This window comes from Medicago sativa, chromosome 2, assembly GCF_051527215.1.
Source record: "Medicago sativa cultivar Bolivia chromosome 2, Bolivia_mono, whole genome shotgun sequence".
Lineage (NCBI taxonomy): Eukaryota > Viridiplantae > Streptophyta > Magnoliopsida > Fabales > Fabaceae > Medicago > Medicago sativa.
The window spans coordinates 31542231-31686409 of record NC_140750.1 but is presented as its reverse complement, the minus strand read 5'-3'; the positions used below and the strand labels follow the sequence as shown (position 1 = coordinate 31686409).

The 144179-nt window shown below is 34.1% G+C and overlaps 9 protein-coding genes and 2 long non-coding RNA genes across 16 annotated transcripts; 5 read left to right on the top strand and 6 right to left on the bottom strand.

The window, feature by feature from the left end:
• Positions 1-32328: 32328 nt before the first annotated feature.
• Positions 32329-40664, bottom strand: LOC146946258 (uncharacterized). 4 transcript variants are annotated; one of them, XM_085744400.1, is made up of 5 exons: positions 39065-40664; positions 38804-38983; positions 37570-37773; positions 34893-35096; positions 32329-32677 (listed from the first exon to the last, which is right to left on the bottom strand). In XM_085744400.1, exons 1-5 carry the CDS (start codon positions 39156-39158, stop codon positions 32532-32534), a joined length of 828 nt encoding a protein of 275 aa, XP_085600526.1. In that variant the 5' UTR covers positions 39159-40664; the 3' UTR covers positions 32329-32531. The 4 variants fall into 4 exon arrangements, with proteins under 4 accessions (XP_085600526.1, XP_085600528.1, XP_085600529.1 ...); XM_085744402.1 differs by having other exon boundaries at positions 38804-38971; positions 39074-40664; XM_085744403.1 differs by having other exon boundaries at positions 38804-38968; positions 39074-40664.
• Positions 40665-42510: 1846 nt separating this feature from the next.
• On the bottom strand, positions 42511-47508 carry LOC146946256 (uncharacterized). The gene is made up of 3 exons (XR_015026677.1): positions 47237-47508; positions 43097-43192; positions 42511-42735 (listed from the first exon to the last, which is right to left on the bottom strand). It is a non-coding gene; the product is annotated as an uncharacterized LOC146946256 (long non-coding RNA).
• Positions 43583-46707, top strand: LOC146946257 (uncharacterized). The gene is made up of 3 exons (XR_015026676.1): positions 43583-44316; positions 45432-45518; positions 46407-46707. It is a non-coding gene; the product is annotated as an uncharacterized LOC146946257 (long non-coding RNA).
• An 8891-nt stretch (positions 47509-56399) lies between the features above and the next one.
• Positions 56400-59192, top strand: LOC146946255 (putative pectinesterase/pectinesterase inhibitor 45). The gene is made up of 3 exons (XM_085744398.1): positions 56400-57577; positions 57890-58050; positions 58426-59192. The coding sequence occupies exons 1-3, from the start codon at positions 56508-56510 to the stop codon at positions 59106-59108; spliced, it is 1914 nt and encodes a 637-aa protein (XP_085600524.1). The 5' UTR covers positions 56400-56507; the 3' UTR covers positions 59109-59192.
• A 6113-nt stretch (positions 59193-65305) lies between these two features.
• Positions 65306-68608, bottom strand: LOC146946254 (uncharacterized). The gene is made up of 6 exons (XM_085744408.1): positions 68428-68608; positions 68251-68278; positions 67682-67743; positions 67481-67541; positions 66245-66658; positions 65306-65868 (listed from the first exon to the last, which is right to left on the bottom strand). The coding sequence occupies exons 1-6, from the start codon at positions 68459-68461 to the stop codon at positions 65487-65489; spliced, it is 981 nt and encodes a 326-aa protein (XP_085600534.1). The 5' UTR covers positions 68462-68608; the 3' UTR covers positions 65306-65486.
• Positions 68609-70633: 2025 nt separating this feature from the next.
• LOC146946253 (uncharacterized) lies at positions 70634-72016 on the bottom strand. The gene is made up of 4 exons (XM_085744407.1): positions 71808-72016; positions 71592-71619; positions 71366-71467; positions 70634-71257 (listed from the first exon to the last, which is right to left on the bottom strand). Exons 1-4 carry the CDS (start codon positions 71944-71946, stop codon positions 70819-70821), a joined length of 708 nt encoding a protein of 235 aa, XP_085600533.1. The 5' UTR covers positions 71947-72016; the 3' UTR covers positions 70634-70818.
• A 10049-nt stretch (positions 72017-82065) lies between these two features.
• Positions 82066-84768, bottom strand: LOC146946252 (subtilisin-like protease SBT4.3). The gene is made up of 2 exons (XM_085744406.1): positions 84241-84768; positions 82066-83891 (listed from the first exon to the last, which is right to left on the bottom strand). Exons 1-2 carry the CDS (start codon positions 84416-84418, stop codon positions 82156-82158), a joined length of 1914 nt encoding a protein of 637 aa, XP_085600532.1. The 5' UTR covers positions 84419-84768; the 3' UTR covers positions 82066-82155.
• A 4337-nt stretch (positions 84769-89105) lies between these two features.
• Positions 89106-89810, top strand: LOC146946251 (uncharacterized). The gene has a single exon (XM_085748179.1). It carries the CDS (start codon positions 89106-89108, stop codon positions 89808-89810), a length of 705 nt encoding a protein of 234 aa, XP_085604305.1.
• Positions 89811-104820: 15010 nt separating this feature from the next.
• LOC146946250 (uncharacterized) lies at positions 104821-110906 on the top strand. Of its 2 annotated transcripts, none has more exons than XM_085744397.1 (8): positions 104821-105148; positions 105233-105373; positions 106256-106478; positions 108237-108444; positions 108990-109126; positions 109411-109491; positions 109856-109922; positions 110038-110906. In XM_085744397.1, the coding sequence occupies exons 2-8, from the start codon at positions 105295-105297 to the stop codon at positions 110335-110337; spliced, it is 1095 nt and encodes a 364-aa protein (XP_085600523.1). In that variant the 5' UTR covers positions 104821-105148; positions 105233-105294; the 3' UTR covers positions 110338-110906. The 2 variants fall into 2 exon arrangements, with proteins under 2 accessions (XP_085600523.1, XP_085600522.1); XM_085744396.1 differs by having other exon boundaries at positions 106251-106478.
• An 8004-nt stretch (positions 110907-118910) lies between these two features.
• LOC146946249 (dnaJ protein ERDJ2A-like) lies at positions 118911-124940 on the bottom strand. 2 transcript variants are annotated; one of them, XM_085744394.1, is made up of 11 exons: positions 124728-124940; positions 123994-124206; positions 123774-123869; positions 123492-123612; positions 123281-123387; positions 122799-123016; positions 122519-122696; positions 122278-122397; positions 121279-121365; positions 120383-120493; positions 118911-119979 (listed from the first exon to the last, which is right to left on the bottom strand). In XM_085744394.1, exons 2-11 carry the CDS (start codon positions 124177-124179, stop codon positions 119149-119151), a joined length of 2055 nt encoding a protein of 684 aa, XP_085600520.1. In that variant the 5' UTR covers positions 124180-124206; positions 124728-124940; the 3' UTR covers positions 118911-119148. The 2 variants fall into 2 exon arrangements, with proteins under 2 accessions (XP_085600520.1, XP_085600521.1); XM_085744395.1 differs by having other exon boundaries at positions 124876-124940.
• A 7126-nt stretch (positions 124941-132066) lies between these two features.
• Positions 132067-133643, top strand: LOC146946248 (E3 ubiquitin-protein ligase ATL4-like). The gene has a single exon (XM_085744393.1). It carries the CDS (start codon positions 132562-132564, stop codon positions 133462-133464), a length of 903 nt encoding a protein of 300 aa, XP_085600519.1. The 5' UTR covers positions 132067-132561; the 3' UTR covers positions 133465-133643.
• The last annotated feature ends 10536 nt before the right edge of the window (positions 133644-144179 follow it).

The following is a 144179-nucleotide window of genomic DNA, read 5'->3' as shown; positions in this document are numbered from 1 at the left end:
CACATTAGATATCATGTCAGACTTACAGTGTACTGAGATATGCAAAGCTAAGTTGTGGTGTTTCCCTGCTTCGGGGAGATCATCGTCACCAAACCCCAAGTTGTTGCAAGCAGTAATGTTACGCAGTATTCCATCGAACTGATCCACGAAGACTTCATGATCAACATAGGCTTGTTCCAGTACTTTCATCAACACTTTCCTGTGAGCTTCTGAGCTCAAGAGCAGAGACAAGATGGATATTTTTGACGGAGTTTGCAGCAGCTGGTCTACGATCTTATAATCGCTCCTTTTGATAAGCCTCAGAATTTCGTCCAGATTAGACTCCTCAATAGATTGGCCTGTTTGGCCAGCGTTCTTGTCAACAGGAGGAGCAACTGGCGGAGTTATTGCAGCAACAGGTGTAACCACCTTCTTTTGGAACAAGGGTGGACGGACCTTTCCGCTTCTCAGAACTGTAACTTCTCCAGCAATGTTATCAACCGTAGCTGGGGATACTAGAGGCACTTCCACTCCATTCTCAATCATAGTTGCATCATACTTGTAAGGGATTGCCTTTGTAGAGGCATAAGATACCGGACCAGGTAATCTGATCACTAAGGGTTCAACATTCCTTGTCTGAGATGCACTTCCAGCAGGAGAATCATGAAACACTGGCACAATCTCACAAACATCACTGGCAATCAAGTGTTTATCATCCATTAGGCTCTGTATATCATCTTGCACCACACAACAACCCATGGGATTCTGAAGACATTCTGAACAAGAAGCATGATCGTGATTAAACAAAGAAGCCTGACAAAGTTTGACATGTAGTGGCACCAAAGGAGTAGCAACATTACGGACATCTAAAGTGGGAGCCTCTCTAGGAACACGAACTCCTTCGAAAGCCTCGATCATGTTAACGGCAGCATGGTTTGGAAGTGGATTGTCAAGAACATGAGGAACACTATTTTCAAAAGTCAACCGTCCTCTGTCTATCAAATCTTTTACAACATACTTCAGAGCATAGCAACCTTCAACATCGTGGCCTTGAGCACCCTGATGGAATTCACATGTGAGATCCTGTCGGAACCTGGGAGGCAATGGTGTAGGCGGAGGCTTGTTTTATCTTGGTTTTTCGGGTGTCAAACATTGATTAAGTTTGAACCTTTTAAACCGGTGATATCTTATTTTTTCTTGGGAAGGGGAAAAGTAAGCAAAACCCTTGAGAATCGTGGTCCGGGAGTTGTTTTCGCTACGGGAAGGTGTTAGGCACCCATAACGACTATAGTATCCTATAGGAACCGTCTTTAATTTCTATGCGCGCGCTCTATTTTTAAATGCTATTTTGAAAGTGTTTATTTAAACCTAAGAGTTTTCTAAGTGAAGAATTGGAGGGAGAAGAATGTGTTTGAATTTTTATTTTATTTGAATTGAAGGAATTTTGTTCCTTGCCTACGTACCCGTTTAAGGGATCAAATCCACCGTAGTTCTCTTCCAAAAATGTTTTTGTTTTTGTTGGTTGATTTTAAGTTTGAAAAATGGGATTTTGAAGAATGAGGGAAAGAGGCCTCAAAGGCATGAGATTAAAAAAAAAAAGTGAGGTTGGATTTAGTTATTTACAAAATATGGTCTAAGTATGATTATTTTCATTGGAATTTGTTTAAGAAAATGAAAAAAGAAAATTCAATGGGATTTTGATCCCAAGGTTTGTTTTTGAAAATGATTTGAGTGAAGTTTGTTCAAGTTTTTTGGAAAATGATTTTTCTAAGTATAAAGCCTAAACATTCATCTAAACATACAATCCTAAACATACATCTAAACATGCATATTCTAGCTATATACCTAAAGTGGTGTGTGTGCATGTGTCGGTGCTTGTGTCGGTGTACATTATTAGAGTCCATTGTCCTTTACATCATTGGCCTAGATACATTCTATGGTCTTGCAAGAATTTAAAGGCATGAAGGTAAAGTACAAAAAGTCCTAATTATTACATTCTAATCTTTGGTGAAACTTAAAGTGCAAGAAATAAGATGGGTATGGGATGAAATGGGAATGCTTATGAAGAACATGAGACATGAGATGAAATGGTTAGTAACACATGATAATATCAAAAGAAATGAAGCAAGAGAAATACTATAATACAAAGCATAGAAAATAACCCAAAATAAAGGCAAGAATGAGTGCAAAACATGACTAAGATTTGCTCATAAAGTGCAAGACTCATATGACTTATAATTCTCGCATTCCAACACACTTTTAAAGGTTTAGAATCAGATTTTAGAATGGGAATTAAGGCAACATGACTAACTTGACATTTTAGAAGCAAACTTAAGCATATTTACATTATTTATTTACACAAGTAACTTGTAAACTAAGTAACCTATCAAGATTCACAATTATGCAGCAATATCAAACACAAACAGTGGCTAAAACTCCATAAAAGCAAGTGGCATAGGTCACAAATGTCCATCAAAAAATTGGAATTGGAATCAAGCAAATTTCCATCAATTTTTAGCACCAAATACCACAAAATAGCAAGGAAATTGACCACATTATTTTTACCAATTTTAACATGCAAAAAAATGTCACAAAATACTACAAAAATATCAAGAAGCCTACATGAATTTTTTGGGAATTTTTGAAGGATTTTAGACACAAGAAAAATGTAAAATTTCACAAACTTTATCAAAAAAACAAACAACCAACAAGAAAAATTCCACACACATTTTTAATCCAGAAAAACAGATCAAGAATTACAAAAAAAACAAGAAAATAACTAGAAAAATTTTAGGAAGCTTATTAAAGTTTTCAAGTGAGACAGGGGTGTAAAAAGTTAAAGTGTAGTAGTAAAATAGCAAGAAAATCTAAGGAACTAAGGAAAACTACCAGACCTAAGGTCCAGGCCCAAGCACCAACTGGATTTGGGTCTCAGGAAGCCACGTGAGCCACACGATGGACCCAGAGACCCAAGCCCTCAGATCTAACGGCGCTCATGCATCCACTAAAATGAAGGTTGACAGTGGTCGTTAGATCAAAGATCTAACGGCTCACAAGAAGGGCGCACGGTGAGCTTCCTAGACGCGCCCACACTGGATTGGGGAGGGGTATATAAACATATTAACACATGGCAGCTCATTTCTAACCCTAATCTTCTAACCTCTCCGCCGTTCTTCTCCCTCGTTCTCTCATCCTCCATCCATTTTCTTCCTACCACACTCATGGATTCAAACCACATATCACAAATAAACCACACATCAACACAGTTTGGGCAAAACGTTTTGGATCTTGGTACTTTTTCGAAAAGAATCCGTTCGAAATGCTTCGATGTTGTTGCTTTTTGAAAGAAACCGTTTGAAATGATTCGATCTAAGCATTTCTCCATGGAATCAGTTCGAAACGTTTCGATCTTGCTACTTTTTGACGAAAGTCGTTTGAAATGATTCGATCTGGATACTTTTTGTTTGAAACGCTTCGATTTGGATATTTTTCTGAAGAAAATCATTCGAAATGTTTCAAACTTGATGTTTTCTGAAGAATACCGTTTAAAACGTTTCAATCCAGATTTTTTCGAAGAAAGTCGTTTGAATCACTTTAAACTTGATATTTTTTGAGGAAAATCGAATCGAAACGTTTCAAACCACACCGATCCGAACGGATTCTATCCTAATCCTTCACAAGTTCGAAACGTTTTGGATTTTGAGGCTTTCTTGGAATTAAAACCCTAATCTGATTCGTTTCTTATGCTAATGATGAATTTACACTCTGAATTAAAAAGTAAACGGTGAATCTTCATGATTTTTGTGTTCTAGGGTTTCAGTTTTTCAATTCGTTCGAATTTTTCAAGCTTTTCACTCGGATTCACCGTTTATTTTTAATACGAAGCTTCGATGATGACTATGAGAAGATTTTTCGTATTTTTACCTGAATGTGCTTGGAGATTCGAAAAAGTGGATCCTTGCGAGCTTTGGACTCTTCTGGTAAGCTTCAAAACCGAAAATAAATCAGTATTCAATCTTCTTCTTCTTCGAACTGGTTTGAACTTGCTTCAATTTCTCTTCTTCTCTCCCTCAAATCTTCTTGTGATCGTCTTTAGACTTGAATTGCAAGAATACGAAGGAAAATAGTTCGATGATGATGATTTTCGTGGAAAATCTCTGAGAACAATCCTAATTCAAAAGGATTTTATTGAATTGAATGCTTCGGTTTTGATTCTCTCGAAATTCATGTTGATTTTGAATGTTTGATGATGAATTTTGCGAAAACTGGTACGAATTTGAGTTTGTGTGGTGGTTTCTGAGTTTGTTGCGGTGGTGACCGAGTTTGTTACGATGGTTTCTGAGTTTGTTACGGTGGTGACTTGGGAGAGAGAGAAATTCTGTTAGACTCTTTTTGGTGATGTGTCACTGAGTGATTGATTATTCTTCTGAAAATTTCTGAGTTGGCAATGCTTTATAGGCCAGCTTGTGACTTCTGATCCAATGAGCATTTGACACCTGTCCTGGACTGAAAATGGCTCGGCCTTGGGCAATTTCTGAATTTTGGGACCTTTTTGCAATATTTGGAACTTTGGGGACTGACCTGCAAAATAAAAAAAGGACTAAAAAAGACCTGGACAAAAGAAGGACTACTTTGCAATACTTGAGACTTTTGGGACCAAAATGTAATTGACCAAAAAAAAGAACTTGAAACGAAAATTGACCTAAAATTAACAAAGACTTAAAATAAAATGACACAAGGACCAAAATGCAAATTTTAGAATTTTAGGGTTAAAATGAAATTTAAAATAAAATTGAATTAAAATTGGTAAAATGAAAATAACGTAAAGTGAAACGATTAAAATTTGACAAAACGGAGTAAAATGAACCAATGGCCTAAATGAGGTACTTTAAAGTAACCTCTCTCTGCCGAAATTTCGTGTGAAATGACCAAAATGCCCCTGGGGCTAAAACGACTGAAAATGACTCAGATGCAATTTTAAAATGGATTTTTGGCAAGAAATGAAAGCAAGAATTTGTACACACAAAATTAACAGACTCAGAGACAATTTTAAGGGTTTAAACAGAGCTTTGACACTTGAGAAGACTAAAATGCCCCTAGGGGCAAAATTGACTTAAAATGACTTTAAATGCAGTTTTTGAAATGGATTTAGACATAGAATTGAAATGAAGACTTATTCTAACCAAATGAACAGACTTAAACAAATTTTTAAAAGACTGAAAGAAATTTTGACATAGGAAATGACTAAAATACCCTTGTATGTGAATTTTGCAAATAACATTGAAATAAAATGCAGAGACGGATGTAATTGATCAGAGACAGTTCAAATGATTTATAATGCAAGATAAGAAGAATTGAGTTAGTATTTTTAGGTCCAAAATTAGGGTATAACAAGGCTTGTCTGGTCTGGTGACGCAGTGGCCCTTAGCAAGTAGAGTTGGGAGCAGATCAGCATACCGCATTGGTATTGGTGGGAAATAAGTCTTGGGCCGAGGACCCTGTTGTTGCTGCTGTTGCTGTTGAGCAGGAGGCTGCTGTTGTACTTGCTGATCAATGACATTAACGGGCACTGGTGGTTGACCCGGTGGCAGAGGATATTGCTGGTAGAATGGTGGGAAGAAAGGATTTTGAGAGTACTGCATGTATTGGTAGGGCAGGGGTAACTGAGCAGCAACTGTAGACTGGTTACCAGATACCATCCCTACTTCGGATTCTTTCTTCTTATGGTGGCCATTACCATACTTCTTAGGTGCGCTAGCTGAAGACTCACCCTTTTCAAGAACAATGATACCTTCTCTGACAGCCTTCTCTAGACGAGTTCCCATAGTAACCATATCGGAGAAATTATTCGGAGCAGAGACTATCATCCTTTCAACATATTCTTTCTTCAGAGTTTTCAGGAATGTCTGTGTCAGTTCTTCCTCATCTAGCCGAGGAGAAACACGGGCAGCTGCCCCTCTCCATCTCTGAGCATATTCACGAAAGGTTTCATCTGACTTTTGAGACAAAGATTTATGAGAATCCCTATTTGGCTTCAAGCGGGTGTTAAACTCATAATGATTTTCAAAAGCAGCAGCGAGTTCCTCAAAAGTATGGATATTGTCTTTGCTCAAACCAGTGTACCAGTCTGCCGCATCTTCCATCAAGCTATCCTGGAAGCAGTGGATCATCAGCGCATCATTATCTGCGTAGTTGGCCATCTTTCGGACGTACCGAATGACGTGGCTATGTGGACAAGAAGTTCCATTGTATTTGTCAAAATCTGGCACCTTGAACTTCTTAGGAATCTCAAATCGGGATACTAGGCATAGATCACGAGCCTTAGCAGAAACACCGTTCCCACGGCTAGCTTTGACCTCACGGAGCTCTCCAGTTAGCTCCCTTAACTGTTGTCTCATAGCCTCCATTATAGGGTCTTCTCCACGCGGAGTGTCAACATCAATTACCTGTTGCACAGTGTGTACAACAGGGTCGGTAACAACAGTAGTCACTTGAGGCATAGAAGTAGGTGTAGAAGCAAAAGTTGTCACAGGAATCTGTCCTTGATTGCCAATACCAGAAATACTAGCCGCAGTATTAGGAGCATAGAAAGCTGAGAGTCCATAAGGGCGTCCATTGGGCATAACAAACCGAGCATCAGACATCACAGTAGATAGTGGGATAGATGGAATCACTTCAGTAGAAGCTGGAACAGATGTGGCTGGTTGTTCTTGTGCAGCCATCATAGTAGACATAGCGTCATGAGCCTTAGCCAAGTCTTCTTTCATAGCAGCCAATTCGGCACGGAGCTGAGCATTTTCTTCTTCAAAGTTAGCCATGTTTCTTCTCTTGTAAAATCTTGTTTGATGAACTCTGTCTGGTTGGTAAACTTTACGAGCACGAGCCACTTTTTAGACTGCGGCAGAAGAACCAGGAGGCAATGAGCACAAGAGAAGTCTTTTGTGACCAATGAATGCATATGATGCATGAGATGTGTAAATGCATATGCAAAAAGATTCTTTTTTTGTTATCGATGGGTTTTAGACAAATTAGAAATTTGTAAACATTACTAAACAATTGAAACATCAAAACCAGACAAAACAATCAAACATCACAGAGTCTTACAAGATAATTCCTTTTGAAATACTAAGCCAAGGGATAGACTTTGAAATGTAAAACAGCAATAACAACTGGAAATAACAACAGGAAACAGAAATCCTCAAGTATAGGAAGTGGAAGTATCATCCTCAGACCCAGACTCATAGCTGCAGTATCGTGCATAGAAGTTACGGGCCCCCCTAGCCCTCTTGGAGTCCCTCATAAGCAACTTATCCTTTACTTCAATTTCCTTCCTAGCTTTAGCCAACTCTTTCTTTAGTGTCAAGACCTCATGAGTCTTCTGCTCATCCTTTCCATCCAAAGTCATGATCAAGTTCTCAGCCTCATAGTATCTAGTCCTCCACTGATGCTTCTCTCGACTCTCCATAGCTAGATGCTCCTGATACATCTCCTAAGTAGGTGGGAGTAGAGGCAAAGGCATGGTTGGAATAGATGCAGACACATATCTCATGGTGGGGTAAGGCATACCAATCTTCTCAGCTTGGTTTATCACCCACTGTGTATAGGCCTCATGAGCAACACCGGACCTTACACCCATATGCTTCACCTCTTTCTTCCGAAGTTTGGACCAAGCCTCTATGAAATCCTCTCTTATTCCTGTGGGTGCATTGGAGTAGTGGAAGAATTAAGGAGATGTAGCAAGATTGATGGGCTTTTCTTTCATCGGGAACCCAAATTGTCGCAAGGCGAGCTCCGGGTTATAGTTGATTCCACCCCGGGTACCAAGAAGAGGTACATTAAGAAACTTCCCACCACCGAAGATGATTTCCTTGACTTTAGCAGCGGGAGTGAGCCAAACCACTTCATTAGGGGTGAGAGCCATGATCCTCTGTGAAATAGTCCAATTCTCTGGATTATCATGGAAAGACTTCGGGAGGTGCGAAATAAACCACCTATAGAGAAGAGGTACACAACAAAGAATGTATCCACGACCCTTGCCGGATCGATCATGAATAGCATGGTATGTGTCAGCTAGCAAAGTAGGAACCGGATTCTTGGAGTGGAAGATCATAATAGCATTCATGTCCATGAAGTCATCAAGATTCGGAAAGAGAATAAGCCCATAGATGAGGAGTGCAAGAATAGCTTCAAGAGTGTCCTGACAAGTGGTCTTGAGGTTGGCTTTCTCAAGTAGATACTTCGAAGTGAACCCTCGGATATGAGCTTTAGTGACAAGATTCTTGGAGACATCGGTGGTCTTGAGATAGAGATCTTTAGCAATAACCAATGGAGTAGGAGGATTCTCAAGTCCCGGGAAGGGTACCCCCTTAGCAATAGATAGATCCATCAAGCAAGAATAAGCCTCGAGTGTGGGCACTAACTGAAAGTCGGGAAAAGTGAAGCACCGATAGTCCCGATCATAGAATTTCACTAGCGTGTGCACAAGCTTCTCATCCACATTAGTCTGGAGAAGAGTAAGTAAAGCCCCGTAACGATGTCGGAAACCAGTCGGATCCTCGATCTTGAGTGCCAAATCTCTCAAACTAGCCAAATCCACTTCCTTGAACTTGTAGGACTTAGTCTTCCCCATTCCTACAATGTTTACAAATTCAATTGGTCTAAGCCCTTCGATAAATGCATGGAAAAAGAGTTTATGCATGTATGCATGTATGCATGATCATGTTCAAGTACGGAGAAAACATGGTGGGTTGAGGTTCAAAGTCAAGGAGTCATGGGTGGATACGGTGTCCGGTGAAACTTGCGTATATCATGGTGCCACGAGACGAACACTCACTCCATGATTATCCGTAAGAAGGTCTAACTTGAGTGTAGTATCGCGTGACGACTAAAATTCGAGACAACACTCGGTTTAGCCTCCGCACTACATCCTAGAAAATGGCCATGGATGGGTTCGGTTATCTACGGTTCATAGCGTCATAGAACAATTAGGAGTAAAGTGCCTAAACGCGACAACACGCGCCGACAACATCACCCCCAAAATGCCTCAGCTATGTGGGATTGATCGCATAATCCAAAACACGAGGCAACCCCCGGAATGAATTGTCGATTATATCCCTCCTAAATCCTAAGTTCACTCAACCCGGGTGTAGGACTTTTGATATTCTCACCCCACACGTTTGCAAGAATTTAAACATTTATCCACATAGGAAAACAAGTAAAAGAAACAAGTAAAAACAAAGCGCAAGCGTGGAAATAAAGACTAGGCGTAACTCTCGAATCTCCCCAGTGAAGTCGTCAGCTGTTTTATCTTGGTTTTCGAATGTCAAACATTGATTAAGTTTGAACCTTTTTAACCGGTGATATCTCATTTTTTCTTGGGAAGGGAAAAAATAAGCAAAACCCTTGAGAATCGAGGTCCGGGAGTTGTTTTCGCTACGGGAAGGTGTTAGGCACCCATAACGACTATAGTATCCTATAGGAACCGTCTTTACTTTCTACGCGCGCGCTTTATTTTTAAATGCTATTTTGAAAAATGATATTTACACCTAAAGTTTGCTAAGTGAAGAATTGGAGGGAGAATAAAGTGTTTGAATTTTTATTTTATTTGAATTGAAGGAACAATGTTTCCTTGCCTACGTACCCTTTTAAGGGATCAAATTGACCGTAGTTCGTTTCCAAAAATGTTTTTGTTTTTGTTGGTTGATTTTAAGTTTGAAAATTGGAATTTTGAAGAATGAGAGAGAGGCCTCAAGGGCATGAGATTTAAGAAAAAGTGGGGTTTGATTAGTGATTTTGGAAAAAAGTCAAGTATGATTAATTTTCATTGAAATTTGATTAAGAAAATAAAGAGAAAATGCAAAGGAGTTTTGACTCCTATATTTTTTGGAAAAAGGTTTTCAAGTGATGTTGTTCAAGTTTTTTGGAAAAAAGGATTTTTTGGCTAAGTTTTAAAGTTCCTAAACATGCATCTAAACATACATTCCCTAAGCATACATCTAAACATGCATATCCTAGCCATACATCTAAAGTCTCCATGTGAGGTGTGTGCATGTGTGAGTATCTAGTGTCCATAGTCCATAGTCCATATTACATCCTTTGCCTAAATACAAACTACTTCCCTTGTGAGAACTTAATCTCACATAAAATGAATAAATTGCAGCAAAGGAAAAAAACAAGAGAAAGGAAAAAGAGAGAGAAATGAAGGTGATGAAGTATGCTTATGAAACAATGAACAAATGGTTAGTGATAAAAGGCATAGTATAGTAGAAAAATTGGCAAAGAAATAAGGCATAATAACATGGTAAAATGGCAAGAAAAAGTGGCAAAAATGCACTTAATAGAATACCAAAATCCCAAAGCAAGCAAGAGACCCATAACTCTCACATTTTGACATTTTTCAAAGGGTTTTATGTTCAGCCCCAATGTGAGAGTTATGAGAAACACAAGTCAAGGACTATGGCATTTTATTAAGCCTATTTTGCACTAATTCACATGTTAAAGAATCAAGTAACTTGCCAGATAAGGAATCAATTATCACATATCACAAACCAGCACCAAAACACCAAATCAATCACCAAACAATACTCCAAAATTATTCAACAAACCACAATTATTATGAACCAAACAATTGGAATTAAAACATGCAAAAAAAACTTCACAAGATTGGCAAAACAACACAAAATTCAAACAATTTCTCCATGTATTTTCTCTAACAATTTTCAGCATACAAAATTAACAAGAAACAATCCTAAATCATTCAACAAAAATGCAATACAATTCACAAGATTTTTACAAGTTTTCTTAGCAAGATTCTTCACAAAAAACACAATGAATTATCAAGAATATAACATATTTTTTCACATATTTTCACATCTTTTTAACATGCAAGGAAACCACAAACCCATTTCACACTTGGTTTTCTCTCTCAAAGCTCTCTCCTAGTGAGAGAGCCTCTGCAACTGGCATGGCCGGAGAAGATGACCGGCATTTCTTCCGGTGTGGTGGCCGTCGTTTGCGCCGCCGCACTGGAATTGAAACTTCGTCACTTTTTAAAAAAATTTACATGCCTAGGTCGTCCTCCCCGTCCTGAGTTCAAAAATACCACTCGTTTTCCTCAAAACCTAATAGATCGGTGTAGATCTACATCTAAACTTTTATGGTTACGACGTTTTCTTGAATCTTTTCGAATCTAAACCGTTTGCTCTTCGATCTACACCGTTCTGTTGTTCTAACGTGATATGCAACTGAAAACTGAAAACGAAGGAGGAATACGAGTTTACCTGAGTTTAATTGGAGATTTGAGGGAGATTCTTCGGAAAACTTCGTAATCTTCCTTGTTTCTTTTGGTAAGTGTTGCGATGCTGTTGGAAAATGAACCGGTGAAGTTCTTCTTCTTCTTCTCTGGCCTAATCCTTTTCCTTCGATTCCTCTTCTTCTCTTTCTCACTATGATCGTACGATTTGTGCTTGAATTGCAGTGGCTGGGATTCAATGATGATGATTCAGTTGAATCTCTGAGAATCCACACTCAAATTTGTCGCAATTGATTGTTGCTTCTTGATTCTGGAAATTAGGGTTTGAATGTTCTTTCGTGTTCTTGATTTGATTCTAAGTTTTTTTGTTATTTTGAAATGGATCAATGTGAAAATTGTTGTGAATTGATGTGTTTTGGTGCTGGATTGATGAGGATTTGGTGTGAATTGAGTTCGGTTAGGGTTGGAATTGGGGATGAACATTCATGGTGTTCATACCAATTTCTGGAAATTTTTGGCGTTTGATCTCTGAGGAGATGAGAGAGAAATGGACTTGTGTTTGTTGAGTTGGCAAAATCTGAATGGTACTAGCACTATTCAGCTATTTATAAGCTGACACATGTGATGCCTTGGCCTGTAAGGTGCTGCCACGTGAACATGAGCTTGCAACTAACTCTTTGGACCATTCTGCAATTTTCATAACTTAAAGGACTGACCTGCAAAAAATTATTAAGGACTAATCTGCAATTTTTAAGACTTTGGGACTGAAATGCAATTGACCTAAAAAAGGACTAAAACAAAGGTTTGACCTAAAGGACTAAAATTCAAATTAAAAAAGACCTAAAAAAGAAATAAAATGAAACAGAAGGACTAAAATGCAATTTTTAGAAATTTTAGGACTAAAAATGAAAATTAAACTAAAATTGAATTTAAAATTGGCAAATGGAAAATAACGTAAAGTGGAACCAATAAAAAACACAAAATGGACTAAAACGAACCAATTACTTAAATGAGGTACTTCAAAGTAACCTCTCTCTGCCAAAATTTCGTGTGAAATGACAAAAATGCCCCTGGGGACTAAAATGACTCGAAACGACTCAAATGCAATTTTAAAATGGTTTTTTAACAGAGAATTAAGACAAGAGCTTACTCAAACAAATTGAAAAGACTCAGAGACAATTTTTAAGGATTTTGAAAGAGTTTTTGATACTGGAAATGACTAAGATGCCCCTAGGGGCTAAACTGACTCAAAATGACTTTAAATGTAATTTTTGAAATGGATTTTAACATGAGATTGAAACAAGGACTTATACAAACCAATTGAAAGGACTCAAACAATTTTCAAGGACTAAAATGAGTTTGAATGCAGGAAATGACTAAAATACCCTTTTTCATGAATTTTGCAAATAATATTGAAATAAAATGCAGAGAAATATGCAATCGATCAGAGACAAATTCAAATGACTTGAAATGCAAGAAAAGAAGAATTGAGCTAGTATTTTTAGGTCCAAAATTAGGGTATAACATTAGCCACTAAGCAGTACATAATGATATGTTTCTTTAGCAAATTGAATTTTTGAAAATGTTGATTTTTCTTTGTTAAAGTGTATAATTAAATTGTCTGATATTATTTGATATGTTTCTTTAGCAAATTCCATATTTGCTTGGCAAGCATTAAAAACAAAAATATTGAAGATTGTCTCACACTACAATTATGAAAATTTCTTTCAAAAAAAAAACAACTATTATGAAAATAAAAAACAAAACAAATTTGCATCTCATTAATGCCAAACTCATGAGGTTCTTTGGTTTGCCTCGAGATGCCACATGTCAAATGAGAAAAAACCTGCCATATATATCTTTGAGAAAGGTCGTAAATTTATATAATATAGATTGTAGTAAGTCGAGTAGTTAAGTTGGATAAAGTTCAATAAAGAAGGGTATAATAGTGGAAAAAATAACAAATGTTGCATTGGTATTTTGAAGTGACAATTATTTTAAGACAAACAATGTTAAAGAGGCAATTATTTTGAGATGGATGGAGTAATTTCTTTTTAGGGGTAAAACATTTATTATTAGAAGTGATATAATGATTAGTGATATGAAATTACCATTGACTCCTCAAATACAGTGATTTTAGGAGATTTAGTGAAGGCAATTGAGGTATTATGTTATACCCTAATTTTGGACCTAAAAATACTAATCAATTCTTCTTTTCTTGCATTTCAAGTCATTTGATATGTCTCTGATCAGTTACATCTTTCTCTGCATTTTATTTCAATGTTATTTGCAAAATTCACATGAAAGGGTATTTTAGTCATTTCCTGCATTCAATTCATTTTAATCCTTGAAAATTGTTTGAGTCTTTTAAATTGATTTGTATAAGTCCTTGTTTCAATCTCATGTCAAAATTCACTTCAAAAATATCAGTTAAGTCATTTTTTAGTCAGTTTAGCCCCTAGGGGCATTTTAGTCATTTCCTATGTCAAAATTTCTTCCAGTCTTTTAAAAATTTGTTTGAGTCCTTTCAAGTAGTTTGAATAAGTCTTTGTTTCATTCTATATCAGAATCCATTTTAAAAATTGCGTTTGGAGTCATTTTGAGTCAGTTTTGCCCCTAGGGGCATTTTAGTCTTTTCATGTGTTAAAACCCTGTTTAAATTCTAAAAATTGTCTCTGAGTCTTTTAATTTGCTTGTATAAACTCTTGCTTTAATCCCTTGTTAAAAATCATTTTAAAATTGCATTTGGGTCGTTTCGAGTCATTTTAGTCCCTAGGGGCATTTTGGTCATTTCACATAATATTTCTGATTCGTTTTAATCTGCTTTGTTGTTTTTAATCGTCTCGTGTTACGTTAATTTTCAATTTACTTTTTCAATTCAATTTTAGTTTTAATTTTCATTTTTGTCCTTGTACTTTTGTTATTTGCATTTTAATCCCTTTTTAAGTTTGTTAGAGTCCAAGTGCCATGTGTCCAAATGCTATTGGTCCTTAAGAGTTTGTTACAAGTCCAAGTCCATGTGGCATTTCCTCATTGGTCCAAGCATCCCTTTCATCATCTATAAATGGGTCAAAGTCAAGTCAAAGTCCACATTCATTTTCATTTTACACCAATCATTTTTTTAGCAAATTCTACAAAAAAGTCACAAAAATTTCTTTCTTTTCCCTCTTCTTCTTCTCTCACGTAACAACCTCACCACCACCACAACAAACTACAACCTCCACCTTCAACCACCACTCTAACCACCCTAACAACTCATAAACCACCTCTCACCTCCACAAAACCTCCATCAAAACCACCACAAAACCTCCATCAAAACTCCATAACCTCCCAAAATCCACCACAATTCAAATCAATTCTGATCTCAATTTCGTCTCCCATACAACTACAGCAACAGAATCACTCTTCGAGACACATTAAGTAGCGCTTCAACGGAATTGCCGCAGATACTCCAGCCGTGAAGTTGTGCGACGATTCGAACCGTCTTCGGCTCTCCGTTCTCGGATCAGGAAGCAAGAAACGCAGCAAGCTCAAGCAGAGAAGGTACAAGGATGTTCGAGGAAGCGCAAGAACGATCAAAGTGCAGCTTTCCGTCACAATCCTTCGATTCTCCAATTCGACTCAGGTACTCGCTTCTCTTTCAATTGATTGCGTGAAATCGGTGTTTGGCCTTTATCCTCTAAACCGTTGTTGTTGTATGGATCTATGTGTGTTTGTTCCCCTTCAATTTACTGCACATATGCGCATGCTCCAAATTGTTGTGTTGGTCGCTATTTGTTCCTTTTCTTTGCGGAAACCGTTTTGAGTTGTTTCGGTGAGTTTGCGTTTGCGATTGATGTTAGAGAAAGTGAGGGAAGAACAGATTCGGAAGAAGTTTGAGCAAACTCTGTCGCGGCGGTGCCTGCGGCCACCACCGTGCCGGAGCTGTGAAGCTTCGCCGGAGTCTGGCTTTCCTCACGGAGAAGTTGAAACAGTTTTTGAAGGTGAAGAAGAAGGAGTTCTTGTGTGTATGATGTTACACAAAATCAGCTTTGATAGATGAAGGTTAGGACTATTTGTTTCTGTTAATCAATGGTAGATTGTTAGAACAAAAGGAAAGGCAAAGCACTGTGTTGTTTAGAGAAGAGAGAAGAAATCGTTTTGCTGAGAAAGAAGGATGAAGCACGTTTTGCTTTTCCTCCTGAATTGGTATTTTGCTGCATATTTTCTTTAACCCATTCTTTCTAACAAATCATGACCCGCTCCAGGCCTATTTGTCTTCTTATTTTTTTTAAAAAAATTACTACAGTTTTGCTGTTGGCACCATGTTACATGCTAGATACACCTCCGCCATGTCCTTTTTATGTAGAAAAACTCCACAATTTTTCTTGTGACTTTCTTGATGATTTTGTGAGAATTTTTGACGTATTTCGTATGTTGATTTTGATCCAAGGTAGGTGAAGTAATTTTGATTGCGTCGATTTCGTTTTCTTTTAATTCTTGGTGTCGAATTGTGTTAAAAATTTCTAAGACTTGTGTGATTCTTGTTTGGCTCATAATCGTTGGTACTTGATGTTCGCTTGTGAAATGTGATTTCATGCTGAAATTCACTTCAAGATTATGTGCAACTTTCTTGTGCTTTTGGCTCACTTTTTCTTATAAAACCTTGTGCAATTTTGAAGTGACTTTGGTTCTTGAATTTAGCACATAATAGTGACTTTGAATATGAATTCTTTTGAGTGAATTGGCCTCTTGATTTTGTATGTACTTGCTGTTCGGTTTGGTCTCTTATCATGGATTTTGTACTCTGTGAATAATGTGTATTTCTTGCGTCAAATAAAGTGCAAATGGACTTGGAAATACTATGATTGTATTGCATGCTAACGTCCCTTAATTTCTCACATCATGATGAATTTAAAACTCTTGGAATATTACCATTGACGTGAGGATTATAGGCCTTAGTTTTGTCTTAGAATTTTAGTAATCTTTTGAGTACTATTTCATCATGTTTTTTGATTAAGTTCTTGGTCATCTCTTTGTTAATTTCTAGTTACTTTAATTCTCTTTACTTGTTTCTATTTCTTTTCTATATTTTTGTGCTACTAACCGCTTTCCTTTCATGTTTCATGAGCATATTTCATGCTTCCATTTTAGCTTCATTTCTTGCATATTAATTTTTTACCAAAGCTTAGAATGTAAAAACTTAGGAGCTCTTGTAATATTTTACTTTCATGTCATTTTAATTCTTGCAAGACCATAGAATGTATCTAGGCCAATGATGTAATAAGGACAATGGACTCTAATGATGTACACCGACACAAGCACCGACACATGCACACACTTCACTATAGTATATAGCTAGAATATGCATGTTTAGATGTATGTTTAGGATTGTATGATTAGATGAATGTTTAGGCTTCATACTTAGAAAAAAATCAATTTTCCAAAAACAATATGAACAAACTTCACTCAAACATTTTTCATAATAAAACTTGGGATCAAAATCCCATTGAATTTTCCTTTTTCAATTTCTTAATCAAATTTTAATGAAAAATAATCATACTTTGACCACATTTTGCAAATGACTAATTCAACCTCACAATTTCCCAATCTCATGCCCTTGAGGCCTCTTTCTATTCTTCAAAATCCATTTTCAAACTTAAAATCAACCAACAAAAACAAAAACATTTTTGAGAGAGAACTACGGTGGATTTGATCCCTTAAACGGGTACGTAGGCAAGGAACAAAATTCCTTCAATTCAACTAAAATAAAAATTCAAACACAATCTTCTCCCTCCAATTCTTCACATAGAATATTATTAGGTGTAAATAACATTTCAAAATAGCATTTAAAAATAAAGCGCACGCGTAGAAATTAAAGACGGTTCCTATAGGTTACTATAGTCGTTATGGGTGCCTAACACCTTCCCGTAGCGAAAACAACTCCCGGACCTCGATTCTCAAGGGTTTTGCTTACTTTTTCCCTTCCCAAGAAAAAATAAGATATCACCGGTTTAAAAGGTTCAAACGTAATCAATGTTTGACACCCGAAAACCAAGATAAAACAGCTGGCGACTTCACTGGGGAGATTAGAGAGTTACGCCTAGTCTTTATTTCCACGCTTGCGCTCTTTTTACTTGTTTCCTTTTCTTGCTTTCCTATGTGAATAAATGTTTAATTTCTTGCAAACGTGTGGGGTGAGAATATCAAAAGTCCTGCACCCGGGCGGAGTGAACTTAGGATTTAGGAGGGATATAATCGACAATTCATTCCGGGGGTTGCCTCGTGTTTTGGATTATGCGATCAATCCCACATAGCTGAGGCATTTTGGGGGTGATGTTGTCGGCGCGTGTTGTTGCATTTAGGCACTTTACTTCTAATTGTTCTATGACGCTATGAACCGTAGATAACCAAACCCATCCATGGCCATTTTCTAGGATGTAGTGCGGAGGCTAAACCGAGTGTTGTCTCGAGTTTTAGTTGTCACGCGATACTACACTCAAGTTAGACCTTCCACGTATAATCATGGAGCGAGTGTTGTCTCGTGACACCATGATATACGTCGGAGAGGTTGCAACTTGGGAACCTTTTTAGAACCCGGTTACTATTATCCTAAAGCCCTAGTTTCACCGGACACCGTGTCCACCCGTGACTCCTTGACTTTGAACTTCAACCCACCATGTTTTCTCCGAACTTGAACATAATCATGCATACATGCATACATGCATAAACTTTTTCCATGCATTGTTATCGAAGGGCTTAGACAAGTTGAATTTGTAAACATTGTAGGGATGAAGATGACTAAGTCCTACAAGTTCAAGGAAGTGGATTTGGCTAGTTTGAGAGATTTGGCACTCAAGATTGAGGATCCGACTGGTTTCCGACGTCGTTACGGGGCCTTACTTCCTATTCTCCATACTAATGTGGATGAGAAGCTTGTGCACACTCTAGTGCAATTCTATGATCGGGGGTATCGGTGCTTCACTTTCCCAGACTTTCAGTTGGTGCCTACTCTAGAGGCATATTCTTCCTTGATGGGTTTATCTATTGCTAAGGGGATACCTTTCTCAGGACCTGAAAATCCTCCTACTCCATTGGTTATTGCTAAAGATCTCTATCTCAAGACCACCGATGTCTCCAAGAATCTCATCACTAAGGCACGCATCCGAGGGTTCACTTCAGAGTATCTTCTTGGGAAAGCCAACCTCAATAAAACTTGTCAGGACACTCTCGAGGCTATTCTTGCACTTCTCATCTATGGGCTTATTCTCTTTCCGAATCTTGATGGCTTCGTGGACATGAATGCTATTATGATCTTCCACTTCAAGAATCCGGTTCCTACTTTGCTAGCTGACACATACCATGCTATTCACGATCGTTCCGACAAAGGTCGTGGATACATTCTTTGTTGTGTGCCTCTCCTCTATAGGTGGTTTATTTCGCACCTTCCGCAGTCTTTCCACGACAATCCGAGGAATTGGTCTATTTCACAGAGGATTATGGCTCTCACTCCTAATGAAGTGGTTTGGCTTACTCCAGCTTCTAGAGTTAAGGAAATTATCTTTGGTGGTGGGAAGTTTCTTAATGTACCTCTTCTTGGTACCCGGGGTGGAATCAACTATAACCCGGAGCTTGCTTTGCGACAATTTGGTTTCCCGATGAAAGATAAACCCATCAATCTTGCTACAGCTCCTTACTTCTTTCACTACTCCAATGCTCCCACGGGAATAAAAGAGGATTTCATGGAAGCTTGGACTAAGCTTCGGAAGAAAGAGGTGAAGCATATGGGTGTAAGGTCCGGTATTGCTCACGAGGCCTATACACAGTGGGTGATAAACCAAGCTGAGGAGATTGGTATGCCTTACCCCTCTATGAGATATGTGTCTGCATCTGTTCCTACCATGCCTTTGCCTCTACTCCCACCTACCCAGGAGATGTATCAGGAGCATCTAGCTATGGAGAGTCGGGAGAAGCATCAGTGGAGAGCTAGATACTATGAGGCTGAGAACTTGATCATGACTTTGGATGGAAAGGATGAGCAGCAGACTCACGAGGTCTTGACACTGAAGAAAGAGTTAGCTAAGGCTAAGAGAGAGATTGAAGAGAAAGATAGGTTGCTCATGAGGGACTCCAAGAGGGCTAGGGGTGCCCGTGACTTCTATGCACGATACTGCAGCTATGAGTCTGAGTCTGAGGATGATGCTTCCACTTCCTATGCTTGAGGATTTCCATTTCCTGTTGTTATTTCCATTGGTTTATGTTGAAATTGTCTTGTAAAACTATATTTTGGTTGTTTGTTTCCCGTTTATGTTAATTGTTGTTTAGTAATGTTTACAAGTTTTTAATTTGTCTAAAACCCTTCGATAACATAAAAAGAGTCTTTTTTTGCATATGCATTAACACATTTCATGCATCATATGCATTCATCGGTCACAAAAAACTTCTCTCGTGCTCATTGCCTCCTGGTTTTGTCCGCCGCAGTCTGAAAAGTGGCTCGTGTTCGCAAGGTCTACCAACCAGATAGAATTCATCAGACAAGATTTCACAAGAGAAGGATGATGGCTAATTTTGAAGAAGAAAATGCTCAGCTCCGTGCCGAATTGGCTGCTATGAAAGAAGACTTGGCCAAGGCTCATGACGCTATGTCCGCTATGATGGCTGCACAGGAACAACCAGCCACTTCTATTCCGGTTACTGCTGAGGTGATTCCCTCTATCCCACTGTCTACTGTGGCTACTGATGCTCGGTTTGTTATGCCCAACGGCCGTCCTTATGGACTCCCACCTTTCTATTCTCCTAATACTGCCGCTGGTGTCTCTGGTTTTGCTGGTCAAGGACAGATTCCTGTGTCTACTGCTATGCCTCAGGTGACTACTGTTGTTACCGACCCTATTGTACACACTGTGCAACAGGTGATTGATGTTGACACTCCGCGTGGACAAGATCCCGCAATGGAAGCTATGAAGAGACAGTTAAGGGAGTTGGCTGGAGAACTCCGTGAGGTCAAGGCTAGCCGAGGAAACAATGGTGCTCCTGCTAAAGCTCGTGATCTATGCTTGGTATCCCGATTTGAGGTTCCTAAGAAATTCAAAGAGCCAGAATTTGACAAGTACAATGGGACTTCTTGCCCACATAACCATGTTATCCGGTATGTCCGAAAGATGGCTAATTACGCCGATAATGATGCGCTGATGATCCATTGCTTCCAAAGTAGCTTGACAGATGATGCAGCAGATTGGTACACTAGTTTGAGCAAAGACAACATCCATACTTTTGAGGATCTGGCTGCTGCTTTTGAGAGTCAATATGAATTCAATACCCGTCTGAGGCCAAATAGAGACTCTCTTAAGGCCTTGTCTCAGAAATCAGATGAAACCTTCCGTGAATATGCTCAGAGGTGGAGAGGGGCAGCTGCCCGTGTTTCTCCTCGACTTGATGAGGAAGAGTTAACACAGACATTCCTGAAGACTCTGAAGAAGGAATATAAAGAGAGAATGATAGTCTCTGCCCCAAACAACTTCTCTGACATGGTTACCATGGGAACTCGCCTAGAGGAGGCCGTCCGAGATGGTATTATTGTCCTTGAGAAAGGTGAATCTTCAACCATTGCACCAAAGAAGTATGGTAATGGTCATCATAAGAAGAAAGAATCTGATGTAGGGATGGTGTCTGGTAACCCATCTGCAGCTGCTACACAATTACCTATGCCCTATCACTACATGCAGTACTCTCAGCATCCTTTCTTCCCACCATTCTACCAGCAATATCCTCTGCCACCGGGTCAACCACCAGTGCCCGTTAACGCCATTGCCCAACAAGTACAACAACAGCCTCCTGCTCAACAGCAGCAGCAACAACAGGGGCCCCGACCCAAACCTTCTTTTCCACCAATACCAATGCGGTATGCTGATCTGCTCCCAACTCTACTTGCTAAGGGACATTGTGCCACCAGACCAGGCAGGCCTCCGCCTAACCCTTTGCCTCCCAGGTTCCGGCATGATCTTACATGTGAATTCCATCAGGGTGCTCAAGGCCATGATACTGAAGGTTGCTATGCTTTGAAATATATTGTGAAAGATCTGATAGAAAAGGGAAGGTTGACTTTCGAGAATAGTGCTCCTCATGTTCTTGACAATCCGCTCCCAAACCATGTTGCAGTTAACATGATCGAGGCTTTTGAAAGGATTCCTGTTCCTCAAGAGGATCCCATGCTGGATGTCCGCAATGTCGTTACTCCCTTGGTACCACTACATACCAAGCTTTGTCAAGCTTCTTTGTTTAATCACGATCATGCTTCCTGTTTAGAATGTCTCCAAAATCCTATGGGCTGTCATGTGGTGCAAGGTGATATCCAGAGCTTGATGGATGACAAGCATTTGATTGCCAGTGATGTATGTGTGATTGGCTTGACTGTTGAGGGTGCAGAACCCCGGAGGGCTGGTGCTAGCATGGCTTCATCGAAGGATGCCCAGAAGGCTGTTCAAGAAGGGCAAGCTGCTGGCTGGGGCAAAGTGATTCAAATTCTGGAAAACAAGCGTAAAGAGGGCCTTGGATTCTCCCCGACATCTGCTGTTTCAAAGGGAACTTTCTACAGTGCTGGGTTCATCAATGCTATTACTGAAGATGCTGCTGAAGGTGGTTACGTGCCTGCATTTGTTATACCAGGAGGCACTGTGAGGAATTGGGAGGCCATTGATGTTCCCTTAGTCATGCATGCTTCCATGTAATGTGTTTTGTTGCTCATGTCTTTTGTTTTCAAAATAACAATCCTTTCGCTCTGCCCAAGGCGAAAGTGATATCATTGTAAGGGCGTGTTTGTTTCGGCATTGCCGTTTTCAATAAAAATTGTCGTTTTTCTCACGACTCTTTGCTTTTTTACTTTTTAGTGCCTTTTCCTTGGAAATAATGGTAATGCCAGAAAGAACCAAAACATCTGTATTTTCTTATTAATTTCAAAAATCTGCATGAAAAAAAACATTTTTCTAAAAATCATCCCAATCATATTATGCAGATTGAACCACAATAAACCCGTTGAACACAGTGACCCTATGGTTCCTCCAAATTTTGAATTCCCTGTATATGAAGCTGAAGATGAGGAGGATGATGAAGAGATACCGTATGAGATCACTCGACTGCTTGAGCAAGAAAGAAGAGCCATTCAGCCTCACCAGGAAGAGATTGAGCTTATCAACCTGGGTACTGAAGAGAACAAGCGAGAGATCAAGATTGGTGCTGCACTTGAGCCAGAAGTGAAAAAGAAGATCACTCAGCTTCTCCATGATTATCCAGATGTCTTTGCATGGTCCTATGAAGATATGCCGGGTCTAGATCCCAAGATTGTGGAACATCGGATACCGACAAGGCCCGAATGTCCTCCTGTCAAACAGAAATTGAGAAGGTCTCGTCCAGACATGGCTCTTAAGATCAAGGCTGAAGTACAAAAGCAGATTGATGCGGGTTTTCTCATGACGGCCGAATATCCTGAGTGGATTGCCAACATTGTACCAGTACCAAAGAAAGATGGGAAAGTTCGAATGTGTGTTGATTACAGAGATCTGAACAAAGCCAGTCCAAAAGATAACTTCCCATTGCCTCATATTGATGTGCTTGTTGACAGTACTGCTCAATCTAAAGTGTTCTCCTTCATGGATGGTTTCTCTGGCTACAACCAGATACGAATGTCTCCTGAAGATAGAGAAAAGACGTCCTTCATCACTCCGTGGGGAACGTTATGTTATAAAGTGATGCCGTTTGGCTTGATAAATGCCGGTGCTACCTATCAAAGGGGTATGACCACTCTGTTCCATGATATGATTCACAAAGAGATTGAAGTATATGTTGATGACATGATTGTGAAATTAAGTGATGAAGAGCAGCATGTTGTGTATTTGAAGAAGATGTTTGAAAGATTAAGAAAGTACAAGCTGCGGTTGAATCCTAATAAATGCACATTCGGTGTACGATCTGGAAAGTTGCTAGGCTTCATTGTCAGCCAGAGAGGCATTGAATTTGATCCTGACAAAGTCCGAGCCATCAGAGAGATGCCGGCCCCTCAAACTGAGAAGCAAGTCAGAGGTTTCCTCGGGCGTCTGAACTATATTTCAAGATTTATATCTCACATGACTACTACCTGTGGACCAATTTTCAAATTGCTCAGAAAGAATCAGCCTGTTGTATGGAATGATGAATGTCAAGAAGCTTTTGATAGCATTAAAGAATACCTGTTAGAGCCACCTATCCTTGTCCCACCAGTGGAAGGAAGGCCTTTGATTATGTATCTGTCAGTGTTGGATGATTCAGTGGGCTGTGTTCTCGGGCAGCAAGATGAGACTGGTAAGAAAGAGCATGCTATCTACTATCTGAGCAAGAAGTTCACTGACTGCGAGACTCGGTATACAATGCTTGAAAAGACCTGTTGTGCTTTAGCCTGGGCTGCCAAACGCCTGCGTCATTATATGATGAATCATACAACTTGGTTGATATCCCGAATGGATCCAATCAAGTACATCTTTGAAAAGCCCGCTGTTACTGGAAAGATTGCGCGTTGGCAAATGTTGTTGTCTGAATATGATATTGTGTACAAAGCTCAGAAAGCAATCAAAGGAAGTGTCCTTGCTGAGCATCTTGCTTGTCAACCTCTTGATGATTACCAGCCAATTAAATTTGATTTCCCTGATGAAGAAGTTATGTATTTGAAGGCAAAAGACTGTGAAGAACCACTGATCAATGAAGGGCCGGACCCGAATAGCAAATGGGGATTGGTGTTTGATGGTGCTGTTAATGTTTATGGTAAAGGAATTGGGGCCATCATTGTAACTCCTCAGGGGCACCACATTCCTTTCACTGCACGAATAACTTTTGAATGCACGAACAACATAGCTGAATATGAAGCATGCATCTTGGGCATTGAAGAAGCCCTCGATCTGAGAATTAAGCACCTTGACATCTATGGAGATTCTGCACTTGTCATTAATCAGATAAAGGGTGAATGGGAGACTCATCATGAGAAGCTGATCCCTTACCGTGACTATGCAAGACGTCTGTTGACATACTTTACCAAGGTTGAGCTGCATCATATCCCTCGGGATGAAAATCAAATGGCTGACGCTCTTGCTACTCTGTCTTCCATGTTTCGTGTCAATCACTGGAATGATGTGCCCGTGATCAAAGTGCAACGTCTTGATAGACCCGCTCATGTGTTTACTATTGAAAATATGCCAGATCAAGCTGACAAAGATGGGAATGACAAAAAGCCTTGGTATTACAACATCAAACAATTCTTGCAGAATCGTGAATATCCACCTGGTGCTTCCAACAGAGATAAAAAGACCTTGAGACGATGGGCTAGCAGGTTCCTTCTGGACGGAGAAATCCTATACAAGAGGAACTATGACATGGTCTTGTTGAGATGTGTTGACAAACAAGAAGCTGAGAAGTTAATGCATGATGTACATGATGGTACTTTCGGGACCCATGCTTCGGGTCACACCATGTCAAGGAAGCTGTTAAGAGCCGGCTATTATTGGATAACTATGGAACGTGATTGCCACAAACATGCCAAGAGATGCCACAAGTGTCAAATTTATGCTGATAAGATTCATGTGCCTCCACACGCTCTCAATGTTATATCTTCCCCATGGCCCTTCTCTATGTGGGGCATTGACATGATCGGAAGAATTGAACCGAAGGCTTCCAATGGACATCGTTTCATTCTAGTGGCAATTGACTATTTCACCAAGTGGGTTGAAGCTGCTTCCTATGCAAATGTGACCAAGCAAGTGGTTGTCAAGTTTATCAAGAATAACATCATCTGTCGATATGGTGTTCCCAACAAAATCATCACTGACAATGGCTCCAATCTGAACAATAGCATGATGCAAGCTTTATGTGAAGAATTCAAGATTGAACATCATAACTCTTCTCCTTATAGACCTCAGATGAATGGTGCAGTTGAGGCCGCTAACAAGAACATCAAGAAGATTGTTCAGAAGATGGTCACTACTTACAAAGACTGGCATGAAATGCTACCGTTTGCCTTGCATGGTTACCGTACTACGGTGCGCAGTTCAACCGGGGCAACTCCTTTCTCTCTGGTATATGGTATGGAAGAAGTTCTCCCTCTGGAAGTGGAGATTCCCTCTCTTCGAGTGATCATGGAAGCAAAATTAACTGAGGCTGAATGGTGTCAAAGTCGGTATGATCAATTGAATCTGATTGAAGAGAAACGTATGGATGCTATGGCTCATGGACAGTTGTACCAAGTGCGAATGAAGAATGCTTTTGACAAGAAAGTCCGACCTCGAGAATTCAAGGAAGGCGAACTTGTATTGAAAAGAAGAATAAATCAGCAACCCGACCCAAGGGGCAAGTGGACACCTAACTATGAAGGTCCTTATGTTGTCAAGAAGGCCTTCTCTGGTGGTGCTTTGATTCTTACACACATGGATGGTGTTGAACTTCCAAATCCTGTTAATGCCGATATAGTCAAGAAATACTTTGTCTAGAAAGAAAAGAACAGCGTGGTAGGTCGAAAACCCGAAAGGGCGGCCTAGGCAAAAATGCGCTTCCCGGTGGATCGAAAACCCGAAAGGGCGATCCAGGCAAAAGTTAGGGACAAAAAAAACGAACATGAAAAAGCTCGCTGAGATTGTACGCAACTCAGGCAAGAATGAGCGCCTCGATGAGCCGAAAACCCGAAAGGGCGGTTCATGCAAAAAAGAGGTTGACAATGAAAGACAAGTAACTATATCTGGCAAATCACCATCACCCCTTGGGGCATCTGCAACTGTCAATGATCGTCTTCATCAGAGGCTTCTGTACTTGTGAATTCAAAATTTCTATGAAATGTAGCGGTCATCGTGTTCAATGTATCACCAACCAATAAAATTACCATTTTCCAAGCTTTGTAAATCCGTGAAGTCATGCCCTTGGCTGATTTTCACTCTCCTACATCAATTTGAGCCTTTCTATTGTTTGAAACTCTATTTTTCTTTCCACTTTCAATGCTATATACAAAACATTTTCTTTCTATTTTGATAATGTTAATGTCTGAAACAAACATTTTTTGAAAATTAAAAAAACCTTTTCCTGTCTATTTTGAAAAGTAAACCTGAGCAACAGGGTACATTTCAATGAAACATGCATGAATGAATGAGTGTCAATGTCTACTTCAATACATGTTACAAGCAGGTTACTCCCTAGGATGATCTGTGGTCAATGGCAAGAATGAAAAAACAGAATGAAAATGGAAAATAAAAAAAATGATGAAAATAAAAAGCTCGCTAAGTTGAAAACCCGAAAGGGCGGCTTAGGCAAAAATGGGCACCCCGCTGATTGACAACCTATGAAGGCAATTCAGGCAAAAATGGGGCAATAAAAAGAATCTTTACTCCCCGGTGAATCGAAAACCCGAAAGGGCGGTTCAGGCAAAAATGGGGTTTGAGAATGAAAAATGAAGAATGAAATATTGAAAAAGCATTGACCACAGATACGAACATCCAATGTTTACCCAGCACTGACACGCCTAGCAACGGCGACCTGTATCCAAGAACCTTCCAAGGGTCCTCCTTTACAAGTTTTATTGCCCTCAGCCATGGTTTCGATACGTCTCAACGACGGTCTCTCCAAAGAGGTTTTTTCCCCTGTGAATATGTCGCAGCACGAGCCACTACGTGCCCAATCTTCCAATGTCTTGACTACCTTTGTGAAATTTCTCTGCCAAAGTGCAAACCAATCATGCATTTCAAACATTCATACATGCATAATCATGCATTTTATGTGCTCATACATCCAATAATCTTGCTATACCATACATACATTTTGCATATCCAACTGTCAACTGTTAAGTTCAATGTCAATTTCAATTTCAATTCCAAATGTCAAACTCAATTTCAATTTCAATTGCAACTGTCAATCTCAATTTCAACTGCCAAGTTCAATTCAATTTCAACTGTCAAATTCGAAGCAATCTCAATGTCAATTTCAATGTCAATGTCAATGTTAATGTCAATTTCAATGTCAATGTCAATGTTAATGTCAAATGCCAATGCCAATGTCAATGTCAATGTCAATGTCAATGTTAATGCCAATGCCAATGTCAATGTCAATGTCAATGTTAATGTCAAATGCCAATGTCAATGTCAATGTCAATGTTAATGTCAATCTCAATGTCAATGTCAATGTTAATGTCAAATGCCAAATGTCAATGTCAATGTCAATGTTAATGCCAATGCCAATGTCAATGTCAATGTCAATGTTAATGTCAAATGCCAATGTCAATGTCAATGTCAATGTCAATGTCCAATGCCAATGTCAATGCCAATGTCAATGTCAATGTCAATGTCAATGCCAATGTCAATGTCAATGTCAATGCTGATGTCAATTTCAACTGTCAATTCAGTTCAAATCAATGTCAATTTACTTTTGGGCCAACAAAAATGGTCATGTCTATTTTCAAATCAAGTCAATGACAATTTACCCTCAATTGGTATCTTGTTAAACCAGACTTTCAATTTGTATCTTGTTACTGGTCAAGTGCAAGGTTCAATCCAAAAAGAACCACTTGTACCTGCTTATATGTCTATGTTTCCGGTCAAACGGCAAGTTCGATCCAAAGAACAGTTTGTACCCTTTGCTTATGTTTTGTTTCCGGTCAAACGGCAAGTTCGATCCAAAGAACAGTTTGCACCTACTTACATGTTGTGGTATTGATCAAGTGGCAGGTTCGATCAGAACAGCTTGTATCTACCCTTTGTTTGTATCTCCGATCAAGTGGCAAGTTCGATCCAAAGAACAGCTTGTATTCATTTCCTGTTTGTATTCCCTTGGTCAAGTGGCAAGTTCGATCCAAAGAACAGCTTGTACCTATCTTTTGTTTGTATTCTCTCGGTCAAGTGGCAAGTTCGATCCAAAGAACAGCTTGTACCCATCTCTTGTTTGTATCTCTCGGTCAAGTGGCAAGTTCGATCCAAAGAACAGCTTGTACCTGTCTATTTGTTGCCCGTTCTTTCTACCTTGATGTCTATAAATCCCTTGGTGGTGTGACACAGCCCGTAGATTCCGTTTCGATTGTCTTGCATTCATAAATGAAATGTTGCATGGCATTCATGTTTTTTTGAAAATCTGAAAACGTATTTTTATGTCCAAAAGCAGTGCAAATGTTAATATTTAAGTATCTTCGTCCCGTCAACTCAAAGACTTCGTCTCTTGACCCTCCGGACAAAGAAACTTAAATAGGGGCAGCTGTTATACCCTAATTTTGGACCTAAAAATACTAATCAATTCTTCTTTTCTTGCATTTCAAGTCATTTGATATGTCTCTGATCAGTTACATCTTTCTCTGCATTTTATTTCAATGTTATTTGCAAAATTCACATGAAAGGGTATTTTAGTCATTTCCTGCATTCAATTCATTTTAATCCTTGAAAATTGTTTGAGTCTTTTAAATTGATTTGTATAAGTCCTTGTTTCAATCTCATGTCAAAATTCACTTCAAAAATATCAGTTAAGTCATTTTTTAGTCAGTTTAGCCCCTAGGGGCATTTTAGTCATTTCCTATGTCAAAATTTCTTCCAGTCTTTTAAAAATTTGTTTGAGTCCTTTCAAGTAGTTTGAATAAGTCTTTGTTTCATTCTATATCAGAATCCATTTTAAAAATTGCGTTTGGAGTCATTTTGAGTCAGTTTTGCCCCTAGGGGCATTTTAGTCTTTTCATGTGTTAAAACCCTGTTTAAATTCTAAAAATTGTCTCTGAGTCTTTTAATTCGCTTGTATAAACTCTTGCTTTAATCCCTTGTTAAAAATCATTTTAAAATTGCATTTGGGTCGTTTCGAGTCATTTTAGTCCCTAGGGGCATTTTGGTCATTTCACATAATATTTCTGATTCGTTTTAATCTGCTTTGTTGTTTTTAATCGTCTCGTGTTACGTTAATTTTCAATTTACTTTTTCAATTCAATTTTAGTTTTAATTTTTATTTTTGTCCTTGTACTTTTGTTATTTGCATTTTAATCCCTTTTTAAGTTTGTTAGAGTCCAAGTGCCATGTGTCCAAATGCTATTGGTCCTTAAGAGTTTGTTACAAGTCCAAGTCCATGTGGCATTTCCTCATTGGTCCAAGCATCCCTTTCATCATCTATAAATGGGTCAAAGTCAAGTCAAAGTCCACATTCATTTTCATTTTACACCAATCATTTTTTTAGCAAATTCTACAATAAAGTCACAAAAATTTCTTTCTTTTCCCTCTTCTTCTTCTCTCACGTAACAACCTCACCACCACCACAACAAACTACAACCTCCACCTTCAACCACCACTCTAACCACCCTAACAACTCATAAACCACCTCTCACCTCCACAAAACCTCCATCAAAACCACCACAAAACCTCCATCAAAACTCCATAACCTCCCAAAATCCACCACAATTCAAATCAATTCTGATCTCAATTTCGTCTCCCATACAACTACAGCAACAGAATCACTCTTCGAGACACATTAAGTAGCGCTTCAACGGAATTGCCGCAGATACTCCAGCCGTGAAGTTGTGCGACGATTCGAACCGTCTTCGGCTCTCCGTTCTCGGATCAGGAAGCAAGAAACGCAGCAAGCTCAAGCAGAGAAGGTACAAGGACGTTCGAGGAAGCGCAAGAACGATCAAAGTGCAGCTTTCCGTCACAATCCTTCGATTCTCCAATTCGACTCAGGTACTCGCTTCTCTTTCAATTGATTGCGTGAAATCGGTGTTTGGCCTTTATCCTCTAAACCGTTGTTGTTGTATGGATCTATGTGTGTTTGTTCCTCTTCAATTTACTGCACATATGCGCATGCTCCAAATTGTTGTGTTGGTCGCTATTTGTTCCTTTTCTTTGCGGAAACCGTTTTGAGTTGTTTCGGTGAGTTTGCGTTTGCGATTGATGTTAGAGAAAGTGAGGGAAGAACAGATTCGGAAGAAGTTTGAGCAAACTCTGTCGCGGCGGTGCCTGCGGCCACCACCGTGCCGGAGCTGTGAAGCTTCGCCGGAGTCTGGCTTTCCTCACGGAGAAGTTGAAACAGTTTTTGAAGGTGAAGAAGAAGGAGTTCTTGTGTGTATGATGTTACACAAAATCAGCTTTGATAGATGAAGGTTAGGACTATTTGTTTCTGTTAATCAATGGTAGATTGTTAGAACAAAAGGAAAGGCAAAGCACTGTGTTGTTTAGAGAAGAGAGAAGAAATCGTTTTGCTGAGAAAGAAGGATGAAGCACGTTTTGCTTTTCCTCCTGAATTGGTATTTTGCTGCATATTTTCTTTAACCCATTCTTTCTAACAAATCATGACCCGCTCCAGGCCTATTTGTCTTCTTATTTTTTTTAAAAAAATTACTACAGTTTTGCTGTTGGCACCATGTTACATGCTAGATACACCTCCGCCATGTCCTTTTTATGTAGAAAAACTCCACAATTTTTCTTGTGACTTTCTTGATGATTTTGTGAGAATTTTTGACGTATTTCGTATGTTGATTTTGATCCAAGGTAGGTGAAGTAATTTTGATTGCGTCGATTTCGTTTTCTTTTAATTCTTGGTGTCGAATTGTGTTAAAAATTTCTAAGACTTGTGTGATTCTTGTTTGGCTCATAATCGTTGGTACTTGATGTTCGCTTGTGAAATGTGATTTCATGCTGAAATTCACTTCAAGATTATGTGCAACTTTCTTGTGCTTTTGGCTCACTTTTTCTTATAAAACCTTGTGCAATTTTGAAGTGACTTTGGTTCTTGAATTTAGCACATAATAGTGACTTTGAATATGCATTCTTTTGAGTGAATTGGCCTCTTGATTTTGTATGTACTTGCTGTTCGGTTTGGTCTCTTATCATGGATTTTGTACTCTGTGAATAATGTGTATTTCTTGCGTCAAATAAAGTGCAAATGGACTTGGAAATACTATGATTGTATTGCATGCTAACGTCCCTTAATTTCTCACATCATGATGAATTTAAAACTCTTGGAATATTACCATTGACGTGAGGATTATAGGCCTTAGTTTTGTCTTAGAATTTTAGTAATCTTTTGAGTACTATTTCATCATGTTTTTTGATTAAGTTCTTGGTCATCTCTTTGTTAATTTCTAGTTACTTTAATTCTCTTTACTTGTTTCTATTTCTTTTCTATATTTTTGTGCTACTAACCGCTTTCCTTTCATGTTTCATGAGCATATTTCATGCTTCCATTTTAGCTTCATTTCTTGCATATTAATTTTTTACCAAAGCTTAGAATGTAAAAACTTAGGAGCTCTTGTAATATTTTACTTTCATGTCATTTTAATTCTTGCAAGACCATAGAATGTATCTAGGCCAATGATGTAATAAGGACAATGGACTCTAATGATGTACACCGACACAAGCACCGACACATGCACACACTTCACTATAGTATATAGCTAGAATATGCATGTTTAGATGTATGTTTAGGATTGTATGATTAGATGAATGTTTAGGCTTCATACTTAGAAAAAAATCAATTTTCCAAAAAAAATATGAACAAACTTCACTCAAACATTTTTCATAATAAACCTTGGGATCAAAATCCCATTGAATTTTCCTTTTTCAATTTCTTAATCAAATTTTAATGAAAAATAATCATACTTTGACCACATTTTGCAAATGACTAATTCAACCTCACAATTTCCCAATCTCATGCCCTTGAGGCCTCTTTCTATTCTTCAAAATCCATTTTCAAACTTAAAATCAACCAACAAAAACAAAAACATTTTTGAGAGAGAACTACGGTGGATTTGATCCCTTAAACGGGTACGTAGGCAAGGAACAAAATTCCTTCAATTCAACTAAAATAAAAATTCAAACACAATCTTCTCCCTCCAATTCTTCACATAGAATATTATTAGGTGTAAATAACATTTCAAAATAGCATTTAAAAATAAAGCGCACGCGTAGAAATTAAAGACGGTTCCTATAGGTTACTATAGTCGTTATGGGTGCCTAACACCTTCCCGTAGCGAAAACAACTCCCGGACCTCGATTCTCAAGGGTTTTGCTTACTTTTTCCCTTCCCAAGAAAAAATAAGATATCACCGGTTTAAAAGGTTCAAACGTAATCAATGTTTGACACCCGAAAACCAAGATAAAACATATTATAATCAATTTTCTTATTACGGATTGCGAAAGTAGATATTTTACTACAATTGATTGGGCTAAAGCCGGCTTAGTTTTCATCGAGGTCTCCCACGACCTCCAGTTTTGCTATTAATGCCACCTCTACAATTCCTAAATCTCTCAAATATTGTCAACCTTCTTTACCTTCATTTTCTTCACCTCCACCTTGTGTAAATCCTTCACCACCATTTCCTCCAGAGCCCAAACCACTCGAGCCATTTCCACCTTTCTTTTGTCCATAAGGAATGAATGGCAATCGTCCATAGTTCCAAGGTATCCATGCATCTATCCCAGCTTGTGTTTTGAATACTTCTTTTTGCATCGGCTGCAAATCAAAAAAGGCAGCAAAAATAATTTGGCTGATTGCGAGGATAATAGGTTATCAACACCTATTGAGCCATTGAAGGATTAAAATGATAGTTTTATCCGACAACGTAACAAGGTTTTGCAGACAATGAAAACTAACAAGTGATTACAATGTTTGATAATTTCATAAATTTTAAAAATATTCTTAGCTATTTGTGTAAAAATAATAGTTGTTATCAATAACAAAGTTTGTTAACCACTCGAATTAACATTTAAAGTCTTAGAAGTTTACATATTTACGTTACAAAATGAGTTAACCGACTTTTGGTCTCTCTTTTTAAGCAAACTCATAAATAAAATTTTGCAGAAAGATTTATAATATTATAAGAATCTTTCCAAAAATAAAAATAAATTTTTTAACAAGACATGAATTAAATATAAATTTTTATATTTTTGACGGTTAAAAATTCATATTTAATTCATGTTTGTTAAACAATTCTAATTTTTTGGGAAGAGATTTTTACAATATTCTACACAGTTATGGACGATTTCATTAAAAAATACAAAGTCTACACATGAGTTAACTTAAAAATAGCGACCAAAAGTGGTGATTGAATAATTTAAAAGAACAAAATTCAAAGGAAAATTTTAGAGGGTCTAAAACGAAAAACTTGATATATTTATAGGGACCAAAAACATATTTAACCCAAATTAATTTATTGTTTTTATACAAAAGACTTCACCTTGTCTTTCTAGCCTTTTAAAGTAAACGTATTTCAAAAGTTACTTATCCAATTATAATATTTTTTTACTAAATTTTTTGATTAACCAGAATTTTAGTCTTCAAATTCTATAACAATTTATCTATTTGAAAGGTTGAATAATTGTTGTTTCAAAATCTATATATATCATTTTAATATTAGGTAAACTACTGATTTTGTATATATTTACCCTGACATCAGCTTATCCATTCACAACATTTATTTGCCTTCTACACCGATGAATTAATATGATGTGTTATATTTGTCAATTCAATCCCATCTTGACAAATTCTAGGCAAAGATCATATGAAATAAATTTTATTCTTCATGCTAGAACTTTAGGGCTGTTTGTTGTACAAGATAGAATAAAGACATGATAGGATAAAATGTTGAATGGTGTGCAAGATGTAATAGAGACATAATATGATAAAAAGTTGGATAAGAATATGATATGATAATGATAAGATAGACATCTCTCTTGTCATGCGTTTGGTGCATGCATGATAATAAATATGATAGCATTATTTTATCATATCTTGTGTTTGGTGCACACTTACCATTCACATGATAAAAAATATATCATATCTCTAAAATTTATCTCCAACAATTGTTTTGCTTTATTAATTATCAACTCTTAAAATAAAATTGTGCATAAGTAATCATCTTTATGTAGAAAATTTATTTAATTAAGTGGATTATCACACGCGAGTGTATTTCCATTTCTATATTTGCACAGAAATATCAGAGTTATTTCGATTACAAGAATAAGGAACTGAAAAATGACTTTTTTCGATCAAATCAACATGTCATATTCGTGTAATATGCCAAGAACAAAAGAAAAAAGAACAGATAAAAGAAATATTAGAACCTGTTAAACGGATTCAATTTTTTTATTGGAGCACGTAAGGTATTGATTACTTCGTCCGGCTCAAAATAATAGTCGTTCATTTATGCACGATATTAATGCAAATGATTAATTGTGTTTATTTTCAATGATAAAATTTGTATCATTTACTAAAATATTATTATTAATTGTAGTAAGTCGAGTAGTTAAGTTGGATAAAGTTCAATAAACAAAGATATAATAGTGGAAAAAATAACAAATGTTACATTGGTATTTTGAAGTGACAATTATTTTAAGGCAAACAATGTTAAAGAGACAATTATGTTGAGATGGATGGTTAGTAATTTCTTTTTAGGGTTAACACATTTATTATTAGAAGTGATATATGATTAGTGATATGAAATTACCATTGACTCCTCAAATACAGTGATTTTAGGAGATTTAGTGAAGGCAATTGAGGTATTATAATCAATTTTCTTTTTACGGATTGTGAAAGTAGATATTTTACTACAATTGATTGGGCTAAACCCGACTTAGTTTTCATCGAGGTCTCCCACGACCTCCTATTTAGCTATTAATGCCACCTCAACAATCTCCTAAATCTCTCAAATATTATCAACCTTCTTTACCTTCATTTTCTTCACCTCCACCTTGTGTAACTCCTTCACCACCATTTCCTCCTGAGCCCAAACCACCCGAGCCATTTCCACCTTTCTTTTGTCCATAAGGAATGAATCGTGATCGTCCATAGTTCCAAGGTTTCCATCGTCCATAGTTCCAAGGTTTCCATTCATCTATCTCAGCTTGTGTTTTGAATTCTTCTTTTGCATCGGCTGCAAGTCAAAAAACAAATTTTATTAAGTTAAATATAATAAAAGAAGAAAGAAAATGCAAGTTCAATTATAATGTAATGCATTGTTTACCATCTTTGGATGGCTCAATTTCCATAACAGAGATTATAATTAGTGGACAAAGAAAGACCATAGAGATAAAAGGCTCGATTTTCATCCTTGACTAAGTAAGAGTTTATTCTAGTGAAATAAGAATACAATCGGTAGCTATTCATAGTGATCAACAAACAAGATGTATAAAAGATGAATAAAACGAGCTTATTATGTAATTAATTATATCTATTATATAAAATAAAAAAGGCAGCAAAAATAATTTGGCTGATTGTGAGGATAATAGGTTATCAATACCTATTGAGCCATTGAAGGATTAAAATGATAATTTTATCAGACTACGTAACAAGGTTTTGCAGACAATGAAAACTAACAAGCGATTACAATGTTTGATAATTTCATTAATCTTAAAAATATTCTTAGCTATTTGTGTAAAAATAGTAGTTGTTATCAATAAAAAAGGTTGCTAACCACTCGAATTAACATTTAAAATTTTAGAATTTTACATATTTAGGTTACCAAATGAGTTAACCAACTTTTGGTCTCTCTTTTTAAGCAAACTCATAAATAAAATTTTGCAGAAAGATTTATAATATTATAAGAATCTTTCCAAAAAAAAATTAATTTTTTTAACAAGACATATTTAATTCATGTTTGTTAAACAATTCTAATTTTTTGGGAAGAGATTTTTACAATATTCTACACAGTTATGGACGATTTCATTAAAAAATACAAAGTCTACACATGAGTTGACTTAAAAATAGCGACCAAAAGTGGTGATTGAATAATTTAAAAGAACAAAATTCAAAGGAAAATTTTAGAGGGTCTAAAACGAAAAACTTGATATATTTATAGGGACCAAAAACATATTTAACCCAAATTAATTTGTTGTTTTTATACAAAAGACTTCACCTTGTCTTTCTAGCCTTTTAAAGTAAACGTATTTCAAAAGTTACTTATCCAATTATAATATTTTTTTACTAAATTTTTTGATTAACCAGAATTTTAGTCTTCAAATTCTATAACAATTTATCTATTTGAAAGGTTGAATAATTGTTGTTTCAAATTCTATATATATCATTTTAATATTAGGTAAACTACTGATTTTGTATATATTTACCCTGACATCAGCTTATCCATTCACAACATTTATTTGCCTTCTACACCGATGAATTAATATGATGTGTTATATTTGTCAATTCAATCCCATCTTGACAAATTCTAGGCAAAGATCATATGAAATAAATTCTATTCTTCATGCTAGAACTTTAGGGCTGTTTGTTGTACAAGATAGAATAAAGACATGATAGGATAAAATGTTGAATGGTGTGCAAGATGTAATAGAGACATAATATGATAAAAAGTTGGATAAGAATATGATATGATAATGATAAGATAGACATCTATCTTGTCATGCGTTTGGTGCATGCATGATAATAAATATTATAGCATTATTTTATCATATCTTGTGTTTGGTGCACACTTACTATTCACATGATAAAAAATATATCATATCTCTAAAATTTATCTCCAACAATTGTTTTGCTTTATTAATTATCAACTCTTAAAATAAAATTGTGCATAAGTAATCATCTTTCTGTACAAAATTTATTTAATTAAGTGGATTATCACACGCGAGTGTATTTCCATTTCTATATTTGCACAGAAATATCAGAGTTATTTTGATTACAAGAATAAGGAACTGAAAAATGACTTTTTTCGATCAAATCAACATGTCATATTCGTGTAATATGCCAAGAACAAAAGAAAAAAGAACAGATAAAAGAAATATTAGAACCTATTAAACGGATTCAATTTTTTTATTGGAGCACGTAAGGTATTGATTACTTCGTCCGGCTCAAAATAATAGTCGTTCATTTATGCACGATATTAATGCAAATGATTAATTGTGTTTATTTTCAGTGATAAAATTTGTATCATTTACTAAAATATTATTATTAATTGTAGTAAGTCGAGTAGTTAAGTTGGATAAAGTTCAATAAACAAAGATATAATAGTGGAAAAAATAACAAATGTTACATTGGTATTTTGAAGTGGCAATTATTTTAAGACAAACAATGTTAAAGAGACAATTATGTTGAGATGGATGGTTAGTAATTTCTTTTTAGGGTTAACACATTTATTATTAGAAGTGATATAATGATTAGTGATATGAAATTACCATTGACTCCTCAAATACAGTGATTTTAGGAGATTTAGTGAAGGCAATTGAGGTATTATAATCAATTTTCTTTTTACGGATTGTGAAAGTAGATATTTTACTACAATTGATTGGGCTAAAGCCGACTTAGTTTTCATCGAGGTCTCCCACGACCTCCTATTTAGCTATTAATGCCACCTCAACAATCTCCTAAATCTCTCAAATATTATCAACCTTCTTTACCTTCATTTTCTTCACCTCCACCTTGTGTAACTCCTTCACCACCATTTCCTCCTGAGCCCAAACCACCCGAGCCATTTCCACCTTTCTTTTGTCCATAAGGAATGAATCGTGATCGTCCATGGTTCCAAGGTTTCCATCGTCCATAGTTCCAAGGTTTCCATTCATCTATCTCAGCTTGTGTTTTGAATTCTTCTTTTGCATCGGCTGCAAGTCAAAAAACAAATTTTATTAAGTTAAATATAATAAAAGAAGAAAGAAAATGCAAGTTCAATTATAATGTAATGCATTGTTTACCATCTTTGGATGACTCAATTTCCATAACAGAGATTATAATTAGTGGACAAAGAAAGACCATAGAGATAAAAGGCTCGATTTTCATCCTTGACTAAGTAAGAGTTTATTCTAGTGAAATAAGAATACAATCGGTAGCTATTCATAGTGATCAACAAACAAGATGTATAAAAGATGAATAAAACGAGCTTATTATGTAATTAATTATATCTATTATATAAAATAAAAAAGGCAGCAAAAATAATTTGGCTGATTGTGAGGATAATAGGTTATCAATACCTATTGAGCCATTGAAGGATTAAAATGATAATTTTATCAGACTACGTAACAAGGTTTTGCAGACAATGAAAACTAACAAGTGATTACAATGTTTGATAATTTCATTAATCTTAAAAATATTCTTAGCTATTTGTGTAAAATAGTAGTTGTTATCAATAAAAAAGGTTGCTAACCACTCGAATTAACATTTAAAATCTTAGAATTTTACATATTTAGGTTACCAAATGAGTTAACCGACTTTTGGTCTCTCTTTTTAAGCAAACTCATAAATAAAATTTTGCAGAAAGATTTATAATATTATAAGAATCTTTCCAAAAAAAAATTAATTTTTTTAACAAGACATATTTAATTCATGTTTGTTAAACAATTCTAATTTTTTGGGAAGAGATTTTTACAATATTCTACACAGTTATGCATGATTTCATTAAAAAATATAAAGTCTACACATGAGTTGACTTAAAAATAGCGACCAAAAGTGGTGATTGAATAATTTAAAAGGACAAAATTTGAAGGAAAATTTTAGAGAGACTAAAACCAAAAACTTGATATAGATTGGGCTAAAGCCGACTTAGTTTTCATCGAGGTCCCCCACGGCCTCCAGTTTTGCTATTAATGCCACCTCAACAATCTCCTAAATCTCTCAAATATTGTCAACCTTCTTTACCTTCATTTTCTTCACCTCCACCTTGTGTTACTCCTTCACCACCATTTCCTCCTGAGCCCAAACCACTCGAGCTATTTCCACCTTTCTTTTGTCCATAAGGAATGAATCGCGATCGTCCATAGTTCCAAGGTTTCCATTCATCTATCCCAGTTTGTGTTTTGAATTCTTCTTTTGCATCGTCTGCAAATCAAAAAACAAATTTTATGAAGTTAAATATAATAAAAAAAGAAAGAAAATGCATGTTCAATTATAATTGAATACATTGTTTACCATCTTTAGATGGCTCAATTTCCATAACAGAGATTATAATTAGTGCACAAAGAAAGACCATAGAGATAAAAGGCTCGATTTTCATCCTTGACTAACTAAGAGTTTATTCTAGTGAAATAAGAATACAATTGGTAGCTATTTATAGTGATCAACAAACAAGATGTATAAAATATGAATAAAACGAGCTTTTTTTTGTTTTTAAAGATGAATAAAACGAGCTTATTATGTAATCAATTATATCTATTATATAAAATAAAACAGGCAGCAAAAATAATTTGGCTAATTGTGAGGATAATAGGTTATCAACACCTATTGAGCCATTGAAGGATTAAAATGATAGTTTTTTCAGACTACGTAACAAGGTTTTGTAGACAATGAAAACTAACAAGTGATTACAATGTTTGATAATTTCATTAATCTTAAAAATATTCTTAGCTATTTGTGTAAAAATAATAGTTGTTATCAATAACAAAGGTTGTTAACCACTCGAATTAACATTTAAAATCTTAGAATTTTACATATTTATGTTACCAAATGAGTTAACCGACTTTTGGTCTCTCTTTTTAAGCAAACTCATAAATAAAATTTTGCAGAAAGATTTATAATATTATAAAAATCTTTCCAAAAAAAATAAAAATTTAACAAGATTTATTACTTATCAACTCTTAAAATAAAATAGTGCATAAGTAATCATCTTTCTGTACAAGATTTAAGATTTATTTACTTAATATTATTTTGTGTTGCAACATGTTAGATAAGTGTAGTATGATTCGTGAGGGAAAATCCTCAATGGAATGCTTCTCCAATCTCTATAAATTACAGTATTTGTGTTTCCTATTTGAAATTAATTATATATCATATCATAAAGATAATTTAAATTTTGCATGTGGATTATCACACGCGAGTGTATTTCCATTTCTATATTTGCACAGAAATATCAGAACCATTTTCGTGTCATATGCCTATAACAGAAATATCAGAGTTATTTTGATTACAAGAATAAGGAACTAAAAAATGGCTTTTTTCGATCAAATCAACATGTCATATTCGTGTAATATGCCTAGAACAAAGAAAAAAGAACAGATAAAAGCAATATTAGAACCTGTTAAATGGATTCAATTTTTTTATTGGAGCACGTAAGGTATTGATTACTTCGTCTAGCTCAAAATAATAGTTGTTGATTTATGCACGATATTAATGCAAATGATTAATTGTGTTGATTTTCAATGATAAAATTAGTATAATTCACTAAAATATTATTATTAATTATAGTTAGTCGAGTAGTTAAGTTGGATAAAGTTCAATAAACAAGGGTATAATAATGGAAAAAAATAACAAATGTTGCATTGGTATTTTGAAGTGACAATTATTTTAAGACAAACAATGTTATAGAGACAATTATTTTGAGATGAATGGAGTAATTTCTTTTTAGGATAAAAACATTTATTATTAGAAGTGATATAATGATTAGTGATATGAAATTTCCATTGACTTCTCAAATACAATGATTTTAGGAGATTTAGTGAAGGCAATTGAGGTAATATAATCAATTTGCATCCTTGACTAAGTAAGAGTTTATTCTAGTGAAATGAGAATACAATTGGTAGCTATTTATGGTGATCAACAAACAAGATGTATAAAAGATGAATAAAACGAGCTTATTATGTAATAAATTATATCTATTATATAAAATTAAAAAGGCAGCAAAAATAATTTGGCTCATTGTGAGGATATTAGGTTATCAACACCTATTGAGCCATTGAAGGATTGAAATGATAGTTTTATCAGACTACGTAACAAGGTTTTGCAGACAATGAAAACTAACAAGTGATTACAATGTTTGATAATTTCATTAATCATAAAAATATTCTTAGCTATTTGTGTAAAAATAATAGTTGTTATCAATAACAAAGGTTGTTAACTACTCAAATTAACATTTAAAATCTTAGAAGTTTACATATTTAGGTTACCAAATGAGTTAACCGACTTTTGGTCTCTCTTTTTAAGCAAACTCATAAATAAAATTTTATAGAAAGATTTATAGTATTATAAGAATCTTTCCAAAAAAAAATTAAATTTTTTAACAAGACATGAATTAAATATAAATTTTTATATTTTTGGCGGCTAAAAATTCATATTTAATTCATGTTTGTTAAACAATTCCAATTTATTGGGAAGAGATTTTTACAATATTCTACACAGTTATGCACGATTTCATTAAGAAATACAAAGTCTACACATGAGTTAACTTAAAAATAGGGACGAAAAGTGGTGATTGAATAATTTAAAAGGACAGAATTCGAAGGAAAATTTTAGAGGGACTAAAACAAAAAACTTGATATATTTATAGGGACCAAAAACATATTTAACCCAAATTAATTTATTGTTTTTATACAAAACACTTCACCATGTCTTTCTATCCTTTTAAAGTAAACCTATTTGAAAAGTTACTTATTTGATTAACCAAAATTTTAGTCTTCAAATTCTATAACAGTTTATCTATTTGAAAGGTTGAATAATTGTTGTTTCAAATTCTATATATATCATTTTAATATTAGGTAAACTGCTGATTTTGTATATATTTACCCTGACATCAGCTTATCCATTCACAACATTTATTTGCCTTCTACACCGATGAATTAATATGATGTGTTATATTTGTCAATTCAATCCCATCTTGACAAATTCTAGGATTAAATGGAATCATTTTTATTCTTCCTACCAGATCTTTAGGGTTGTTTGATGTGCACGATAGAATAGAGAGATGATGGGATAAAATGTTGGATGGTGTGCACTATATAATAATAAAGACATAATCCTCTTATTATAACCACCTCCAACTTCTTTTAGGTATATATGTATAGGTGTCATCACCACATTTTATTTAAGCTAATCATAACATTAAAATATATTATTTCTTAGCTTCATTTAATAAATGAAGTATTGAAAGGGACATTTTATGATTTCGACAGAATATTAGCTGTAATCACTACTACAAAAATGGGCTTATATAGCGTTTTTTTTTTTTTGCTTTAGGTAGCGCTTTTGAAGCGCTATTGTAAATGGCGCTGGTAAAGGTAATATAGCGCTTTTTTTTCTGTATAAAGCGCTAGCAAATTTTCTCCTTAGATAGCACTTTCAAAAATAAACGCCATCTAAGACAAGTTTAAAAACAGCGTTTTTGTTTTAAAAGCGCTATGTAACAATAGGTTTAGATAACACTTTATAAAGAAAAAAAGCGCTAGGAAAAGCATTTATTTTATTTTATTTTTGTCAAAAAAAAATTCCTTTCCAGATATTTTTTTTTGTTAATTTAAAGTAATATATATATATATATATATATATATATATATAAAGTCTTAAATTTAAAGGGAAATGTATATAATTTAGGCACATTATAATTGAGACTATTATTTATCAAATAAAACATAACCATATCATAAAAAATGTATGTATATATAGCATAAAAGTCAGAAATGTATAGCCTCTAATATGGTAACATGGATATCTCTAAGAGTTACAACTAATTAGTTGACATAAAGATCAAAATCTTCTATGGTATCATGCAGTCTTCATCTATCTTCTTGGTCTTCTCAACATTTTTATCCAAAACAAGCACGCAAATCATCATTCATTTCCAAATTTCGTTCACTCTCCTCCACCTGAATATATACCAGAAAACACCATTAAGCAATAACGCTATATTATATTAGAGATAAATTCAAAGTACTACTGACAATGAGTACAAATTAAAGCAAGATTATAAATTAAAACAACTACCACTCCTAGCAAATATATTTAGAAACATTAGACTCACCTTATTATAAAAAAAAATCATATAACTTTTAGGCTGATCATGAATCGACACCATTCTTCTTAGATTTCTATTAGTTTATCTTTTGAGTATGTCACACACTTGATACCATCAATGTACTGTATATATTATAACATTAAAAATAACCATGTTACTTAATAAACTTAATTATACATAGATATTATACTTTAATATAAAAAAAAACATACCAACTTTGGAATCTCATTTAGTTTTGAAATGAGAATATCTTTCATAAACCTCATCACAAAGTACCCGCAATCTATACCATTTTCTTGGCGAGGACACTACAAAAAATAAAATAATAAGTAATTGTATACGTTAGTTTATTTGGTATGCCATGTAGAAGTCACGATGGATGATTATGGAATTGATTAGTAGGTGTAAGACCCGTAATTTAGCTGCGACTAAATTTAGGGCTTTGTATTTTGTTCTGATGTTTTCTTTGTTAATAAATGACTTTACAAAATGTCTTGACGTTGTCGGAATTTCAGAATTTGTTTTCTATCCATTTTGAGAAAACGTGTTGGATGTACTTGTCTAAATTTTCAACGGATCAAGAGTGTCATGAAAATTTAAACAAGAGTTTTATACATTGTTAAAATGGGAAGATGGCCCTGTTATATTTCTCTAAATTTTAGAAATTGTATATTATTTGTTTCGACTTATGGGAAAAATATTTTGTTTCGCAAAAGTTAGTTTAGAACAATTAACGACACATAATGAGGCACATCTGATTAGAGACTTCAGGACTATTTAAAGTAACCAAAATATATAGATATTTATGAAATTATATTAATTAAATAATTGTGAGAGGGGTTGTGTGGTGTTTAGAAAGCCATGCCACTTGATTTTTGTGGATAAGATACTTTGGTTTAGATGTGTTTATTTATAGAAACCTTGGGGACTAAGTCACGTTTTGTGGGTTAAGATAAGCCACCTACACTTGGCAGCTTCTTGCGGCTAGAAACAATTGCATATTTCCCTTATAAGCGAACCTAACCATTTTCCTCACTTTCTCATAGAAAACTTGCGATGCCTTTAACTAGAAACTTAGGACTAGTTATGTCACAAAAATATCTAAGATATTTTGATAGGATATTAGTTTAATATGTTTGTGAGTAGTAAAAATGAATGGCTAAGATTGAACCACATGTCTTACTATTTGATCAAATGGCTAGGATTATTTTGTGTTGCCAATTTAAGTTCCAAACCCTCATTTCCCTGTCATTTTCTTTCTCTGACCGGAAGCTCCTTCCTCTCTCTCTCTCATTCTTCCATTTCAAATTTTCCTTTGAGTGTTAGAAGACCAAATAAATAAAATCAAATACACTTTGAAAGAATTAGAAGAAATATGAATCATTGGAAAGGAAAGGAGGCCTCTTAGTGGTGATGATAAAAGCTTCAATTGGTAACTATTTCTTCCCATTTTTTTTAATTGGCCGAAGCCATATGTAGTATGGGTTAAAGTATTACTAGTTAGTGAGCATGGTGTGTATGAATGGTCTATCTTTGGGAAAGAAAGGAAGATGAATCTTCCTATATTTGTGGGCGAGTTTATAATTTACAAGAGGGGTATGTTAATTTTTAATCTTTTGTGCTAATTTCAATTATTAACATTGTTATGTGAGTCCGTATGAATATAGATCCGAACAAAAATTTACGATCCGTTCATTTTAAAATTTTAGTGTTTTTGGAAAAGTGTTGAAATGTAAATTTTATTTGATATTTATGCTATAGACAAGTAAATGAGTTGACCAATGGATTCGCGTCGTCGAGATATTCGAAATGGACCTATGGTTCGCGACGTTCCAACGACGGATGAATTTATTATGATTTTCTGAAAATAATGTGTCTGAGCTGACGCTGGAAGTGACTGCTGACTCTATCAGAGTTCGAATTTTTTTATGTTTGAACTGTTGAATGGTGAAAATATTTTGTCTGTGAATTTGTGTTAGGTTGACTGAGCCAGAGGCTCTGGTATGCGATGTAAACACAAAGGAGACTTTGTCGAAAATTCGTCAGATTCATTTTATCTTATTTTTGAGTGGTTTTGAAAAGAGGTTTCAAAACGGATAATATTTTGGGATTCACTTGAACATGAAAAGTATTTGTCAAATTGTTTAGAAATCTTTAAGGTCTCTCAGAAGTCTTAGAGTATTTGAGAAAATATTTCCTTGGGTGATTTTAAGGAAAAATGCAATTTAAATTAGTCTCATCGAAGTATTTGGAGAATATTTCAGAAACATTGTTATTTTGAAATTGTCTAAAGAACAAAATGTTTTGAGTAGATAAATTTTCAAAAGAAAAGTCTCTGATGAGAGAGAGTTCTCCATAGTTACTTTTGTTAAATTTATGGTGATTAAGTGTTTTGAGAGGTTTTGAGACGAAGGCTCTTTTGGAAAACATTTTATTTAAGTTTTTGGAATTATTGAAGTTGATCATATTTCCGAGTGAGTTGAATTTCACCTAGAATGGGTAGGAAGCTTTAGAGCCGATGTTTACCTAAGTTATTGTATCTGTTAGGATACTTAGCTCGAGGGTTTAGAGACGTTCCTGAGGTAGATGCTTACGAGTTGTAGAGCTGTACATTATAAGGAATGCTTTGCTCAGGTAAGGGGCACTTTCTTAAACATCATAGTTACTTAAATGCCTGGATGGTGTATGTGCTATTGTGTGTATTGTGAATATGATATGTTAAGTGAATGTGTTTGTCCAGTGTGGGATTTGTTTGCAATCAACTTGATTATGATATGTTGATGTGCGTTGCTTTCATATGATTTGTGAATAAATATATGAAATGCATGTTGATTTATGAAATATTGTTTGATATGAATTGAAAGATAATATGTGAACTGCCAGTTGAGGCATGTTTTTATACTACATATGTTGAATGATGTATAAGAGTTGCATTTGCACATATTGAGTGGACAATATATGCTCATGCATTTCATGGTACGTGTTAGTCCGTTGGACGCACGGGTCTTATAGTACGCGGTAGTTCGTGGAGACGCACGAACGCGCGGGGTGTGGACTGCCGTGAAGGAACCCACCTTAAATCTATGAGATTGGGTCTTATAATACGCGGTAGTTCGTGGAGACGCACGAACGCGCGGGGTGTGGACTGCCGTGAAGGAACCCACCTTAAATCTGGTCTTATAGTACGCGGTAGTCTGTGGAGACGCACGGACGCGCGGGGTGTGGACTGCCGTGAAGGAACCCACCTTAAATCTATGAGAATCATGATTTTCTTACCCTCTGCAGAGTGGATTATTCCGGAATCATTTGCATGTGATAGGCCAGTGGAGATTGTATCACACATGTAGAGTCTGCATTTGCTAGGCTAATTGTGCATCATTATATTTTGTGTGAGGAATGTTTATGCTGATGCCATTTACCATGCTAGTATATATGCCTGCAGTATTTTTGTATTTATGTTGTTATTAGATCGTGACCCTTTACATTAATCCGTGGATCGGGCTTTGCCCCATATCCAAATAGGGAGTGTGCTTTGTGGGAATAGCAAAGGCTTTGGAGGTGTAGCAGTTTGGCAGTTAGGCTTGATGCCATTGGTGGGATCTTGTACCATGTCATCCCAGTTCAGAGTTAAGGATCAGCTTAGATGTTTTACTTGTGGTGTCTTATGTTTATGCATTTTTACATCTTTTGTTTGGGCACCGCCGTAAATGATACTACCATGGGAAATGAATACTCGAACACTAATTTATACTTTCGCAGTGCATGATTTGATATTAAAAGCTCATTGCCTAATATTGTTTTATAAAATGTGACATTTGATTCAGATTGTATGGTTGGTAATGCTTTCAAAATGTTTTACTTACTCTGATTTTAAATTAAAGACGATCCTGAATCCTTTAGTGCATGGCATTAAGTTATTTTAAAAAGAAAAAAAAATGCACTCTTGTTTTGAAAATCGGGTTGTTACAGTTATACAAAAGGCATATGCATAGTGTATATCATATTATCACATCATTCAATTAGTTTATTAGAAAATAATTCTAGTCACACACAAAAAGTGTTATTGTTTATATATATAAAAAAAAAAATTGAACCAAAAGAAAAATTATTCATCTTACTGGTTGTGTAGAGTTTAATTAAACCCAAAATCTTTAATAAACAATTGTCAAATTTAAGTAATTATTCATCAAACAAAAATTTTCAATTTTCGATTGTCAAATTCATCCTAATCACTAACAGTGCAGTCTTAAATTTAGTTTGAACCTTGAAAACCTAAAATATCCAGATGAAAATATGAAAAAATTAAAGAATATTTGAGTTAAATTGAGGTAAGGAAAGAATGAAGATGGTACCTGAGATGAAGAATTGAGTATTGAAAAAGCTGTAACCAGTCAACGGCAGCGACGATATGATGCACCGCAATTGAGAGTGAGATAGAGGTGGTTGTTCTGGAATGAATCGAAAGAGACGGTTATGGTTTTGGAATAGATCGAAGGAAGCGAGTGATGGTGATGAATGAATTGATAGATATAGGTGGTTGGTGATGAATGAATCGATAGAGGTGGTGGTTCTGGACTGAATTGCCTGCACACGATCTAATGAAAGTTTTGAGTAAAGTAGTTTTGGGTTATGTTATTAATTGCTTTAAAAAATACGTTTAATGAAAATTATGTTATAGTTTTTATTTTATCTTTAGGATGCATTAAAATATGGATTTTTCCATTAAAATTGGGATTCTTTGTTACTCTTGAGTATATAACAAAAAGAAGTTACGCTTTGTTGTTAGTGTATAAAGCTTTTTGTGTAACAAAAAAAAGCATTTTTTTTCAAATATACATAAAAAAAACGCAAACTTCATGAAAATTATGTTATAGTTTTTATTTTATCTTTAGGATTAAAATAGGGATTTCCATTAAAATTGGGATTCTTTGTTACTTTGGAGTATATAACAAAAAGAAGTTAAGCTTTGTTGTTAGTGTATAAAGCGTTTTTTTTTAAATATAAATAAAAAACAAAAAACGCAACCTGCAAAGTAGGATTTATGGAAAAGTAGGATTTAGTGGGACCAGGACATTTGATTTGTTTTTTTAGTTTGGATTTGTTTTTTAGGAAAAAGTTTAGATTTGTTTTTTTTGAAAAGTTTAGATTTAGTTTGTTATATATAATATATATAACAAAGGTTTGTTATGTATATGATAAAAGAATTAAAAAAGGTTTGTACCAATTTTTTTTTTAAAAAAAGGTGTGCTTTGTTACTGCAATCCATTTTTCATTTTTTATTTGAAAGATGCAATCCATTTTTCATAAAAATTCAAAAAATATTTGAAATATGTTATGCAAGGGATCGAACAGGGGACCTGTTAGTTAATGTACATTAAATCAGTTAATAAAATGGCGCTTTTTTTAACCTATAAGCGCTATCTTTCTCAAGCATACAATAACGCTTTTTTTAATCTATAAGCGCTATTTAAGGTTGATTTATATATAGCGCTTTTCATAAAAAGTGCCATATACGATTAATCATGTTTTTTATTTAAATAACTATTATTTTTATTTAACCTATACTGACGCTTTCAATACAAAGCGCTATATATACTTAAAATGATAGATAGCGCTTTTTCAAAAAAGCGCTAGCTAAGACCTCCGTGTTTTAATTTATAGCGCTTTAGTGTTAAAAACGCTATTTATGAGGTGCTATATTTTCCCAATTTTGTAGTAGTGAATGGGATAATGATTAGCTGAAATGATTAGATGAAATGAAATGTGGTGATGAGACCTATGCATATATACCTAAAAGAAGTTGGAGGTGTTTATAATAAAGGGATTAGCATTGCAATGGGAAATAGCCCGCAGTGTTTTCAAACAAGTTCCAACAAATACAACTATCCCCAATAGTACTATAAGACAAAAATGGTTAATTTTGATCAGCTAGATGTAAGGCTTTATGGCTCTCTGTCTTCTGATACAACGAAAAAAATACTACTACTAATTTCTAAATGATTTAAGGCTTTACGACTCTCTTTCTAAATTTCAAAACAAAAAATTTGTTCTAATACCACTACTACTCTCTAATTTTGATCAGGTAATTAATTATACTCATAAAAAGAAGAGAATGAGAGGTAGGGAGAGAGACAGTGGCCCTAGACACTGCTTAGGGAAATCACACTGGTCTTTTTTGTCAGAAGTGAGGAACAACAGGGTTGGGAGGGTTCCGAGTAGGGTTCCATACAATGGGGGGGGATAAGGGAGATTGGGAGGATGTGAGACCGCGACGTCGGAAAGTGTGAAGACAGGATGATTGAGATCAGGACAGGCAGCGGGAGAGCAAGTGGCAGAAGGTGGAATGAGCATGGAATCACGACAGTCTAGGGTTAGAGGATTTTCACGGGACGATTATTGTAACACTTTCAAACTCCTAATACAATATTTAAATAATAATTCAACATATAATCACAAAGGTTCACGATGTTACTTCATCATTAATCAAAAATAGTCATAAATCCTCGTAATCGTAAAACAATAGCAGCAGAATCACAACATAAAGTCATCATCTCAATATCTAAAATAATTCATCTATGAGAACTCACTGGTTCCTCAAAACATAAATCCAAGACAAAGTAAAATAAATCTCTGATACCTAATTAGAGCACTGCCACTAAGACTCCAAAAGAAAAAGCATGAAAAGGAGGATAGGCATCAAGCCGTCTTCGGGTACTCACGCCGATCAAGCGTCCTCAACGTCGGCGTCTACACCACGAGGATGTAGGCGACCAAACAGCCACTGAAGGGTAAGATATACATTCAACATAAAGATTATAAGAACTTAAACATAGTATTTAGGAATTAAAACATCACACATAGATATACATATCCGTTTACTCAAATACTATCTTTATATGCATTCTTAGTCAATCGACAAACATATTAATTCTCAAATCATCAACACTAGATATAACAAGTATTCACATTATCACTTTATCGCCAAATCAAACATATATCATTCACATTTCATCTCCATCATCAATTATAACATGAATACAAATAGCCATGCACACATCTTCACATAATTCACATAATCATTCAAGACTCTCACATAGACTCATGTGTATGCTATGTTCTAGTTCGACTCACTATGCATGTGGTACCAAGTTTTGGATGTCGGAGTTATGTTACCGATTGATCCTTCATCCTTAAATAAGTCATCTTTAAATCATAATTCTGAAGTAAGTTACCGAATTAATCATCCGTCTTAAATACTCATCTTTAAATAGGACTTATGAATGCATGGACATCAAGTATAGACTCGACAATGCACATCACCAAAAACTCATCATTATATAATTTCACATCATTATATAATTTCACACCATTATATAACATATCACCACACCAACACATAATTGCATCAACAAATCAATACATCCATACATCAACAATTCATCATCATCAAAGTAATCATAATATCACATCATCATGTTTATCACACCAACATTCGTCATTCACATCAATAAAACAACATTACTTCATTTAGCCAATTTACGTCTTAGACGATTCACCACTTACACTTATTTAATCAATACTTCCTTCACATATCATTAATCAATTCATCCAATATTCATCACCTAATCATTATCATATAACTAATTACAAGTCAACATGGCATTGTTCACAATTTCACAAAGTCCGTCTATTTTCCAAAGTTCGTATATTTTCACATATTTCACCAAAACCAAGTTACATTCAATTTGACTTAAAAATCTTATGATGCGACATTCAATTTAAACAATGTAACTACGAACAATTTTGTTCCCAATTCAACATCAATGAAAATGTCACTTATTCCAATAAAAACAAAAACATAGTTTGATCCATGGCAGAATTCTTCAAGTCGAGAATGAGACGCTCAATATGATATGGGTTTGAAGGCATAAGGGCAAGGAAAAGGATGTGAGTATAAGAAGAAGGATTGCAAGGTACAATGAACAATAAAAGGAGAGAAAATAGAGAAATTGAGAGAAAATATTTGAGAGGATAAGAGAAGTGATGAGGGGTCTGCAATGAAGTGAGATTTGGAGGAGGTTGGTGGTGCACGTGGTGGCCACCAGTGCAAAACAACGAAATCAAGACCCTTCTTGCCTTCTTTTTGGATTCTCTACTTTTTCTGTTGCGAGATATTATTCTCCAAAGGTTTGTTTTCATGAGTATGATAATGGTTTCTTGAAATTGAGGAAATGGAAACTTATGGATTCATGGTATTTTTAATGTTTTAAGGTTGCAAATGATGTTTGTGATGTATCTAGTATCTTTAAATTTTGAGTTAATAGTGCTTTACCCCATTGTAATATAGACCATTTCTGGGCCCCCTATAATATTTTTTTTGGATTCGGTCCATGTAATATTTTTTTTGTTTCAAAATACCCCCTAGGTCATCTGAGTGTGCATATTCGCTAATGCGGCACGTTGAGTCACCTTTTTCTGATGATGTGGTCCGCTGACTTTATAATTAATATGATGACGTGGCATTTGTGCTTTTTTTAAAAAAATAATAAAAAATATAAAAATTCATTTATAATAATTTAGAAATAAAAAAAAGTTCCATAATCAATTTTTTTTAAAAAGTAAAATAAAATTCTGCAAATTAATTTAAAAAATCAAAAAAATTATATTATATTATCATATTTTTATAATTTTAATTTAATTCGGATTTTTTTATAATATTTTTGAAAATTTCAAAATATATTAAGTTCTAGATTTTTTTTAAAAAAAATCTTCTTAACTTTGAAAAAAAGAATGAATTTTTTCGCTTTTCGAAAAATTAATTTTTCAGATTTTTACATTTTTTTAATTTCTGGAAAATTAATGTTCCAGAATTTTTAAATTTTCAAAAATTAATTTTCAAATTTTTCAATTTCTTTATTTCAAAATTTATATAATTGAATTTACATTTATTTTTTTCTGTTTAAAAAAAAAGGCACAAATATCACATGTACCCATAAAAAATAAACTATATTACGGGGGGTTAAACACTATTAACCCTTAAATTTTCTACATTTTTTAAAGATATTCTCACGTATGCACCTAAAGGCCAGTTGTTTTTGTAAAAAAACACGTCCACATCAGCATTGACCGAGCCAAAATAGAGGGGGATTACAATTTTGCAAAAGGGGTTAATGTTGGATTGTTTTTTTTTTTTGAGGGAGTTAATGTTGGATTGTTAAAAGTGCATTTTAGTAAAAAAAAAAAAACTAAATTTGAAATTTCGGTTCCTTGTATTCGCAATTGAATTTTCTCCCACTTATATTAATATTTAAAACATTAAAAAGTTAATTTTTTAGGTACCTTGGAGTTTGTTTGGATGCTATGGAAAATTCATTCAAAATTTGAATTTTTTCAAAAAAAAAAAAAAAAAGATGACATAATATTGAGTGATTGGATGATGAGTACGTATTCAACTATTGTGAATTCAAACTCTTTTGTCAAAACCAACAAAAGATTGAAGATATTGATCAAATAATAGTGACAACCAATACCCAAATAGTTCCAACAACAATATTCAAATCTAGATATAATCTAACAACCTTGTATAAAAAAAAAAACAATCAAAGCAAAGAACAAAACTAGAGAGAACGGAGGAACAAACATACCAAGATTTTACTATCATGTTTGGGGCAAAATGACCTTTGTCTTTGAAAAGAGAAGTTTTCTCATCCACTATCAATGAATTTCTTACACAGAGATATAATCGAGTTACAAGAAATAGATTCACAAGATTTCTTTGGGAACAATCCTAATTTCTACCAATTTCTAAATATCTTTGCATAAATGAGAGACTCGAAGATTTTTCACAGTGTCCAAGGTGTTTAAAATTCCTTTTCTAACCCTAAAATCTCACATGCTTTACCATACTTTCTTCAACCCCTGGAATGTCTTATGTCCTCTTAAAGATTTCCTTGTTCCAACACAAGCATATAACACACAAGGTCTCCAAAGCCATATTGTGTTGGCGCCACCGTTGAGTATATTTTTCTAGTCCCACTAGTAGAAGACTCCACCTCAAGCTCAGCTTTCTCGACCAAGTATCCAAAAGTGTACATCCGCTGTGCCATTCACCTTATAACCTGTAAAACTATTCAAAATGATCTTAAACAAACTCCATGCCATTGTTAGTTTTCAACATTTATAGTTCAGTTGCATCACTTGATATACCTTGTTCAATTAGTCCAACTAAACTCATAATACTAATATGCCCCATCTCAAAACCATACATCTCAGAATTATGACGTGATTTTATACTAGATACTAGTGCATGACCAATAAAATTAGAGTCATAAAACATACTTTGGTACCTATATCTAGCATCATCTGAAATTTCTACTACCCAATAGTCTAATTCATCAAACATGGTTATTGATGATAAGTTTTTCCCAGGTATTGGAACATAACTTAGACGATGTAAAAGGAATTCATGGTTATCGAACATTATAAGACAGACTACTAAACCCATATATATTGAACCTTAAAAGCCTTTCCATTTCCAAGGTGAACAACTCCACCTTATTCCAGCTTAAGAGTTTCAAAGCGTTTCTTCCTTGGACACATGTGAAATGAGCATCCATGGTACATGATCCAACTCTTCTACGATTCCAAACTTGTCACCATTGGTGCCTCCAAATCATCATAATTAATTCTCCTCTGAATCAATTGAAACTTTCGCGAAATCATCATTGTCCCTTAACTTGGGATAATCCCTCTTAAAGTGATTGGTATTTTGACAATTGAATCACTTCAATTTGTCAACACCTCTGGACCTTGATCTAGCCCATTTCCCTTTACTCTCAACCCTTTACTCTTAACACATTCAATGCTTCATCCATTACCATTAATTTTCAAGTCATTGAACTTGGTTGGCTATTTAGTCCACAATATGTTTTGGATCCACCATCCTAAATAATTAGATTTTTTGTTTCAAGAATTTTCTCTAAGCCAATGAGTTGGTCATATAAAACAATTCCAACCTAGTATATATTGACATTGTGGTCTTCTCCTTCCGACTTCCATTAACACCTTATCTGCAATGCTCTAGATAATGAAACTCCCTGTCTTATAACTCATATATGTCTTATGTGGTAGTGGCAAAGTTGGAGGCATCCAAGCTTCTCCATTCAAAGTTTCTACGCATCTTGAGCCAAAATCACTTCTATCGTCACTTCCCACAACCCAAAATCATTGTCACAAGAAAATTTCTCGATATTCTTTTTGGTACTTGTGGATCTCACTTGACAAGTTTATCCATTTTCCCCACGGTGGGCGCTACTTGTTGTGAATTTGAACCATTTGTACAAACCATTTGAACCATTTTCCTCTCTCTCTCTCTCTCTCTCTCTCTCTCTCTCTCTCTCTCTCTCTCTCTCTCTCTCTCTCTCTCTCTCTCTCTCTCTCTCTCTCTCTCTCTCTCCCTCTCCCTCCCTCCCTCCCTCTCTCTCCCTCTCTCTCAAATACTGGAGCTAAAATTGAGATTGTGCCCTTGTCCGACGGTCCATTCGGCTTCTTGTGCCCCAATGTGGCTGCCTTGCAGTTTTGGTAGAGAAAAAACTCTCAAAAACTATTCTACAATTCAACGGTGCGCCCGTTCCTCAACCCTTGTAAAATATGACAAGAAATATATATATTTTAATTTCTTTACATAACTTATTATGTCAATAGTAATTAGCTTTAACATTTTATTAAGAATTTTGTTATTTTAGATTTAATAGTTTTTTTTTGGCTTAATTAATGATTTGGTCCCTTAAGTTATTTGTTGGTTACATTTTGGTCCCATAAGTTATTAACGTTACAATTTGGTCCCTTAAGTTATTTGTTGGTTACATTTTGGTCCCATAAGTTATTACGTTACAATTTGGTCCCTTAACTTATTTTTTGGTTTCGTTTTGGTCCCTTAACTTATTTGTTGGTTTCGTTTTGGTCCCATAAGTTATTAGAGTTAAGGGAGTAGTTTGGGACCAAAACGAAACCAACAAATAAGTTAAGGGACCAAAACGAAACCAAAAAATAAGTTAAGGGACCAAATTGTAACGTAATAACTTATGGGACCAAAATGTAACCAACAAATAACTTAAGGGACCAAATTGTAACGTTAATAACTTATGGGACCAAAATGTAACCAACAAATAACTTAAGGGACCAAATCATTAATTAAGCCTTTTTTTTTCCTTTTTTTTCCAGCTTTAGTAATTTTTCCAAGATTTATATTATTTCCTGTATTGTTTAATAGTTTAAAATATGATTTAAAAATATTTTATGATACTATGAATCAAAAATAGAAAAGAATATATTCATTAGAAATTTGATTACATTAAACGAAGATAATCTATGTACAAATATAAGAACTCTTTTTAAAATCAACAGTGATATTTTGTTTGTATGGAAATCAATAATGATATTTATACACCTTATATTTTTCTACACATATTCAACACTTTTTTTTTTATCTTCATCTCTCTTTTCATATCACATTATCAATCTATGACATTCAACACTTTTTTTTTTATCTTCATCTCTCTTTTCATATCACATTATCAATCTATGACATTTAGCATACTATTCTATCTTATCTCTTTGGCTACGAAGGTATATACATCCAATGGGGTGATCACAAAACATTTCCTATTATAAATACTAAATAAAGTGTTTAACAAGAGAATACGAGTGTAGTTTATAAAAAAATAGGGAGCAGTGTCAATTTTGACGTCGGATGGAATGAAAATGTAATTCAATCATTGTTATGAGGACCATACAATTTTCTCTAATATATTTTGTGTAAGAGGACGATGAATGTATATTTTAACATAAGAAGAGATGATAGTATAATTTTAGCATTCTCGGGGAAGAGAAGTGTAAAGTAGAATATTAATCCTAACTTCCTACTTTCTATTTTATGTTGCACTCCTTAAGAAAGTATGCTACTATTATTGGTGCAAGTTTCTAGCTTGTAAAACTCCTTTATCCACTAAATCGTATCGGTTTCAAACATTTTTCCTTTATCAATGCCACGTTCAGCACATATTTAGCGTTGTCACTGATTTACATGCACAAAACCAATAGTGGTAGTTAGCTAGCTATATTTAGAAAAAAAATCATTTGTAAATATCAATAACAATGAAAGATATATTAATTAACTGTTACATCTCATATACACAACTTTCATTCTAATTTTATGGATAAAGTGTTTCAAGGCCATGTGGATTCTCCATGTTTTATTACTTTGCCAGCTTCAAAATCTTGTTATGAAGGGTCATAGAAAGTTGGCATTTGCAAGAAAGATATGTTCAGTTAGAGAAAAGATAGCAGAAACCGGGAAAAAGTATGAATTTTATGAAAAATCTTAGCTAACTTTCAAAAATAGTAATACCAGAAATGTCTCTCCACCTCATTTCCTAGGTTGTCTTCCTCGAAGAAAACAACATTTAATCTCTTAATTAAAAAAAATGAAAGCAAAGGAGAAAGGGTTATTTAACAACAAGGTTTTGAAGCCAATACAATTGCCCTTATCCTTCTTTCATTGTCCTTCCCTTAAGTCTAAGGCAGAGGAAAATAATATAGTTTCCCTCTGCCTTACACCGCGATATGGCGTTCGAAGATTTTGATCTCGTATCAGAAAGGCGAAGAGCAAATGCGAAACAACACCTTAAGAAAAAGATTTTGATCGGTGTAACTTCTGCCGTTCTCATAGCATGTGTTATAGCAGCTGTAACATTTGTCATTGTCAAAAGATCAGGACCAGATCATAACAATAGGAAACCAGTTCCAAACGCAAACGCAACACCAGAACCCGAGCGTGTTGATAAATACTCGAGGCTTGTGAAAATGGTGTGCAGCCACTCAGAATACAAGGAAAAATGTGTAACCACACTTAAAGAGGCATTGAAAAAAGACCCTAAATTGAAAGAACCAAAGGATCTTCTAATGGTTTCCATGCTAGTTGCCAAGAATGAAATTAACAAGGCATTCAACAAAACCGCGAACTTGAAATTCGCTTCCAAGGAAGAACAGGGAGCTTATGAAGATTGTAAACAGTTGTTTGAGGATGCTAAAGAAGAAATGGGATTCTCAATCACTGAAGTTGGTCAACTTGATATTAGCAAACTAGCTTCAAAAGAAGCTGAGTTGAACAACTGGCTTAGTGCTGTTATATCTTACCAAGACACTTGCTCTGACGGTTTCCCGGAAGGAGAATTGAAGAAAAAGATGGAGAAGATATTTGCTGAATCAAGGGAGCTTCTGAGCAACTCCCTCGCTGTTGTTTCGCAAGTTTCACAAATTGTTAATGCATTTCAAGGTGGACTTTCAGGATTCAAATTACCTTGGGGTAAAACAGATGCACATGCTCCCGCTCCCGATGCTGATGCGGATGCTGTTGCTGATGATGATGAGGATCTTGCTGATGCTCCTGATGGTGCTCCCGGTGCTGATCAGCCGATTTTTGAGGCTCCCATTGGTGCTCCTGGTGCTGCACCCATTGGTGCTCCCCGTGCTGCCCGTGTTGCCGCTCCTCCTTCTTGGGCTGCCCCAGCCATCGACTTGCCTGGATCAACTGAGAAACCTAAACCTAATGTAACTGTTGCTAAAGATGGTAGTGGAGATTTCAAAACCATTTCTGAAGCTTTGGCTGCTATTCCACAAACCTACAAAGGAAGGTATAAAATTCACGTTAATTCGGAAATCTGGATCCTCTATAGACCAACTATATGATTCAGTCAGGTGTAGATTATTCTATTTAGAGAGAGAAAATTAATGTCTCTTAATCTAACTGTCTACATCTGGCTGCACAATAAAGACAGTTTTCGAGGATCCAGGTTCATGTTTGGGTTTAATTTCTTTTGGAAAGAAAATAAATATAAACTTAAGGTCTCTAACAATAGGAAAATTTATTTATTATTCATTGGTATATCAATTTGTTTTGTTATCGATGATGATGCTAAGAATATATTTCAAACGTGGACATGCAGGTATGTTGTTTATGTTAAGGAAGGAGTATACGATGAGACGGTTACAGTGACAAAGAAAATGGTGAACCTTACCATGTATGGTGATGGTGGTTTAAAGAGTATCATAACCGGCAACAAAAACTTCGTTGATGGAGTCAGAACTTTCCAAACTGCATCATTCGGTATGTAAAATATTTATCACATATCCATTATATTTTATGTGTGTCTGTCTTTCCAAACTTCTTTGATTGGGATCCTTGATAGTATGAAGAAACAATGCAACTTCAATTTCAGCAGCAGACATCATAAATGATATAGCAGCCAAAATCGTAGTAGAAAACAATATTTAAAAAACATTATGATGGTTTTAGATTTCGTTAGTGGTTATATTGATATTGTGATAAAATGTGGTCTATGCAGCCGCAATTATAGTTGTGATGCTGCTGCTGAGATCTCTCAAATCTTTATATTGTGCCTGCAAATGCGGTTGCTCTATGTAATTTAGAATTATAGTATTATATTCCTTCTCTCTTAATTTTTTTTCATGCACCCTGCAGTGGTACTTGGAGATGGATTCGTAGGCTGGGACATGGGATTTAGAAACACAGCCGGTGCGATAAAGGAACAAGCCGTGGCCGCAAGAGTCCAAGCAGATTGCTCCATATTCGTCAACTGCAACTTCGAAGGTTACCAAGACACACTATACGCACAAACCCATAGACAATTCTACCGCGACTGTGTCATTTCTGGCACAATCGATTTCATCTTCGGCCATGCCTCCGCAGTCTTCCAAAACTGCCAATTGGTTCTTAGAAAGCCACTTGACAACCAAAAAAATATCATTGCCGCGAATGGAAGAATCGACTCAAAATCAAACACCGCATTCGTCTTACAAAAATGTGTCATCAAGGGTGAGGATGACCTACCTCCAACAACCAAGAACTACATTGGAAGACCATGGAAGGAATATTCAAGGACAATTATCATGGAATCTGACATTCCTGCTTTAATTCAACCTGAAGGTTGGTTACCATGGGAAGGTGATTTTGCACTAAAAACATTGTATTATGGTGAGTATGACAATGTTGGAGCTGGTGCTAAGACTGATGCTAGAGTTAAGTGGATCGGACGCAAAGATATTAAGAGGGAAGAGGCTCTTAGATATACTGTTGAACCTTTCTTGGATGGATCATGGATTAATGGTACTGGTGTTCCAGCTCATTTGGGATTGTACAATTGATTTGATGATCTTTTCTGCATGTAGCACTTTCATGTGTGCAACTTGAGTTCAATAAATAATGCTTGAATCAACCATTTATATTTATCTACAACTCTTTGACGTAGATATTTAAATGAATATGCGAGAATCATAGAAACGAACCCCAACTCTTATATATTACAATATCTCTATCAACTAGATTATGATCACGAGTTTACAAAGAACTTAATAGTTAGTGAGAAATATTTAGGTTTATTATTCGTAAAAGTTGCTTTGAAAAGTAAGGAATCTATGGACTTTATATCCTCATAAATCTATGAATTTTAATGTCATACCAAATCACTTAGCATCAAAAATAAATTGAAATGGAATTTTTCTAAAGTCAATATACACAGTCAATTTACACAAGTTAATATATTCATATATGATTCGAACAAAATTAAAATGATTAAATAGCTTGTGGTCACCAAGGTTAATACTTATATATTTTGAAATTGTTAAATTTTTCTGTATACATAGTTATTGGAATAGCAATTACTATTTTAGATCGATATAATTAATAGTTAATATGATTTTGTAAAGCTACTGAATTTTAGATAAACTATTTCATAAGATGAACGTTTTAACCATGAAGCTAATTGTTACTTGTGTTTATTTATGACTTTTTAACTATGAAAACGTGACTTGTTGCTATTTTGTATTCAAGTACATATATACCTATATGTGTCCTATGGAAAATTGCTACTCTATGAATTATGATAAACTTATTTTATCATTATAAGTTTATATAAGTGCAATGTATACTAGTATATGATTATTAATTCAATAGAATTATAAATGGGTTAAAATATACCTTTAATGTGCTCCTGTTCATTAAAAGATTTTTAATAATATTAACTCAAAATAATATATTATATTCACAAGCTAAGTTTATAGAGATAGTTGTTATAATGAAAATTATTTATACTATTTTTAAATGTGTTTGAGTTAATATTTTTTCAGATGATGGATTATTTGATGATGTGTAAAGATGTGAAATTTTAATATGTGTGATTTAAAGATGTGTTATATAAAGATGTGTTATTTGAAGATGTGTTGATATAAAAATGTGTTATACAAAGATCTGCCTTATAAAGATGTGTATTCTAAAGATGTGTAATTGTCGAGTCCTATAAAAACGTGCATTGATGAGTCATTACTTAGTGTTCATGCATTCATGGTCGAGTCTATTTAACGATGTTGTATTTAACGATGGTGTGGACATAATCAGTAACATACCTCTAATGTCTAAAATATTTGACGATGGTGATAGGTTTGGTACTACATGCATATAGAGTCGAGTTAGGGACATTGCATCCATTGTCAAGCATATTTGAAGATGTAGTATCTATCTATCTATTTTTAAAGATGTAGTATATTTGGCGATGTAGTATCTATTTTTATATATTTGAAGATGTAGTATATTTGACGATGTAGTATCTATATATAAATATATATTTAAAGATGAGTTCATTTAAAGATGGTGATATGTTTGTGTTTATTAAATGATGAAAGATGATTATTAAATGATGTGAATGCTTTATATATGAATTTGTACTTGCAAAAAGTACGGTAAGGATTCTAGGGCTAAGAATCGTATGCTAGGGTTTAGACTGATGATTGGATGCCTTGAGAATGATCTCAAGAGTGGTATTTATAGCCTGTCATGAGCTTGGGTTTTGGTTGCTTGGTTCCCAAGCAACCAGTGGCGGAGCTAGAAAAAAAAGTTAGGGTGGGCCATTAAAATTAACCGTTGAAAAATTGTGTAAAGCCTCGCAAAGTAGACCTATAATTAAATTATTTAAATTTTTCGGGTGGGCCACTACATCACTTTGCGGGAATTTGGATCAACCAAAACCTAAAACCGACATAAAATTGTATAAAAGCTTGCAAAATAGACCTATGATTGAATTATTTAAATTTTTCGGGTGGACCACTACATCACTTTGCGGGAATTTGGATCCACCGAAACCTAAAACCGACATAAAATTGTATAAAAACTCGCAAAATAAACCTATAATTGAATTATTTAAATTTTTCGGGTGGGCCACTACATCACTTTGCGGGAATTTCGATCAACCGAAACCTAAAACCGACACAAAATTGTATAAAATCTATCAAAATAGACCTATAATCGTTGATTTTTTTATTTTTGGAGGTGGGCCGTGGCCCACCTCAGCCCATGAAGGGCTCCGCCACTGCAAGCAACAGGGGTATTTGTGTATTTTAGGCGGTTTCTAGAGGTTTCTAGAAGCTTTAGAAGGGCGGTGCTTTAAGGCGAGCGCGTCAGAGTCTCAGGAACCCCTCCTGAGGGCGCCTGAGCCTTTTTAGAGGCCGTAGAGCCTTTCTGGAGGCCTTAGAGTCTTTCTGGAGGGCTTCTAAGCCTTTAGGAATATTATGACGGTTCAGAATTTATGATTGTTGGTGCTCATATGTATTATAAGATGTTGATTTATGTCAATTTGAATTTTTATTAAATGAAATTTTATATTTAAATGTGAATATTATCTGACTGTGATGCATATATGTCTAAATGTAATTGTTGTGTTCTTTTATCTGAATATATACATGTGTTTATGCATCTCTTATATTGAATATATTCTCACCCTCTAATGGCGGGTTGGGCGCCTGCACCCTTGTGGTGTAGATTTGCAGGAAGAAGAAGTTTAGGAGCAGTGAGTCTCTGAGGATGGCTTTGGAGCCTACTCGTTTACTTAATGCTTTTGAGAGACTTTATTGAGTCGAAGCTCAGATCTGTGACACTAGGGATTGGGGATTTATTTTATTTTAGACTATGTTTTAGAATTCTATTGAAATCAGTTTTTGTTGAAATTGTGAAAAGATGTATACTTTAAAGTTTTTTTTTGAAGGAATACGTTAAAGTTTTTGAAAACTATTATGTTGTGACGTTTTTTTTATATCTAAATAAAGTACTTTTGAATGGATGAAGATGTGTGACACCCTTGCGTGTTTTAATAATTATTATATTTTTATTAGAAAATGATATGTGGTGTTTAGGGTGTTACATCACGCCCATTCTGCATTCAGGCTATATAAACAAAGACAGAATACCTAATTATTCACTTAAGCCGCAATTGAAAAAGAAGTCTTTTAGGGTTTTAGTCTGTCGTTGTTATTTGTGAGCCACTCTTATGTCACTTTGATATTAGAGTTGGACTTTGTTATTGAGTTGTAAAACTCTGAATCTCTCAAAGCTTTTAAGAACGAGTTGATTCATTGTCTTGTAGAGTGTGTCTCCATATTTTATTCAAGTTACTTTAAGGACGGTCACTGGATCTGTGACTAAAAGGAAGTGGGAGGGGGATCTCTCATATAGAAAGCTTTTATGTATGCTTCAAATTGATACTACTATAGTGAATTTCATTCCTGGCTTGGTAGCCCCCGGATGTAGGTGAAGTTGCACCGAACTGGGTCAACAAATTACTTGTGTCTTTTATTTCATGTCCTTTCATTTTTAAATAAAGTATTTGGTATTTCTGCTGTCCAGATGATCTGACATCCTTCACGACATCCGATTTGTCATAACATCGGGTTCAAACATCTGGTATAACTACGCGCCAGAATTTCATTTATGTAGTAGTCGGCTCTGAATAGGGCGTCGAGTCGTAATTTCTCTTTATTGGATTTTATGTTGAGACTTATTATCTGTCTGTTGAGACTTGAGATTATGTTAATGTTGTGAGGCCTTGACATGCATTGAGTTGTTTTATTATTTGATATACTTGAGGATGATTGTATGATGATAAGATATCCTTATTGTTGAACTTTTTCCACTGCGAGTTTTTATGAAAACAGTTTATGCATGTTTTGAGAAAAATGACGGAGTGACGTCCAAACTCTTTTGAATATATATTATTTAATTGCATGTTTATTGCTTCCCGGGTTTGAGCATTACACTCCACGCTAATCCTCAAGCAACTCACAAGCAAAAGATAATTAGTCTTGCATGTCGTCTACCCATTCATACAAATAGGTAAGCGGTCAACCAAATGACCATTGATGGTTAGATTATATTCCACATAATAAACATAATCAATTAAAATCATTCAAGGAATTCAAATAGATAACATGTACATATTCAACATTCCTAGAATCACTAAATCAAAATGAATATTATCATACTTCCAACATAGCATATCAAGCCATATATACAAGTTCACAACTCCACAATATTCACTAATGCACAAAATCACCAAATCACATAGTCAAATATGACACTTTTCACCGAGCTCAAGTGCATGCAATGTTCTACGCACGACTCTACATGAATGTGGTACCATTGGAGGTCGGAGGTAGTTTTACTGATTGCTCCCTCTGCATATTCTCTACATCTTGTCCACATATAGGACTTATGAAATGCATGGATGCTAAGTATTGACTCGATAATGCTCAACAACAATTAAACTCTTCATATTCTCTACATATTTTGCACATTTTGCATTATCAAACAATACATCCATACATCAGCAATCATCATTAATCAATCATCTCTACTTATTCAACATCAAGTAATTATCTCCACATACTCATAATCAACAATCATAAATAATTGTTAAGCATGTATCACCAAAAAGAAACGACAACCGTTTCAAACATCACCACAAAATTACTAATTTACCCTCGCTCGTCAAATTACCAAAGTACCCTCAACCTAAAAAATGACCAAAATACCCTTCTAAGCTAAAAATCCACTAATTCCACACCAAACACACAAACAAGCAAATAAACACATATAATCACACATAATAAATAATAAAATAAATCTAGCGAAAAACGGGTTGTTACATATCAAGATTTGAAGAAGTTGTTTTGGTGGCAAAGAATGAAAAAGGATATAGCTGAGTTTGTGTACACTTGTTTGATTTGTCATAAGTCTAAGATTGAACATCAGAAGCCATCATGATTGATGCAGCCATTGTTTGTGCCAGAGTGGAAGTGGGATAATATATCTATGGAATGTATTGGAGCGTTGCCTAAGACTGTGAAGGGAAATGATTCAATTTAGGTAATTGTTGATCGGTTGACGAAGTCAACACATTTTATTCCTATTAAGACCGGAATGACTGTGACAAAGTTGTCAAAGATCTATTTGTATGTTTGGATATGCGGCCAAAGTAGAAATACCGCGTCCCGAGGCTGTTTTTGCAGTGAATATAGCAAAGCTACAAAAGGTAGCTTTTGTGCAAACGGCGTTTTTATGGATCCTACCGCTACAACAAACACAGAGCATATCGAGTAGATTGTCAGGTTGCATGATATTCCATCTAGCATTGTGTCAGATTGGGACCCGAGGTTTACTTCGAAGCTTTGGGAGAGTTTGCAAGAAGATTTGGGAACTAAGTTGAGGTTGAGTTCTACTTATCATCCTTAGACTGATGAAAGTGATGGTTGGATTGTTGTATTTATTCAGTAGTGCTTGGATTCACCCAAAACATATTGATTAATGTTTGAAAATACAATTTAGGTTTGAGGTGAAAGCAATGGTTACTGATGGGGCTAATGATGTCGTTTCCGTGTTATTTGATGTTGATGTCAATCGTTTTGTCAAGAAAAAGTGCTGACGTTTGGTTGGGGCAGCTAAGGTTTTGCCTCTGACTTTCTTATGGCTGCTGTTGTAGCGTCTTATGCTTCTTTTGTGTTTAGTATCTAGCCGTCGTTCAAAGTGCCAAGGTCCTGTTAGCTTTTTAATTGTGTAATCAATTGAAGAAGGTGTCTTTCATACCAAATCATGATAGTAAATTTGATTTTTGGTTGTGTTATATTTTTTATTAAATGGTATTTTATAAAATGGTATTGGTGGTTGAGGATTCTTTGCTTCTAAGTTTAAGTCCCTATTAGTCTTCATAATTTTTGTGCGACTTTTTTGTGTTTACATTTTAAATGTTCGCATATTTGTGTGGTGTGATTCCATCTACTTCTATTTATTTACCCGTATCGTGCTGCTTACTCCGTGACGTACACGTTTGTATAATTTGTACCCCATTATTATCGTAGTTGTAAACCTGAGTAATTGTATATTATTTAATAAACTTTTGTTTATTTTTTTTGGAAAGAAATAAACTTTTGTTTATTATTATTATAATGTCTGTTCAGTTCAGTTGAATGATCCATAATTACGAGTCTAGTAACGCAGAAAACAAAGAGTTCACACATATCAATAAGTTGCAAAGATAAGGATCATTAAAATCATAAACTAGTCCAAAATAAAGTAATAAACACCAAATTGAAAAGAAACTTAGTACTAGTCTCATGCCAGGCCACTCCATTGATTAACAACACCGACAATATTCTAGGATTCTAAATCATTGTTGAAGTCACAATGGATCACTTTCGTCGTCTTCAATCCCAGCAGTCTTCAATCCCAGCAGTCATCCGATACTCGTCCATTTGATAAAATAGCTTAGGGTTGTCATGTTCACACACACACATAGCGACTTTCCAATAGGGGCCAATAGCATTGTAAACATTTTTCATCTTTTCTGTTGTTTCACAATGCACGACCGGTGGCGGGAAGTGATCGGATCTTGGATGTTTGATTTTGTCAGATCGATTCCACTGAGTGTTGCTAGCAAGTAGAGCGCCCACAATTTCACCATAGGATTCTGTATCCACGTCCTTGGAAACATTGAAAGAGACTGGGTCAGCATTATTAATGTTCTGCTGAAGCGAATCCAGAAAATCATCCAAGCTTGTAACTGAAACATTCACTCGAGTCTTTGTGCTGCATAAATTTGATAACAAATGGACACAGTGAGGTGAGACGAAACAAAAACATACTAACTTTCTATAATTCAGACTATTGATCCAACAAATTAAAACATAAAATAATAATCATCTGCAACAAATTTAAAAATATGATGAGTTTAGATTTGCTTCCCCAACGGAGCTAGCATCTTTTCATGATTAAAAACCAAACTCATTTTCATAATTAAAAAAAATAATAATAAACGATAATGGAAAAGCCATGTTACAAAATAAGCACTTATGCAATGCCAATATTTAAAACCTTGTATGTAACTATCTAATGAAAATGTTTGTATCCACATAACAAAATACATCTAATGAAATAATAAAGAAAGAATTTCAGGACACTTAACCTTTTCTTCCTGGACGGCTGAGCGGTAGAATGAATATCAATCCCATGCTTTAACTGAAATTTGCGCATTTCAGCCAATAGTTTCGCTTTCTTGCAATCCCCATAATCTGGTCGTGAACGCATAATGACCTTCCAATGACGGCCAAAAAGATTGTAAGCAGCTTTCATAACCTCTACGGAGGAACAAACAACCGGATACTGGCAGTGACCGGGTCTTGGATTTTTAATTTTGTCACGTCGACCCAACATTACGTTGCTAAGGCGTAGATCATACAAAATACGTTCGTAGTGCGCTCGAGCCAAGCGATGGTTTACAATGAACGAGACTGGTCCAACATTATTTTCTACATAATCATTAAGCAAAACCTTATAATCTGCGTAGCTTTTAACAGGCGCACGACTCCGGTGACCCTTCCTACATAAGTTATGAAAACAAATGAAAACAAGGGTTTCAGTTGGTGTTCCAAAGGCTTATTAAGTTTGAAACGAATCAAAAGTAGGGTTGTTCAAAACCGAACCAATCCAAAAGAAATGAAAATCAAATCAACCAAAACCGAAACCGCAAAAAACCACATTTGGTTTGGATGTATTCGGATCCTTTTTTAACTCAACCACATGGTTTGGTTTGGTTTGCGGATTTTATTTTACCAACCGAATCAAACCATAACGTAAGAACACCAATACTTATAGAAACTCAATCAAAACTTTTATAAAGTGACATTTTTTTCTCTTGTTAAGTTTCTTATTTGATTTTTATTTCAAAATTGTATCTATGTGCTACTTGAACTTTTAATGAATGATAAAATCTTAGTCTTCTTATAAAATAGGATTACTTTTTGTCCACGTTCTTAATTTGCTCTACGTAGTTGTGAACATTGTTGGATGAAAATGAAATTGTAATGTTGGATGAAATTTAAAACATTATTGAAAACATAGCTGAAAATATGTCGTGTTTTAGCTTTTTAACTTGATTTTAATGTTCAAAACAAAGATTGTATCATCTCAAAATAACGGCACCAACTGATCCAATCCAAACTGCATTGGTTTGGTTTGGTTCGGATTTTATTTGAAAAGTCAATCGAACCGAACCAAACCAAACCAAACCCGCGCTTTTTTATATCTTGCGGTTCGGATAAATTTTAGTCTCAACCGCACCGCAAACACCCCTAATCAAAAGGAAACACAAAAAAGAACAATGTATAAATGGATACATAGAGAGACAACCAAGAGGACTTACATGGACGGCTTCTTCTTGTTAGCCAATAAAGGAGGAACATGATTCACCTTCAAGCTAAAAACTACCACGAATAATCAAAGGAAAAAAATTAAAAATGAATCTCCTTAACCCTAATCATCATCGTCTTGCACACAAATGATCGCATTCAACTCATTTTCAATACAAAAACATATATGAATGTATGTATGTATGGAAATATACCTGGATCCTGATATAAACGACGGCGAGTGTGAGAAGAGTGTTTGGTTCTTTTGCTGGACAACCTAGGCAGAGAGAGAGAGAGAGAGAGAGAGAGAGAGAGAGAGAGAGAGAACAATCAATTAACATTCAAAGAAAAAAAGAAGAATGTAATATATGGATGTATCTTTTTTTTTTGTTCTGAATCGGCAAAATTTATTAAGCTAAGCATGTGCAAGAAAACACAGAGTCGCGGAAACTGAAACGAAGATACACATGCCTACAAAGACACCACCCACCAAAACACAAACTCCCTATCAGACCCCAAATTTCACCAAAACTAGCCAACACAAACACAACCGCCCCCCACATAGATTCCACCTACCAAAACAATATACAAAAACAAGCCCCAAAACAAATGCAGTGTTACAAAACACTTCGCAGCAACCAATGAAAACAGCAAAACACACGCGGCTGTCATCCAGCAGAAAGGAAAACCACACCAGAACACATATCTAATGAAAATAACACAATACATATCTATCAAATGAAATAATAAAGAAAGAATTTCAGGATTTTGAAGAGGGCGTTACCTTCTCTTCTTGGAGCGCTGAGCGGTAACTGAGAAAAAAGAGAAAGAAAACATATATGGTCACAACTACCACCAAAAATCAAAGGAAAAAATGAAAAAAGAATCTTCTTAACCCCTAATCATCATCATCATCTTGCACACAAATTATCAGATTCAACTCGTTTTCAAGTAAATATACCTGGAGACGACTGTGAGAAGAGGGTTTGTTCCATTTGGAGACTTCTTCGTGAAAAAGTGAAGGAGAAATTGAGGGTTAAATTGAAGGAAAAAGAAAAGGAAATCGATGAAGAAGAAAGGGGGGAAAAAACTAGGGTTGGGGAGAGATGTTGTTTGTGTCGTAGTCTTAGAGATTGAGATATGAAGGGAAAAATAATGGGTGGGATCAAAAATAAAAAATAAAAAAACATTCGATTACATTCATTTTTGTTACAGTTAATCGTTCAAATTGACTCGAGTTTAATAAATGACTCCGTAAAATAAAATTAAAATAATATATTTGTTAGAATACACCCACTAGTTGTTTTTAATAAGGTCTGTTTTAGCAAATATATAACTAAAAAGTTGTTGTTAAATACACCTTAAGGTGAATGTTGCTACAACACACATTCTTAAAAAATAAGTGGGTGTACGTTAGCAACTCCTATAGGCATTTGCTAGGATACACCCACTTATTTTTTAGAAGGTGTGTTTTAGCAAGCTATAACTAAAAAGTAGTTAAATGCATCTTAAGGTGTAGCTTGCTAAAACACTCTCACATAAAAATTAGTGTGTTTTCTAGCAAATCCATATATATTAGTGTGTTTCCTTTATCATGTATTCAGCTAGACTTATGGCATGCCTTGTGCCTTCTTCTTGTTATATTTTTAATAAAAAAAATTCTTTGCTTTTTCAAAAAATTAAAACAAGATTTTCAAATGGCTCCCGTCTCAACTTCTATTGGAGGAACCATTCTATTTGATACAAACTTTGTTCTCAATGATGTTTGTTACTTCTTAAGTTTCTCTTTTAATCTGATTTCAGTACCAAACGATACACAAACCTTAGAATTGCTTTGCTGTGTTTGTCGTGTTTATTCTTTGACCCTCATCATGATACATAAGTTGCAAGTTCCACTTTGATGAAAAACACAGAAGGAAGAAATTCCAGTTTAAAAAAAACAATGAAGGAAGAAAGAGAATGTGTTAAAGAATTCTCGTAAAAATAAACAGAAAATAAAAGAAAATCTAACTTTTAAATTGAAATGACATTTGTGCCCTTTAGTTTTAGTTTTCCCAAAAAACAAAAATGAGGGTCTTTGTGTCCAAGTGAAAAGGTGCTGGTTGCTAAAATAGACCTTCATGAAAATGAGTGGGTCTATTGTAGCAAATCCCATATATATATATATATACACACACATTATATGCGGAGGCCAAAAAAATGATCTAAAAATTGAATTTTTCCATGATTATATTTTTTTTTTACTTATGAATTTTTTTATTCCTCGTAATTATGAATTCTTAAACAATTTATTATAATTACTTGGTCTCTCGTTTAAAAACTGCAAAAAAATTTATGCCTGCAAAATTAGACAACGAAATCTGACATATGAGTATATTCTTACCAGGAACAAAATTTCAATTTTTAACGTTTTGCATGAAAAATAAAAATAAATTTAAACGTCTTCGAAATATTATGAAACTTTTCAATTCATTTTTATGTATATATTTATAGATGTCTCTACAAACAATGAGCTCAAAATTCGATTTATAGGTCGATATTTCTATTGTTTAGTTTTTTTTGAGTGTTTAACACTTTAAAAATTCATAATTAATTGGTCGTTTGTCAAAAATTTCCAATATTTTTATGTTCTTAAAATGCCTCTAAAAAATCATGAAAAAGAAATCATTCCTTAGGTTGCTTTTTTGGACTTCACGTATATTACAAGGTCATAAATAACAAGAATCCCGAATTATAGGGCCAAAATATGTTTTATTTTTTTTTTATTTATAGACTCATTTTTCAGACATAGGGTCAATTTCAATAATTAACCCTTTTTGTTACTACTCATCTTATATGATTCGGTAGAATACATGTGTTGTGTTCTCTTTATCATTTTGAGTTTTTAAAGAAACTTGCAAATTATTACACTTTTTTTTTGTCAAGTGCCTAGTGGCTTGAGCTCACACAATTTAATTGTGAAGAAGGCGATAGGTGGGAAAAGTAATACTCAATTTATTTTCCTAAAATCTTCTCCCCCATAAAAGAGTTTTTTATACAGTGATTCAAGTTTGTTTATATTTAAGTTGCTTCTTCAGCAAGTAAAAGGAATGGTATCCGTAACTATCAAACAATTACAAGACATTATAGGATTATTTAGTTGAAACATTAAGCTTATGGTATCATAATTTGCAAATCAGAGCTAGCTGAAAGATCTATAATTAATTAATACACAGAAGTAGTAACGCAACACACTAAACAAAGCGTTTGCAGAAATAAGTTGCAGAGACAAGGAGCATTAAAATCATAGACTAAATAGTACTATAGTCTTCATTGACTCACAAGACCGCCAACAATATTCTAGAATTCTAAATCATTGTTGAGGAGATTCTGCAATGGAATCCAAGGGTATCAAAACTGGATGTAGCCCAACATATTCTATAAATTCCGATATCTCAGTATATAGTTTATTAATCTCAGGACTGTCGTCCTTTGGCGGTAGACAGATCGTGGGACTCCAAAAACGACCCATAACCCCGTAAACCTTTTTTATCTCCTCTAAGGTGGTGCAACAAGGAATGATCGGTTCCGGGTGGTGATTGGCTCTTGGACATTCAATTTTGTCACGTCGAAGAACCTCCTTTGAGAAGTTGCTATCGAGAAGATCCTTCAAAATTTTACCATAGGATTCTGAATCCAGGTCGTCGGATACATTGAAAGAGACTGGTGCAGCTTTCTGAGTTACATACTTTTGATGCAAACTCCGAAATTCTGGGTAGCTTGCAACATCCACACGAATTTGGTGCACCTCCCTACATAAATTATGAAAACAAGGGTTTGAGGAGTTCCACAAACAAAGAAAAGGGTATTAATGGATAAATAGAGAGACAAACTAAGCAAGAAAGTAAGAGAGGACTTACACACTATCCCTGGATGGCTTCTTAATCGTCTTCTTATATTTGTAGTCTTTCTTCCATTGGTAGTCTTTCTTCCATTTGATGACTTTGCTTTTGCTTAACAACCTAGGCAGAGTGAGAAAAAAAGAATGTAATACATGGATGTATCTATCTGATTAAAATAATACAATACATATCTATCAAATGAAATAATAAAGAAAGAATTTCAGGATTTTGAAGAGGGCGTTACCTTCTCTTCCTGGAACGTTGAGCGGTAACTGAGAAAATAGAGAAAGAAAACATATATGGTCACAACTACCACCAAAAATCAAAAGAAAAAATGAAAAAAGAATCTTCTTAAACCCTAATCATCATCATCATTTTGCACACAAATTATCAGATTCAACTCGTTTTCAATACACACACATATATGAATGCATGTATGCATGTATGTGTAAATATATACGTGGAGAGTGGGGCGACTCAAAGGAGTCTAAGAAGTTATCTAAACGGCGACGATTGGAGACCTCACCTTCTAGTCTTTTGCTGGACAACCTAGAGAGAGAGAGAGAGAGAGAGAGAGAGAGAGAACAATCAATTAACATTCAAAGAAAAAAAGAAGAATGTAATATATGGATGTATCTTTTTTTTTTTGTTCTGAATCGGCAAAATTTATTAAGCTAAGCATGTGCAAGAAACACAAAGCTCGCGGAAACAGAATATCTTTAAAAAACTACATTTTTCGTAAAGTAATTAGTAACATCATAACATAAATGTATAAATGACATTTTATGTAAAAGAAACATTGTTATGATTGCGATAAAAGAATATCTTTAAAAACTACATTTTTCGTAAAGTCTCCCTCTCCTTCCATTTTCCCTTCATTAATGAGAACTTTTGTTGAATTTTGAGAAACTCCTCTCGATAAAGCTACATATAATTGACCATGACTGAAAACATGTCGTGGAAGATAGATTCCGACATTGGGAATATGGTCTGCCCTTTAACATTAATTTTTGCTCACATTTGTTACTAATATTTTTTTAGAGGATTTAAAGTCCAATCTTTAACATTATTTTTTGCTCATGTTGTTACTAATCTTTTTTTAGAGGATTTAAAGTCCAATATTTAACATTATTTTTTGCTCATGTTTGTTACTAATCTTTTTTTCAGAGAATTTATAGTCCAATTTTCAACAATATTTTTTGCTCACGTCTATTACTAATCTTTTTTTAGAGGATTTAAAGTCCAATCTTTAACAATATTTTTTGCTCACGTTTGTTATTAATTTTTTTAGAGGATTTAAATTCCAATATTTAACATTAGTTTTTTCTCACGTTTGTTGCTAATTTTTTTTAGAGGATTTAAAGTCCAATTTTTTCCATTATTTTTTACTCACGTTTATTATAATTGATCAAAGACTAAGGATGAGTAATTTATATCAATAAAATAGAATGGAATACTGTTTTTTGTGGAAGGGATATGGAAATACTTCACAATCTTTATTGGTTGTATTGAGGGGAACAACACAGATGTACAACATAAAAGCGGCTGATAAAAAAGTAACATGAGTTGTTGTTTTGTGAGATTGATCTTTGGTTAACAGAGGTAAAAAGGGTTAACAGTGACGATTAGTGACATGGATTACTAATCCATGTATTATTTTATAATTGGCGATTGTATTTAAAATTAAGGGTATTTTTGAAAAGAAAAGTCCAACCCAAAGGTGTGCTTGTAGATAAAAAAAAAACACTATCATAGTTTGTATAAGCAATTATAAACCAGCAAAGTCAAATAATTCTTAAAATTAATCGAAAATAATTTGAATCATAATCACTTATAAACCAGCAAAGTCAACTAATCCATAAAATTAATCAACTTTGATTAGTTGTTACATGAAAGAAAAAAAAAACTTACAGGTTAATTCTGAATTCTGATGCAGAGGGCAGAGAGAGGTTGAGAAAAACTAAACAATGCGGGAACGAACTATGAACTGTGAGAACCCTACTTATTAATATTTTTAATGTAGTGCTAACAAATCTTTTTCTGAAAGATTTTGCTCACGTTTATTACTAATATTTTTATCAGAGTATTTAAAATCCAATTTTTAACATTATTTTTTTTCTCACGTTTGTTACTAATTTTTTTTGCTCACGTTTGTTACTAATCTTTTATTAGAGGATTTAAAGTCTAATATTTAACATTATTTTTTGCTCATGTTTGTTACTAATTTTTTTTAGAGGATTTAAAGTCCAATCTTTAACAATATTTTTTGCTCACGTTTATTACAAATTTTTTTAAGAGGATTTATAGTCCATTTAATATAGTGCTAACAAATCTTTTTCTAAAAGATTTTGAATCATAATATTTTGCTCACGTTTGTTACTAATATTTTTATCAGAGGATTTAAAGTTCAATTTTTAACATTATTTTTTGCTTAGTTTTTTACTAATCTTTTATTAGAGGATTTAAAGTCTAATCTTTAACATTATTTTTTACTCATGTTTGTTACTAATCATTTTTTTAGAGGATTTAAAGTCCAATCTTTAACAATATTTTTTGCTCACGTTTGTTACTAATTTTTTTTAGAGGATTTATAGTCCAATCCTCATCGGCTATTATTTTTGTTTAAAAAAAAATTAAAAAAACTCATAGACTCGTGAGAAATAAAGCAGGAAAAAACATAAACTTTGGATTATTATTTTTTTCATAAGTGATTATTGTTCAACTTTGATTTTCTCAAATTCTGATTCATTCATTCTTCTAATAAAAAAAAAAGTAAAAACAAAGCTTGAATTGTAATGTTGGCGGAAAGTAAATTGCTCAAAGGATAAAACAGAAAGATATTCAATTCATGAAGTGGACCTTAAAGATATTTCATTCAATGGTGCTTCAGAAGTATTAATCAAGTTCGTGAGCCTTGGAACTTTCTAATTTTTTAGAGGTGATGAGATTTGATCAGAGGGTACTATGATGAATTCTGGATCGATTTTAATTCATGAGAAGAGACATAAAGAATGCAAATATAATTTTCAAACTTTTTGTGAGTTTGATATGTTGTTAACGGTGGTAAAAGAAAGCTAACGGTGACGATTAGTGACATTGATTATTAATCTACGTGTTATTTTATAATTGGCTATTTGTATTTAAAATTAAGGGTATTTTTGGAGAAAAAAAAAATTTCAACCCAAAAGTGTGCTGAAAGAGGTAGTTTTCTTTATATATAGTATAGATATAGTATAGATTCATGGATATCACTTCCCATAATTTTAGGTTATGTTTGTTGTGATGAGATTGAGAATCCAACTGAATTTCCTATCTTTCCTTCATTAGTTTGTTTCAGCTAATCTTGTGGGTTTGTTTCTTTTTAAACTTATCCGATTAGTTTATTACTTGAGCTGATACGTGGGTTGCTTAATTTTTAAGTTTACTTAATTCTTAAATTTCTCCAAAGTAGTTACAAACTCTCCCTATAAAAGGAGAGCTCACATAGGTCAAAAAACACATCAAAGAGTTTCATTGAGTTGTCGGGAACTCTTTCTCTCTTCTTCCTTTCTCGACTTGTGTTGACGAGTCTTTCTTCTCTTCATCTCCTTTTTCTGTCCATTCGGAAATAAGAGTGTTTTTAAGACCATAGTCCATTTTTCGGTTTCATGTCTCTTCGGAATTAAGAATGGTCTTAAAAACATAGTACCCTCGATAATATAAGTCCCTTCGGACTAAAGAGTACTATTAAGATCATAGTCCCTTTTTGAAATAATAATGTCCTTTCGGAATTAAGAATGATCTTAAAGGAATATTCTTTCAATATGTCTCAACATGTCCATTTGTGGATTATTTTTAAAGTAAATCTTTTAAATAATGTTGAAGTTCTTCTGTTATCTTCTTTCGAGCTGAATTCTTATTTTAAAATAAAAGAAGATATGACCATATGATCTCTCACTCTTCTGATCATGATGCAAAGATCGTTTTGGCCAAAATTTGCCAAAAGTTGAGATTGTTAGGTTTTTAGACATGTATTGGTTGCATTTTGTTAAAACTTTAGTTATAGCAAGATGTCATACATAATGTCTTAACATGTTGGTACGACATCATAGCGTGCCTTGATCCACATTCTTGGAGATTTATCTTAAACGTGAAAATTTTCATATAATATCCAAAGATTTGTTTCACGAGAAAAGTTGACCAAGATAGCGTGATTCTAGAAGCAGAGGAAGGCGGTTTATGTTTAACTTAGTCTTTAAGAATGTTGTTGCAACATTTAAGGAAACATCCGATCTACTTAAATATATTTGTGCTGAAATATCGAGATTTCAGCTGCTCTTTAGCCGAATTTATGCATCACGTGTAACACCCCGATTTTTAAAATTATTTTATTAGTATTATTTTTTGATGATATTAATATTAATATTATTAATAGTATTGATTTATTTGATATTATTAATTTAATGGGTTTTGCTAGAAGACACCTTTTATGAAGGTGTCTTTTATATATATGATCAATTCAAAGTAAAGGCATCGATTTACACAGATTTACAAATAGACTACGGTAAAGTGATAGGCATCGATAACATATATACACATATATCAAGACACATTATAACAGCGTAGAACAACATGAATTCATCAGAAGATCAAGTAAAACAAAAACCCTTCACTATCCATATGTTCAATACGACCCTTAAGATGAATATAGACCATACCTTAGTTTGTAGAGTTTGATGATTTCCTACGGTGAAATATATCTCTATGTTCTCCTTGATATCCCATCTTGCGTCTTCTCTCCACAACCCTAGTTTTCTTTCGTTCTCTAACCTTTTCTTTGTTTGTTAGTAACCCTGTTTTTCTAATATTCTCATCTATTTATAATCATCAGCTAAGTTTGTTACTAATCTTTAAAATTAAAATATGTACCTCCTAAATTTGTTATTATTCTTTCTGTAACTACACCATCTTGCTATTCAAACTCCCCTTTACCTAAATCATTAAAGCACTACTCATCTCACTAACTACACCTCTTCTCTACCCAAATTTTACTAATCCACCTCCGTTTGCACTCTACTTTCTTATTCTCTCTAAAGAAAAACTCTATTTTCTTCCTAAATATTATTTTCTCTCACTCTTTAACCGACTAACCAATTCATCTACTTTCCCCTTACCTATTCTCTCAATAAATACGAATAATTAAATTAGGGTTTTGCTAGAAGCCACCCATGAAGGTGTCTTTTAGCAACCCACACATGAAGGTGTGATTTCCACTTTTTAGTTATAACTTTGTTAAAAGACACCTTCATAAAAATTAGTTGGTGTCTTTTAACAAATGCTCACAGAATAATTTGCTAAAAGACACCTTCATAAAAGGTGTCTTCTAGCAAAACCCTATATATATATATATATATATATATATATATATATATATATATATATATATATGTTAATGGGGTTATTGTTCTTAAATACATGATTTTCGATTTATTGGTTCTCTGAGTCATGATTTTTACGAGTAATAATTGCTAACTCGTGGTCGTTTTGTGCTAAGATATATACTTGTGGTTGTTTCTGTAGACATAGTTATTGGAATAGCAATTACTATTTTAGATCGATATAATTAATAGTTAATATGATACTTATATATTTTGAAATTGTTAAATTTTCTTAGTTCTTATTTGATTATGGATCTAAGCTTATTCTTGTTTGGTTTTGCAAATCTAGTGTGCATTCAATAATTTTGGAACTTATTCTTGGTTGGGTTTTTCATTACCTAGTCAAACTTTATAACCATCCTTTCAAGAGGTTGTAGGACACTGAGTACAATCAAACTTGCCCTGTGATGTTATTTTCATTGAATTTAATGTTATTCAATAGGATTTGCCCTTGAACATATCTATAGCAAATTCTTTTAAACTTGTGATCTTCAAAAGGGTGGTGATATAAACATTCAACAAATTCGTCGTGATAATTGAAGACCTTTTGATCAAATGGTAATAAAAACTGCTCTTCATCGTCTTTGACGATTGTTTGGTTGAGGGTGAGAAAGCATTGTTTAACTACTTGATCTTGTCTATAGTAATTTCTGGAAGTTCAAGCACAATATCTAGTGCTTAATTTCACTTATATCTCTTCCTAAGCTGAATACAATGCAGCCTAACACCAGCAGTATAAAAGCAGAAGATCCTTTTAGAATGGCCAGAGGGAGAGAGGATTCATCATCAAATTCTTCACACCCTAATGTGAGATTTTTGCACAAGATTAAGTATGATCTCAGACTTACAATTCAAAATGAGAGATAAAAATGGGTGCAGCCTCATTCATTATCAATTCAACCTTTCCCACAAACCAAGGTGTCTAATTTCATCACCAAAAACAACTTGAGCATCCTGTTTCAGCTGCACATCATAGGTCCATCCTTCCATCCCTTACAATTTCAGTTTAAATCCTCGAGACAAGAAGTCGTCCCTATGGAAGAAAAAAATGACTCTCATCGAAGTAAGTTCAACAATATCACAAAAGAATAGTTGATAAAACAACCATACTTATATATAGGGACGAATGGAGTATTTAGGAGTGAAGATCTCAAACAGTGAATAAAACAAAAGCAATTCATACCACTTTCTTTAAGCAAATTCTTTAGCTAGTCACAAGGTCAACTCTTAAACTAACACATATCATACATTGTTATTAATTTTGTCTCTTTTGAAATCCAGCATACACATATTGTCACATATACATAAACAAAGGTAGAGACTTCAAAGTAATTGGAGAATCTAATCCTTTTCCTATAATAAGAATTCAATTTAACCTTTAACATAGAGTTTAACTACATATATTATAGAAACAAGGCAAGGCTTATGGCAAAAGGATACAACCAAGAGGAAGGGATCAACTACGAGGAGACTTATGCTCCAGTAGCCCGCCTTGAGGATATACTTCTTCTTTTGGCATTTACTTGTTGTCTTGACTTCAAAACTTTATCAAATGGACGTCAAGCCCGCTTTTCTAAATGGCCTACTAAACAAAGAAGTTTTGTATCACAACCACCTGGATTTGAAGATCTTGAGTTTCCCGATCACATTTTCAAATTAAAAAGAGCTCTTTATGGTCTCAAATATGCTCCTAGAGCTTGGTATGAGAGGTTGAGGAGATTTCTTTTAGAAAAAAATTTTCTCGTGGTAGTGTTGACACTACTTTGTTTAGTAAACGCCAGGGAAAGGATATTCTACTTATTCAAGTTTAGGTTGATGATATTATTTTTGGTTCTACTAATGAAAGTATGTGTAGAGAATTTCCTAACCAAATGCAGGGTGAGTTCGAAATGTCTCTCATGGGGGAGCTCACCTTCTTCCTTGGTCTACAAATAAAGCAAGCCAAAGTGAGAACTTTTGTCAATCAAACTAAATATGATTTGGAGCTACTCAAGAAGTTTGATATGCAAGATTGCAAGTCTATTTCCACTCCCATGGCATCAGCTCTCTCAATCGACAAGGATAAATTTGGCATCGACGTTGATTGCAAAAGGTATAAAGGTATGATAGGATCTTTGCTATATTAAACAGCAAGTAGGCCCGATATCATGTTTAGTGATTGTATGTGTGCTAGATACCAAGCCTCCCCTAAGGAAGCTCATTTGAAAATTGTTAAAAGAATTTTGCAATACTCAAGCGAAACTACTCATTTTGGTTTATGGTATCCAAAAAGGATTCTGTTGTCTAGTTGGGTTTTCGGATTTCAATTTTGCCGGGTGAAAATCGGATCGAAAAAGCACTAGCGGAACTTGCCATTTATTTGGAAATTGTTTAATCTCGTGGCATAGCAAAAAGCAACATAGCGTTGCTCTTTCTACCGGTGAGGTTGAATATGTACCAGCCGGTAGTTGTTGCTCACAAATTTTATGGCTCAAACAACAACTACTTGATTACGATTTAAACCTAGGTTGTGTTCCAATAAAATGCGATAACACTAGTGCTATCAATTTTACCAAAAACCCAGTTTTACATTCAAGAACTAAACACATTGAGATTCGGCATAATTTCCTTAGGGATCATGTTGAAAAGAAGGATGTGATTTTTTAGTATGTTAACACTAAGTGTCATCTTGCTGACATTTTTACAAAACCGCTACCATCTGATTCTTTCCTCAAGATCCGTAGGGAACTAGGTATCTTAGATACCTCTTGCTTTAAATAAGCAAACTTCGTATTTATTACCTTTTGTCCTAAATAATAACATTTTCTACACTTCTAAACTTGGTAAGATCTCTCCAATTACTATGTTATTCCTTTTAGCTTGGACAATCTTGTTTAATTCTTTCTTTTTGAATGATATTTGTTGTCTTTGTGCTTTTTGTTGCATGCCTACAAGTTTTTAATTCCCTATTACGAACTCTTTGACGATGTTAAAGATGGAGATTACATGATGATGTTTTCGTGTTATGCGTTATGTGTATGCATGGATACTCTTGCTTGTATACTCGTTGTTTTGTTCTTGCTTCTATGATATATTTCAAGGGGATCTAAGCTGCTTCATCAACATTGTTTGACATCATCAAAAAGGGGGAGATTGAAGCTTGTATTAGAATAGGTTTTTGTTTTTATGATATCAGGATATAATAGTTTATAGTTCTTTGTTAATGTATGTTGGTTGTTTTTGTTCTTAGCAATATGGCATAAAATCTTGTGAAAGCACTCAGCAATCCATGTCTCATGTGTTCCTTGTGTCTTGCATAGCATTTTGCATGAATAACCATTTTTCTCTAGCTTGTCAATCGATTCATAATAATCTGAATCGTATTATCAAAAGTCTCTGACTTAGGGTGAATCGTTTCATGATTTTCTGAATCGGATCATGGATGAATCGAGTCAAATTACTTTGAATCGTATCAATAAAACTCTATGACTTAAGGGTGAATCGACTCTAATTTATTTGAATCGTTTCAATCTTCATCTTGGGTCCTTTGAATCGATTCATTTTATGTCTAATGCGTTTCAATATTCATAGCATCTTCATAGCCTTCAAACTTGTCTTTTAGCTGTCTGAATCGATTCACTCATTTAGTGAATCGATTCACATATTTGTTTTTGGGCGAAAATTTGCACTTGCCCTCCTTTTCTATATATTCTCACTTCCTCATATCACTCAACTCATTGAATCAGTTTTATCAATTCTCTCTAGGTCTCCAAAACTCATTGTTCATACATTCTTCAAGATTAAACACTTTTTCTTAGAATCACTTTGTTCTTTGAGTCATAAGATTGCTAGGATGCTATAGGGATTTTAAGATGGTTCATTCAAGAAAATTGATTAGGTAAATCAAGCCCAAACTAATATGGAAGGAAGGGAGTTTATTTATAAGTGGAGTGTTATCTTTAGTATGTTTTCAACACAAACTCTAACACTTCTTATTTTATTAGGTGAAACTTATCTTGGTCCCACCACTTATTGTGAAGCCTATTTCAAAATTGTTGGGTCCACATTGATAGTTTCTCATCTACGCATCCGGTGAGTTTAAGCAACTATTCCCATCATCAATGAATCTTTTCGATTTCTGATCATGGCATCGCGCTGCCTTTATTCCTTTCTACAACTATGTCTTATTCTCCACATATGCTATCTTTATCCGTCAATCCAGTTTTTTATTCCTTTCCCATTTCCATTTACAACTTTTTATGTAGGGGGTTGTGGTTTTTAGAGTTTCACTTTCAAGCTTACCTTTTTCTACAACTATACCACGTTATCATGTTCCCTTTATCCTTCATTCCCGTTTTTTTTTATTCCTTTTCCATTCTAATTTACAGCTTTTTATGTAAGGAAATGTAATTTTTAGAGTCTCTTTCAATCTTTATCTTTTTCTCATCATGGCATCACGCTTCTGTATTCCTTTCTACAATTTTCTTCCTTCAATTTATCACGCTATCTTTCTTAATGTTTTATATTTTTATTCATTTATGTTTCCCCAATTTTAAATTTTTCAATGTGCAACACTAGTTCTTAGAAACATTGAAAAATTATGTAATTTAATGATTTTTGTGGTTTCATTTTATTCTTGTTTCTTGATGTTAATTAAAAAAATTCATTAAGAAATGCTTAGTGATAAAATAATTACAAACAATATTGGTTCTTTTATTATGGTTTTTTATTCAAATTCCCAGAAAAACCTCTTGTTTAACTTTCATAAAATAAAATCGATTCTAAAAACTAGTTTCGATTTTAATTCTACCTTAGAATAATCATATAGCATTTAATGTGTGTGTGTGTGTGTGTGGGGGGGGGGTGTTCTCATAGTATACATCCTCATATATATATATATATATATATATATATATATATATAGGTTTTGCTAGAAGCCATCCATGAATGTGTCTTATAGCAAGCCACACCTCAAGGTGTGATTTCCACTTATTAGTTATAACTTTGCTAAAAGACACCATCATAAAAGGTGTTTTCTAGTAAAACCCCACACACACACACATACACAATTGACTTTTTGTGTTACCTTCGTTATTACAAAAACTTCACATACTCCAATGAAAAATTTAATGTTATGATAATAATTTTATTAATCAAAGTGACACTAGAGAAAATTTTACAGATAAGGTTAAGGTCTCAGCACTAAGCTAGTAACTCAAGAGAAATGATTTCTCAAAATGATAAGATATGATAATGTGTGTCTCTATGTGTGTGTGTGCGCGCGCACATTTGTGTATATTTATATTATTAGTAGAAACTTGATTAAAAGAACAACTGTAGATATAGAGTGCATCATAATTGAATACTCAATAATCATTTATTTAGTTTTCCATTACAATATAACATGGTCAACTATAGAGATATTTGCACAATGATGGGACTCTTGACATTGTGGGTGCCATCTGACCAAACAAGTGAGGAGGAAAACAAAGTTTGATTTAATTTTTCTCCACCAACAACATTGACAACAAAGGATTGTTTCTCGTTTAACGATTTGAAGGATAGTACTTCTGGTTCCACGCTTATCATGATTTCTGGATTACGATGAATGAGAGTAGCCTTGTAGGTTGAGTTGGGAAAGCCAACATTTGTAACTGTTCTATGAACCTTTACATGCAAATGCTTAAGTATTGGAACCGCAATTGCAGGATAATTTATATCTTTCACCAATGATCTTTCTGAAGTTCCATGGCAACTTGAATTATCTCCACTAATTTGTTTTATTTTTTCAGCACTATAACCATAATTACAAAGCATTTGCACATAATCTTGCTTAGTAATGTCATAAACAAGTCCAGGCTCAATGGCTTGTTTTGGATTGATATTCCCTGATCCATAAGCAAACTCACCTACCAAATCATCATAAGTACCTTTCACTGGTGTAGCAGTTGTCATGATAGCAGATTTGATAGCTGCAGGTGACCAATCTGGATGAAATGATTTCACATATCCAACAACTCCAGCAGCATGAGGGCAAGACATAGAGGTTCCAGATAATATGTTGTACTTAACCCTTCTATTGTCACGAATATCAAATGAGGGTGAATTCAGAGGTGAATATGCAGCAAGGATTTCTACTCCTGGAGTACTTATATCTGGTTTCATAATTTCTTGAATCGAAGGATTTGGGCCACGAGAAGAGAAAATGGCTATTCTTGGAGCACCGATGTCATGGAAGATCTCACTCTTTAAAATTTCAGCTACAGGGTAATTAGTGGAGTTTTTGTAATATTGAACTTGAACAAAGTCTTTTGATTCCAACTTAAGTGTAAGGTTCTTAGTGACAAGTGAAGCATCGAAATCATATTGTGACGCATCAAGGATTACACCAATTGCACCACTTATAGAAGTTAACATTTGACCCCTTGGAGATCCACACAAAACAAGCTTACCTTTCACCATATTTTTGTCCACGCAATCACATTTTTCAGGGGATGCATTTCCTCCAGCTGGGCAAGCTTGGGCATTATGCACAGCTATTGAAAATTTGGTGCCATTTGAAGGTATGGTATTAATTGACTTCCCAATAAAAGTTTGTCCATTTCCAAGAATGATCTTGTCAATGAATTTTCGATCTGTGGTAGTTGCAGCAACACTAAATAACCAAGGTGATACACTACGAACACTACTTGGGACAGGGCCAGTATTTCCAGCAGAGTGCACTGTGAGTATTCCATTCTCCATGGCATTAAAAGAACCAATTGATATAGAATCACTCAAAAAATCAATGGCATTATGGGCACCAAGAGAGATAGTGATGACGTCAACTCCATCAGCAATGGCATCATCAAATGCAGCTAATATAGCATCATTAGTGCATGTACCAAAATCGTTGCAGCTTTTGTATGCAGCAATCCTTGAAGATGGGATTCCACCTCTTGCAATTCCATTTGCAAGACCATAAAAGCTCACATCATTCACCTCACGTCCACCAACTATGGATGATGTGTGGGTTCCATGACCAAGTTTGTCTCTTGCACTCACATCTCCAACAGCGTAAAATCGTGCTCCGATGATCTTCTTGTTGCAACTGAAATTAACACCGCCATCACAAACTCCCCTCCACTTTTTTGTAATCGGACCAAGACCTGATAAATTATAAAAATAAAATAAAAAAATAAAATTAACAAGATCATCATATATAGTAGGTTACCACAATTTTTTTAAACATATTATACTTTCTTCCTACGATATAAACAATAATATTGCTCAATATCTTAAGATACTCACGATGACCAACATTATTAAAAAATCTATGCATAAGAGGAAATTAATTAAATATAACAATAAAAATTTATTTAAATTAATTAATTATCTATCATTTTAAGCAAGTTAAATATTTCATAGATATGAAAATCATTTAAAAAAAATATGTATGACAATTATAACATTTAAGATATTAGGATTGTTATCAAGAATATATATATATTTCCATACCTTTATCATTGAAACTTTCAGATTCTGGCCATATTCCGCTATTTATGACTCCAATCACCAAGCCACTCTCAATAGTTTGATCTCTTTTGAATGATTGAGGAAGTCCAAGGAAGTCCCACGACCTTGTGGTTTGAAGGTGAAACTCTTGGCTTGGAAAAACTGAGACCACACCTCTCATGCCAACAAGTTTTTCCCTTTATTGATCGTTGAGTACAGCAGCAAAACCATTGAAACTTCTCTTGTAACTTCGAACAAAGCGATTTTCTATGTCACTACCATCCATAACATGTTGCAACAAGCTGAGATGATGAGAGCTTGGGGAATATGAGGCTTCCTTTGGAAGTGAACCCATGTACACAATGTGAAGTTTACTGCTTTCATCACCACTTTTAGTGGCATCACACACCAACGGAATTAGTGATGCCAAAAATAAAGAAACAAGGAATGATAAAACAAAATTATGCTTAGCCATTGTTTGTATTTGTAAAATGATGAATACTTAACTCAAACCCAAACAATGTATTTATATCCACCAGAAAGTTATGTGATGTGAAAGCTTTTCTGTTAATAAAAGAATTGTTTAATAAGTAGAGTCTCATACTTTATGCGGGACCCATTTTTAAAGTGTTGGATTCATAGTAGTAACTTATCATCTACGCCCCCGTGTAGTTTAAGAAACTATTATCAACACCATCGTCTTTTTCCCTTGTCTCATTGTTGCATCACACTACCTTTATTATGTTCCAGTGGTGCACTTTCAACCTTTTGTGGTTGGAGGTTGGTTTTTGGAGAAACTTTTAACCTTTTCCCTTTTCTCATCATGGCATCAGGCTACCTTTATTTCTTTCTACAACTTTTTCCCTTTTCTTGTTATCTTTATCCGTTTCTGTTTTTTTTTATTATTATTATTTTCTCTTTCCCCATTTTCAACCTTTTTTGTAGGGTACGGTGGTTTTTAGAGTCACTTTCAACCTTTTCCTTTTTCTCAGCATGACATCACTCTTACTTTATTCCTTTCTAAATTTTTTCCCTTTTCTCCTCACGCTATCTTCATCCATGTTAATTTTTCTTATTCATTTATCGTTCCCCACTCTTAAATTTTTCAATGTGAAACACTATTTTTTAGAACTACTGAAAATGTTATGGACTCTAGAGATTTGAATTATGTACCGTGGAATTACAAGGCTAAGATCTAACCACTAAGCTAGCAACTCAAGATAAAAATTTATCATAAAATGATAAGAAATCATAATATTAATCTATATAATATATATAATATTAATCTATATACGATAAAAACTAGATTCAAATAAAATATAAAATTAAATAAATAAATAAATTATTTATATACATAACTAAAAGTTTAAGGAAACCAAATTCTTTACGATTTATACAAAAAGTACATTCTTCCATCCAATCATATATAGCCCATTTGTAAAAATATTTAAATTTCATAATCTTACTGATTCATTAGATGGGATGGCGGACGGAACTACGAATTCATTATTTTTTGAGGAGTTGTGGACTAACCCAACATTACATCTTAAATTTATAATGAAAGAGTAAATATTCGCCCGTGAAAATGTGGATTTTTTTGAATTTAGAAATTTTTGCCAATATGATAATAAAAAAAAAGACAAATATGGATACAAAAAAAAAAAAACAAGCCTGACAAATTTTAATATAATATTAATCATTGTTTTTCAATTTGACCATCTAATTAATACCACTTTTATCGGTGTCAACTCAATAACTTACCCTTCTGTAAAAAAAAAAAAAAAAACTTAATAACTTACACTTTCCAATAATGTTTAATTAAAACCCAAATACTTGATTTCTTTGATTTAGCAAAAGTGTCAATGTCATTACCTCTCTTTTTTCTTTAATATTAATAACTATTTAATATATGTTAAATGTTCAAATAGTTCACCCTCTTTTCAACACAAACTTTAACACTCACTATTTTATTAGGTAAAACTTATCTTGGTCACACCACTTAATGTAGGTTTTATTTCAAAACGGTTGGACCCACATTGGTAACTTCACATCTACACATGTGTTTAGCTTAAACAACTTTCATCATGGCAGCACGCTGCCTTTATTCCTTTCTACAACTATACCACGTTATCATGTTCCCTTTATCGTTTATTCAGGTTTTTTTTATTCCCTTTTCATTCTAATTTACAACTTTTTATGTAAAGAAATGTGATTTTTAGAGTCTCTTTCAATCTTTATCTTTTTCTCATCATGGCATAACGCTTCTGTATTCCTTTCTACGATTTTATTTCTTCAATTTATCACGCTATCTTTATTAATGTTTTATATTTTTATTCATTTATCTTTCCCCAATTTTAAGTTTTTCAATGTGTAATACTAGTTTTTAGAAACACTGAAAAAATATGTAATTTAATGATTTTTGTGGTTTCATTTTATTCTTGTTTCTTGATGTTAATTAAAAAAATTCATTAAGAAATGCTTAGTGATAAAAAATTACAAACAATATTGGTTCTTTTATTATGGTTTTTTTTTATTCAAATTCCCAGATAAACCTCTTGTTTAACTTTCATAAAATAAAATTGACTCTAAAAACTAGTTTCAATTTTAATAATTTTAATTCTACTGTAGAATAATCAAATAACATTTAATATATATAGTTAAACACACACACATATACATATATGCACAATTGACCTTTTGTGTTACCGTCGTTATTACAAAAACTTCACATACTCCATTGAAAAAGTTAATGTTATGATAATATTTCTATTAAATAAAACGGCACTAGAGAAATTTTACAGATAAGGTTAAAGTCTCAGCACTAAGCTAGTAACTCAAGAGAAATGATTTCTCAAAATGATAAGATATGATAATGTGTGTCTCTATGTGTGTGTGTGTCTATACATATACATATATATATATATATATATATATATATATATATATATATATATATATATATATATATATATAAGTGTGTGTGTGTGTAACAAAAAACATGAAGGTCGAAGTTAGCAAAACTGAAACTTTGAGGACGAAAGTACTGCTCGTTGAAAACTTTTAAGGTGAAAACCTTAACGTTGAAGTTTGATATGTTCACAAGGAACTCGTTTGCACAATGAGTTTGTTCTCGTAATGACGATAGTTCATTTGCACAGTACTTCTAGTTTGTTAGAAGAGTGGAAGAGACGAGCATATCAGCATGTGTTTGGGTAAAATGTTAGCACTCGTTCGTCTAACAGGTTCGCTTGTGAGCAGTGGTGCTGTTCACATAGGTATGCCACATAAGTTCTATCATAGTCGTACTGGTCATGTCTTGAGTGTCACTAAACATGTTATCACTGATAGTATCAGTCGTGTCTAGAATGTTGCCAAATGTGTTATTACCGGTCGTATTGGTCGTGTCTAGAATGTCATCAAACATGTTATCACCGATCATACTGGTCGTGTCTAGAATGTCACCAAACATGTTATAGGTGCCACAGTCGATTGATTCCCTCGTTCCAGAGTTGGTCGTTCGTAAACATGTTGGCTCCCCTGCAGCTTATTCTTGTTTGATAGGATAGTGGTTGAGGTGAGCTTAACAGTGAATGCTCGAATAAAATTTTGGTGTGTGTTCGTCTAGCGGGCTTGTTGATGAAGTAACTATTAGATTCCCTCGTCAGAGAGTTGTTCGTTTATCAAGTCAGCATTTAATGTGTACGCCTCGAGGATGATACTGAGGGGACATGACCTTTGCTATTTGATTGCCACATGTAAAGGCTAGTAATGCACTTGATTACATAAGCCCTTGAGTGTTTGTTTCGGAGTCTCTTACCGAAGTTCCATCATCATCGTTGATTTAACCCTGACATTTTGGAACTCTAAAGGTTCGCCTCAGACCGTCAGATTTAAGATGGGTTTCAATCTAGGTTGTTGCTTTACTTTGTTTATGAAGATCCCATGGGAAGCGTTGTACTGGATCGTCTTCTCTAGATTTTGAAGCGTTTTAAAGGGAAGTATAAGTAATGTCAAGTGTTTTTCAGAAACACTTTTTACTTCTCCTTCCACTTGCAAGTTTCCAGTTTCAAAGAATTTTTAGACTTTTAAAGTTGTTTCGAGTGTACTTGCTTCCAGATTTCTCCAAGTTCAATCTTTTCAACTTCTCTTTCACTTAACCAAGTTGATTGATTTTGTCAATCTTTTATTCTCCTTTATCTCGTTTTCGTCTTTTTTTAGTATGAACTATAAAAACATGTCACTTTGGGGTAGAAAATGTAGATGATGTTAAGTTTGGTGGTGGATTCCACCGTAGAAGGTGGTGGTTTCCTCCACTCTTGCTAATTTTAGGGTCTAAGTCTTGACTTTTCTTTGTTGGAAGGGGAAAATGTTGGGTTTCCCTACGACAAAATAAGAAAATATTCTCCATATTGATAGATAAAGTTAAGAGCTTCAAAGATCACTATTTTTTAATGCGTTCTAGAAGTGACACTGCTACAAATAACATCATGAAAGTTGTTGATCACCCCAGGCTAATGGAAATTTCATGCTAGTTCAGGTTCCTCGCTTCGCTTTTTATTGGTGTATGGAGCATTTCAATTACTAGCCCTCGAATATTGAGTATGCTTATGCCCGCTTGACCAAGAAGGAGCGGGTGGACTATGATAAGTTGTAGGCGCATGTCAGCTCTTTCACCCCTGCTACTGTGGTGGACGAGGATGGGAATCCAATGTCACATTCCGAGGGAAACCTAATCACCCAACCCCGATATATTAATATGAAGGATTTAGTTACTTCGACTAACCTGAAAGATTTTCTATGTAGTATTTTATCCTCCTTTTTAACTGTTGTTCATGTAATCTATCTTCGATCTTTGTGCTCGCATGAAAATGGCTAGTACGCGGGAGCTTATCAAGAGGTCCAGCAAGAAGGTGACTGCGAGAGGTGGTAAGAATAGGGAAGTCCACAACATTAATGCTATGACAGTTGGAGCTACCAACACTTCTTCTCAGGTTGTGGTGTGGGTTGACCAAAATCCTGACAATGATCAAGTGATTGTTGTTCGAGAGTCCTTCAAGAGGAAGAGGACTGAGTATGCTGGCAGGGGGGAACATGTTTCTGCTAAAGGTGAGCTCGGTCACTCTAATGGAGGTTTGTTGAAGTTGCCTAGCGTGTGGTATAATCTCAAGCGTTACGGCCCACAATCTTCTTTATGCTTTAGTGACCCAGATTTCATCGAGGATTATAAGACCAAGAATGAGCTCCAATCAGGCCTAGTCATTGAGCTTGAAGAGAAGGATAGCAAGATAGAGTCTATAGAAAAGAAAGCTACAGACAACCTCCATTCCATCACTCAGCTGAAGGAGGCCCAACACAACTTTAATGCTGAAAGGAAGAAGCTAAAAGATGCTTTGAATGATGCCACTCTCCTTGATGAGGAAGAGCCGGAAGACATAGCAGGTATGGAGCGCAAAGGTCTAGTGGATAAAATTGCTGAGCTTGAGAAGAATTTGGTTGGTGCTTCTAGTCATGGATTTCACAATGGGTTCGAGCAAATTAAGGTTGTGAATCCTGGCGTCGAGATTTCGACATAAGGGATTCACTTCCTCAAGTTTGTTGAAGGTGGAGTGCTGGTGACTCCCGAGGACTTTGAAGAGGACGAGATTGTGGACAATGCTCAGGCCTTAATGTCCTTGTAATTTTTTTTTTATATTTTCTTAAGTGATTTAACCGGCCTTGTGCTATGGCAATGTGCGCCCTTCGTGGTTAGAACGCAAATTTGTACAATATTTTCTCTGTTTAATTTCTACTCGCATTTATCAATTATACTCGTGTGACAATTTTGTTTAACTTTACAAGTATAATATGCGATTAGAATGCTCGTAGTGTGAGGATTTTCTTTTAACTACTTGAAATGTTTGTTTTAAACTTCCAAGTGTTAATTGTGACTGATATCTTCATAAATAAGGTTTGATTCGATTTATATGCTCGCAAAGATCTTTGAAAATTTTACCTTTTAACTTAGATGTATGCATGTATGGTTATTTTCATTAAGCAATCATTTTTTTAAATCAAAAACGGATTTGATAGGCCGAGGATGGTGCCTAACCCCTCGTAGTCGTCGCTTCGTTATGAAGTGAGGACAAGGATTGTTCTGAGGGTTAAAACCGGTAAATATCCCTAAGCATTTGACTCGTTCGTTTGAGAGTGAATGCTTGTTTTCTATTTTAAAAGGGGATCCGAGCGTGACAGATCTAACCATTACGCGAGGTATACGTTAGAAGCATTCATGTCCAAGAATGGTTTATCCGAACGTGTGTCCGAAAATGTGGTTCAAACGAAAACGGTGGGCGAACGAAAAACTCATTTAAAGTTCAATGCCCCATGCATGAATCACCCATCGCGAGCTCGTGCTCTACCTAACAGTTCGAGCAATTATGTCGTAGTTGTGAGCGAATATCCTAAGGAACAAATTATTATGTTGTACTTAGATTTCATTTATTTTTTGATTAATTTGGATTTGGAGTGGCACGAATTTCCTCCTCAATTATAAATGCTCGTTTGTGAGAGCGTATAGTTCGATAGTTTGAACAAATTTAGTGTATGTAAAGAAAAGTGGTTTACATGCACGTTGATCAGCTATAATAGCTTTTAAGCTTCTCTACGTTCCATGTTCAAGAGAATGGCCCTTTCACAAGATCTTCGAGGCAGTGTGCCCACGTCCCCATTTTCATGTGGATTTTGTAAGGGCCCTCCCAGTTGGCAGCGAGTTTCCCCTCATGCGAATCCTTTTGGTTTCTTCAGAGAACGAGGTCACCAACTTCGAATTCTCGTTTAATCACTTTTTTGTTTTGACAAACAACTATTTTTTGTTTTAGTGTTATCTCTTTGAGTGCTGCTTCACTTCTGATTTCATCGACGAACTAAAGTTCCTTCATAGATTCTCAGCATTGGCTCGAAAGTTAGTATTAGTGCCAGTTTGCCAGTTGAGCTCGTTTAGCTTAATGTGAGTGACCACTTCTGTTTTGTGTGTGAGCCGAAAAGGTGATTCTCTTGTCGATGAATGAGGGGTAGTTCGATAGGCCCAAAGAACGGTATGAAGCTCCTCGACTCAATTACCCTTAGCTTCATTTAACCTTCATCATATTCCATGAAGTATGACTCTATTTGTTGATTCCACTTCAATCATATTCGACGGGACGTGGACATACTTCCGAAGTTGAGACATATGAAACACACTCGACAACGACGGTGGTACGCAGTGTCAACTTCTTAGACTTCAAAGCACGACCAACACCGGTCACTAAGTTGACTCTCAAAACACATGATCTCCGACTTGAAATTCAATATCTTTCCTTCGCTTATCATGATAGTCATTTCAGCTTCTTCTAAATTATCTCAACCTTCTATGTTGTCTGTTGAACAACTTCCAGCCCAATCATAGCACTCTCTCCCGACTCATACCAACACAATGGGGTCCTACATCTCCTTCCATAAAATGCTTCAAAATGCCAATACTTGAATGAAAATTGTTATTGTAAGTAAACTCAATCAACGTTAAACATTCACTCCAACTCACACCTTGCACAAAAACACACACCCTCAACAAATCTTCTAGGGACTGAATGGTTCTCTCTAACTGACCGGTCGTTTGAGGATGATACGCAGAACTCAGCCTTAACTTCGTTCCCAAAGTTGCTTGCAAACAATCCCAAAACTTTGATGTAAACCTTGGATCTCTATCTGACACAATGCTAGATGGATGTAATATGACAATCTGCTTGATGTAGATCTCCGCCAACTTCTCTATAGACATATCGGTCTTAATACGAATAAAATGCCTTCACTTCGTCAACCGATCCACAATCACCTAAATAGAATCACTTCCTTTCACATTCTTAGGCGAACCTCCCACAAAATCAATCGAGATACTATCCCACTTCCGCTTTGGAACAAACAATGGTCGCATCATTCCAGACGTCTCCTTATGCTAAATCTTAGACTTATGGAAAACTAGACAACCAATCACAAACTCTGCTACACCCCTCGTCATTCCTGCTTAATATGATGCTCAATCTCAAACTTTTGGCAAACTAGACAAGCAAACACAAACTCCGCTACATCCCTCTTCATTCCTGGCCACCAAAACAACTTCTTAAGATCTTGATACATCTTCGTCGCTACGGGATGAATTCTCAAACTACTCATTTACCTTCCTTTCAAATCCTTCTATAAAGTTCAGGTACATCCGGCACACAAAATCGATCACGAATCTTCATAACTCTGTTCTCATCCACACTAAATTATTTCTCCTTACCTTGATTCATCAATACCAAGCGATCCACTTGTTCCAAATCCACTTTATGACCTTCTTTCATTTCCTCCAAAATGTTACCTTGATTTAGGTGTTTGGATTAAATTGTTGTGTTGTTGTGAATTTGGTGAGTAATGAGTAATATTAATGGAAGTTGGTGAAGTTGGAGTTATGCTGAAATGAAGATGATATGTTGTTGTTGTTAACTTGTTTGGGTGTGGGATTAAATTATGAAAAATGGATTTTTGAAGTGATAAGTTTAGAAAATTGAAGTTATGATAATCAAGGATGAAGGTGAGTAGAATTGAGATGTTTAAGACAAGTTTGATGTATAATTTATTCGACAACATTAATTTGATGATTTGGGTGTGTTTAGGTTGATTTTGGAGTTTTAGAGCTTAAAATGATGTAAATCGCGGTTTAAAATAAGCTGGTATATATGCATTTTTGCTGCTCAGGGCAGAGTGCACGACAATGTGTTTTAGCGCTGACCGTGCATTTTGTTCTGGTTGAAGCCTACATAGTTCTACCTTATATGTTTTTGATGATGTTCTTTAGTTTAGTTTATCGTTTTATTAATTGCATTATGGCTAGCATGTTAAAGCACCCATCATCTATGTGTCGTAGTGTAGGTTTCATTTGAATCTTGTGAAAAAAGGGTCATTGTTCATCTTTTAGCATAGTGAATCAATTCATCATACAATGAATCGACTCATCTAATTCTCTGACTATATATGAATCGATTCACAACCTTTTGAATCGCTTCACATTTGAATCGATTCATCTAAATGATGAATGGTATCATTCTTCATCCTGGGCTCACTTGAATCGATTCATTTGTACACTGAATCGTTTCATTCTTCATGCATTCTTAAGTTGTCTTTTGTTGTCTGAATCAATTCACTCATTTAGTGAATTGATTCACCAAGGTGTTTTGGTGCGAAATTTCACTCTTATCACCCCTCACTATATATAGTCTCCTCCTCATAACTTCTAATTAATTAAATCATATGCAACTATTCTCTTTAGGTCTCAAAAACTCATTGTTCATACATTCTTCAAGATTAGACACTTTTTCTTAGAATCACTTTGTTCTTTGAGTCATATTGATTTGTTAGGGTGCTAGTACGGATTGTAAGTTGGTTCTTTCAAGGAGATTGGTTTAGCTTAATCAAGGCTCCAAAGTGAAGTGAATAATCTCATTCCACCTCCAAAGGAATTGGGGGTTCTTTCTAACCATTCTTGAAGTCGAAGGGGATTCGTTTACCAGACTTAGCATCGAAGGTTTGAGTGAAGAGTTCGAATGGGTGCAGAGGTAATCAAGGATCCAAAGATTCAAGGAGCACCAAATTCAAGGGTTACTTGAAGTTTGGGGGAGTGTTTTACATAGGGGTTGAAGAATTAGGTTTAATTTTAAGGAATTCTTGTAAACATATTGTAATCAACATTTGTTACTTAGTGGATGACCTTGGGGAAGGTGTACTTCATCAAAAAGAGTAGACGTAGCTCTAGTGAGGACAATAAAGAGCGAACTACTATAAAAAAATTGGTGTTATCTCTCTTTCCATATTCTCTTTACTTTTTTCTATTGTATGTGATTAATTGAATAATTGGTAGGTTATTTGCTAGTGTTGATCTAAGTTGTTTTTCATCAAAATAATATAATTCATTGAATTAGGTTTTAACTACTTACCTTAGATCAATTGATTGCAATATCTAATCAATCATTCAAATTCACATGCATTGTGATTTTAATTGATAGTTTAGTGTTTTATTCATATAGGTTTGGTTTGAATTTGTTTATAAGGTTTGTACATTGTTCAAGGTTGATTAAAGTTTGATTGTATAATAAGATTTGTATCGTGAATCTCTCAATTCTAAGATTAAATCTTATTGCACATATATTTGTCTTTTTGTTACATTGTTGTGACTGTTCGCGCACGAATCCAATAGTTGATTTTATAAAATTCGTTTTTCAATAAACTCTGTAAAAAAAATTCAAAAGCTATTCACCCCCCTCTAGCTTAGAACCTAATTAGCCATATAGAATAACACTGGTGTGTGTTTTGGAATAACACACGACCGTGCATTTTAGCACGGACCATGCGTTTTTCCCTGAGCGTTAAAATTTGAGACTTTTGTGTTTTAAGTGTATTTAAAACATGTATTTGGGTCCCAAACCCCTAAACATGATTAATAGAAGTTTAATGAAGAGGTATACATGTGTTTAACTTCGTTTTTAACAATATTAACTTAGGATTGGAAATGAATGAAAATAGACAAACTTTGTGAGATATGAAAAATAGACGGACTTATATAAATAATGAATCATGCTATTTTAACTTGTAAATGACTACATGATAATGATTAAGTGATGAATATTAATTGAATCGATTAATTATGTGTGAAGGAAGTGTGGATTAGTTAGGTGTAACTAGTAAATCGTCTAAGACGTAAATTGACCAAATGAAATAAAGTTGTTTGATTGATGTGAATGATGATGTTGGTGTGATAAACATGATGAATGTGATATTGTGATTACTTTGATGATGATGAATTGTTGATGTATGAATGTATTGAATTGACGGTGCAATAATGGTGTTGGTGCGATGATATATTATATAATGGTGTGAATTATATAATGATGAGTTTTTGGTGATGTGCATTGTCAAGTCTATACTTGAAGTTCATGCATTCATAAGACCTATTTAAGATGAGTAATTAAGATGGGTGATTAATTCGGTAGCATACCTCCAAATTATGAATTAAGACGACGTTCTTTGGTGAGGTGGGATCAATCAGTAACATAACTCTGACATTCAAAACTTGGCTCCACATGAATATAGAGTTGTGTCTAGAACATAGCATATACATGAGTCTATGTGAGAGTCATGATCGATTATGTGAATTATGTGAAGATGTGTGTGCATGACTATGTGTATCATGTGATAATTGGTGATGGTGAATGAAGTGTAAATGATATATGTTTGATTTGAAAATGAAACGAAAATATGATTACTTGTTTTATCTAGTGTTGATGATTTGAGAATTGATATGCTTGTTTAACTAAAAGGATATACATGAGAATTCTTTCTTGAATATTGAATTGTATCATATGTAGGTTATTGTTGCCGTGAAACTATTCTTATGTTCATGATTTCCTTTGTTAAGCATTTCTCACCCTTTTGATAGTTTCTGCCTATGCCACTTCTGGTATTGACGTGCAGGATTGAGGACGCGTGATCGACGTGAGTACCCGAGAATAGCTTGAGGCTTCCTCGCTTCTATGCTTTTGCTCTTGGAGTCTAGTTGTAGTCTCTAATTAGGATCTTGTAGGGAATTTGTTTATTTCCTCTGATTGGATTATTTTTTCGAAACCTCTGATGTTTCATGTTGATGTATTTTGCGATATTGAGATGATGATTTTATGTTGTTTACTTTATGAATCCATTGCGACTGTTTTATGAAAATGAATTATGCATGATTTTTGAATTATTAAAGAAGTAGCACCCTGAGATATATATGATTAATTGCTTTAATTGTATGTGCGGTTCAAGGGTGTTACATGAGATGAGGACTACCCCGACCCCACTTATAAGCACTTTTTCATGTAATCTCTTATCCAGTGTGGTATTCTTTCACAATTTGTTTCTATTGTAAAATGTGCCTTTGTTTGCTTGATAATAGATTAACCATTTCTCATAGATGTACAAGATCCTGCATATTGATGACACTAGGTCATATAGCATATTTTGTTATTGATTTCTATGTAATTTTAGTAGAGTTCAGGTGATTATGCATGAGTTTTTGAGCTACAGAAGGTGTATTTCACATGTACAAGCAAAGGAGACATCGTACTATGATTTCTGGGCATCATACTACGATTTTGGATGTTTTGGAGTCATTTTGGTACTGGAAAAATCGTACTACGATGCTTTCCATCGTACTACGATGTAAAAAGTCAATGAGCCATTATATTACGACGCTTTCCATCGTACTGCGATGTAAAAAGTCACTGAGCCATCGTACTACGACCCTTTCCATCGTACTACGATGTAAAAAGTCACAGCATTATTTACATAAAAGCCCAACTGCACACCAGAAAGAAAAGAGCGAAATTTTGGGGAAAGAAACAGACTTTTGGAGCAAGAACCATGGATAGAAGGTTGGAGACCATCAAAACTCACATCCGGTAACCAATTTCATGTAATGAATCCTTCTTTCATATTAGTTATTTATGCTTTAGCCATGAATAGCTAGATTCTTTGTGATTAGGTCAAGAGATGATTATGTTCTAGCTCATGTTTATGTAACCTGTAAATCTTAATTGTTATGAATGTTATTCTAGTTTATTCAGTATAAATTGTTCTTAATGCTTTTATGATTCTGACCCAATATAATTGATTCTAGAGTTTATATGACTACTGACACTAGCGTGTAACTCTGACATATTTATACTGTTCAATCTAACGGACAATCTAGGGATGGAGCGTTGTTAGGTTGTGATAATTGAATTAACGGACTTAAAACCTTTGATGATTATAGGTTCACCTAAGGGATTAGGGAATTATAATTATAAAAGAGGGCTTAGGATCAAGGGATTGACCTAAGCTATTTTGTTAATTTGTCTTGAACTGAATATTATTCGTAAAATTAAGAAACAGGTTGCTAAAACGAGTGATGAACAGATGAATTGATTGACCTAGTCATCTCTCCATATTATTTCTTAAACCAATTTTTCCTTAACCATTTTATTTACATTTGCAAACCAAATCTATTGCCTCAGTGCACCCCCCATTTTACATACATCCTTAATAATAACGTTACTACCGAGTAGAAGTTGAAATAGTCCCTGTGGATACGAATCTTATAAATTTTATTACTTCGATGCATTTTTAGTACACTTGCTAAAAATCTATCACATATGTAAGCGGAATTTATTTAGCATAGAATTGAATTCAATGCATTCAAGAACTAATGTAGAGAAATAGATAAGGTAGTGTGTGTAAAATAAGATATCAAGTAATTTTGTTGAATAATGCAATTAGTCTTCACAAGCATGACACCAATATATGCTTATGCATTGTGTTTTGGATTTTCATATTCAAATGTATGTGCTTAAATATTGTAAATTGAATAGAAATAGAAAATAGACATGTATTATTTCATATTTTGTAGTGACTTTGTAAATTGAATATTGATTTGCACATTATTTAGTATGAAAGTTTTTTATACGGGCAAGCAGGGGGTTTACCACCCAGCTAACCTGGGCACACGCCCGGGCTCAACCCATACTCAGTGGCGGATCTCTTTAGGGACTCATGGGAGCCATGTATCCCCTAGATAATCTATAAATACTATATTAGTCGTAGTATATCATATGTTTCTATGCGTCGCAGTGGAAAGTGAAGTTTTTTCTCTCCACAAGGTCATGAGTTTAGGTACTGTTGGCTTCGTTTTTATGAATTAATGTATCTTTTATTTTTATTCGCTAAAAAAACGTTTAATGGGACTCGAACAGCAACCACACGGTGCATTCAAGCAAACTCAACCAATAGGACTACTTACAATTTGTGTATTATCTATATAACAGTTTATATATATTCTATAGGGTTTTGCTAGAAGACACCTTTTATGAAGGTGTCTTTTAGCAAATTATTCTATGAGCATTTGTTGAAAGACACCAACTAATTTTTATGAAGGTGTCTTTTAGCAAAGTTATAACTAAAAAGTGGAAATCACACCTTGAGGTGTGGATTGCTAAATAGCAAAACCCTATTCTCTCTCTCTCTCTCTCTCTCTCTCTCTCTCTCTCTCTCTCTCTCTCTCTCTATATATATATATATATATATATATATATATATATATATTTGCACAGGCTCTACAAAATTCCTGGCTCCGCCACTGCGGGCAAGGATATGGGTTGTAATGAATTGGGGTCGAAGATTGAGTCCAATGAGTTAGGGAGGGCCAAAAGGATCATCATTAAAAGTGGAATGACTACGTTGTTATTAAGTGCTGACTCGTTTGTTCTAGAAGATTGATGACGCACTAGTTATTAAGAAGAATCTAGAATAATGTTTATATAAGATCTTGCGCTCTCTCTTTTAGAATCATTAATGAAATTAAGTTTATTTCTCTTCTCTTTAATTCTTAGAAGAAGGTTTTCCTCCGGCCTTACAAATTAGAGTGAATTAATCCCTATCAATTTTGAAATCAATATAGTATAAGTATATATATGAATAAGCTTCATGGATGCGTTGGTGTTCTCTACTAAAAATCCAAAGACAATATTGGATGAAGTTATAGTTATAAATATAAAGAGGCGAACGTGGTAAGTTTTAAACACAACTAGATTGATGACCGGTGCGCCGCACGGGTCTTATGGTCTCGAATAACTATTTAATTATTTAATTTCAATTCAAAGAAATAATTGTTTGAACCAATATTTAAGAACAAAAAGTGATAAGCATAAGAGAAAATTAAAGTTTATGGGAATTGAAAAAGTTGGGATAAGAAATGGAGAGTGGTTTGAGAGGTTTGCTAATAATGTGTAATTAATAAAAGATTAGTGTCGTGAATATATATTTTAACCTCGCACGGGTCTTATCGACTATAATAAACAATAATAAGTTATACTATATATTCACAAAATTTAAGGGATTGAATGAAAATGTAAACTTATTACTAATATGATTGAAATCAATTTTTTAAATTAGCATAAAATTAGGAAAATTATGGCAACTTAGAATCAAAGCCTTTATCATCAAGCAAACAATAATAGCAACCTGAGAAAGCTATTTTTCTTTCTTGCCCTTCTATATCAAGCAATTTGAATCTAACAAACACTATTTTTCACAACAATTTTTACATCATAAGAAATGCATAATAAAAACAACGAAATCAAATATAGAGCAAAGTTAGTGATTAAAGATGTTATTTTTGTTAGACAATTAGGGACCAAAATTCACAGTTTTTTTTTTTTTTTGAGGGAGATCCAAAATTCACGGCTTGTAGGTTAAACTGTTAAGAAAATCTGAAAACAAATTAAAATCAAAATCGCATAGAAAAATAATCAATATATACAATGTTAGAATTTTCAAGAAACGATGAAGAATATAGATGGGAAAGAATATAGAGAAAAGGTTTTGTAAAAAAAATATATTGAATATGAAGCCCATAAGTCTTCGATGTAGAATGAAATAGATGGAAAAAAAATATCTTGTCAATTGCCAATGGAATTATGAAATTAAATTAAATTTAGTGGTTTGTTTCACATAAGGCTCTAAAAGGATGGATAGTCAAGAAGATAGAGAAGGAGTGGAGAAGGGAGTACAAACAAAAAGAAGTAGTCAAGAAGATGAACTTGAATAGATACAGTGGTATGAGACTAATATAGTGTTGGTAAAAAAATTAATAGAGCGTTTAATATATAAAATGGAGCCTTTATTGATACTTGCATGTTTGCTTTGAAAACATGCATGCTCGTGACCTTGAGCCATGTGTTGTAGTTAGTAGATCAAGCATGGATAATTGGAAATTCAAAATGCAAAGAATCTAAAAGGCTATAATGTATCACGGTTAACAACATATAATGTATATATAAGCAAATAATTGAGGTGAAGTATTCGGTGCACCTGCATGGGAAAACATAATGTAGGCTTGCAATGTCTCCGTTAAACCGTTGAGGGCTCCCATAATTAGAGAAGTTATCTAGACACCTCCCACAACCCCATGGATCAAAATTAATATTGATGGCACATGTATCAAAAAAACCCATCAAAGTTGCTACTGGTGGGTGGCATTATCAGAAATGATCAAGTACTGTACTTAGGTTGCTTTGCTCTAGTAGTTGAGTTGTGTGATGCAATGACTACTATTGAACTTGCTGCATCAAAGGGCATCTGGAATGTTTGGTTAGGGTCTGACTCTCAGTTAGTTTTGCAAGCCTTCAAAGCCAACACAATAATTCCTTGGAAACTAAGCAACAGATGGTATAATTGTCGTCACATCACTAGAAAATATGAGATTGTTTGCCTCACATATCTACAGAGAAGGAAACGTTTGTGTTGATAGATTGGCTAATTTTGGTCTTTCTCTGTCTTCTTTCGATCTTTTTTTGTTTGATGATATCCCTGACTTCATTAGGGGGGAGTACACTGGGAATAGGTTGGGCATGTCCACCTATGGATTTACAACCTTCGGAAAAGGTTTTGGCACTTGTCCCCCTTTTCTTTCTTGTACTCCTTTTTTTTAAATGAATTGATGTTTTTGCATCTTTAAAAAAAAATTGATTTATTTTTTAAATCCAAATCAAAAAAAAAATTCACTTCAAAAACCAAATCAATTCTTTTTCAAAATGGAATATATATAATAAATTTAACAAAGAATCTTATCCAGACAACATCAGGAGTGCAGTGATAGAATTCAAAAGTATTTACAACCAGTTATAAAACCACAACAAAAACAAAAGATGAACCATATAAAAAAGATAGTTAGGTGACAAAACAAGAAATTTTTTTTTTTCTGCCCCTATGACCAAAAAAAATGATACATCTGCCCCTAGTTGAAAATTATTATCGTAAATGCCCTTGTTCTTCATTTGAAATGGCGAGCATGTCATTTTTTTCAAACTTCCTCTGCAAGCTTGCAGGCTTTTCCTGTACAATGAATTATTTAAAGTTTTCTCTTGTTCTTACTTTGAAATGGCGAGCATGTAAATTTTTTTTTTCCCCGTGTTCCATATCTAAAATGGCGAGCATGCCATTATTGTTTTTTAAGTATTTTTTTTCTTGCTGGTCCTTTCAAATGGCGAGCATGCAATAATTTTTTTTTTGAGTATTTTTTGCTGCCATATTCGCTGCACATTTAGGAAAAAGAGGAATGCTTGGGCATTGAAATGGCGAGCATTATGTGTGTACAATTCAAATGGCGAGCACTGCCATGTGCCAATGCATCCATTCATTGTGTTTGCATATTGGAATGCATCCATCCATCCATTTGAAAAAATACTCAAAAAAAAGGATGGACAATTGTGTTTGCATAGCGAATATGGCAGCAAAAAATACTCAAAAAAAATAGCCTTTGATAATTATTGCATCCTGTACATTGTGTTTGCATAGCGAATATGGCAGCAAAAAATACTCAAAAAAAATTATTGCATGCTCGCCATTTGAAAGGACCAGCAAGAAAAAAAATACTTAAAAAACAATAATGGCATGCTCGCCATTTTAGATATGGAACATGGGGAAAAAAAAAATTTACATGCTCGCCATTTCAAAGTAAGAACAAGAGAAAACTTTAAATAATTCATTGTACAGGAAAAGCCTGCAAGCTTGCAGAGGAAGTTTGAAAAAAATGACATGCTCGCCATTTCAAATGAAGAACAAGGGCATTTACGATAATAATTTTCAACATCAACTAGGGGCAGATGTATCATATTTTTTTGTCATAGGGGCAGAAAAAAAAAAATTCGACAAAACTCAAGCGCATAATGGGACTAAGTCATCGGTTATAAAAATCAAAAGCTGAGTTTTCATCTTTTTTTTTTTTTTTGCTTTCAACCACAATTCAATAGCAACACTTCAGAGCATATTTTCGGAGGTACACAATTCAATAGTTTTAAATATGAGTTGTTGACCGACACTTCAATGGGGACTTTAATTGAGACTTGTTACTATTGTGAGTACAAATCATAGTTTTAAAACTCGGACCGGACCGGCCGGTCCGACCGGTCAAACCGTGAACCGGGAGGGTGGCCGGTTCGAGTTGTCAGTTGGATCGGCCACGCACTTAAACCGGCGCAAACCGGTGTGACTCGGACAGATCGGGCAAAAACCGGTGACTCGACGGTTTCGTCGAACCGGTCCGGGTCAGTGTTTGATTATGAAAAAAAAAAACCAGTCGACTGTCAAAAAAAAAAACCAGTCAAAACCAACGGGGAAGAAGAGATGAAAGGAACTGTTCAACGTTTTTTAAACTAATTCGCAGCAACGTTGTTCTTCATTGGATCTAATTTAGAAGCACTCAAACTACTACAAATTGATTGTGTGCAACTTGGAGAAGAGATGAAAAACACTATTTTTAATTGAATTTGTGTGGCGGCTTGAGGAAAGACCAGGAAAGAGATAACTTCTAAAAGATGAGAGATATTAGGGTTGAAATTGTAGAAAAACTGGGCCTTTTACAATGGGCTGGGTTAATGGATACAAAATACTTGGTATGGATATATGAAGAGTTTTGTTTTTACGTTTTTATTGGTAGCATACTAAATTGCTATTAACGTTTTCCTAAAAAAATATTGTTATTCATTTTTAAATTAAAAAAATAATAATTGGAATTTTAAAAGGGAAATGAATCAGGGAAAAAATTGATGAAACGAAGGGGAAAAAATAAATTGAAAATTTGTAAGAAAAATTGGAATATTAGCCGTCGTGTCATCTGTTTAAATCCCGTTTAATACCTATACAGATTTAATATAGAGACCGAGTTATCTAACCGAGTCATCCGGTTTAATCCGGTTCTATCATGCGGTTCGACCAATGACTCAATGGTTCGACCAATGAACCAGTGACCCAGTACCCTTACCGAGTCGATAACCGAGCCGGTTTTTAAAACTATGGTACAAATGCTCCCATATTAGCTGGAGTACAAATGCTCCCATATTAGCTGGGAATGAGTTATGAGACCAATGACTTTTTTTTCTCTAGTAGGTTTTTTATGGTTGGGTTAGATTTAACTACAAATTTTAAAATAATATTAGAGTCTTCTCACATTATTTGCTATCCAATTTTTAAAATTGCATTATTCGGGTTACATTTTAAATGTTGAGTCTTGGACGTGATGAAGGTGTTACGAGTCTTATAAAAATGAATATAGCTATGACAATTATTATAAGGGAAATACTAACGAGTGTTGTTAGGATATTTTTTAACAACCTTAAAATAGTAAACTTAAATAAAAAAAAATTATATTGAAACACAATATTTTCTATATAGGTTAAAATAAGGTTTTTCATAGTGTCAAATATTGTGATTATTCCTCCTATAATTATAGATCGTTCATATTTTAGTGAGATTTAACTAATTTTTCAATTGAAAACTTAAATAAAAATGTTAAAATAGTATAAATGAAAGAGTAGAATTGAAAAGAAAAAATCTAGCCTAAAATGATGTATATTGATATAGATTACAAAGTGGTTTTAGAATTTAAAAGCAAAACTAAACACTTCAAAGTAGATTTGCCTACGACAAGTATTGTTCCACAATTATATTAGACATAAATTGACAATATGGAGGACACATTATTTAAACCGGCAAACATCGTTTAAAATTTATACACACAATTGTAAAGTTCAAACAAAGCTAAAAGTGTATAGTCTAAGAATATCATCCTTTTTCGATTGAGGTAAGTCTTACATAATGAAGGCCAACCTTTTAGATTTTATGTAGAATTATATTATTAGTGAGCAATTTAGATCTTGAAAAATTTGTGAGGACTGAATTACATCATCATTATTTAGTTTGAATTATGCTAGCAACACATTATGCAACACACTTTTTCGAAGACACTCTATTTAGTTAGTTGGATCTTAAAGTAGTTTTATATTTATGTGGACATATATGAGTAAGTGAAACTCATTTGAATTTCAACTAATTAGAGAGAATGTGTTGAAAAAGTATTATGCTAGCAACACATTATGCAACACAGTTTTTCGAACACACTCTGATTAATTAGTTGGATCTTAAACTGGTTTTACATTTATGTGGACATATATGAGTAAGTGAAACTCATATGAATTTCAACTAATTAGAGAGAATGTGTTGAAAAAGTGTGTAGAATACGTTGATAAAACTATTCGTTTACTTTTTCTTGCGAGTCGCACCAAAATCACGAAGAGAGCAAGACCTCCTTTAGTACGAGCTTTGTTCACGAAACCCTTCGCCAAAGCAACAACAACTCATCGTTGAATTTCTGACGAAACTATAACAAACCAGGAAAAGAAGGAGGCATCGATGGTGGAGTAAAATGAACGATTTTTGTAGTTGCGAAAACCGTTGATCTCGTCGGGAGTGTCACGGCGGATGTCGTCGATAAATAAATGGAAGAATAAAAATAAATGCCCATGATGAAATTTAGAGGGAAAAAACTAACTTCTAGTGTGTATAGTTAGTTGATTGATTGATTTGATTTGATTTGATTAAATCACAAAACTGTATGCTACGTGTCACACATTAATCCAATCTCATAATGAAAAAAATAATATAACTCTCATCTTCATTCATTCCTTTGTCTCTTTTGAAATAACTTCCACTCAAACTTCACTCTTCCATTTCTACCCTTCCTCCGCCGCCGCATGTCACCACCCGCCTCCGCCGCCGACTCCGGCGACACTCCCGACGAGATCAACGGTTTTCACAATGACAAAATCGTCACTCATTCCACTCCACCGTCGAACCTTCCTTCCTTCCCCGGAGGCGCGTTCGTTACTATTCGGCCGGAGATTCTCCGGCGAGTCGTCGTTGCTTCCGGTAAGGGTTTCTCGATTGGAGCTGGTATTAAAGGAGGTCTTGCTCTGTTCGCGATCTTGGCGCGATTCGCAAGAAAAAAACCGCCAAGGTGAGTGAAAAAGTTTTGAACTTGATGAAGTAGTGATTCGTTTTTTTTTTTTTTTTTGTGATGATTGATTTCGTTTTTGCTCAGGAAGGAGATTGCGGTGACGAATGGTGAAGTGATTGTTACGGCTTTGAAGGAAACGTTGAGATATGGTTTGTTTCTTGGAACCTTCGCCGGAACTTTTGCTTCAATGGATGAAGTTATTGCTGCTCTTGGTGGTCATCGTAGGCATGTTCTACTTTTTCTCTTCATTTGTTTTGTGATAATTGATTTATTGTTGTTGTTTTTAAAAGCTCAATAATTTGAATTTTTGAACTATGTTGTAAATGATGTGAATAAGTGTAAGTTAAGCAATTTGCATGTGGTGGTGTTTGGTAATTGAATGAATGTCATAGTGCTTTAAGGGGGTTGATATAGTGGATATATGGGTCTGCATGAGTAGAAATGGCAAAACGGGTTGAAGTTGTCGGGTCGGTACGTGTAACCCAACGTTTTTGTCGGGGCGAGTTGTGATTTTGAACCCATTGGTAGTTTGGCCACCCCTAACCCGCTAAAAAGTAGGGTTGTGACGGGGCGGGGTTAGTTTGCCATTTGCCACCCCTATGCACGAGGAAAAATGTATGTGTGTGAAAAGTAATTTACTTGGAGAGAGGATCTATCCCTACCCTTATTGATCTGTTGGTCTCAATCGGACTCCACTTGTGTACCATTAAGGCGGAAATGTCATTGGCCAATTCAATTGTGACTCATAAGCCAATTCAACTATTTTCTCTCCCTTTCACATATTTTTATGTCTAAAAAATTGTATTGCCACGTGTCACACTTGAATTGACCAATTTAATGTGACATTATGTCACACAAGTGCAATCCGTCTCAATCAGGTTTATATCAAGTACTAACTACTAAGATTAACATACATGTAGATTTTATCCAAAACAAATGTTTAACTATGTGTTATGCAACTTATGTTTGTCTTTAAAACTAAGAAACAACTTTTTTTCTTTCAATAAAATGACTAATAAATATATGAAAATTGAAATTTGTGTCCATGGGTTTGTGGAATGAGTATGATTGTGATTGGTTTTGTGATGTGCTTGTTGTTCAGGACAGCAAGGTGGAGGGCTCTGTTGGCAGGGGCGGTTGCTGGGCAGTCGATGCTTCTGACAGGGTTAGAGGCACAGCACACAAGTTTGGCCATTTACATTCTCATGCGTGCTGCTGTCTTGGCTTCTCGTTGTGGGATTAAGAGCGAACGGTTTGGGAGAATTTGTAAGCCTCTCACATGGAAGCACGGAGACATTTTCCTCATGTGTCTCTCCTCCTCCCAAATATTGTATGTAACAATGCTATGTTCCCTTTCTCTATTTATTTAATTTATGTTTCTATGATTTTTTAGCTCAGTCTCTGTTGTCTTTTGAATTTCATGGCTGTAATTTGGGATCTCTTAAAATGATAGTCCGTTTCACTTGATGGCTTCACAGATTAAAGTTGTTGCATAATGTGATTCCTGTTGCTATGGTCCCCGATAAGTATGCATGTATCTAACTAGATAGACACCAAATGTGAGATATGAAAATGCTAATGCATGTGCTCCAGTAAAACCATATCCTGTGTAATTAAATAGGTCATATAATGTGAGTGGCTGATCTTGTTCGCTAAATGGGCCCTTAACTATGGACTTTAACATGATCATTCATTAATTTTTGGTTATTAATACACCCAATACTAGTTTTGTTATTGCTAATAGTGACTGAAGCTGCAGGGCACTGCCTTGTCTAGTTATTATCTTACAAGGAAATTGATGTTCTGTATGAAAGAAAAAGACGCAAATTTGTATGAAAGCGCTTACCGCTGTAGGATCATGTTAGATTGCTTTTACTTGCTTTGGAATAGTTGCATATCTCCCGCCATAATTTGTTAATTGTTCTTTCGTTTCATCTTTATATGACAGTTTTTGTACACTAGCATTTCTTATACAATTGAATATATCTATCTGTGTGTGTGTGTGTACTGCATGATATGTTTCCTTATTTAATTAGAATTAAGAACCTGGTATTAGTATAAATAAGTTTCAGTGCTTAGTCTTTCTTAAACGAAACCATAATCACAACTCAAAAGTATTAACCCTTTCATAAACGAAACCATAATCGCAACTCAAAAGTATCCCAACACAGTATAGCCCTGGCTATCCTAGATGTATCCTTGTCTTGGTTTTATAGGTTAGTGATGAAGTTGTTGTGATTCATCCCAACCTCGCATTGTGACTTTTACTCGATTTCTCCCATCTCATTGACGAGTGATACCTTAACGAATTATTCTTGGTTGAGATGCGCACCATCCTCAGTTTTAATTTTTATTTGTATTTATTTGGTTTTCTATATTTTCTTGTGATTTAAGGATTCCATATATTGTTTTGGAGGATTTGGAAAAAATTTAGTTCTTGTGTACAACAATTTCCTGCTAGCAAATTTTAGCTTATGATCATTCTAGTTAGTCTCTTATTCATTGGTCATGATGCGAAATTGATGATCATGCCAACCATCTGGACTTTGAAATTATATTGGAAAGAAGGATAGTGAGGAAGCTGAGCGTGTAACTGAAAGTGAAAGAAAAAAGTGAGAAACTATGAGATATTTTCTGTAAAATGTATTCTGAATTCTTTGATGATATGTTTGAATGTAAAATGGTTCTATTTATAAGGGAAATTAACGCTAAGTCAGTTTACTGATTCTAGCTAATACGAGAATATGATTTACTCTTGACTGCGATAGTAGAAGCTGCTAGAAGCAGTTAGGCAGCGGACACAGTTAGACAACTGTGTGAGCAGAATGCTCAACTGAATTAAGTACATGGATAAGTGTAGTACAATGCTAACACATTAATGTAAATAAATACTGTTTCCCGTTTTGCAACAATGACTGTGTACATGCAGGTGCGCCCTTGATAGTTTCAACTTGGGGCCATGTTTCCAATATAATCACACTTTATGTCCCTCTTGATTCGTCCTCCCCCACTTTTCTCCCTTTTAATAATTATTGAAGGAATTTTTTATAGAGAAAATTAGTGATGACAGAGAATTTTTTTATTTCAGGTCTGCTTATATATTAAACCAAGAGAGTTTACCTGCTTCATATAAGTCCTTTCTCAACAAACATGGTGGAAAGGATCCAGTTATCTTACAAGGTGTAAAAGATATAGCCAGTGGCAAGCCTTTTACTAATCTCAATGCAATAAAGAAATACTACAAGACCATGGGTGTCGACGTGAAATTAGATCCAAATATGAAAGTTCCATGCACGGTATGAAATATCAATTTGTATTTTATTTTTTTCATTTTTATTCAACCCCGGTGTAATTATTAATTAACCCATAGAAAATAAAAGAGTAAAATAATTATTTATTAAACAGTGTTCAATATCAAATTTGAAAGTTGAATTTGATCACACCAGAACAGTAGCATCCTTTTTTTATTCTGATTGGTTGAATCATGAGAAACATGTCTCTTCTGATGAATATTTATTCATACTTGACTTGGGACCACATGCGAACTTCAAAACGTCTGGACTTCGGTAGAAAGATATAGGTTTTAATCTTTCTTTTCTGCTCTATGCCATAACAAAATTATCCATTCAAGTTTAATCACATTGATGGTATTGAATTTCACCTTCCTTTTTTTTTAATCCTTTTGATTGTTTTCAACTATGCCATTCTTGCCTGATGCCTCTTGGTTTCACTGTAAAACCCTGCAATTTCTGTTTGAAACATTTCATTTATCTCTGTTCAATATTTAATTTGTGATATTCTATTGCTGATTTCGGTGTTCAAAATCACTGACATTTTGCAGATTGTACATGGGAATCAATCATGTTCTGGGCACATCATTTCTTTTTTCATTCAAGCCTACAAAAGAGCGTTACCTGTTTATCTTCCAGTTTATCTGATACCTGCCCTAATAGTTCACAGAAAAGGACTTTTACAAAGGTGATCTGATTGGAATAAGTAGCAATCAATCAACTATTCACATGACTTAAGTGTTTATAGTTAGTGGACCTTTTTCAAATTGAATACATTAGCTTTAGAAGTGGCACATATATATGCTGATTTTGTCATGAAAAGGGCTTTTCTGGACATTAAATTGTTCCATCCGATATTTCTCATACTCTCAAATATAACACTAAAGGAAGATCATGCTTTGTACTACATAGTTATGAGATTATATTGTTTTTCACTTTCTCATTGCCCGTTATCAAAATGCTTAATTGCAGGCCTTACACAATATTGGCAAAGGGTCTTATTGGCACTGCAAGATCAAGCTTGTTTTTGTCTGTGTATTGTGCATCTGCCTGGTTAGCATCTTGTTCTCTGCACTATTATTCTTTTGCTGGTTGTCTTGCTCCTAAATTAGTTTTGATTTGAAACAAGTTTTTATGTTTGCATTACCCCAGCTTAAAGTTAACTCTAATGATTTTCCATTAAAAAAAAAATGGCTAACTCAAATGATTCTGTTTAAAGAGGAAACGGTAACATGACACTGTTTTATATACTTGCTTTCTTTTCTTAGGCTCAATTACTTTTTGATATATGCACCCATTAGCCTTTTCGTGTCCTCATTCTTCTTTGCTTCACCTTATTGTTATTATCATGACAGTACCAATTTTGTTGAAACTTGAAACTAACATGGATAATATGGATGCCTTTATTCTAAATCAGGATGTGGACCTGCTTTCTGTTTAGGATCTTCAAAAGATGTAATGTTCCAATGGTGGCCATGGGAACGGTATGTTGTTTACTGTATCCACATATTTATATCTGTTCCATTGCCAATAATCCAAATTATTATTATTATACAGTAACACTATTTGATTAAAGTTGCACTTCACATTTTCTTGCAGTTCCCAACTGGCCTAGGATTAGCGATTGAAAAGAAAAGCAGGCGAATGGAGATATCATTATACTGCCTTGCCCGGGCCATTGAGAGTTTCTTCACATGCATAGCTGATGCCGGATATCTGCCACAGTCTAGAAGGATCAAGAGAGCTGATGTTGTAGTTTTCAGCTTATCAACAGCTATCATAATGCACTGCTATGCACAAGAGAGGGATGTGTTCAGATCCAAATATTTGAATGTTCTCGATTGGGTTTTTGGTGTTCCACCTCCTGCATGTGAAACCCCACGATGCAAAGATACCTAGGCAAAAAAGTATTAACGCCCGTGAAGTTATTTGTCTGAAAAAATTGACCTTGACTTGATGGTACATATTTGGTGCCGCCTTCTCAAAGTGAATGGTGGCCTACGAACCTGAATTTTGCATTGAGCAGGGAGAACTATAATGATTACTTGAACATATGATAATAGTACCAGAAGCATTATGTAAACTGTTGAAGATTGAAGGTGATCCGTCTGATTATTGCTGCTTGATACTCTTCAAGCGAGGAGCACAAATATATTCATTTGAACTCTGATCTTATTCGTCGGAGTTACACACAGACGATCATTTCTAAAACCACAAAGGATTCACTCTTCTGCATTCCGGATCTGTTTCCTGTCATACTACATCACACCATTTGTCTCCTAAGCAACAAAAAAAAATGTGTTGAACCAATTTGTTGTTTACAATTAGGTTTCATTACTTGTATCCCTAGCAATGTTAGGTGTTTAGGATGGGACAGAGATACTCTCTAGTAAATTTTCGGTAGGAGAGAAAGAGACAATAAATATGATTTTTTGAAACAGAAATATAATAAATTATATTTTTATTTATTTTGTGTCTTTCTCTTTTACTGGAAAATTTCATTTACCATAAAGAATTCTTTTGGTTTTTTAGTAAGTGAAGATCAAAAGAGTTTATTCGGATTTTTTTTTTTTTTTTAATATCCTCTTTTAAAAAAATTGAATATACCCCACTTTATAAAACATACACGAAAATATTCATTTTTTGCATTATATAAGTAAAAAAGTGTTACTAAGTCATTGATTCTCCATTAGCAAGAGCCATCTGACTGAGTAGTGAGTAGTGCCTTGAGACAACGAGAGGAGAAAGACAGTGATATGATCAGAGATCCTTTTGAGACAACAAACTTCTGATGATTCTCGATCATCCATTGAAGATTGACACAAGTACCTAAAACACCTCCATCTAAGTTGCATTTTATCCAAGAAATAATGGGTGGTTTTGAAATAACTTCATTAACTAAGGGAGAATTTTTTCTTCAAAAAAAAAACTAAGGGAGGATTTGGATGATTGATCGTAACTGCAAAAGCTTTGACAATTGAAAAGTCTGGTATGGAATTTGAGTGTAATTACCAGAAAGTGATGTGTTGGAAATAATCATGTTTGCCTCCGTACTCCAAGGAATATGTTTATTATTGAACCTACTTTGGTTTCTACTAAACCAAATGACATTGATATTGTTAATGATTGTAGATAAAATGACAATTCCACATACCAGCTATAGATGAAGGATGAATGGAACATTTGATTTTAGTGCTAAGCCAATTCCTCATATTTTCAGCATAGTGACAAGCATATAAACCAAGTGTTATTGTCCTTAATTACGTGGAAATTATGCTTAACACTAGTCCAAATAGAAGAAAAGATGTGATAATTCATGACATTTTGACCTCTCATAACAATGCTTCTCAAGAAAATTGCCAATCACCAGAGATCTCAGTATATTTGTCAAAAGGATGCAATAAAGATTGAATGTTTGAGCTCTATCCTTCGCATAAAATCATGATGTCATGTGCATAAAGGAAACGAGGGGCACAATAGAGCCGTGACGGCCTCTAATCAAATTAATAGAACCATTTTCAAATAAGCTTCGTTATGGCTCTACTGAGAACATCTTCAGCAAGGCAAAGAAGCAAACGGAGATAAGGGGTCACCTTGCTTTACTCCTCTTTTACAATGAAAGTAACCCACTTTCTTACCATTAAGAGAGTTCGATAGCCTTGCTGAGTGAAGAATGACTTCAATCCACTTACAGAAAGTTGGACTAAAGCCAAAAGCATTGAGAACCTTCAACAAGAATTTTCATCCAACTCTGTCAAAAGCTCTCCTAATGTTTATCTTAAGTGTAATATTTACCCCAAAAATTTAGTTGAGCAGAATATTAATAGCTTTAGAAGTCATATATATCCAGTCACCAATATGTCTTCCTTTTATGAAACCTTTTTGCCCAGCAGACACAAAGTAAGGCATAATTTCGGCTACTCTATCAACTAAGACCTTTGAGATGATCTTATAATTAGGTGTAGGAAGCATGGTGTAAGCAATAAGCATGTTGTTTACATTACCTATCACCAAATTGGGAATCAAGTCTTCAATCAAGCCATTGTCATGATAGTCATTTTACTAATTGAATAGCTAATGAAAGTGATTAGCCACATGACTAGCTAAATCTTTGGGTTCTGTGATCAAGTCATCACCATCTCTGAGAAATGTGATTAGTATCATAAAATGTCTAACTTTGACTATTTTATAAAAATATATAGTGTTCTTGTCACCTTATGTGTGTCATTTGACCTTTGCCTTCTCTTGTCAAAATAAGTCCTGCAAATTCAATGCATAGTCTAGACCAATTTGAGCCTTCTTCTCCTGCTCCAATAGACAATTAGTTTGGCAAACAATGTTGTTTGGTTGTTGAATTGTATCAAGGCTTGCCTCAGCTAATTATCTGACTTGAGAATGGATATCACCAATATTGGTCAACAAATATTGTTGAATGTCCTATGTTTATTCTTAATCAAAAGTTGAAGAATTTAAACGATAAGACTATTGAGCTTTATAATATACCTATTGAGGTATTCAAAGGGTTAAGACATACAAAGAATACTTCTTCAAAGAAGAAGGGGGGGAAGGGGGGGGGGGGGGGGGGGGGGGGGGGGGGCGATAAATAATAGAGAACGAATACCTCAATCTTCACCTTTAAGAAATAAACTAGAATGTACCCACCTGTTGCGTGCGGTGGCATTTAGGGTGGGAATAGGAAAGATTTTCCCACCATGGGAAAGTAAATTTCTACCATTAAATTAAACAGGATCATTGATCTTATTATAGTCTACACACACTATATCTTTCCCCATTTTGTCTTCAACCTCTCTATCATCTCTCTCCTTTCACCACCATCAAACTCAAGTCAACAACCTCACTATTTCTTTTTTATTCCTCACAACCTTTGATTCTGATAGTTTTTTGTTACTACAGAAAACCACTGTGCAACCTTCATCTCTGTCACTGCACCCACCCTCTGGTTCAAAAGGTATAACACATACAAAAAAAAAAAACATACTCAACCACACCTAGTACATAAAAAAACTCAAATATAAATTCCTTGAAAGCACAAATATGTTGGTGTCTTTGTTGTATTATATTGTTGATGATGAATGTGGTGGTTTTTATTTTATATTTGAGAATGAATGAAGAAAGCACTTATAATTAATTCATGCGATGGTTATTGTTACTGAAACTATGCTTCTCAACATTAATGGTGAATTTTTACTTTTTTCCGTCTAATTATTGAAAATTGGTGTTAATTTTGGAAAGGGGTTTTTATGCCCAAGAAAGGTGTTGAGAAAACAATTTCATGTCAAACTGCAAATTTCAAATTGAAAACCAGTATTGAATTGGATCTGGTTTATTCACGTCAAACTGTGATGAAGTGGTTTGTTGAATTGAGTTTGGTGGTGGTGGTGAAATAAGAGAGATGACAGTGAGGATGAAGACAAAGTGGAAAAAGATATAGTGTGTGTAGACTATAATAAGATCAATGATCCTCTTTAATCTAATGGTAGAAATTTACTTTCCCATAGTGGGAGAATCTTTCCTATTCCCACCCTAAATGCCACCGTTGCGTGGACGTAGAAAACTATGAACTAATTTAATCATAGAAGTTTAATTTATATGCACTGTCAGTGTAAATTTATTTTATGCATACGTACATATTGTCACATCAATTAATGAATTAAAAACACATAGCATGTCATACTTAGATATAGCAACACATCATTAGATGTATGCGTAAAACTTCTTTTCATGTATAAATTAAACAGTAATGTAAGAGATGACAATATTATTTAAAGTAGGAAAGAACTTTCTTTATGTAAACGAAAGTGTAAATCCTCCTCAATCTCCCCTAAAATTATGCTCACCTTTAAGAAATAAACTAGAATGGGGGCGATAAATAATAGAGAACGAATACCTCAATCTTCACCTTTAAGAAATAAACTAGAATGTACCCACCTGTTGCGTGCGGTGGCATTTAGGGTGGGAATAGGAAAGATTTTCCCACCATGGGAAAGTAAATTTCTACCATTAAATTAAACAGGATCATTGATCTTATTATAGTCTACACACACTATATCTTTCCCCATTTTGTCTTCAACCTCTCTATCATCTCTCTCCTTTCACCACCATCAAACTCAAGTCAACAACCTCACTATTTCTTTTTTATTCCTCACAACCTTTGATTCTGATAGTTTTTTGTTACTACAGAAAACCACTGTGCAACCTTCATCTCTGTCACTGCACCCACCCTCTGGTTCAAAAGGTATAACACATACCAAAAAAAAAAACATACTCAACCACACCTAGTACATAAAAAAACTCAAATATAAATTCCTTGAAAGCACAAATATGTTGGTGTCTTTGTTGTATTATATTGTTGATGATGAATGTGGTGGTTTTTATTTTATATTTGAGAATGAATGAAGAAAGCACTTATAATTAATTCATGCGATGGTTATTGTTACTGAAACTATGCTTCTCAACATTAATGGTGAATTTTTACTTTTTTCCGTCTAATTATTGAAAATTGGTGTTAATTTTGGAAAGGGGTTTTTATGCCCAAGAAAGGTGTTGAGAAAACAATTTCATGTCAAACTGCAAATTTCAAATTGAAAACCAGTATTGAATTGGATCTGGTTTATTCACGTCAAACTGTGATGAAGTGGTTTGTTGAATTGAGTTTGGTGGTGGTGGTGAAATAAGAGAGATGACAGTGAGGATGAAGACAAAGTGGAAAAAGATATAGTGTGTGTAGACTATAATAAGATCAATGATCCTCTTTAATCTAATGGTAGAAATTTACTTTCCCATAGTGGGTGAATCTTTCCTATTCCCACCCTAAATGCCACCGTTGCGTGGACGTAGAAAACTATGAACTAATTTAATCATAGAAGTTTAATTTATATGCACTGTCAGTGTAAATTTATTTTATGCATACGTACATATTGTCACATCAATTAATGAATTAAAAACACATAGCATGTCATACTTAGATATAGCAACACATCATTAGATGTATGCGTAAAACTTCTTTTCATGTATAAATTAAACAGTAATGTAAGAGATGACAATATTATTTAAAGTAGGAAAGAACTTTCTTTATGTAAACGAAAGTGTAAATCCTCCTCAATCTCCCCTAAAATTATGCTCACCTTTAAGAAATAAACTAGAATGGGGAAGATAAATAATAGAGAACGAATACCTCAATCTTCACCTTTAAGAAATAAACTAGAATGTACCCACCTGTTGCGTGCGGTGGCATTTAGGGTGGGAATAGGAAAGATTTTCCCACCATGGGAAAGTAAATTTCTACCATTAAATTAAACAGGATCATTGATCTTATTATAGTCTACACACACTATATCTTTCCCCATTTTGTCTTCAACCTCTCTATCATCTCTCTCCTTTCACCACAATCAAACTCAAGTCAACAACCTCACTATTTCTTTTTTATTCCTCACAACCTTTGATTCTGATAGTTTTTTGTTACTACAGAAAACCACTGTGCAACCTTCATCTCTGTCACTGCACCCACCCTCTGGTTCAAAAGGTATAACACATACAAAAAAAAAACATACTCAACCACACCTAGTACATAAAAAAACTCAAATATAAATTCCTTGAAAGCACAAATATGTTGGTGTCTTTGTTGTATTATATTGTTGATGATGAATGTGGTGGTTTTTATTTTATATTTGAGAATGAATGAAGAAAGCACTTATAATTAATTCATGCGATGGTTATTGTTACTGAAACTATGCTTCTCAACATTAATGGTGAATTTTTACTTTTTTCCGTCTAATTATTGAAAATTGGTGTTAATTTTGGAAAGGGGTTTTTATGCCCAAGAAAGGTGTTGAGAAAACAATTTCATGTCAAACTGCAAATTTCAAATTGAAAACCAGTATTGAATTGGATCTGGTTTATTCACGTCAAACTGTGATGAAGTGGTTTGTTGAATTGAGTTTGGTGGTGGTGGTGAAATAAGAGAGATGACAGTGAGGATGAAGACAAAGTGGAAAAAGATATAGTGTGTGTAGACTATAATAAGATCAATGATCCTCTTTAATCTAATGGTAGAAATTTACTTTCCCATAGTGGGAGAATCTTTCCTATTCCCACCCTAAATGCCACCGTTGCGTGGACGTAGAAAACTATGAACTAATTTAATCATAGAAGTTTAATTTATATGCACTGTCAGTGTAAATTTATTTTATACATACGTACATATTGTCACATCAATTAATGAATTAAAAACACATAGCATGTCATACTTAGATATAGCAACACATCATTAGATGTATGCGTAAAACTTCTTTTCATGTATAAATTAAACAGTAATGTAAGAGATGACAATATTATTTAAAGTAGGAAAGAACTTTCTTTATGTAAACGAAAGTGTAAATCCTCCTCAATCTCCCCTAAAATTATGCTCACCTTTAAGAAATAAACTAGAATGGGGAAGATAAATAATAGAGAACGAATACCTCAATCTTCACCTTTAAGAAATAAACTAGAATGTACCCACCTGTTGCGTGCGGTGGCATTTAGGGTGGGAATAGGAAAGATTTTCCCACCATGGGAAAGTAAATTTCTACCATTAAATTAAACAGGATCATTGATCTTATTATAGTCTACACACACTATATCTTTCCCCATTTTGTCTTCAACCTCTCTATCATCTCTCTCCTTTCACCACCATCAAACTCAAGTCAACAACCTCACTATTTCTTTTTTATTCCTCACAACCTTTGATTCTGATAGTTTTTTGTTACTACAGAAAACCACTGTGCAACCTTCATCTCTGTCACTGCACCCACCCTCTGGTTCAAAAGGTATAACACATACAAAAAAAAAAAACATACTCAACCACACCTAGTACATAAAAAAACTCAAATATAAATTCCTTGAAAGCACAAATATGTTGGTGTCTTTGTTGTATTATATTGTTGATGATGAATGTGGTGGTTTTTATTTTATATTTGAGAATGAATGAAGAAAGCACTTATAATTAATTCATGCGATGGTTATTGTTACTGAAACTATGCTTCTCAACATTAATGGTGAATTTTTACTTTTTTCCGTCTAATTATTGAAAATTGGTGTTAATTTTGGAAAGGGGTTTTTATGCCCAAGAAAGGTGTTGAGAAAACAATTTCATGTCAAACTGCAAATTTCAAATTGAAAACCAGTATTGAATTGGATCTGGTTTATTCACGTCAAACTGTGATGAAGTGGTTTGTTGAATTGAGTTTGGTGGTGGTGGTGAAATAAGAGAGATGACAGTGAGGATGAAGACAAAGTGGAAAAAGATATAGTGTGTGTAGACTATAATAAGATCAATGATCCTCTTTAATCTAATGGTAGAAATTTACTTTCCCATAGTGGGAGAATCTTTCCTATTCCCACCCTAAATGCCACCGTTGCGTGGACGTAGAAAACTATGAACTAATTTAATCATAGAAGTTTAATTTATATGCACTGTCAGTGTAAATTTATTTTATGCATACGTACATATTGTCACATCAATTAATGAATTAAAAACACATAGCATGTCATACTTAGATATAGCAACACATCATTAGATGTATGCGTAAAACTTCTTTTCATGTATAAATTAAACAGTAATGTAAGAGATGACAATATTATTTAAAGTAGGAAAGAACTTTCTTTATGTAAACGAAAGTGTAAATCCTCCTCAATCTCCCCTAAAATTATGCTCATCTATCAATGTAATTCATTGTTTTATCAAAATTTCAAAATAATCAAAAATTGTACAAAACATTGATTGGTTTGATCCTACTTGTATCATCTTTACTTTCTTAATTTCTTATTACTAAACACGTTAATTATCTTATTGAGGCACTGATTCACAAAATTATACTAGTATTATACAGCTTATAGATAGAGACATTAAGCAGAAAATAGGAAAAGAAATCCATATCAAAAAAGCAATGTGGTTTTATGTTTTGAAGATCGGCTATAGTAGCTATATACTTGCATGTTTTCAAATTTCAATGCTTAAAAAAAGGCATATGATAACAAATCAGAAAAAAGCATGTGATAAAAGGCATTGTGGATGCCATTAGAAAATAAAACGAGTTTGAATTGCCTCTATTCAAGCAATCAAAGATATGTGGGTTGAATGTGTTTTGGTTGGTAATATTCATTTCTAAATTAAAAAAAAAAAACAAAAAAAAACAAATCATATGGTTGAATATGTTCTGAAGTGATATTAAGAGTGAAAAGAATCTCCCATTTGGATATCCATAATTCCACTCCATTCACTCAATAAAGCATCTCTCATAAAGAAATGCTATCAATGTTGCTCATTTTCCATACTTCAGATGCAAAAACGAAGGGCTACTTAGTTATCAGCCACAACTGAAACCAGGGGGAATAGTAACACTGGGACTCCCTCAACTAAAACTATCTAATACAAAACTTAGAAGCGTCCGAGAACGGAAACTGAACCAAAATTTAATCCTTAAACTCATTTTCCATACTTTAAATGTTTCAGATAACATGAGAATTTAATCATGATATCAGCTAAATAAAGGTATGAACAGAAGTCCAAGTATGAATGTAGTCCAACAGATAAACTAAGATGGACAGTATAGATGACTATTGCTACAATTCATCTTCTACCAACCAAGAGGAACAAAAAGATGAGAGTATGGTTCTAGTATCCTTTTGAAAAACAAAAACAAAAAAATCTCATTCTTCATCAGAGCCGGAACTTTCAGCAGCTTCGCCATTTTTATTTGTGGTTCCATTAGCAGCTTGATTCTTATTTTTGGAGTTTTGATCATCTTCATCTTCACTATACTCACTCTCGTAGTCGTCATCATACTCCTCATCCTCATTGTCCTCATCCTCCTCAACGCCATCCTCCATGATAGGTCCCTCATCAGCCAAAACAGCACCCCTGGTGCCAGCCCGGGTCCGTTTCAAAACTTTGAACTTTATATTTGTCTTCCTGTCACAGCCCAACCAAGAGTCGCACAAACAATAGCATGTCAAATTATAGTTACCCTCTGATGGGGCCTGGAACTTGCCCATTACCAATCTAGAGCCCCCCTTCACCTTCTCCACTGCTTCGGCAACTGCTTTACTGGTCTCCTTCGGGCTTGCTCCGGAACCCTCCTTAGATTCTGCAATTGCCTTAGAAGCAGCAGTTACAGCAGCACCTTCATCCATGAAACTAACCTTCTGAAAAAACCACACATTGTTCGAAACAGAATCCGCAAGCAAAAACCAGAAATTCTCTTCCTTGTGAAATGGGTAGTGAGGGGCATGGGGAAGGGCCGCAATCAGGCCATTACCCCTTTTATTATTAATCCAAGCATGGATGGTAACAATGTCACCTTCTTGTATACCCTCTTCTCCTTCAGTCTCACATGTTACATCAAGGGTCAAGGAAGGCATCATATCGAGGACAATCTCAATGTCTTGTACTTCTTCAGAAGATAACCCTGCTGTTTGAGTAAGTAGCTCAGCTCGCTCCTGTGAGTCCATCTCATAAAGTTCCTGAAATGTTCTTACCTTCTGCATAGGAAGAAGAAAAATGGTTAGTTCCAACTTCCGACAGTCGTGAGCATGGGATCAAATTGGAAATTCAGTATGACATAAAAATCAATTGGAAATCCAACATTTAAATTTCAAACAGCCATCAGTTACAACACTGTGGGCCAACTGTAGCATTTTCACATAATTAATAATACAGCCGCTAGAACCAACATGAAGAATATCCCTTTAATCCGTATATATGGTACTAGATCCAACGAGTAGCTAGCTAGCTACAATTGGATTTCATAGAAAAATGTGCATAAATGGTTTGCAAGTATGTTAACCCTCAAGAACATTAGACGATGTAAATACACAAGAAATAGCATGGACACAAACATTTAGAGCAGGAATATTTAACCATATGTACAGTGTTTTAACGCACCTTACGGGCCACCTTCTTAACAACAGACTCAGTAATATGGGGCAGCTGCAGAAATGGTGCAATGCCTTCAGGTGATCCACCGGTAGTCTTTCTAGCACTGAGAGGAACAGCCTGCATAGGAGGTCATAAATCAAAAAATAAATTCCTATTAAAGTTGTTTTAAAATACTGAGAAAGCAATAATATTAGTTGGTAAAATAAGCGGCTAGAATGCTTTGTTGAACAAGGAAACAAACATAAACAAAATGAAAATTGCACAACTTGATTCCATATCATAAAATTAAACTGACCAGACAGCTTTTCATCCTTAACTAAGAACATATCAATACGTGCAGCATAACCCAAAAGGCATCAGAATAAGAACCAAAAGGTACTAAAGGAAACCAAATTTTTTTGATAGCATTCAACAAGCACAAGCACTTTTAAACAGTTTTTACATATAAAAATTGTAATAATTAAGCAAAATAGCACATCTCTATCCTATGATGAAAGCTTCTCCTATAATAATAGACTATGAAATGAATGGAGGAACTTGATCGAATATTGACCCTCCTTGAATAATGGTCTTGATTGAATATAATATACCAGAGACAAAGGAAACTGTTGAAGTTTAATTTACAATTACATTATTCATTAGTCATTACATCACATGCATCTTTCATTACAAGCAATTAAATTTGATTCCATATTTTTATTGTGATGAAAGAAAGTATCGGAGAAGAGGAATTTACACCGTTCCCAGATCAGGGTATCACCACAACCCTTAGCTAGGGGGGCTAAGGATTTAAATGTATCAGTTAAATGTAATTCCTTCATTTCCGTGCATATGTAAAAGTGCAATTGGAGGAAATAAAAATGACCCGATAGTAATACTTTACATTGACTTAGATTCATTACCTGGATGATACATTGAGAAAGCTCAACCACACCGATCGCAGGTCTCAGCCACCCATGTCCCTGAGCATTCCGTGGTATAACTGCCATCTTTTACAGAGACTAGCGCATTAAACAATGAGGGAAATGCAAATATAATAGATTCAAAACAATAAATAAACATAAGTATCGTATATCCATCACATAAGACAATGATGACAAGAAAAACTTGATGATCATAGGGTGCAAATGTGCTTCATTTTAAATGTGGTTATCATCTTAGCTTCGGTACTGAAAAGCTCAGCAGTCTCAGTAATTCAATAAGGAAAGTACTAACATCTATCAAAACATTTCATATCAACCCACACACAGGAATGGCTTACCGCAAGTGCAGTTCAGCCTGTTTCTTTTAATTTCTTTAGTTTTAGAAAATTTTGGAGAAATTAAGTAACGTATTTGCAAAAACATTTGGGATTGAGTTGGTCAATATAACATTATTCTTTGCATATAGTTGTCAATAACATAAACCACGCATCTAAAGATAGTTACAACCACTATTTAGTTCCTTTCATAATATAAAACCATGTTCCAACTTCCAATACATTTGTATGAGGGAAAACTGAATATAATCCACATGCTTCCTTAAGGCGTTTACATAAAACTTATCTTGCTTTAACCATACACAATTTCAATTCCTCTAAAATGCAGTTCGAATAAAATCCACTTCAGCCATTGACTGCTTTCTATCACTGTGACTACTGTCTTAAAGCAACTTGACAAGTCACTAAAACTCAATAAATTATAATTGTTTAAATTGGATCCGGGCATGGGTACATGCAGTGATTTAGTATGCATTGGAAAATATTTAAGGATTCAGTGTTTCAAAATTTTGTTATTGAAGCAATTCTCTGAAAAAACAATTTTCAAAATAGGGTGCAGACTAAAGGGAACAACATGATAAAGAAAGCAAGAACATTAAATCTAGTCTACCAATAAGCAGAAGAGAAATAGTCAGTTAGTCACCTTCATTAGCTCTTCGAGCAGGCGAGGTGCTGTTTCCAAAATCCGTCTGAAATCACTTGCTAAAGATGGAGACAACGCTCCAAATTCACGAGTCAACTGAGCTTGAACTAACAGCTCCGTCTAAAAGAAAATAGCATGGTTGTGAGCACACAAATGACTAATTGAAATCAGAATAGAATATGTATGTACCCAATAAAAAAAGAATAATCTATTTGGCATAGCCTGCCATACAATAAGATACCTTAACTAGTGCAGGATGCTGCTTCCAAAATTTGGCCTGCTCTTGCTTAATGTTCTTGAGGTCAAGATTCAACTCACTCCTTACCAACATAAAAAGCTTCTGAAGAGGTTCATCATCGGTCCTTCGAACTGGAATTTCCATGTATTCAGCAGCCTTTGTGAAGACATCCATGACTTTGCTGTACATAATAATATTCACATCAAAAATAATAACAAGAATGAAAGATAAATGGTGTGGGTTCTCACCCAAATTTGAAAAAAGAATTGCACAAGAAATATACCTAGGGGCCAAAGAAGGCTTCATGAAGTAATAGTAAGTGGAAAGTGTTTGATGCATCACATAGTTTCCAGTATACTTTGATGATCTTGAGAGATAGACAACAGCAATGACCAATGGCAAGAGAATGCAAATACCAACAATCCAAAGCAAAAGTATCCCACCAGATGCCCCATCAATATTCAGAAGGAATTGAGGGAGAGCTATACCCATTTGAAATCCCTGCAATAAAATATTCCACATACCCCACCAGAATGTAAACTATCAGAATTCGTAACTGAATTCTTAACAGCTACTAACTGAATTCCTAACTGTGATTAACTGAATTCATAACTGTCATCAACTGAATTTCTAACAGTGACTAACAGAATTCTGACTTAGGAAAAGGACAGGAATGGGCCAAAACCCAGCTCCAAATACAAGGCAGACTATATATTTTCCTAATACAAACAAAAATACAGTTTTATTGCATTGCAGTTTTATTACCTGTCTGCCATCAGGATGGCCATATTTCTCGTAATTTTCACGAGCTACTGGATCAGTCAGAGCTTGATAAGCCTTAGCAATGTGCTCGACAAAGTACTTGTGTGCCTCTGAAACAAAACGAATAAGAAACAATATCAGTTACATGGGTAATTGCAGAAAGCCCATTTTCTTGCAAGCATTAAAGTTTGCAAAAATGAGAAACTTCTTCAACCTGGGTCTGGATTTTTATCTGGATGGTATTGAATAGAAAGTCTCCTATATTTTTTCTTAATTTCAGACTCAGCTGCTCCTGGCTCTAATCCAAGAATACTAAATGGATCAAAAACTGTGATCTGCATAAAATTTACAAGAGAAATCTCAGAACACACCACATCCCATTCGAACACTCGGCAAATAAGTGAAATGTTATACAACATATACAACACACACCAATACTAAATTCAAATCTCATGCAGTGAAATCAAGAAATTCAATTTAACAAGCGATTGTTTACCTCACTACTCATAGACTTTATGTAATAAACCAGAATAATCATAATCACCCAAAGCAGTAACAATGTCAAGTTATTATACGTCGAGACATTCGAAATCTGCAAAATCAAAAGGAAGAAACAAACACAAATCAGAATTCCGAATTAAATCTCACAATTGAAAGTAAATAATACGCAACAATTTAAATCCAGAAACACGCAGATACGGGTAAATTGATCTCACCCTTTGAAAGATGGATTTGCGGTACTTCCCTGATCGAGAGCAGTCATTGCACTGACAGTGAATGCTCTTCGATTTCTTGGAAGCTGCACGACACAACTTTGTTATCGTATACGGAACTATAGGAATGGCCATTATTGTCAATATGAAAATTGGGAACAATGCACTTGTCTCCTCCGAAGCCGCCATTGTCGCTAACCTTCAGTACCCAACAACCTAAAACAACACAAATAAAACTCTTGTCAGTTTGTTATTAATTGTTACTACTCCTAATTCAATCTATAAACATCGTATTACATAACATTTTAATCAGAAAATCAACAATTAAGAAATAATTAACAGTAACACCACAATCAAAACATAATTAAGATAAAGTTTCAAAACAAAAAAAATAACCCTGGTGAAAAACCCAATCTAAGTTTCTTTACAAAACTTGAAAGAAAGAAAAAAATTGAAAACACAATTATCAAATTAGAATTAAAAAAAAATACCAACAAAAAACACAATTATAATGATAATATATACACTATTGAAATTCATTTCATAGATTAGATTCAGAATCAGAGAGAAAAATAAGAGCAGAAAATTGTGAAATCACGCAAAAAAAAAAAAAAAAAGGTTAATCTAATCCAATTGAAAGTAAACAAAACAATGAAATTGAAGCAATAAATCAAAGAGATCGAGATTATACAAAAACATGCAACAATAATGAAATTGAAGAATAGTAGAAACAAAACCTAGGGATTGAAAGGTCAACTATGAAATCGAAGGAGATTGGGAATCGAAAATTGGATCGGACAATAGAATGAAAATTTTGTTAAGTTGTAAGGAAAAAAAATATTTATGTAGCAGTAAATTGTTTATGTTAAAGTGTGTTACTGTTACCTTTCACAGTTGAATTGAGGTATCTCACGCGTCACGTTACTGTGTTGTTACGTTTTTGTTTTTGATTTTGAGTGTGTGAAGTGGTGATGTGTGTTTCGAGTCTTAAACCCTTTTCTTAACTTTCATAGCTCATTGCTCAAACACACACACTACCCTTTTCCAAAATTAAAATATTCTTATGTCATTTAAATTTTTATTGTTAGTTAGTAATAATTTTATATAGGTCAAATCGATTTTTATGATAAAAGTTGGTCAAATTATTTGTTAGCTAAAAGCTTAGATTTTCTTTTGACAAAATTAAATGCTTCAATAAAGCTTATAAATTGTTCTATTTAATTAATTTAATTCAAATTATTTTATCCTTTAATTTATTTTATTTTACTATTTAAAATAAAAAACCAATAAAATTATCATAGATAAAAAACATGTACTTCTTTCAAAAACAAACACGTACTTAATTAATGGATGATTATATCAATTTTTTAGGGGAGATAATTATATCAATTACTAGCATGGAAACCCGTGCCAAGCACGGGTTAGAATTCCGTCAAACTTAAGAGATAATATTGCGATGTAGCAAAAGTCAGTTAAAGTTCAACATTAGATGAAAGAGTACAGGTTGAACATCAAAAGAGTGAAAAACTCATACTTAAGCCTTAAATTTTTGGATGAAAATGTAGTCTCATTTTCACCGTGTGGTTGCCCTTTCTCCGATGAGTTAATCCACATTATTGTTGACTTCTCCAGAAAGTCCAACTGTGGTATGATATCATGGTTCAACGTTGTAGGGGAGCGGGAGTGTTCTAGGTGGTGGATCACGAACACGGAGAGTCTGACACTTAATGGAGAGATGTTAATGTGTTAAGTGTAAGTTAAAATTTCACATTGTATGCAAGAGTAGATGTGACCAACAAATAAATAATATGATCCATGCTGTAATGCCTTGAGACATTGGATGAAGGTGTGATGTTAAGCTCACTCGTGTGATTGCACTTAACCTAATGTGATCATACAACTCAATTTTGACTCTCACAGAAGTTCCAACGTTGTGATATTTTTATTTGTTAGTTTTTGAATGTCGTTTTGTTTAATTTTTTATCTTAAATGTCAAAAAATTATTCAACCTCTGTTATATCTGATTCATTCACTTTTGGTCTTTGGTAAGATCTGACAATAGTAAAATGTAGATGTCTTTTGTTGAGATAAAAAATACGTACATGTTTATTAGAAATTTTAAATTGTTGTGGCATTTTTTTTAATGAGTCTAATATTTTGGTAAGATAATTACATATTAATTCTTATCTCCTTCAATAAATGTATAATATTACTTTTTTTGATAAGGCAAAAAAAAACAATCACCAACCCATACATGTATAATATACTTTTTTTCAATAAATGTATAATATTACCAATAACTCATTATATACTTTATTATCTTAGAGAAAAACAATCACTCCTTACTTGTTTCTCTTTTCATTTCTCTCATGTTCAAATTCATTTTTCGTCTTCTTTATTTTTCTAATATACTTTCTCCTTTCTCATGAAAGAAAGGAACAAAAACATTTCTCTGTAAAACCACTACCAACCCATATTTTTTTAACATGTTATGTCTCTGATCTTATTTGGCTCTCTCACCAGATCAGAAATACAGACTGTCTCACACATAATAGAGATATGTTTATGTGTCATGTGTGAGTTAAACTTCTACCTTGGAAGCAAAAGTATATATTGAGAAACATGAATGTGAGATGACCAATATACATAATGTCTTTCAGGTTTTGTGTGAAGATGTGGTGTCAATCTCATTTTTGGGGTTTATCTTAGTCAAATGTGATGATCAATCCATTATAAGCTTGCTCAAAACTCCAAACACTATGATGAACTATTTTTTTTTAGTTTTTGGATGTCATTAGTTTAATATTATTATATTAAATATAAGTTTTTAGATGTTCACTCTCATGAAAGAAAAAAAAATATCCAATCTCTACTATTTTAATACGTAAAAATGATTTTCTATTTACTTAGGATATTATTTTCATAGATTAAAAAAATCATGAAGAAGATACAACGATTAAGTTATAATTGAGTAATAAAATAGAGTTGAAACTATATAATAAAATCATAATCAGTTTTTTTTAGTACAATTTAAATCAATAATTATTCGCCTATTTTGATTTATTTTTGTTGTGCATGCCTTTTGAATTGTTAGCATGTATAGAAATGATTGACAAAAAATTATAAAATTTTCACCATAAAAAGGACAATTGCTTTGGCACGTGAAAATCTTCTCTTTCTTGATTTGATTATGAATGTTCATAAAAATTACTAAATTAATATGAGTAAGTAATAATAACTTTGAATGTTCATAAAAATTACTAAATTAATATGAGTAAGTAATAATAACAAAAAAGAAGTAACGTGTTTATTGTAGGAAATTTACAAATGAAGAATTAAGAGCAATTAAGTCTTGTAAGCAAATTAAAATGTCACGTGTACTATCTTTTTTATCTTTATAATAGTATAGATTCGTAATTTCGTATATAGTGAATGAGTTAAATTGTATATACCAACAATTTTTTTATTGATATATCAAATCACTTTGTTTTATTGGTGCATCTAATCAAATTGCTTTGTTTTAAAATATAATTAAAAAATATGAAAAAATAAACAAAGACAATAAAAAACCAACCAACAACATTCCTTCAAAAAAAAAACAACAACATTAACGTAGCAAAATTATAATTTGAAACGGCCAAATTATTTTTTTTAAGGAGAAACAACTAAATTATTCCTTAAAAAAACTAAATTATATATTTCAGCCAAAAAAAATAAATTATCAACAAACAATTTGATGATAATGCCAGTAAACACTAAAAAGAACATTAGTACGTGTTTATATCCATGTTTCATAGAGAGAAAAAAAATCTCCATGTTTCATAGATCCTTATCAATCTTTCTCAATCTTAATATTCTTCAAAAATTCTTGGACGAAATTGTACTGCTGCTACGTGTTGATCCTGATATCAAATGATCGCTTGAAAGGTGTGAGTTCAAAATTTAGATGTCTAATTGCTAGGTCTAGCCTCCACGTTACATATTAGATCCATAATCCCTGACTTTGATAAAGAAGTTTAGAATTTATAAGTGAATTAAAAAAAATGGTAGATAGTACTATCAAATAAAAACAATACAATGAGAGAAAACTAACAGAAAATAGTATAAATGAAAACACCTTTTTACCCGAACCACCATCATATACAACTTTCGTTACGATATTTGGAAAGAATTCTGAATTCTTTGAATGAATATGAAATGGTGAAAGTTGAACCAATATTTATAGAGAAAAATTGAGCAATACAATTGTTGATGCAGATCTTAAATTAGAACTTTTTTCACACGTAATTATAAGACATTTATGGACATTAAAGGGTGATTGTTTGTTTAGTGGAAATACACATACAAAATGAAATGGTTGTAGGTTCAATAGAGAGCATATTCTTATAGGATGATACTTTTGTATTGGCATTCATATCGGTATCAATTGTAATAAATGGCAAGGTCAAACATGTGTTAATATGTAACAATGATTTATCAATAGCCAATAATCAAGCTACAATTAGATGATGAGGTCCACATGTGTATTAGTGATGCTTAGGTGTGTAATACATTAAATGAAGTTTAACATAGAAGAGTGCCAAGTGTACTTTTCAAAAAAATTAAGGCAAATATATATAATAGAGATAAGTTAGTAAATATTATATTAATATATAATGCATATGTCTATAGAGTAGTGAGAAATATGTACTATATAATAATAATGTGACTAATTTACAATTCATATTTTGTTCGTTTAGAGGTTACAAAGTCAAATATTTACCACTAATCTCATAATTCATGGACTTGCGTATATAATTAATTCACAAAGTAGAAGAATCGCTGTTATTCTTAATATCATTTTTCCTTGTTCGAAAAAAAATCATAAAGTTATAAAGTGAAAACAAAAAAATCAATTGTTTATATTGCAACGGTAGATTATATTGTTTTTTCAAAGGCAAAATGAAGAATTTATGATTTGTGAATAGCTTGTCGGGTCATAAGACCAAATGCGATAGTACTTACTACACAATATTATATGTGAGTTTTTTTTTTATGTTACATAGGGGGTCAATGGCCCGAGAAGAAAGTGACTACAAAACTATTAGACGAGGGGTAGTTTATCTCCAACACATTAACTTTTAACAAGTGTCTAAATTGGGACGGACACATCTCAAAAAACATGACATTTGAATCTAAATAGCAACCAAGATTCACTAAAGCATCTACACATTCATCTACATCCCGATAAAAGTGTTGATAAAAGTGTTGACATACAACCTCCCACCCCTACTCCAAGAGACGTTGAATCTTAACCAGCGACCACCACACAGGCTACCCCTCCCAACTTTAGAGAGTATATGAACCACCACTAATAAATTGATGTGAACCTCCACAACAACAAGTCCTAACCTTAGAGTATAATCCCTCAAACGCACCCCACAACTCTCTCATATACGTACTACACAAACCTACCTTCAAAAATAAATTGGTTTACTTGAATTTATTAATTGGTTTACTTTATTGAATTTATTTATTGTTTCACATTTATATTTAATAGGTTGGCTTGAATGTATTTAAAAAATAAATTGAAAATATTAAATATGATCTCAAAAAATCTGTCGTTTACAAAGTGTTTTTTTAGATGTGTTTGCGAGGCTATTTTTTAAGGATTTTGGAGGTGATGACTTTACATGGTTGGATCTTAATATTCCAAACTTTATCCAAAATATATGTTAATTTGTATAGTGTCGGATGTCCAATTGTGTGTCCACAAAACATTTCTCCAAAGTTATCTCATGTCTCTCTTATAATGTTTCACATCTTAGTACTCTTCCTTGTTTTCTTCACTTTTCCTATACAAAAGCTTCACATTTGTGTGTGTACATATAAGCCAGGTCTTATGATCTTTGAGGATTTAACTTGTTTCTTTTCGACCAATGAATGAATAAGTACTTCAATTCCTTTCGCAACAAATAGAAGAGGTAGGCTACACAAGAAGCTTCAAAGCAAACTTTTGAAGAAGAGGGGTTGAAGAATTATGTATAGGCCACCAAAATTTAGGATCTAACTTCCACAAAATTTTCAATGGAGTCAAAAGAAGCAATAGTATTTGCTTTTGATGACAAACTTCTTCAAAACATTTCTTATATCCTATCCTCAACAATTGTGAAAAACTTTTTCAAAACACTTATTCCTCTATGTAGATATATATCTCTTTGCACAGCTTAGACCACATTTTCTTATATAATATTTGCTTTTAATTTCATCTTAAGCATAAAATACTTTTAAGAAAATAATTTAGCTATAAAACTAATCAAACAAGTAAGAATTATTCGGATGGTAGAAAACCACTGATATTATTATTTGCATCAAACAAGCAAGAATTCAATAATAATGGTTTCCCATATGAATAGAAAATTCTACACATGACAGCTTTAAGATGGTCTCTATCTTCTAAGCTAAGTGTACTCTTTCAATGAAGTGCTCTATTGTGCTTTCTAGGTTGGCAATGAAACATGCTTATGTTTCACTCTATTTTTAAGTCAATTCAACAATTGATTTCAATTTAGCTAGGTACTCCTCATTTGCATAATTTGAGAACACATGAATTCCAAATCCACAAGTTCTCAAACAAATGAGCTTTTACTGTAGAGTAAGAATAATAGCTTCTAAAAAATCACAAAAGTTACAAGACTACAACTTGTTTCCATCCTCTTCTCCTTATTGTAACACGAGGAGTGTTACAATGCCTTTTTTTAATATTTTTTCTAACATTTTTTATTTAGTGAAATCAACATGGGTCTTGCATTTTGGAAATTTGTTCCATATAAAGTGGCGAGTGAGATCGACATAAAATTTAACCTATGAGAGATTGGATACTAGAGAAAGTGTTGGAAAGAGAGCTTTTCATATACGAGAAGCAATGATTATCTTGTTCAATATTACTGTAAAAAAACTTGCTTAGAATTTTTTTTAACTAGAAACCGAAGGATTTGGTTCTTACTTCTTACATTGTAAAAAGAATGCTCTTAATCTTGGTATTAATAAACATGAGAGGGAGGGAATGATCAAACGAATAAAGAAGATACAAATATATAATTTATTTGAACTATAAAGAAAATAAAATAGAAGAAAATAAAGTAAAACTTAAAAACGAAGTCTCTTGAAACATGCCCCTTAACGTTGGAAAAATATATCTAGGTGACGTATTTTAATTTGTTCAATGTGGAAAAATGTTGAGGGGAATGATTCTATGAATACTTTATACTCGTGTTTGGATGTGGATAGTAACTTATTTTCAGCATATGTAGTAGTGTGTGTGTGTGTGTTTCGACCATTGTACGTTTGTGGTCCCATGCTAACTAGCCATATTGTTACTGGCAAAATTTGATCCCATATTTATCAACCTCTACCAAAAATGTGACCATTTTGCCTGTGAATTGGGCCTTGAAAATTTCTTATTATCAAAACTTAGAAGCCACGTTTGGTTCTATAAGTTATGCTAACGAATTTGTGACATTGCAAGTGGTGATAATGAGCTTGTGACATTGCAGGTGGTGTTTGAGGAATCATACTGATCGGACATTAAAAGTGATGGTTATATTATATAGCAAAACAATTTGGATTTAATTTGAAAGAAATGAATGTGTGGAAAGAAGGGGCTCTTTGCATCAGATTACTAATATAATGAGGATGAATTATAATAATTGATACATTGATCAGCGGTGACTTGTATTGAATTACAGTTGTACTCTAAAGAACTCTTGTGATAAAAAGTCATAAAGGGCTCTAGTAAGTTAAAATTACATTGATCCAAATTACCAATTCTAATCACTAAATGACATATGAAATTGCTAAGTTTGATACAATTATTCATATCATCATAGACATAGAACCTACATCAAAACTGGGTACAATTATTCATTATTTCCTAAAAAAAAAAAGTCATTCATTACAATGTCACTTAACTATATCATACAGAACATACAATAATGAACACTAGCACAAAAGAAATGTGTGGTTGCATCACATTAAGCATATATAGGCTTGTTTTTTCTCTTTTCTTTTTCCTTCTTGAATTTTCTTAGCTTTTTTTTTTTCTTTCCTTTTTCTCTTCGATTCGTTTTTCTTTAAAAACATTTTTGACTGCCAAACACTATCCTTTTCTTTAATGTCAAATTATTTCTTTATTTGACCAATATTTGGTAAACAAATGCCAAGAAAAAATACTCATGAGTTTTCATAATACAAAGTTATACAAATAAAAAGGGAAAAAGAATGAAATAGGACCAAACATGACCAAAACAAATTTGATAAAATGAACACATTCGAGGAAAAAGACAAAGACAGTCCTTCTCCATAGTCCATGTACAATTACAAACCTGCTCAACAATTGTTCTGTTTTTCATAACCACACCAAAATGCTTTCACCAACTTCACCATAACAGTAACAATAACAACCAAACCTCAACACACACCCCTCTCTCTCTCAGTACATGCCACGTCATCATTTTTTCAATTCTTTTCTTTTTCTACTTCAAAATCTGAAAAACAAAACATAGTTAGTTTCACTGTAACAACAACGCGAAAATGGGAAACACAAATTCCTCACACAACCTTCTCATAACCGTAACCGTTTTCGCCGTTACCGTCACCGTTTTCTTCATTCTCTACTTCATCCTCCGTCGCCGTCGTTTCTCTCCGTCATCCTCCTCCACTGTTAGAGTTTCTCCGGTGACGCCTACTTCATCAACCTCATCTTCCGTCGTTGATTCTCTTCCGATTTTCACTTTCTCCTCCATCAAACGCCGTTCCTCCACCGTCGTCTCCGGCGACTGCGCCGTTTGCTTATCAAAGTTCGAGCAAAACGATCTCCTCCGTCTTCTTCCTCTCTGCTGTCACGCATTTCATACGGAATGCATCGACGCGTGGTTAGCGTCGAATCAAACCTGTCCGTTATGTCGATCATCGGTATTCGCTTCGGAATCGGAGATTATGAAGATTTTCCGTTCATCCTCCACTTCTTCCGGTAACAACAGCTTCCGTTTGGAGATAGGCAACATCAGCAACCGCCGTGAAGCAACCGCAACTGACAATAACAATAACAATAACAATGTCGCCGGAGAAACTGACCGGAGGACTTACTCCGTCGGCGCGTTCGAGTATTTCGTAGATGAAGAAGCTGAGATTCCGGTTGGAAACACTAATCGCAGAATATTTTCCGGTGAAAAAGACGATGCGGCTGTGCTTGCGGTGGAGGTGGAGACTCCGGTGGCTTCTCAGGCGAGTTTGATCGGTGAAGGTAACTGGTTGAAGGATTACGTTGATGGTTTAACAAGAGTGATGTCGTTTCGAGGTTCTGGAAGATTCTTTACTGGTAGTAGTAGAAGAAACGACGTCGTAGCTGGTGTTGGAGATTTTGATGTTGAAGCTAATGGTAATGGATTTGGGGAAGAGATTAGTGAGATGTTTAGGTGGATTTCAGGGGTTTAAGAATGGATTATCGATAATGATGTAATTAAGAAATATTTAGTGAGGTTTTCGATTTTATGAAAATATATTGAATCTGTGATTATCATTAGTTAGTACTTAGTATATGTTTGTTAAGAAAACAGAGGTTAAGCACATGTAACAGAGACATTATTGAACAAGTTTCAGATTGGTGAATATAATTTGCATGATTTTCAAATATTTTGTGTTGTTAATTTTTTTTTTTTTGAAACGGCAATTATTATTTACGTCGAGCGTATGCAAGGTGCACAACAAACTCGCGGATAGAAAAACAGTAGACATACAAAAGCTAACTGTTCAGCTGAATTGCTTTGTTTTGTGGCAAAATGTCTGAACTTAAAGGATGTTTGAAAAACTTATAAGAATGTGAAAGAACTTTTTAAGAATGTAATTTTGACAATTATTTTTGTATTTGACAAGGGTTCTATAGATTAAAGTAATTTAATTAATTATGTTTTATCCAAAGTTGTGTGTGTGATATTTGCTATGTTTTGTGAATTTCTGTGAATGTGTGTGATGAAAAGTGAATGACTGAACAAGTGTTTAGCTCATTTTGTATGGATTATGGAATGGAATATGGATTACCAACCATACAAAGTGATACCAAAAATACCTAGCCAACAACACGTGATGTCCTTTACTACTCCATTTATGAATGTTGGTCAATGACAGCTAAACCATAATTTCTTTAAGTATCCTCTTATTCTGAATTACTGGAATTACAATATGTGTTACTTTCTACAAGGTTATTTTTGTATAGTTAAAATTAAACATTTGTATTCTACATTTATAAGAAATTCGAGCTCTTTCTATTCTTACAAACTCATGTGGTACCATTGAAACTTGGGATGAGTTGCAAGTAAAATTTAAAGGAGCAATTTTGTCCAATTAAGAAGTTCTTAAAAACACGGGCTAAGATCACAAGTTTTGAGCATGGCTACTCTGAATCTCTCTATAATGTTTGGGAAAGATTCAAGCTACTGTTGAAAAGGTGTTCAAGAGAAGGTTTTCATGACATGAGTCAGATGGAAACATTCATATATGGGTTGGGAGCACAAACAAGAATGTTCTTAGATGTCCCATCTGGATGCACTATGAAGACCGAATTCGAAACACAGGCCTTTAATGAACTAGGGCCAAGGTTCCTTTCAAAATCAACAACCAAGAAAACCTTCTTAACTTGAGGGAACCTTGACTCAGTTTATGAGGATCGCTAAAAGTAGTATCAAGATATGAAGGTAAGTACATAAACTGCACAAAAAAATAACGAGGCATCTGTTAAAAACCTTTAGACTCAAATTGGTCTATTGCCATGATCCTATTAGAATAGAGTCTTTGTCCACTTATAAGCTCATTTGATTAAAAAAGATCCGTTTGATAACAATCACTTTCTCACAAGCTTATAACTTATTTTTATGAGCTTATGTCATTTCATATTTATAAACTACTTCAATCGTTAGATTTACCAAACATTACAAATTCAATCAGCTATAAGCTAGCATATAAGTCATCTGTTATAAGCTCATTTGCCCGCTATAATACTTTTTATGTAACATTTCTACCGTGGCCATTGTCTTAAAAAGGAGAAATGCGAGCATTTGATAAAATATTTAAAGTAGAAATTTTATCTTAAAATTTTATGTATTCAACACATTAAAACATCAAAAAGCTACATTTTTTACATGAAAATTATCAAAGTTGATAGCAAGACAAAAAGAAAACCAGGGCATTGTCACGGACCTGAATCATGACTTTGAATGCTAACACTACAAATACGGATCACATGTAGTCAGAAACACATGCAATCATGTATCTAAGAGAGATTTTGCCATTTGATCAATATCGAACGATCAAAATTCAAAGTAATTTAAATAATAAAAATAATTAAAATGTGATTGGGAATCGACAATATAATTAAAATTTTGTTAATAATGATCATTCCACAAAGACATTTCGGTGTCACCAAATATCCACACTCCAAATGTACCATCCAAATGCATTAATCCACACTCCAAATGTCCTGTCTTAGCACAAAAGCGTGTGTTGAGATTGCAAATCAACTACAAATATAGTCAGAGTTTTTCTCATAAAATTTGGGCAATTCTCACCCCCTTGAGATAGCTTTTGGGGTTGACTCAAAGCTAGCCCAAATTATAAGTGTCTCTCTACACAGAATCTAGTGACACCAAATGTTTCATCATGACTAATTACTTCTTACCTCCAAAAGATAACAAAGTCTAGGAAGGATCACCATGCCAACTACAATAAATATAGATGATGAATGATGTTACCTCAGATATCAAAGTAATTATCATTCACGTCATAATTCAATGCAGATTGAAAACCCTTGCACAGACCAAAACCACATAATTATGGGTATCATCAAGACAAATCCTGAAAAATCAGAGCACAAAAAGCCCATAATATGAGAAATATAACCATATGACAACATAAATTTGAAAGAATTTAAGTATTCAACAGTATCTTCTACTTGCTGAAACATACCTATGGTCGCCGTTGTAATAATTGAAAATTATTAAATGGTATAAAGATCTCATTCTGTCTATACTATAACCAACGATCAATTTTATCCCTTATTCCTTTTTGTAAATCCCAGTGATTATTAGATAACACAAGTGCATCGTCTACAGAACGATCAACTTTTTCAAGTTTCAGTCTTAAATACATTATTTTACGGTCTAGTGAGTTCATAACTTCTGTATCATCCTTATCAAGATCTCTGTCGAAAGTATCGACATCACTTATTAACCTATCTACACCTTTCAAAAATTCACACTCAACGAAATCTAAGTTGGATTCCTAAGTAGGCTCCTTTCTCCTAGACTCTGTCACAACTTCAAGTAATAAAATTCCTACTTTCTTCAGTTGTTTAAAACCTCTATGACTCGCCTTCCTAAATTCATACTCAAGGACATATAAAATCTGGTATAATTCAATGATTCTTGCATCCATGCTGCTGGTATTTACCACTCCGGTAGAAGGATACACATTTGAGAGCACCTTCCCAATATCACTTAAAATGTATTCATTCCAAACAAAAATGTCATTCCTCAAATTCTGCATCTTAAAGTACGCGGTAGCCTTACTCACTTCTTCATTTTCTATCATTTTCATCTTTAAATCTATATCGGAAAACGTAGGACATGTAGCACCCCGTTTTCCCAACATATAAATATTATAAAATAAATCAGAGTTCATCACAAACAGGATGTCACCTTTCGTTCTTCAAAATATAAATAGAGTTAAAAGCTATTCTTTAATTAAAACGACTGCTGTCAATAATTTCAAATACGTCGCAGCGGAAAAATCTTAAAAGTTTAAAAACAAATACTTGACACTAAAGGCCTCAACATCATAAACAACTTATTAAACATTCCATTTCAATGGTTCATCAACATAAATCATAAAGACACGCAACAAAAGGAAGCAATGCAAATAACCCCATCCCGTTACGTGTTAGACCGACCCTAAGACGACGCGTGAGAGAGTCGACTCACATCAGCAGCTAATCCTGGTTATCTGCACGTTACCCACGTAGAGGCAACATTCAAACAAAAGGGGTGAGATTTCACATTCAATAATGATAAGCATATAATTCTATAAAAGAATTTAACAACATGAAACAACAACAATGTATCATCAACAATGCTAATAAACAATGAGTCAAGTAGAGAATTTAACAACACAAAACAACAGCATATCATCATCAACAATAGTAATAAACAATGAGTCAAGTAGAGAATTTAACAACATAAACAACAACAATTAAACATTGTTAATGTTTCACATAATTTCTCAATAACAACTCATTAATTATTTCGACAACTTGACAACACGACGACAACACCGACAACTCAACATCAACGACAATGCAACGACAACAACATCAACTTGACAATGCACTATGCATGTGGTACCAATCAGGCATCAAGCCCCCAACTTATAGAGCATAGGCTCTTAACGTGGTATGAATGATTAAGCATTCATCGGAGCATCAAGCCTCCAAAGCCTCATAATTCTAATTAATTATATTCCTCCACTAAATAATAAAATAGAGGTTACTAATAAATATCAATAGGCAACAAAAATATCACTCAGTAAATAAATCAATTAAATTATAAAAAGACTTTAAACTCAATCAAATAAATAAATAATAAAATAGGGCGTTACAACTCTCCCCCACTTAAAAGAATTTCGTCCTCAAAATTCAGAGCACAGGAGAAAATGAATTTAATTATTGCTTAAATATCTTAAACTATATATAATAAAATAGAAACTTCGAACAATACACAAAAACGACATTAAAGTTAGTCAGTTAAACATGATCACATAATAAAACATAACCATTAATTAGAAAACACAACGACAGTATTCAACCGTCACACGACACAACGACTCATCTACTTGACCGGACGGACCGATCTGCTCTGATACCAATTGTAACAACCCGTTTTCCCAACATATAAATATTATAAAATAAATCAGAGTTCATCACAAACAGGATGTCACCTTTCGTTCTTCAAAATATAAATAGAGTTAAAATCTACTCTTTAATTGAAACGACTGCTGTCAATAATTTCGAATACGTCGCAGCGGAAAAATTCTTAAAAGTTTAAAAACAAATACTTAGCACTAAAGGCCTCAACATCATAAACAACTTATTAAACATTACATTTCAATGGTTCATCAACATAAATCATAAAGACACGTAACAAAATGTAGCAATGCAAATAACCCCATCCCGTTACGTATCAGAGCGACCCTAAGACGACGCGTGAGAGAGTCAACTCACATCAGCAGCTAATCATGGTTATCTGCACGTTACCAACGTAGAGGCAACATTCAAACAGAAGGGGTGAGATTTCACATTCAATAATGATAAGCAAATAATTCTATAAAAGAATTTAACAACATGAAACAACAACAATTTATCATCAACAATACTAATAAACAATGAGTCAAGTAGAGAATTTAACAACACATCATAATTCAATGCAGATTGAAAAGCCCTTGCACAGACGAAAACCACAGAATTATGGGTATCATCAAGACAAATCCTAAAAAATCAGAGCACAAGAAGCCCATAATATGAGAAATATAACCATATGACAACATAAATTTGAAAGAATTTAAGTATTCAACAGTATCTTCTACTTGCTGAAACATACCTATGGTCGCCATTGTAATAATTGAAAATTATTAAATGGTATAAAGATCTCATTCTGTCTATACTATAACCAACGATCAATTTTATCCCTTATTCCTTTTTGTAAATCCCAGTGATTATTAGATAACACAAGTGCATCGTCTACAGAACGATCAACTTCTTCAAGTTCCAGTCTTAAGTACATTATTTTACGGTCTAGTGAGTTCATAACTTTTGTATCATCCTTATCAAGACCTCTGTCGAAAGTATCGACATCACTTATTAACCTATCTACACCTTTCAAAAATTCACACTCATCGAAATCTAAGTTGGATTCCCAAGTAGGCTCCTTTCTCCTAGACTCTGTCACAACTTCAAGTAATAAAATAACTTTCTTCAGTTGTTTAAAACCTTTACGACTCGCCTTCCTAAATTCATACTCAAGGACATATAAAATCTGGTATAATTTAATGATTCTTGCATCCATGCTGCTAGTATTTACCACTCCGATAGAAGGATACACATTTGAGAGCACCTCCCCAATATCACTTAAAATATATTCATTCCAAACAAAAATGACATTCCTCAAATTTTGCATCTTAAAGTACGTGGTAGCCTTACTCACTTCTTCATTTTCTATCATTTTCATCTTTAAATCTATATCGGAAAACGTAGGACATGTAACACCCTATTTTCCCAACATATAAATATTATAAAATAAATCAGAGTTCATCACAAACAGGATGTCACCTTTCGTTCTTCAAAATATAATTAGAGTTAAAATCTACTCTTTAATTGAAACTACTGCTGTCAATAATTTCAAATACGTCGCAGCGGAAAAATTCTTAAAAGTTTAAAAACAAATACTTGGCACTAAATGCCTCAACATCATAAACAATTTATTAAACATTCCATTTCAATGGTTCATCAACATAAATCATAAAGACACGCAACAAAAGGAAGCAATGCAAATAACCCCATCCCGTTACGTGTTAGAGCGACCCTAAGACGACGCGTGAGAGAGTCGACTCACATCAGCAGCTAATCCTGGTTATCTGCACGTTACCCACGTAGAGGCAACATTCAAACAAAAGGGGTGAGATTTCACATTCAATAATGATAAGCATATAATTCTATAAAAGAATTTAACAACATGAAACAACAATTTATCATCAACAATGCTAATAAACAATGAGTCAAGTAGAGAATTTAACAACACAAAACAACAGCATATCATCATCAACAATAGTAATAAACAATGAGTCAAGTAGAGAATTTAAAAACATAAACAACAACAATTAAACATTGTTAATGCTTCATATAATTTCTCAATAACAACTCATTAATTATTTCGACAATTTGACAAAACGACGACAACTCAACATCAACGACAATGCAACGACAACAATATCAACTTGACAATGCGTTATGCATGTGGTACCAATCAGAGCATCAAGTCCCCAACTTATAGTGCATAGGCTCTCAACGTGGTATGAATGATTAAGCATTTATCGGAGCATCAAGCCCCCAAAGCCTCATAATTCTAATTAATTATATTCCTCCACTAAATAATAAAATAGGAGCTACTAATAAATATCAATACGCAACAAAAATATCACTCATCAAATAAATTAATTAAATTATAAAAAGACTCTAAACTCAATCAAATAAATAAATAATAAAATAGAGCGTTACAGGACACACTGGAGCTTGCCAATCTTTAGATAACTCAATCAATAAAGGACGGTGATCTGAAGTTGTTCTATGGAGGGCCCGCACATTTAAGTCAGGAAAATAATTACCTTCAACAAAAACTCGGTCTATCCAACTCGCTGCAATTTTAGAATAACAGGTGAAGGTTTCATGGTCATTGATCAATGTAATGTGACGCTGCTGCAACATAGATACCCATTCACAAAAGGCTGTCATCCCACATCCACTCTTTTGGCGTCCCTTTATATCACCCACTTGTAAAGTCTCGTTGAAGTCCCCCATTACCATAAACGGATATGCTACACGCCTTGACCTTGGCATCATACACTGCTTTTCTAAACTTCGGTTCACTTGGAAAATACACCAACATGATAGACACTTTCACAGGTTGTGGATATTGAACCTCACCTTCTACATAAATCCATCTATTATCTATTTCATGGTGCAACTTTGTGAAATGATTTTTACTCCAGCCTAGTATTAGTCCAGTACTTGCTCGTCCACTTCCACCTCCTACCCCCTGCAATGAAGATATGATACATTTTGACGATTTTCAAACAGCCACTTAAATTTTTTTGCTTCTGTGGTATTCCGGTGGAATGTTTCAACCAAACCAAATAGAATTGCTTGACTTTCACACAAAAGTGTTTTTAACATTATTTCTCTTCCGTCTTTTCCAACACCTCTTATGTTCCAATACAAAAACGTCATTGTGCAAACTTCAGATTAGAGTGATCTGCAACAAAGCAAAACAATATCAGATGATAAAAGGGATTTTAAAATGTCTTTCTAAGTATTTCATCATTTGGTTATATTTTTTTTTTTATACTAAAATTTTGAAAAAATCTCTAAAAAAAAAACTATTTCAAATAGCTTTTCATAAAAATAATTTTTGAAAGATGTCATTTTGAAAAAATATGTGATTTTTACTATGTAAAATCTCGAACAATGAATATTCAAGTTAGTGAATGTCAAACTCTCTTTTTTAACATATATCAAATGATTTTGAGATGACTTTTACTATTTTTGAGTAAATTTAAAAAATAATACATACATTAATAAAAGCTGATCACTCAACATACAATGAATAGTTAAATCTAAAGAAAAAGTATAGAATTTAAAAATAATGATAAAAATATAATTCTATAAAAGAATTTAACAACATGAAACAACAACAATTTATCATCAACAATACTAATAAACAATGAGTCAAGTAGAGAATTTAACAACACAAAACAACAGCAAATCATCATCAACAATAGTAATAAACAATGAGTCAAGTAGAGAATTTAACAACATAAACAACAAAAATTAAACATTGTTAATGCTTCACATAATTTCTCAATAACAACTCATTAATTATTTCGACAACTTGACAATACGACGACAACACCGACAACTCAACATCAACGACAATGCAACGACAACAACATCAACTTGACAATGCTCTATGCATGTGGTACCAAGCATGAATAGTTGAACTCTAAAGAAAAAGTATAGAATTTAAAATTAATGATAAGAATATAATTCTATAAAAGAATTTAACAACATGAAACAACAACAATTTATTATCAACAATACTAATAAACAATGAGTCAAGTAGAGAATTTAACAACACAAAACAACAGCAAATCATCATCAACAATTGTAATAAACAATGAGTCAGGTAGAGAATTTAACAACATAAACAACAACAATTAAATATTGTTAATGCTTCACATAATTTCTCAATAACAACTCATTAATTATTTCGACAACTTAACAACACGACGACAACACCGACAACTCAACATCAACGACAATGCAACGACAACAACATCAACTTGACAATGCACTATGCATGTGGTACCAATCATGAATGGTTGAACTCTAAAGAAAAAGTATAGAATTTAAAAATAATGATAAGAATATAATTCTATAAAAGAATTTAACAACATGAAACAACAACAATTTATCATCAACAATATTAATTAACAATGAGTCAAGTAGAGAATTTAACAACACAAAACAACAACAAATCATCATCAACAATAGTAATAAACAATGAGTCAGGTAGAGAATTTAACAACATAAACAACAACAATTAAACATTGTTAATGCTTCACATAATTTCTCAATAACAACTCATTAATTATTTCGACAACTTGACAACACGACGACAACACGTACAACTCAACATCAACGACAATGCAACGACAACAACATCAACTTGACAATGCACTATGCATGTGGTACCAATCAGGGCATTAAGCCCCCAACTTATAGAGCATAGGCTTTCAACGTGGTATGAATGATTAAACATTCATCGGAGCATCAAGCCCCCAAAGCCTAATAATTCTAATTAATTATATTCCTCCACTAAATAATAAAATAGGGGCTACTAATAAATATCAATACGCAACAAAAATATCACTCATCAAATAAATCAATTAAATTATAAAAATTCTCTAAACTCAATCAAATAAATAAATAATAAAATAGAGCGTTACAGGACACACTGGAGCTTGCCGATCTTTAGATAACTCAATCAATAAAGGACGGTGATCTGAAGTTGTTCTATGGAGGGCCCGCACATTTAAGTCAGGAAAATAATTACCTTCAACAAAAACTCGGTCTATCCAACTCGCTGCAATTTTAGAATAACAGGTGAAGGTTTCATGGTCATTGATCAATGGAATGTGACGCAGCTGCAACATAGATACCCATTCACGAAAGGCTGTCATCCCACGTCCACTCTTTTGGCATCCCTTTATATCACCCACTTGTAAAGTCTTGTTGAAGTCCCCCATTACCATAAACGGATATGCTACACACCTTGACCTTAACTTGTCCTCAATGGCATCATACACTACTTTTCTAAACTTCGGTTCACTTGGAAAATACACCAACATGATAGACACTTTCACAGGTTGTGGATATTGAACCTCACCTTCTACATAAATCCATCTATTATCTATTTCATGGTGCAACTTTGTGAAATGATTTTTACTCCAACCTAGTATTAGTCCAGTACTTGCTCGTCCACTTCCACCTCCTACCCCCTGCAATGAAGATATGATACATTTTGACGATTTTCAAACAGCCACTTAAATTTTTTTGCTTCTGTGGTATTCCGGTGGAAAGTTTCAACCAAACCAAATAGAATTGCTTGACTTTCACACAAAAGTGTTTTTAACATTATTTCTCTTCCGTCTTTTCCAACACCTCTTATGTTCCAATACAAAAACGTCATTGTGCAAACTTCATATTAGAGTGATCTGCAACAAAACAAAACAATATCAGATGATAAAAGGGATTTTAAAATGTCTTTCTAAGTATTTCATCAATTGGTTATATTTTTTTTATACTAAAATTTTGAAAAAATCTCTAAAAAAAAACTATTTCAAATAGCTTTTCATAAAAATAATTTTTGAAAGATGTCATTTTGAAAAAATATGTGATTTTTACTATGTAAAATCTCGAACAATGAATATTCAAGTTAGTGAATGTCAAACTCTCTTTTATAACCTATATCAAATGATTTTGAAATGACTTTTACTATTTTTGAGTAAATTTAAAAAATAATCCCTACATTAATAAAAGTTGATCACTCAACATACAATGAATAGTTGAACTCTAAAGAAAAAGTATAGAATTTAAAAAACTAGACAACTTCATGAATTTTTACCGGGTAACATAACATACATTGATAATAATGAGAGAAAACTAATGTATTAGTGCCATAAAAACTGATGCTTTTGTGACACTAATGCAATGAGAAAGTCTTGTATAAGAACAAATACAAATGAAAAATGTTTGGGCACACTCACATCAAAGG

Coding starts and splice junctions, on each gene's coding strand:
- LOC146946258 (XM_085744400.1), bottom strand. CDS start 39,158: ATGAAAATCGAGCCTTTTATCTCTATGGTCTTTCTTTGTGCACTAATT. Junction 38,984..39,064: donor ATCTAAAGATGGTAAACAAT/GTATTCAATTAT, acceptor TTTGATTTGCAG/ACGATGCAAAAGAAGAATTC. Junction 37,774..38,803: donor TGGAGGTGAAGAAAATGAAG/GTAAAGAAGGTT, acceptor TTTGACTTGCAG/CCGATGCAAAAGAAGAATTC.
- LOC146946255 (XM_085744398.1), top strand. CDS start 56,508: ATGGCGTTCGAAGATTTTGATCTCGTATCAGAAAGGCGAAGAGCAAAT. Junction 57,578..57,889: donor CCACAAACCTACAAAGGAAG/GTATAAAATTCA, acceptor GTGGACATGCAG/GTATGTTGTTTATGTTAAGG. Junction 58,051..58,425: donor TTTCCAAACTGCATCATTCG/GTATGTAAAATA, acceptor TGCACCCTGCAG/TGGTACTTGGAGATGGATTC.
- LOC146946254 (XM_085744408.1), bottom strand. CDS start 68,461: ATGGAACAAACCCTCTTCTCACAGTCGTCTCCAG. Junction 67,542..67,681: donor TCGTTTATATCAGGATCCAG/GTATATTTCCAT, acceptor TATTCGTGGTAG/TTTTTAGCTTGAAGGTGAAT. Junction 66,659..67,480: donor AACAAGAAGAAGCCGTCCAT/GTAAGTCCTCTT, acceptor TAACTTATGTAG/GAAGGGTCACCGGAGTCGTG.
- LOC146946253 (XM_085744407.1), bottom strand. CDS start 71,946: ATGTTAATTGATTGTTCTCTCTCTCTCTCTCTCTCTCTCTCTCTCTCT. Junction 71,468..71,591: donor CAACGTTCCAGGAAGAGAAG/GTAACGCCCTCT, acceptor CACTCTGCCTAG/GTTGTTAAGCAAAAGCAAAG. Junction 71,258..71,365: donor AAGCCATCCAGGGATAGTGT/GTAAGTCCTCTC, acceptor TAATTTATGTAG/GGAGGTGCACCAAATTCGTG.
- LOC146946252 (XM_085744406.1), bottom strand. CDS start 84,418: ATGAGAGGTGTGGTCTCAGTTTTTCCAAGCCAAGAGTTTCACCTTCAA. Junction 83,892..84,240: donor TGAAAGTTTCAATGATAAAG/GTATGGAAATAT, acceptor ATAATTTATCAG/GTCTTGGTCCGATTACAAAA.
- LOC146946251 (XM_085748179.1), top strand. CDS start 89,106: ATGGCTAGTACGCGGGAGCTTATCAAGAGGTCCAGCAAGAAGGTGACT.
- LOC146946250 (XM_085744396.1), top strand. CDS start 104,886: ATGTCACCACCCGCCTCCGCCGCCGACTCCGGCGACACTCCCGACGAG. Junction 105,149..105,232: donor GCAAGAAAAAAACCGCCAAG/GTGAGTGAAAAA, acceptor GTTTTTGCTCAG/GAAGGAGATTGCGGTGACGA. Junction 109,923..110,037: donor CAATGGTGGCCATGGGAACG/GTATGTTGTTTA, acceptor ATTTTCTTGCAG/TTCCCAACTGGCCTAGGATT.
- LOC146946249 (XM_085744394.1), bottom strand. CDS start 124,179: ATGGCGGCTTCGGAGGAGACAAGTGCATTGTTCCCAATTTTCATATTG. Junction 122,398..122,518: donor AGCATCCTGCACTAGTTAAG/GTATCTTATTGT, acceptor ATTTTCTTTTAG/ACGGAGCTGTTAGTTCAAGC. Junction 121,366..122,277: donor TGCTCGAAGAGCTAATGAAG/GTGACTAACTGA, acceptor TCTCTGTAAAAG/ATGGCAGTTATACCACGGAA.
- LOC146946248 (XM_085744393.1), top strand. CDS start 132,562: ATGGGAAACACAAATTCCTCACACAACCTTCTCATAACCGTAACCGTT.